Genomic DNA, 129756 nt, shown 5'->3' with positions numbered 1-129756 from the left:
GGTTTGTTCCTCCCTTATTCTTCCCAGGAGGTATACGTGCAGTCAGCACTATTTAACCATTCCCAGGAAGAGATGAGCTTTCCTGACAGGAAATCAGTGTTTCATCTCCACCCAGAAAAATCAGCAGGATTGGATAAAATCCCCAGTCCTGTGAGAAAGCCCAGGGGCACAGCTAGTGAGCAAGGCTCGTACAAGCACTTTTGGTCCAGATGAAAAGTTCATGAGAAAAGACTTAAGCCTCTCAGTTTCTGTACTTACAGTTTGAAACAGAGGACGCCCAGCCTGGTTCTGCTCCCCCTGATCCCTTTCTTCCCCCTTGGCTTCCTGCCATTGTCTTTGGCAGAGCTAGAATGGCTCTAGGAGCCCAGGGAAAGGGGGCATTTTCTTTTCTTGCCCATCAGAGAAATTATTTGTAGCCCTTTTAGGTATTTTCCAGCTCAAGTGGAGCTCAAGTGTCCATCTACACACAGGCATATGTGTACACATTTATACATGCACACACACCTACTTTAGGTATATATTCCTGCATGTGCACACATTTTTATGGTGATCTTGGTCAGTCAGAAAGTTTGTCAGACTACTTTCTGCCACGCTCATGTAATTCCATCAGCAAGGATTCAATTCCCAACGTTTTTCCTGCAAAATGATGATGCAGGACAGGATGAACACACAATGGGAGTGTAGCCAGCCCAGTGCTACTTTACACACTGACACCACAACATGAAAGTGGGGGGCAATGGGTGATCAAACTGGTTTGATGGTTGTGTAACACAGCTCAGCTCCTAATTGCTGTCCCCATCCAGGAAGGACTTGGAACACCTACACGACTTTTGCAACAGCTGGCCTTCAGGCCAGGCTCTGGGCTGACTGGGGCTTTGCTTAGTGCACCTGAGTGCCCTGAAGCAGCTTTCAGCACCCTCCCTCCCTCCCCTTCTGGCAAATCCTAGAAGCAGTTCAGCCCCTGGAAGCTGTTTTATTTTGTGGCAGCAGCTCCAGTCCCCTCCACTGCCTGTACATGCCAGGTTTTGGTGTCACAAACATTTGTCCTTCCTGGGCTTTTCTATTGCTTGGAGATGCTGGGTGCTGGAGCAGGTTCCTGTAACTGTAGATTTTCAGGCTGCTGAGGTTGGTTTTTCCTTCCTTTCGTGTTCCTGGGACTGGCCAAGGCACCTGGCTTTCATTAGTTTTGGTGCTCTGCTCTAGGAAGCAAATTCTAGTTTGAGACTTTTTGCTTTTCACATCTTGCTTTGAAGAAACTACTGTTTAAAGAAAAATGTTTTCTCATCCAATGTCATCACCAGTAATGCTGAAAGGCTGCTTTCAGCCTGCCGGAAACTGGCCTCAGGGAGACCTCAACACCTGCTAAAATCCTGCCCTGAGCTGAGGCCTCTACAAAACTCCTCCACCACAGTCCTCGTCAGCAGAATTCAGAGCCAGTCCATCACCTCAGACAGCTTACAAGGCATCTCTTCCTCCAGCCTCAGCACCAGGGAGAGTGGAGGAGCCCCATGTGAGAAAGTCAGGTCTGAGGGACCCACCTGCAGCCTCAAACAGCTGCAAACAGCTGCCTGCTCAGGACAGGCTGGTGAAGCATCTCCTGGTGAGCCTGGCAGGACTCCCCAGCCTGCCTGCTCTGTGCACGGCTCCACTCAGGTGCACAGCTCATCCACACTCCTGCAGGGTGGGAGAGACCCAGAGCTGCCCACCCAGGGAGCAGAACACCTCTGCTGGTGCAGAGGCCAGGTAAGAGGTTAATCCACCTCATTGCTATGGCTGTCAGCTCCAGATCTCTGTTTGTGGGGCAGGTACCACTCTCAACACATCCACAGAGGCATTTTCTCACCCACCGGGTGGGGCCAGCCCCTGGAGAGAAACCCAGCCCAGAGAGGGCTGGGGATGGGAAAGGGAAGGGCAAGGAAGAAGGGGGAAATCATGGAAGCAATAGTCCCAGCAGGAAACCCAGATAAGAAACAAGTCATGAGAACTCCCTACCCATGATTTGCTCTGTGAGAAATATCCGCTCTCAGCACTGCCAACCCGGGCGTTTTCTTTAACATCCAACACTCAAACTTTCTTCCTGCCTGTACCAGGCATTCCTGCTTTATTAGAACACCTGGAATTTCTGAATCATCTGTGATTTCTTTCACTGTGACAGTGCCTTTTGATTTCTGTTGTCCACTGCCCAACATGATAGCACGAGTGGGGACTGCAGGCTCCAACACGATCCCCTTGAACAAAGAATAAAAGAATTCCTCATCAATGCTCAGAGCCTCAGCCTTATCTGAGCAGTGCTTTTTGCAGCGATTGGCTCATTATTTACTACTGTAATTTAGCCCCAGAAAACCTCCACGGACCTTCAAGACTGTCAGACAAGTTTGCTGCAGGTGACACAGCAGGTGAATGTTTCTCTTTCCTGTTGTCACTGTGCAGTCAGCAGCAGAGCAAGTGTTGGATCTCCAGCCCTGCATGGGTCCACCTCCCTGGGGAACCTGGCTCTACACGTAACTGCTGGAGAGGAGCAGTGAAAGTGCTACTGCTAAACACTGCAGAAACAACGTGGTACATATGTTAAGAGCAAAGCTGAGAGGCAGAGTCTGCTCCTGTGGCGAAAGTATTCCAGTGCTGAAGAGTGGAGTGTGGAGCAGTGGGATCAGGGAAATGCTGTCACTTAGCAACTGCATTAACACAAGAACCAGAACCAAACTGTCTGAAGTGAGAAATGTCACTATTTTTTTTTTGGTGCAGCTGTGCCCACACACTGGAGCAAAGGGAAGCGATTTGAGTCCTGGGATGCTGGTGCCACCTACACAGCCAAGAGGAGGGCCCTTAACAGTGAACAAGGGAGTGAGCACAGCAGAGGTTTTCCTTTCAAGATGTGAATCCCACTACAAACAGAACATTTTGTCAGAGGAATCAGCTCATGAAAGTTCCGAGGCACTTTACTTAACCAAACCCACTGCTTTTTATCCTCAGAGTGGTAGTAAATGGCAATCCATCCTCTGCTTTTATAAAAATATCCAGCAAAAATTCATTGTATTAGATGCTGCTACAACTGTGTTTGGGAGGATGGGTCACATTAGTGTTAAATACATCCCTTGTTTTTCTGCCCCCTGCAATGCACAGACAGAAAAGAGGCATTTTAATAAAAGAATAAAGGTTGCTTGTTGGGTGGCTGGCTGTGTCCTACACCAGGCAAAGTTTTGTCTGGTCATAATACAGGCAGAATGAGATAACACAACACTGAGCATTGAGGGTGCTTAGACTCATTAACTCATAGCTTTGATTATTACAGTAATATATTTTTAGGCAGGGGTGGGTGGTCATCAGCTGAGGAAATCTTGTCAGGTGAAAAGAGATACCTTTCCTACCTGCCATCTTGTCCCCAAAACCAGCTCTCAAATCAGGAACCAGGCTGGAAAGCAGAATCTGGAAGAAAGGAAGAGGCTCACCGTTCCAGGAAAAATGAACTTGGCCATGTCACCCATAGCCCTACATATCAACATTTTCTGTAATGCTTTTGTTTTTCATTTCCTTACTTTCTGTTTGTGAAAATATCATCCTAGAGGAGGGATTTAGGATTTGTGCTTACAAATAAAATAGACTGTAACTTGCCTAATGGGAGCAGTTCAGTTTTACATGGTTGTCTCTTGACATGTTTACACAGCTGGTCAGATACCATTAAAACATATTTTCTCAGGAGGCAGTGTGGTCTAGTGGAATGAGCATGGGCCTAGCAGTCAGGAACTCCCACGTTGTAATTTTGGGTCACCAGTGGTTTGGTTTGGTGCACAGTTATCTATCCCCCGTGTATGTCAGTGTCCCAAAACGACACGTCCTCAATCACACGTTAGTCCTGGGGTGGGAGAGGATCAGAGCCCTGATGTGGCACCCAGGGTGGGAAACACACAAATAAAGACTGTGGAGGGATGGATTGGAGATGCTTCTCCATCTTCACACTGGTGGGTTTGGCTTAGGCAGTCCCTGAATCAAAAATGATGTATCTGACGTGCTCCTGTGCAGGTTGTCCTGATCCAAACTGAGGTCATCCATGAACGCTCTGCAACAGCTTGTCCCTCTTCCCAGCAATGAACAAAACCTTCTTGGAGAGACCCCCAGAGCTTTGCAGATCCTCAGTGAAGTGAAAAAGCCAACAAGCAGCAGCATTAACTTTTAGTTAATGGCTAAACCCCAACAATTTCCAAAGAGCTGATGAGCCATCGAATATTACATCTGAACACGAGCTTCCACAACAATAGGATTTTAAGCACCATGGAATGACTGGGTCTAATTCTAGCTCAGGTGGTTAAAAATCAAATGAAGCCTAAATTGATATAATTGATAATTCAAAGATATTGAACTAGGGCCTACACTGTGACACTGAACTTACAGCCTTCCTTCTTAGATTCCTTCAATCCAGGATACTTTTGCCACAGCATCAAGGTTACAGAGTAGCCTTCACATCTGTCCTACAAACAGTATGGACACCAATCCATAGTTCTGGATGGTGATCATGGAATTCATCCTATAGGAAAACATTTTAGCTGGTAGCTAAATGGTGATCTTGCCCATTAAAGATCCTCCTTGTTTACTTCTCCCACTTGTCACATCTGGTAACTGCTGTGTTTGTGTTAGACTGCTGTTAGAAAGGGTTTTATTTGATAGGATATCGGAGATTCTCCAGCAAAACAATGTTCCAAATCAGGCAACAGCTATTGTGCTACATCAAGATGGTCTCTCCTTTCTCAGTGTCTCAGGGCCTGTAATAAAAAGTTGCTTGCAGAATTCAGGGACTGGATATGCTGATAGACTGTCTGGGCTTTTGTCAGCAACCTCAGGGGACTTTAGTCAACAACCTGAGTCACTTTGGAGAACTGCTCTGCTCCTTCAAGTAGGATGGGTGTGAGAACAGCTCAGCAGGAGAACATCTGACAGGTGGTGTGGGACAGAGCACTTTCTCAGGGCTTCTGGGTATGGGGAGAGGGTGAGTCAGTGGGTGAGGAGGTGGTCACAGCCTGAGTCTTGTGGCCATGGATGTTCAGAGCTGGGGCAGATCTGCCTGGCTGGGGAGGCCACGTGGAACCTTTTAACTGGCTCAGGGTCAGTGACCACGTCAGGGTCTTTGTGCTTCTCTGGCACTGTGGCTGTGCTGAGGGCTGGAGCTGACCCCACTGAATCCCAGGAGCACTGAAAGTCCAGCACCACATGGACCCCCTGGGAAAGCAAGGCTTGAGACCTGACTTGAGACCTGGTCAGCCAAGGCTCTGTCCAGCCAAGGATGGAGACAGCAGGACCTTTGGCAGCTTTTCCCCACAAACTCTCTGACAGAAGATTTGCACATCCTGCACACTCATGAGCTGCAGTTCAGCAGTCAGACCTTCTCCTCCTGCACTGCCCAGCTCCGAGTCTGGTAAGGAAACAGAGGAAGCTGGAAACCATATCCAGCTAGAAACCATTTCCAGTGGCTTTTCTCAGTGCAGTGGAGGAAAGCACAATTTTTACCTCAATTTCACCGGTGACAGGGAATCAACAAATCTGACACACACAGCATACAGTTTCTCAGAGAGGCAACTGAAAAAAATGGCAGCTTTCTTTTTTTTTTTTTTTTTTCTTTTTTTGGGAGGGAGAGAAACATTCTCTCTTCTGGATGGCAGACTCAAACAGCAAAGAAATTTGTGCCTTCAGGGTATCTTTAACCCAATTTTAGAACCTCCTCGAAGTCAGAGCTATTAATGGACTTGTTGCTGGAAGCTCAGCTCCAGTGTTTTAAATGGCTGTGAAACGTGCTCCTGATGGGAGAACAAGCACAAAACCAAGAGAAAACCAGGAATCTGTTATCTGATATTCCCACCCCTGCTAATAAAGTTATCTTTTTCAATGCTGGAGTCTTGGCTGCCGTTAAAAAGTCTTGTAAAATTGCCTTGACACCTTATCAACATTAGTACAAAAATCCACCCACCCTTCACTGACACAGTGGTGGCAAGGGACAGAAAGGAGATTTTACAAACCTGTCAGAGGAAATCTGTTGCCTGAGCTCAACAGTTCTGTGATGAAGTGCTGTGTATCTATAGTGATCTATAAATATCTAATGTTACCTTTCAGTGAATTAAGATTTTTGCCTTTTAGTAGCCTTATTTATATAATTGACACTTGCTTCAGTGGGTTTGCTCCAGTATTTCACTGCCAGCTGATATATCCAGGTCAGTCTTGGCAGGTTAGTGCAGAACCCCACTCCCTCAGCAGGATCTGAAAATTTAGGTCAATTCGCATAACTTTGATGAACCTTTAGAACTACAATGATTAAAGTGACAACTTCCATTGACCCCCTGCTGAGGTCTCTGACCTTAAATCATAGAGGTCACAAAAAATATGTGAAGAATCTGAATAAACTCCAATTCAGAACTCCATTTGATTAAGCATCTCTGTTACAGTGGGGGCATAAATATGGCTTAAAAGAAGTGCACAATGCTTTATAGTTTTTCAATAATTAAAACTTTTTATAGGAATTACATAAATTTCAATGAATACTTTTTTCTCACCCTCATCGAATGCAGTTTTTGAACAGAAAAACACAAAGATAAGCACTTTGAGTTACCAAAGTATCAATTCTGCAATTTTTACACAAAACTGCAACCATCTACTTTCAGGGTTTCACAGATTAAAATCCAAACTTCTTTCATTCAGAGGGCTTGGTAGTTTTCCGTGCCAGATCAGAATGGATGCAAACATTCAGTGTTTGATTTTTGTGGGTACAATGACAAAGATCCCTTTCTACGTCACCAAATAAATCATCGGGCAGGAACTTTTCCTGACTGCACAGGACAACCACGATGACACATGGGCTTGGTATGGAAGAGGCCATGACTCCTTGACACTGCACAAAATCACTGTCCAAACCCAGACTTTCTTTCACTATGGCATAGTTTTTTCATTTTGGAACAGGAGCCGTGCAGGAGCTCTGGTGGGCTGAGCAGTCACATACTGGAGAGCACTCTGGGGAGGCCCAGGAATGCAATCCCACCTCTGCAAGGGGACACTGTGGGGAGGCCACCAGCTGGAGTTTCCAGGTACCTCAGGTGAGCTCCATGTCACTCCCATTTCTCAGAGCAGAACATGCTGGAACAAGCTGACTCTGTGTCCCTCACATCCAGGGACCAGCTCTAATTTTCAGAGTACTCTGCGCTCCCTTGGTGGCTGGAGAAGGCAGCAGCAGGCAAGAGAAAAAGGATGGGACACATCCATTAACAGTCCCATTTTTAAACAAAATATAATTTAATTCAGCAGCACTGTACAGTGTTGCCTCCTGATGACTTTTGCTCCAAATTATGCGAACCAGAAACAATGTAACATTTGTTTGATTTGTGTGATTTACATGAAGGAAGGAATCCCACAGTATTTACAATGACTCTGTGAGTCAGGCTTTGCTATCCCTTGTCCATCACATCCAGGAGGTGTTGGAATGATGTGCAGGGAGAGAAGGGCTGCTTCTGACACCATTCCACTGGACAAACTCTTTCCCTGAGTGGGAAGTATTCTTATCCAGCCTCTGCCTCCTGATACATGCACTGCAGTGAAGGACAGTGGGTTCACAAGTGCCAGGGCAGTATCTTCTCTTGTGCATTCATTTAGCAAATTGGAGGCCTCAGACAACAAAGCAAACAGCAACTCAGGTCTTCAGAATCCTTTCTCCTCAGTGACAGTGGGTCTATCGGGTCAGTAATTCCAGTGCTAAATGGAAAAAAACCGTCCTGTGATTTTATTTTGTAGACTGAAGTTGCTTCCCATCAGGCCACACACAGAACTGCCCTGAGCTCCAAGGAAAGGGTCATTAGCCACGACTGGGGAAAGGCTCTGACAGCCACCCAAAACATGTTTGGCATGACAGAGTGCACCCAAGTAGTTCAGCCTTGCACTGTTTCTTGTTTTTAAAATCGTTCCAAGTATTTAAAACCTCACCTTCCTAACTGAAAAGAGGCACTTGATTTTTTTAACGGGCAGCAGGACACCAAAGTGTTGGGGGATCTCTAACAAGGGGTGTGTGTACTGAGGAAAGCTGCAGCTGGGGATGTCTTCTGTCCCCAGCCTCTGTCTGCACAGTTGTCATTGCAGTGGTGTGTGTATATATATTATTATGTATATTATACATATATGTATATGTATATATAATGTATATTATACTTTCGTCTGCAAAAGCCATGGCAATGCACTTCTGCACTGTCCAGGGTGAGCCTAGCAGTGATGTTTTTTTCAACTGGGTCCCAAATGGCACATTTTGTATATTAGTATTTAGTGCCAGTCTATAATTAGAAGATAATTTTTTCCAGAGCTAATGAAAAGATGCCCTAGCAACCCCTGGATATGATCCCAAGTCCATTAATACAGCTCAAGCAATTCCATTTCATTTTATGTAGGACAGACCACGAAGTTTGAAGAAAGATGCTGCCAAGTATTTTCAATCAGGAATATGTTGAAACTTGGTAAAAAAGGATGAAAGAATTCATCCTGTATCTGTCCATGTTATATACAACTTGGAGAGAAACAGGGAAAATTAAATGAGTAATACTTCCTGAACCATGATGGTACTTTGATAGAAATGTGGCTAAGAAATAGCTCCCATGGAAAAATAAAGGAAAATGTATTTCTATCATCATAATGAAGACTTGACCTGTTGTTATGATTCATTACTGCCCGTTGATAGAGGTAAAGATGGTGAGTGTGGCAACACAGTCAGCCTTAGCTGCATTTTTCCCGTGTGCCAGCCTGGATGGATTTCTAGCACGGTGTCCTGCTGAGACCATCAGTGACCATCAGTCACCAAACACGTGTCTCCATTCCACAGCCAGCATCTCCAAACCCAGATTCCATAACAAGATCAGTATCTCCCAGCACTCCCACACCCAGCTGTCACCACAGTGCCCAGAAGTACACTTGATTTAGCACGTGAGAGCACAGCTAATGATGACCCACATGAAAAGAGTGCAAGGAGGGATCTTAAAACAGCCCAACCACACTGTACCCTGCTTGGCATGGGTGCAACACCCATTCTCTGTGTGCCTTTCTGTTTGGATAAAGTTCTTCAAAAGCAACTACAAGCCTATTAAAAAGCACCGGAAAAGCAGCAAAGAGCTGCCAGGATGAAAGCGGCTGCACTTCCAAATGGGGCTCAAGGTCTGGCACATGCCCATTCATCAAAGGTGCTCACCAGCACCTGAACAATTGCCAGAAGAACTTCACTGAACCCCCAATTTTCACAGCAAAGCAGCAGGAATGGCCCATTTTCCCTGACCAACCCGTGTCTCTGGGATGGGCACACAGAGAGCAGAGCCCAGCAGAGCAGGGGGGGGCTGGCGACTGCATCTGCTTAATCCCATCCCAATGCCCCAGTTCCCTGCCAGGTCCCAGCACAGCCCACGCCTGTTCTCCACAGGCAGAGCCCTAAAAATGGAGCATGAGCTGTGGAAACACCACCTACCCCGTGCCAGGAATGCAGGCCTGGAGTACAGTGTCCTCAGCTCCTGCCACGGCACGCTCACCAGCTTTTTGGATTTATGAGTAAGGTAAATCCCACTCACAAAGTATCAAGTCGACAAAGAAATAACACTATAAATGCAATGAAGACCCACAGTGAAAAAGACAAATGTGCTTTACACAGGCAATCTGAAAAGGTTTGTGGCAAGGATACAAGTATTTTTAACTTTGAACAATGAGACTAAAAGGTAGACAAGGGAACCACTGTCATACCATGCCAGGGAGTGAATAAATACTGCCCCAGACCAACCAATCGTGTTCTAATGAAACCCTCTACAATACACACAGCAATTTGCACACCTCAGCATCATCAGTAGAACAGACTGCTAATTAATGTTTTTCTGGAGTACTTTTAAAAGTGGAGCTCTCAAACCATCATTCCTCACCTGTTCCCTCTGGACAGGCTTTACAAGACAGATAAAACGGGAACATCTTGCCCCCAACCTCACAGCACTGGAGATTTCCAAGACAAAGATCAATGCCTCATCTTCTGATTTTTGGCAAGGATCTTGTAATTCAGGGTTATTTCTTACTTGACAATTCCCAACAGCATATTTTACTTATTTACAGAAAGACAGGAATTAACAACAGCTCATGGCATTTTTATTTTAATGAAATTTAAAAAGGCAGTTATTAGTTATACATACACACAACTGATTCTGTACTTGTTAGTCATAAATATAGAACATTCAGAAGTACAAAATACACTTTATCCACAGCACAATTTCACATCAATATGAAGAGTTTAAACAGATACGTAACCAAGTGCCTAACAGTGACAGAAGCCCATTTTTGGAGTTGTTTTCTTTTTTTTTTCTCTCCCTTTTTTTTTTTTTTTTTTTTTTTAAGACCATTAATCTACACAAAGTAATCAGTGCCCACAGTCATCAGTTTCATGAAATGCACTCTGTTTAGAGTAGGAAAAGACTGACCTTTTAAAGACAATTAAATGCCATCACGTTTTCTTTGCTCCATTAACAGCAACACGCCCAAGCCCACATTCTCTTCTCACAGTTAACAACTGTGAAAAATGGGGCTCTGGCAAAAATCACCTGAAGCCAAACTTGAGCACTGCCAGGAAAAGTGAAAATATCTGAACTATAAATTAGTCCACTCGATACCTTGCAAACAAAGAGCAACAGCAGTATGACACCAGTAAGGCATTAATGACAAAATGGCTGTATTATTCTCGAAAAAAGAGTACACCTATGTATAAAAATATATGTCATAGCAATTGGGTAAATCCAACACTATTTAACACTGTGCCAAAAGTAATTAAGAGTTAAAAAGGCAGTTCAGCAAGAAGTATTTACAGTTTCATACTGTACTTCAAAAGAAAAGAAAAGGCAACAAAGCTACAAATGGAACTATCTGGTTAAAGCATCACTGTAGGTACTGCCAGTAGCACTTGTACAAGTTATGTGATGAAGTCTTGGATTGTTTGACTGAATAAATGAATATAAATATTTTAGTATCTAAAACTGTCTCAAGCCTACATGTCTGCTCTTTGAAATAACTCACCCAGACCATCTTTTGGAGTTTCTTGCTCCATTAGTCTAAAACCCGAAAGATTCAGTTTCAAGAAACACTGTGTTTGCAACAGTTCAATCAGAAATCACAGCTTTATTTCCAGCTTAGAAATTAAAAAAAAAAAAAAAAAAAAAAAAAAAAAAAAAAAAAAAAACAAAAAAGCCCCAAAAGGAATGAGAAATCCACCACCTATGAAATTCTGGAAACTGGAAAGCCAAAGTGCCAAGAAAGCTACACGGACAGCACGTAATAAAAACATCAGCATTCCCAATGCACCTTATAACTGCAGCTAGAAGCTAAGTTAAGTGGCTTTAGTAACCAAACACAAGATTCAGCACAGCCAAGGCTACACGGAGCTCTGTCAGCCCCAGGGCTGTTGGGCAGCAGCAGCAGGACACGGCGGGGCCGGGCAGTCCCCGCAGCACAGCCAAGCCTCACCCGCAGCACCTGCCCAAGCACAGAGCTGCCCAACTCGGGAACTGCTCCCTCCTCGATGGCTCGGGCAGCCCAATGCCTCTCACCCAGGAGGTGGGATGGGCAGGAGAGGGAGAGGAGCAGGGCAAGGAAATGCCAGGAGTAAAGCGCTGGCTTGGGATGGCACAACAGACAGGGAAAACCCAAACCTGGCGCTCTCCAGACTGCCCTTAAGAGAGCAGCCATCACCTTTCCCAACCAGAAAAAGCAGGAGGAGTCCACAAGGTGAGAAGCAGTCCATGCTCTGATTCTTCAGGCGTACTGACTTCAAAAAAAAAAAACCAAAAGAAAAAGAGAAGATGTGCTTAAATTTCTTCTAACAGTGCACTTTGAACTGCACAAGCAAAAGTCTGTACACGGGAAACCTTCTGCAGTAGTAAAAAACCCACAACACACTAAGGAAATTATCGTTGCTGATGTCAGGAGAAAGAAAATTACTTTAAAAACCTTATTTTTAAATTGAATTCAGGAAGTAAAATCAACTATAAATATACTTAGAGCAGATTGCTGGGTAAAATAAAACACAGGAACAGCACTTTTTTGCTGAATTCATTATTCACTTTATGGAAAAATTTATAAAAAATTCAGAAAAACTGTCATTTATCGCATCAAGCATCTTCTGTGCAGAGACACAAACTGCTCACCTACTGCTCCCTCTCTCATAAGCAGCCCCTTTCAAACCCCTGCACAGACACTGAGCACGTCACTCACTGTGCAGCATCCAGGCACCTCTTAGAGACACCAGTGAACTTTGCTCTGAGGCTGCAGAGCTTTGCCTCTCCAATTCCATGAGCAGTTATTCACTTGAGCAGTGTGAGGGGAAAGGGAGATGGCTCCAAGAGAATAAACATCCATGTATTTAAAAGAAAAGTGCGTAAGCACATGGCTTGCTTAGCCAAGATGGTATTTTCCTCATCTCTGGGGGACAAGAGATAGGAGGTTTTTTGTTTGTTCTCAGTGTGATTTGGTGAGGCAAGTGCAGACCAGGAGATCTGAGGCCTCTCTAATACCACATCTAGAGACAGACAAAACTGTCCTAAAAAAAAGACTCCCTAGCCCCACTTGCACATAGGGTAAGAGATTGGTCCCAGATTTAGTAACAGAAATAGTAAGAAGGACTCTTCCTGGCTACTGAACACTACATGGTGACTGGGAGAAGGCTGGGACAGCAGTGTCAGATGGGCACAGCCCCACCTGTGCCAGCTGAGTCTCTGGGCCACGCTCACCTGAAACCTGCATGACCAGAGCAGGCTGTAGGGCAGGGCCTGCCTGCTCTCCAGGATCTTATCCCAAAAATATGGACTGTGGTGATCTGTGCCCCATGCCCCCACTCTCAGACATTCAAAATTCTCTCAGAATTCAAGAGGGGCTATGAGAAGGCAGAGCTTAATCCTGTGAAGGCTAAGCATTGCTGCACACACTGAGATCTTCTGGAGGGGGGCTATGCCCTGGGGCTGCTCTTTCAGGGTCCGTGATGGCCCCTGAATGTCCAAAAGGTGAGGGAAGCTGCCCCTTCCTCCTCTGCAGAGGCTGCCTACCAACACCCAACCTCAAAGGTCATGAACAACCCGCATGCAGGACCTTGGGGTTTTGTGAGTGATTCCTTCTCCCATCCCAGAAGAAATGATCAGGATAAAATCCTTACAATCCAACCTCTGTAACACATCATGCATATGAAATACTGAATGAAAAGAGTCCTACCACATCTCTGATGAAGACATATGGCAGGTGACTTGCCCAAGAGGAAGGTGATTAACTTACCTCTGTGGAAAAGCAAAATGCAATGTGGCATTCAGAGCAGTCAAGAGTCCTCAACAAACTTGGTAAGCTGAAAATCCCATATTTAATGGAAGAGGGTTAACAGGGTTTACCAGAAGCATTTGCTTGGGAATCCAAGCAAAAATTCAAGTTATCAGTGTGTATGCAGTGGACAATAGTCCAATCAATATCTATTACCAACTCACTCTAAAAAAATTATGCACTACAAAACCATCTCACTGCTTGCAGCAAATAAGCTCAAATGATTTCTGAGTCACAGGCCACCACCTTGCACTGTTAAAATGTAAGGTTTCACAGTATAAAAAAGTACTTCACAGAAAGGTAATGCAGCTAATATAGAAAATGCAATCTCAACGTGTTTACAGTCATTTTTTAAGAGGCAATATTTTTGGGAAAGCAAGAACAATAATAATTAAAGCAGCCAGTGAGAAATGTACAAGGTTATAGGCCTCAATTCAGTGCAAAACCAGACTAATAGCTTATGTAAGTAAATGTTTGTTCTGAATAGAGAACCACCTGAATTAAAAGTAAGAACACCTATGTGAAGTGATGGAGACTCCCACGATACTCAAATCCTTCACATACATCATCAACCTTTTCGGTACACTCCAGAATGGACCCTTTGTAAAGGCAAAAGAAACCAGTACAGGAAATCACTTCATACAGCACAAGATATACATAAAGTACCAAAATGTACACACATTCAAGTTTAAGTTAGAAAAGGCAGAGCTGAATCTTCTGGTGAGAGAGGCCTACATTATGTTGCTTAATCTCAACATTTAAAGTGACCTAAAACCTACAAGAATCAAAGAAAACAGAATATTGTGTCTGCTTTCAGAAACTTAAGCTTAAAGCAAGGCATCGAAATTGCGCGGTAGGCACTGTAACGAGACATGACCTTACCTTTTCTCTGTTAGTCTTTGTTACTTTATCTATTGAAAAATTACCATTCAAAGGAAATGTTATGTACCATTCACATTCAAATATTTGAGACTCAGAGATTTTTTTTTTTAAAAAAAACAAGCAAAATTTTTTTATCTCTGAGGTAGATGACAATAAAATAAAAATACCCAATGGAGCTGTCAATGAACACTAACAAGTGCTGGAGCTCCTCTGTTGGCACTGATGCACCCCAAGGAGGAGAGAGCAAGCCCTACACCACTACCTGAAACGTGAGAAATGTGTCTTCTGGTTTAGTAGCTTCTACAGAAATGCAACACAGAAAAAGCAGCGCCAAAATTACACTGAAATGGCCTCGGAGAAGAAGAACTTCCATTTCTGCTTCGCAAGCTACTCGGAAAATGGTGGAAACATGCCCAGGTCAGCAAAATCTTCAATGTTGTAATTGCCAGTTCCCTGTGTCGGATCCCCTGGCATCGGCAGCATGTCCTGCATGATAATGAAAAATCAAAGTGAAGTCTCACTTGCCAACACATTATCCAGACACCAACTGTTTCCTGTTCATTTTTTCAGTGTAAAACCAGAGAAGGCCAAGTTTAGATAAATAAGGTGAAAACAAAACCTGTGCAGAGGGCTGGGCTGAGGTTTATGTGCTACTTATGTTTTGCTGGAGTGTTTCTGAACAAGAGGTGGGACTTAAGCAGGGGAGAAGTTTTGGATTGCTCCTCTGAAATAAAACACATTTGAGCTGCCTCCCACTTCTCCCAGACTGAAACAGTTCCCCTTGGAATGGGAGCTACATATGGAGAGAAGCAAACTCTCTAGTTTCACTGCATGGGGAGTATACAACATCTCACACACTGGAGCTCCAGCTGTGTCAGGATGGGTTTGGGCAAGGTCTCACCTCCTTGCCAGCACTCTCTAGGTGAACACTGCTCTGTGGAACACTCAAGACTGGACATCCACTCCAGCTAACAAGGTGCCCAAGCAGCTTTTATGAATGTACAGAGGCAGAGGAAATAGCAGGAACTTCTCAGGAGAAATAGGATTTCGTGGTAATTGCTCTCACGTGTCTTGAGCCAAGTGAGGTCTCTGCAGGAGGCTTCGAAAAACACTCAACCTTTCCTCTCAGCCGGAGACTGAAGCCACAGGGAAAAGATATCCCTTGCTGGGAAAACCAGAGTTTATGCTTGCTTTTCCTGTCAGTCCTTAAAATAATAAGCTCTTACCACAAAGCCAAGTCTTGCCAGGGATGGCTCATTATCCTCACAATAAAACAAAACCAAAAAAACAAATAAGAAAGCTCACGGGATCTGCTCTGTGAAAGAACTGAGAACTGCTGTGTACTGGGAAGTTCCTCTGAAATCTTCACAGCATCCTGGTCAACGTGCTGAGAGAGACTGTGAACACAACTGGCAGTGTCTGAGCTGCCAGGGTCAGCCTTCATTTTCTGACCAAAACTTGGACTTATCTGATGTTTTCCCACATTCTCTCCCAGTCAAAGTGATGTGTAGCTGCCTCCCCCTGCCTACATTTCCAGAGTCTCCTCAGGCACAGATCCAGCAAGGTCTCCTCTTGAGTCTGCCTCTCTCCTTAAGCCCAGCTAGCCCAGGGCTGACTCTGGGCACAACCCAAACAAATTCTTGGAGGCCTTTAAACTCATCCAAGTTTCTTGATTCCCTCCAAATGCATGCTCACCCCCAAGAGCTCTGATCTCCTTTTATCCTATGGTCCTCCTTTCCACTAACTTCATGAGAAGTTTGTTAAGAAACAAGCAAGACACTGCTTGGAGCCCCAAGTCTCTGCTGGCCATCAAACCATGCTGTCATCAGCTCCACTGGAATTACCCTGAATATCCTCTTGGATAACAATTAACCTTTGCTAACACAAGAGAGATGCAACAGACCAATCTTGCCTGGGCTGTGGGCTATGAGCACAAAGACAGGCAGTTATTCCAGATGAAGTGCTGATGTTTGATCTCATGTAAAAGCAATGGTTCATCCACACAGGAATATTCCCATGCTCCCAGCTCTTTGCAGCGTTCCTGCAGCTGCACACGAGCCCAGTCTTGCAGGTGAATTTACTTTCCAGAAGACAAGGAGGCGCCCCACTTCTAAACCTTGCTTGGGGCTTGAACTGTCTTTCCTGCATTTATCTGCATTGTTTTCTTGTAAACTGTATTCTTCATCTAATTTAAAAACCAGTTATACAAGGACAGATATGTAATTAGGCAACTTGACTTTGCTATCTGCAGTCAAGACTCAGAATTATAGTTAGTTAGGTAGTTGAAGATGATTGTTTACCACCTATCTGATACCTGACTGGGTTTAACCTTAAAAATTATTGTCCACTATCTTCTATGCAGTATCAGACTCCTTTCCTGCTTGAACTGTCAAAGAGAAGGACATTGATATCTAATTGAACTTGAGATGCCAGAGGCCAGCACCAGGATAAGAAAGAACTCCACTTGGGAATACTTCATGGGTTCTCTACAGAAGATGAAAGCCCTAAGAAGAGGGTGCAGGGAGAAGGGAAAACAGCGTTCTACATCAGCAAAGATGCTGTTGTGTGGCAGAAACCCAGACCACCTCAGCAGCTAAGGGCAGCTAAGAGCAGTGCAGGCTGTGGCAGCACACAGCAGCAACAGGGAAGTGCTCCAGATCCTGCTGCACCCTGATCCTCAAGGGCCACAGCTCTAAATCAGAACTGAGGGGTCCTCAGAGGGACTGTGGGCTCACTGACCACTGCTCACCTGGAACACCTCGGTCTGGTTGGGCTGTGGGTGTGAGTGCTGGTCGCTGCTCTGCTGGTTGTGGTGTTGGCTCTGCCACTGCGACCACACTTCAGACGGTCTCCCCTGGAACTGCCCACTGCTCTGGCCACCTTCAGCTGGACGGGGGAAGAAAAGGCAGAAGTCAGAGAGCAGCTCCTCCAAAACATCTGCCACACATCTTTGGGGTGGCATCCATCAGTGCCTGGATTTGCAAAGGAGCCTTGGGGAAAGGCCCTGAGTGACACCAGCCCTGGGAGGAGGAAGCTGAGGGAGTTTCAGCCCCACAGCAAAGCTCAGGGCCACGTCTGCACAGTCATGAACTACCTGGAGCAAAATGCAGTGACACCGTGAGCCAGGCACTGGAAGATAATTTTCAAGCTTCCCCCCCCCCTCATTTTTTAATCAATAAATAACAAGGAGTATACTTCATTTCACTTAAAAACCAAACTTCATCATCTGAATGCTGTTTCTCTTCCAAACGCCAAATTCTTGTGGAGCAGTCAGTGCAGAGTTTGCTACTCATCTAAGAAGCTTGTAAGCAGATCCAGGATTTTTTTAAGCAGATGTAGAAACCATATGATCAACAGACAAAAGCCATGCTGATTAAACACAGGCCTTGCAGGACTGTCTTGTCCTCCAGTGATACATCTGCAAAGTAATTTATTTAATATGCAGTTCATAGCAAATTATTATCCTGTCAATATGGGGATACTTTCCTAAAAGTCTCAGGCCATTTACATTTGACAAGAGCAACATGAATAGCAAGGCTTTATTGTAAATACACTTAAAACGATGATTTCAAGGAGATTAATTTTTTCTAAATGGTCTACCAGGAAAAAAGCATGTTGCCACACATTAATTTGGTTACCTATTATACATACATTTTTCATGAGTACAGTAACAGATTACACTTAAGCTGGACTCATTTTACCCCGCATTTCTACAGACTGCCACTGAATTACAATATTTTTTTATAACTTTCCATTCATTAGTTACAGCATCTCCTTCGAAGAAGTAGCATTTTAGAAAGCTTGCCACCAGTCTTATGCTTTTCCTCCAAACATCTTTCTTTTTTTTTTCTTGTTAATGTTTTTCTCTATAACTGCTCCAGCTATTTTTGCCTATTTCCCTCTCACAGCAGAGGACCAACCTGTGCATGTCTGGTTCTTCCTGATCACCAGCATCCTCTGCCAAGGGTGCCAAATTTCCTGTGCCAAACTTCCACACCTGTGCTATGCCAAGTCTTTGATAGCCAGACTCAATCATGTCAAATCAGCCACTAATCACAGTCATGACTTCAGAAAATACAGACACATATTTAACCCAATCCCTTTGGCTACCAGCTAAGCCATGCAAAACAGATAAAAGGAAGGTTTTATAGGAAAGTAAACGGGCTGCAGTGATGCATTTCCATCACATCTGAAGTACATGATTACGGTTCCTCCCTTACTGACATTACCACAACCAGTAATTCAGCTGACTCAAAAACCCTGCAGACGTTTTAAGAGCCAAAATAAAATTCATCTAAGTTACCCTATAAAATCAAGCTGCAAGTTTGTTTTGGGTTTGGGTTTTTTCCCCCCCTCAGAACAACACACTGAAATTAACTGAGTGAAGCAAATGATGCTTCTTTTCAGCAGAACAGCTCCTGCCAGCCGGCGGTCGAAGCTGTTCCTCTCCGTCAAGGCTGGGTTATTAATAGCACCCAAACTGATGTAGGTCAGGAGATGTTTCTCATTAAGTGAAAGGGTTCTTGCCAAGTAGCTTAAGCCTGAAACACAAGGCTGTCTCATAAACAAATGTACAATGCCTGGTGGAAATGGAAATGGAGGGAGGAATAGGCTGTGTGAGAAGAGCTCCACCTCAATGCCCGTTTTCTAGGCACAGGTCTGTGCCAGATCTGCTCCCCAGGGACAGGAGCAAACAACACACATGAGCACACTGCTACCTGTGCTTTTTGGGATTGGAAATTAGTATCACCCCATGAGATTTTCAGGGAAACCATTATGGTTTTTACTCTTGAATATTATTCCTCTGGTAGAGAGCAGAAAACTTACCAAGGGGTAAGTGACCTCACAGGGTCACGGTCTGAAAGCCACCAAATTAGCATGTAATAGGAAAAGAAAATGATTTCAAAACATGGCACCTACTCTGATTATGTTAGCAATACTGGGTGTATAAAATAAATCCTGTTTTCATTTCTACATGCATTTCTCTGTTACACCATTTAAAACTCACCAAAGCCTGCACTTCGGTTTGCTAAGCTGGAGTAGGCATTCCCACTTGGAGAAGAGGTGGCAGGGCTGGACAGGGGGCTGTATGATGATGGATCAGCTGGGTAGGTGTGACTTGTTCCAATGCCAAAGGGAGATGACTGAGCCTTGCCAGACTGAGATGGAATTTGCTGAGGAATAAAGCATAAAAGAAGGAAAAAGTTTTATTGTTGGAGAACAGCACGGCAGAATCACTTTTTACAACATAAAGCAAAGACTAAATAAACTCTGTGGATGCCAACAGGCACGTTTCTCCTGTCTCAGCCATATTTGATTTCTGTTCAAGCCAGCTTACTGCTGCAGAAGGAATACAACAGACTATAAACCAACACTTACAGCTCTCCTGCTGATTAGCTCACGTGCACCCTGTAACAGAGCTGTTTAGAAAATCACGATTTCCTTCACCACTATTATGAGAATTAATTTCCAACTCAACAGGTATGAAGAATTCATCTTTATTTTCCAGGTGTACTGATTTTGCAGTGCCACAGTAAAATCACTTATCTGAATGTCTTGCAGGTCTCAGATGAGCAGAGTCTCCAGTGCTTGGGACTAAATGGCCAAAGAAGTTTCAAAGCTAATGAGCTGCTTTCTCTCCCTGCCTGTGAAGTGGAGGCAGCAGTTATTTTGCTTTGTAAAAGGCTTGGAAGGGTGAATCACCAAGTTCTGGCAGAAGGGAAGAAACAGTCTAACACTGCTTTAACTGGGCAGCTGAGTTAATTCAAAGGTACTAAAATCCAGCTTGCTGTCATTTCACCTACATAATGGCTCTGTCAGAGGATCTCCCAGAATGTTACACAAATGATCAAACACTGCAGAGGCTGCTTTGAGACATGTGCAGCTGGTACACTGAGACTCAAGGGAGTGAAGTGTTCCATCCAAAGTCATGTGCTAACGTATGGTGCACAGACAGAATCTGATTATAAACCATCTCCCACATTATGAGTCAGTCCAGCAGTCCCAAGAAGAACCCAGTGCCTCACCAACTCCACAAACAGAAATTGAAGGTGATTACATCTCTGGATACCTGTAAGGATGTGTTACTGGCAATCAGTGCATGCAAAGGAAGCTGTTCTTCCCTGGAAGAGAGCAGAATGAAGCGCCCACAATCCAAGGGGAAAAGGTCAGTGACCTGCTACACCACTCAGACACACACAGGTCCATGGGTTGGGCAGGATCCACCCATGGATACTGAGGTAGCTGGCAAAAGTGCTCACTGAGCCATTTCCCATCATTTCTCAGCAGGAAAAAGGGTTGTCAAGAACAGGAAGAGGCTGCCCAAGAAAGAGATTGAGTCACCACCCCCGGAGGTGTTTAAAAGATGTGAAGATGTGGCACCTGGGGATGTGGGTTTAGTGGTGAAATTGGGTTAATGGTTGGACTTGATGACCATAAAGGTCTTTTCTAAACTTAATGATTCTATGATTTTTGGACAAATGCAGGGGAGCTGGGAAAGGAAAACAGATCCCAACAGGCATATAACATGTGGAAGATGCTATTAAGTCTTCAGTTCAGCTCCAAGCTAAGAAATTGTACATTTCTGAAGGTTTCCACAATGGCAGAGGGAGCTTGGCATGTCACTTTTGCAAGGCTTAGCTCCATTTTACTTTATTTAAGATGGAAGAATTAATTCCAATTTCCTTACGCTCACATATGAACTCAGTTGACTTGGACAGAATTTGTGCAGTAAGAGGGATGAGTAATTTGTTTTAATCATTTTCAGCACCTTCCATATCATTTGGAGAAATGAGTTAATGTTGCGACTGGATTTCATTAGCCAGGTGTGACAGGTAACCATGACACTCTGGGGGCTGGCAATAATCAGTGATTATTGTGGATTCACTTATTGAAAATTTATTTAGTGACCTCCCCAACATGCCATTCCAGCCTGCCAAACAATGGGAACTCAGGAGGGATTAAGAGCAGCATTATTAAGATTGAACTTGATTATTTCATATTATTTGTCTTTTAATAGAGTTGTAAACGATTTTTTAACTGTTACACAGAACAAGAGGTGATTTCTGGGCTAATACTGACAAACACAGTGCATCTGACGGAGGTGTGTGCTGTTTCCTCTAGCACACAACAGCGTGAGCTACACTGGGCAGTGCTAACAGAGGAGCAATAGGCTGAGCAGCTCTGCTGTCAGCCCATGCCTGGATTTGTAGCTGCCCCTTCTGCCCACCCTGGTAATGGTGGGTAACACTGCCGGGTGCAAGGCCCTGGTCCAAGAAAGATTTAATTCACAGACTTAACTAAAGCAGAAGATCTTTCCTATCTCCTTCATCCAGTGCACACGTGAAACAAATGCAAGACAAAGCCTTCCAGTGAGGTTTGGGTCAGTGTAGCCACTGCCACCTCAGTGATCACCATCCCAAACCAAATTACCCATGGGGCAGCTGCTCACACTGTCACAGCTCCTCCCCAACCACGAATTAATTACATAAATGGCTTTGCTAACACTTCAGTAAGAGAGCACAGAGAGTGGAAATCTTTAATGACCGTGAAAATAAAGCACAGGAAATCAATACCTGTCCTGGAAAAGGAGGGCGAGTTCCTGTCCAGGCCACCTGGCTCTGGTTGAGCTGCCGGGATATCTGTGTCAGGTTCTGGCCTGTTGAGGAGGAAGACTGGATGTCGTTGACACCAGGCACATGCACCACGGATGAACTAAGGGTTCAGAACAGACACAGAGCCTCATTTGTAAGGCGTATTCTCAATGCACAGATTGTATACCAGATAAAGAAATATTGACAATACGTTACAACTAATTATTCAATCTGTCTCGATAAGAAAAATGACTGAAAACCATCACAAAACTATGAAACATACTGGCATTCTAAATGTCAGTCCTAATAGACACAGCAGGCAAAATGATTTTGAATTAGACTCCAGTAATCTCTTGGAAAGGGCTTCTAAGAATAAAAACAGTCTCACACATGGTGCATACACACTTAGCCCCACACCAGTTTAACATTTAATGCATTAAAAATCCAGCTTGCAGAGAGCATTCAAGCAGGTACTTCATCACAAATTTGTGCTTAAAGTCAACAGTATTTAAGCATTTGCTTAAATGACATTCCAAATGAAGATGGCCACAAAGTACGATACTTATAAGCACTTCCTTATTTTCATTTCCTGCCTGGGAAATGAAGAATTACATGCTACATATTAAAAATAAGGGCTTTTAATTCCTTTTTTTTCCACCAATTGATGCTAAAGAAGAACAGACAATTATAAACACAGGCAAAAGAATAACCAAAACAGAAAGTTAAACCCATGTAGTAACTTTGGAACACTAAGAATAATAAAAAAATGGTATTTTTAAGGAACTTTTTTATAAGTGAGCTGTTTTCTACTTACTGAATTTCATTACAGAGAAATACCCAGAAATTCCTAATTTTAAGAAAAAAATTATGAAGGAACTGCTCCACTTCACCATTTTATTCTCATGGAAGTCTACACATGGAAGTCTACAACCACACATTGTGACTGTACTTTTATATATAAAACCATATTTTTTACATGTCATATATAAATGAATAGAAATTAAGACAGCACACAAAACCACTTTTGTGGATCCACTGAAACAGCTTGTTCTTTTCTCCAATCCCTTCCCTATTGTTTATTTTCCCAATCTGACAGAGGGAGAAGAGGGCAGATTGGGAAAAGAAGTAAACAAGGCTGAGCAGAGAGAAAGCAGGAATCTGAATCCTCAGAAAAGGCTGACAGAATCCCTCCCAGAGTGTAAGCAAAACGTGGCAGGCATTTGAATATGGGAGTTGTTATTCTGGATTTCTTACTGCGTAAAAGCAAAGTGCATGTTTAGAAATTCTTCACAGAGCTTTCTCTTTTTTTTTTTCAAATCTGTTTTATTTTTATTTTATGCTATCAAAGAGTCTCCAAAGAGGGAAATGTAGACCAGAAAGTCCATCTAAATCTGGCTGGAGCACACAGCAGCTGCTGGGGAGGGCTGGCCCTACTGCCAACACCTTCTCAGCTGCACTGGCAAGTCCCACCATCTAAGGAGCTTGGACTGTATCTGGAGCTGTACTTTGAAAGCAGGATTCTGCACAACAGTGCCTAGAGGCTGCCCAGGCTGTGGCTGAATGGGCCAGGCTGGAGGCTGTACAGAGGAGAGTTCACTGAGAGTGGAAGTGCTGGCAGAAATGCAAGCCACTACTTGATGTAACAGAATAGCAGTAGGAAAAAAGCTATAGTTAAACATCAGGAATTAGCAAAGGAAATGAGCAGAACACAAGCCAAACCCCCCAATGGCAAGTCAGTTAACCAGTAATACACAATTTCCAATTAAAAGACATTTTAATTTACTGTCATATCTCCCCAAGTTATACTTGGTTTTAATTTGATAATTTTTGAAAACACACTCACATGGATCTTACTTCCCTTCACTGAAATTATTAGCAATAATGACTGAAAGAGCAATTTGATTAAAATAAAATCAGTGTCAATATTTTCTGTCAGAACTGACAGATTCTGAGTGGATGTTCCTTCATTTTCACAGCCTTGGCTGGTTTGAACAGGAGAATGAAAACTGCAGTAAGACAATGGTGATATCACAAGGCACTAAGGTAAACACAACTGCTGTTATCACTCTCCAAAAGCAACTGGAATTTGTATTGCCAGCTGGTAGGCAGTGACACACACTTAGAATAACTCAAAAATGCCTTGGAACATGCCAGACCACCTTACATGTATTTGGAAGCTGCCTTAGAGGAGTATTCATGCCCCTGTTCCAGTTCCCACCTGGGACTGTGGAGGCAGCACTCCTGTTCCCTTTGATACACAAAGTAAAATTCATTCATGTAAAGAAAGCTCTTGCACCTCGGGTTGGTTTTGTTTCCACCACACTGAAGGGGGACAGTTCCCCCTCTCAGACAGAAACTGATACATTCAGGATCTGCACTAAATACCTGAAAGTCTTTCCCGAGTGTCCTGGCTGAAATGGGCTTCCCTGTGAGTAAAGCTGCTGGTTTCCTGCTGTGGATGCAGAGGCCATCATTTTTTTATCAGCTACAAGAGAAAAACAAATCACAGAAAAATAATTAATCTAGGGGGTGAGATAATGAAGGAAAAAATTATTTAAAGACAATTGCAATGTATGTTTTCCTCCCTTCTTCAAGCTTCATGAAGGAACCCTGTGGAACACATTAGGAAGGACACAAAATGACAATTCAGTGTGAAACCAGAGGCACAGCTGGTTTGTGTCTCCTCCTTACTCTCTTCACAGGCTGTGCCTCCTTAATGCCATTGTTTGCAGGGAATGTTGTGCTGGTTGTGCCCTCTGGCCACAAGACCTGCTGGACAGAGCCCAACACCAATGAGGGGAGTGAGGGGTGCCCCCAGGCCCAGACTGAAAAGGGAAACAAAGCTTTTCTGCAAGAAAAGTGTGAGGGTCTGCCCAGGGGATGGCACATGAAACAAGTCTGGTCCAAAGAGGGTGTGATGCACGTGCATGTCTGTGGCTGAAGTGAGGGTACATTTCTGGCACCAGGAAAAGTCCTCCAGCCCCACTGCTGTTAGTACAGACTGTCTGCACCGAGGTGGCAGCTGAGGGCTCCCACTCTGCTGGGTTGAAGAACCCAAGGAAGGGTGTCCAAGAGCTCTCTCCTAACCAGGTGACAATCTGCTCCCTGGGACAGCCCAAGGAGCAGCCACCTCCCCAGCAGCCTGGTGGCATTGCCTGCTCATCTTGGGGTGACAATCTGCAGCCCCACCTGCATCACAGGCACTTTGCTTCTGAGTGTCACCACACCTGCATGCCTGAGCTGTGCAAGGCAAAACACAGCTCTGCTGTGGAGTTTTCTGTCCTCATGTGGCTTGGGGGAGCCATGAAATGGGATGGAAGCACCCCAGAGGGGTGGAAGACAAATGACTGTAGTGAATAACTTGCACAAAGAGATGCCATTAGCTTTGATAGCCCACCCTTAATGTGGCAACTGGAGATCAACCTCTAATGGAATGAAACGAGATTGGGTGAACAGCACCATTTGGTCCCTTAATTTAATTTTCTGGTACTGGATTATTCCAAAGCTCGGGGAAATCTCACTACTACTTCTCTTAAAATAATTTACAGGTCTGCTACACCACCTTTTTTCACTTTCTCCATCTCCCCTCTAAGTGCAAAATACCCTGTAACTCACTGATGGTTTTGTAACCATTTGTTGCTTTGTACCTGACAGGCCTAGAAATCAGGTCTGCCCCCTCATTTCCCCCTGTGCTCTTTTCAGATTCCCACTCACTTCACAAGATGCTCTCTTGGACAAAAGGCCCACTCAACTCACAAGTAACGAGTATTTTTTAGGTGTTCGACATTTTTTTAGCTTTCCCTAGCTTTTAGAGACCTCCTGAGAGTGACTCACCAAAGGCCTCCAACACACACCAGCTCTTCTCTGTTACCTAAGTTGTTCTTACATTATGTTCCTAACAAGAACCTAAGCTTGCCTCTCAAAAGAAAAAAGTCACCTCAAATTCCCTCACAGGAGCCTCAGAGAGGGAGTGTGGATGCCACTGATGCAAGCTGGCATTGCTTGTCCTCTGTAATGCAGAAATTTGTAGAAATTCCTCTCTGACTACCTACTGCCCAGCACAGAAACCAAGGCTGCTCTGCAAAACTCATTTTAAAAAAGAACAACAGGGAGAAATGGAGACGAGGTGTAGAGAAGGTTGTGTATATACTAGGAAGAATTGAGAATGGGTTGGCTTATATCTAAGAAGGACAAATGAATTTGTCTTTTTCTGCAATAATGTCATTCTTGCATGAGATGCCCCATTTTCCACCCTTTGCAGGGACACCAAACTCTAAGGGCTACAAGAGACTGAGCCAAAATCCTGCGGGTGCTTTAGATATTTGAGAACAACTCACCAGAAAAATTGAGAGTGGCCCAAATGAGCTGGAATTCCTCAAGTGCAGCAGAGTTGCCATGGTGGCTGCCAGGGTCTGTGCCACAGGATGAGGCCAAGACAAAGGGAATAGCAAGCAGCTAATTCTCCTTCCTGAGTTACCCTGAATGCTCTTTAGCCTCTGAATCTGGCCCACATCTCATCTCTCCCAGCTGTATTCCTGCTCAGGATTTTTCACACAATTCTCTGCTCTTACCTTTGGTAAAGCACTGGGTTTTTTGGTTGCCCTTTTTTTTTTAATTTTTTTTTTTTTTTAATTTTACCAGTTTCTCTCTAAATTCTACCACTGCACTGGTCAATGATCTCCCTTCCCCCAGCAGGACCAGGATTTCCAACATTTCCACCTCTTGATTGAAATCTCTCTCTAAGAACTGCATCACCTCATGCTTCAAATCCCTTGCACAAACCAGTAAAGCCAGGCTTTCTCTCTCAACTTTTGGGGTTTTTATTAAGTGTGGCCACTACATGCAATTATAGCAGCAATCTGTCTGTGTCAGCCCATGTTCTAACAGATTGAGATCGGGTATCAACATAACACAAATGTCTGGCAGGCAGCACACAGGCCTGTCAATATTGGTTTTGGACAGGGTACCTCATCCCTAACTGGGAACCATCCTTTATCGTTCAGAGGAGACCTTGATCACGGCTCCCATGAGAAATTCAGAGAGGGAGAATGTCCCAAAAAAAGCACAGCCTGTAAATTGATAAGAATGAAAGGAGAAATGGCATTTCCAAGAACATAACCTCCCAGCTACCTCACAGCTTGCAACACCCTTAACCCTAAACCCTCCCCACAAACAGCTGAGAGCTGCCTGAAAAAGAGCCAGTAAGGCAGCCAAAAAGCAAGATGTTCTTGCTTGGACAAACATATTCTGGTGTTCAGGGTTGGAGCCTTGCTACCTTCTAATGGACCCCTTTTATGGCCCCAGCTGTTGACTCCACTGTTCAAGTAAACAGACAAGGATGAACAGGAACAGCAGAGATGTCCTAGCTACAGGAGGAGAGGATATCAAATATATATTGTAGTTACATTGTCTTCTCCAATTGAAAACACCAATCCAGACATAAGCAACCAACAGTGAGGTCACCTTCCAACACCCCTGGAGTCAAACCCTGTGGGTCATTTCCTCCCTGCACTGCATGACACTTGCACATTGATTTATTTAAAACAAATGTAAAAATTCCTCTTTTACAGTGAGGACAGTCAAGAACAATAAACAATTAATGAGCTCTTCCACGAGCCATGGCATTAACGAGTCTGGTTTCCTACAGATATATTTCAGATGATCCCTTCAGCTGCCAGTCTGAGTGGTTTCTGTCTGTCGGGGCAACAGGCAGCACAGGCTGGGGCTACTCTGAGACAGCTCCATCTCTCTGACTGACAAGTTGGCTGTTACCTCTTAGAACAGGGCTGGGAATTCCTTTGGTGAGGGCATCAGTATGGACTCTGTCCTCACTGTAATTTCCAAGGAATACAGAACAACATACTGTTTCTGAGACCCCTATCACTCTTAGAAGAACTTGCCAAGAAGTTTAAAAGTTGTGGGAAAAAGAGCAAGGACTCCTGACAACCAAGCAACATGACTGGAGATGCCTCAACTGACCAGAGAACAAATACATTTTTGGCAGCATACGACTCTGAAAGCATTGATACAAAAGCTGGTGATTTGATAAAAAAAAAATGCAGCGTATCTTAAGACTACATAATAACTTTTTTTGTCCCTTTTTTGAGAAATATGTCCCTGTTTAGAGAAATAAATTCATATATGCTGTTTAAGAAAGAAAATACACACTTAGAAATGTAATTCTCTGCTCAGTATATTTAAGATCTAGGAGCACTGCCTAAGGTGTCCCTGTGAAATGAAAAGAGAATCAAAACCAGCCAGCTCCAGTGACACAAAAGCCATCCTTCCCTCTGAATTTACTCCTATCATCTTTAGGGGAAACACCAACTAATGACAAATGCTAGGAAGTGTCCCAAAGACTGATGCTGCTTAGAAAATTCTCTGAGAGACAGCAGTTTCTCTTCATTCTCTTGAAGCTGTGCTCTACATCATGTAACCAAGCTTAACACAGTATTATAAATTAAACATCAGGGACATTCACTTACAAGCAGTTATTCCAGCAAACATCTCAGCAAATCTAGGATCTCTCTCTTGGGAGAAGATAGCATCAGGCTTTTCCACAGACTTTCCACCCTCGTGAACATTAGCTGGTATACTTGGAACAGGCACCTGTGGAGATACACAGAGGAAGGTAATTCCCTCTACTGTATTTGAAGAAAAGGAATTCAGGGACAATCACAATGTACTTTTAGTTTTGCTGAAATCTGCTGTTGTTTTACATCTTAAATGATCAGAGGCACACAAAGAAAAATCTGAGAAATTTCACCTGAGATAAGTCATAGGATGACAGCCCATCTCTTTGATGTACTTCGAGTTCTGCTTGCTGTTGCTGAAGTTGTCTGCAAGAGAGACAAAACGACTTTCTTACAAAAACCAATTAAGATACAAAAAGGAATAGTCATGGTCTCCTATTTTACACTCCCAGTGAAACATGTTTCAGATGATTTACCAAATCCTTTCCTGTAAGATCCATCTGCTTTTACAGCTTTTCATTGAGAAAACCTGCACCACAGGAATGCAACAGGGCACAGGAAGAATTCTGCTGGGATAGCACAGAAGGGTAAGTGGGTGGGTAAGTAATGGAGGACGGAACACAATCTCTTTAGAAAGGATTTAAAAATTCACTATTCTTAACTCATTCCCTCATGTAGACGATGAACACATCAGACTCCCCTCTCTGATTCTACTGAAGGAAACAGTAAGCTTGCTCTCCAGGAAGATACCTAATGACAGAACACCTCAGCAGATGGAAAGTTATCCAGATGTCCTGCACCTCTGATTAACAGTCCTTTTCTGTTGCTTGGTCACAGCAAGCAAGAAAACTTCCGGCCTGGAGATGCACAGGGAGAACACTCGTATTTTTGGGGCTCTTGGCTCAGTTAGCGAAGAAGATATAGACCCCCACAATTATGCTAGAGCTCAGATATTAGGAAAGGGTTTGAGTTGAACTGACAAAATACTTGGATTTGATACTTGTAAATGATCTTTGACAGTGCTCACAGTTTTTGTATGTTTCTGGCTTCTTTCTGAAGGAAAGATCACCCAGAAAACAGGAATTACACACCATGTGTGTCTTTCCCCAGTGAGATGATATTGGACAGGCAGAACAGACGAGATTTTGCAAAACAGCAAGATCATGGATCTGAAACTCTGGAAAATTACAATGTATTTTTAGCCAGAGACTTAAATTTTAGATTTTCATCCAAATCTTCTTTTAAATTTTGAAATAGATTCAAATGCCAAGGGACTGAGAGACAAACTTGCAGACAAAGTCAAATGACATATGAGACACAAATTGGTGGAAATATGAGGAATCACTCAAACAAGCTACTGAAGTAACAGATTTTGCTACCCCTTGAAGCTTTTCCAGAAGACACTTTGGTCAGTTTTTATGGCAAAAATCTTTCTCCTGCAACAAACAGCAGGTTGGAGTAAGTGACCAAAAGCCTTCTACAAGCCTTAAGGTGTGAGAACACATAATACAGGGAATGACATCTGTCCTAGCAGTAACATGGGAAAAAAGTCAGTCCTCCATGCCATCAGACAGCCATGGATTTTCCCTATTATTTTAGCGAACACAAAATTCCTAAAAATTACCTCTGGAATGCAAAGACATTCTTTGTTCTCAAGCATAAAATGCAAACTTTTCCAAAAGAACTACGGGAGGCAATTTAATCGTGGGGAATCTATGGGGAAGTTTCTAAATACCACCCCGTGGACAATAAACACCCATTAAACCCCGTTGTTAACGTGAAAGCTAATTACACTGTTTCATTTGTTTTTATTACCACCGACTTGGTGCGTGTGTCAATAAACAGCACATTAGGTTCTCCTATGTTCCTTATAAAGAATGTTTTCTTGATTCAGCCATATACATACAAATGAGCCAAACCAAACAGCACACTCACTCGTTATTTGTTTTGTAGGCACTTCTCTAACTTAGTGCTCCTTTGCCCCTCTCTATCTTTCATGTCTAATACTCATTAAGCTGCAGTACAGTATAAACACCACATTGTGTTAACAGCACTGAACTTTGGGAATAACCTCCCAAAATCCATTTCCTATAAAATCCAAATAGTTGCGTGTATCTTTACTGAACTCTGTGCAAGCTATGCTGCACTTAATTAGGACTGAAATGCAAAGCTAGGGTGGCATCTTCTGTTGTTGTTGGCTGCTACTGCAATATAGTTTAAATAGTGTTTGAAACCTGAAAGAAATTGTGCAGCAAGTCAAGGAGCAGCTGACCAGGAGAGCTCAGTGGTGCTGCTGTGGCTGCTGCAGACCCTGCAATCTCACCAGCCCTTCTGACAGCCAGCACAGGCAGGTCCCTTCAGTCACCCAACTGCTGCACACCAAAAATGAAACACAACAAGGGATTCTCATCAGTTTAGGCAAAACTCAAAGTTGCCTTCTAGTTTTGAACCCAAAAAGTGTCCTTGGTTTCACCTTTCAGGGGTTCAAGGAGTAAATGAACAATGTCTTGGCTCTATGGGATACCCAAAACAGCAAGTGAGGCATTGCCTGGGTCAACACTGGATTCTGTCTGTACTGACCCACGGGTTCAATATGAAACTGGGAAAGCACTTGGACAAGAAATGGTTCAGCAAATGTGAAGGACTGGATAGATACATCAAATTTACTTTAGTAAATACACATGGAGGAAAAAGGAAGATAGTGTGGAAGTTCTTCTGACATTTGAGAGGATGTTAAACTCCCTCTAAAAACTGAAGTCATGGGTTCCCTTTCCAGGCATCAGAGTAAACAAAAAAATGATCTGAACTTTAAAATTAACAGGCTCTTTGGTGGGAGAGAAACAACAGTACTGCACCCCTACCAATCTATTTTTATATAATACAGGCACATGTGCTTCCTGTGTCTGGTTTGGACAAAAGCAGAGCAGTAAAAGCCTTGGGGCTGTGGCTGTAAAACCCTCTTTCAGAAATTCTCAGTATCTCCCTCTTTTAGCCTAAAGCTTCAGCTCAGCCCTGCAAAAGGGTCTGTCTAAAACCAGTATCAGACAGACCACAGATGACATGGGAGCACAAGAAAGTCTTTACCACCACTACCACCAACTGGAATTTTATCAGGATAGCTGATCTCATTAGTGTTTTGGCCCAGGAGAATCCAGAGCAGAAAGCATCTCTCCCACAGGATGATTCATGCAGCAGGCTGCTTCCAGCAGTGACCTGTGCCAGCTCTCTCCAACACGAAAAGTCTCGAGACTCAGGACAACCACAAGACTCATAAATTCACACAGTGCAGCACAGGATTTGTGGCTTCCAAAACTGAAACATCAGATATTCCACACAGGTCAGAAAAATACCTCTCTTCTTTATTTTGATGTATGCATATATAAATATATATACACACAAGACCTCTATATAACCTGTCACCACAACATTATTTTATTCAAACACTGCTCTATCTGTGTAATAAACAAACACTGATAACAATTATTTTTTTCTCTTTGGAAATAAAACAGTCCCAACTACACAGGAAGAAGTGGTCAAACAGGGGACTCTTCTTTTCAGCCCAACACAGCACAAAAGTGAAACGTTAAATGCTTCATTTCTCCAGGAAGTTTCTCTTGGATGACTACACCCAAGTGAAACTGAGAGAAGTTTTCTTTTCTTTTTTTTTTGCAAAGAACTAAGTGAACATTTGAACCTAATATGTTTCCTTATCCTTCCGTACCTAATGCAAGTTTAGGCATTTGACTGTTTGAAGCTCCAAAGGAGTATCTTTATTTAAAAAAAGAAAAAAAAAGAAAAAAGAAAAAGAACAACCAAATCAAGTCAACAAATAACAGTAAAAATCAATGAATCCCTCCACAACTGGAATCATCACTGCCCTCTACAGTCTTTTGGGAAAATGCTGTTCACTGACCAACTTGAGCTATTCATTAACAGACACACACAGTGGCTTTAAACTATCCTCAGTTACAAACTGATTTAAACCCAGATTTTCTGGCTACGCTGCCTTTACAATTTCATGTTGATTTTTTAACTACTTCAAACCTTTTTTTTTTTTTTTTATGGGGCCTGCCTAGGTTACCACAGTGACAGGCAGATCAAATCTGTCTGTGCCTTCAGCTGGGCAGAGCAAGGCATCCCTGCCTGGTCTCCATGGGCAGCACCTTGCTGGAGCCAGAGCACCTTCCAAGAACATGTAAGGATGGTCACACACACCAGGGCTGCTGCCAAACCACCAGTCCCAGCAGCAGTTTAATGAGGAGCTCGAAATCACCAGTGACACATGACATACAACTCTTCAGGGCAGCTAGGAAATTAGAAGTCAAAACATGACCCCAAATGTGGGGGAGAAAAAAAAAAAAAAAGAAGCCAGAAACAGGCAGGAACTGCAGCACTTTACAGTAAGTCCTCTTTGGAAATCTGAGAACTGGGAGAGAATAAGGAGAAAAACAAAACCAGTCTAAATAATACATTCTTTCTACTATTCAAAAGCAGGAGTATAATGGGCTGTATCTTGCCCATTTCAGAACATTTTCAACATGACAGGAAAGAGGGAACATCCTCTGTCAAAGTAGCAGCAGGCAACTTCCATATTAGGTCAGCATTTCTGGGTTGCTATTCAAACCTAGCAAGAGAGATGGAAGCAGAGCCAGGAGCTGGCACAGTCCTGCTCATCACAGTGGTGCCAAGCTGAACTGTACAGTGCAGGCTCAGAAAAAAGCATTCCCAGAGTTAACACAGCACAAGCCTCCAGCCCCACTTTTTCATCCATGGCCTCTTGGGAACAAAGCACAATTAAGCCAGCCTGGGACAAACCTCAGAAGATGTTTTTTACTTTGCAGGTCTGTTTTTTGCATATACAAATTATTTGGAGAAGGATTGTGGGACAGCAGAAATGTGGAAATAGCTATTTTGACGCACAGTGCAGACAAACTGTCTGATTTCAAGACACATTTGCCTGTTTTCAATGAGCTTAACTATTCAGTTTAAGCCCAACTTTTTGGGTAAGCAGAAAAAAACAAAGAAGAGGAAAACAATGGTGATGCTGGGTTTCATGTAAGTGAATGCACAGCCCTTCTAGGTATGTGCCATGTCCAAAGAGGCAAGACAAGGAACACCCAGAGGCACTTTCAAACTCCAATGCCAAAGCCCCAGGGGTTTGGGTTTGCAGTGGAGCTCTCAGCAGGCACCTCCAGCAGCAGACTGCTCGTTCAGCATTTCTGATACATGGTCTAGCAGGCTGAGATCTCAGTAATTTCCTCTCAGATAAAGACTTGGCAAAAAAATCTATGGTCAGACCAGAAGCAGATTTAGTTTTAAGAATGGATTAAGTTTATATTGAAAGAAGAAACATTTATTAAAAAACCTCACAACATAAAGCAATCGAGGCCAGATTAGGTTCTGCAGTTACTGGCTGAGAACTCAGCAGGATCCAAAAGCATCTCTGCTCAGTCCACAGAGGTCAACTTCCACCAGTTTGACCTCCTCCTAAGAGGCCAAATGAAAGATTTTTGAAAATATTAATTCCAAGACAGGATGATTTCATTTCCCTCTTAGGATAAAGAGTTGGATCACCCCCATACTTCGGGATATTCTATCAAATCCAAACTATCAGGAACCCTTCCCAATCAAACCTACTAGGAAATAATTCTGCCAGCTTCATTAGGTCATAAGAGTAGACACAGCTCAAGCAGAAGGGCCCAGAACTACAGAATGGTATGATCACAATGAACATGGACACGGAATTTTCTTTTGGCTCAGGAGTCAAACCTTCCTCCAGTATCAGGACAGCTGTTGTGCTGCTGGAAGCTCTGCATTAGTTCAAGGCAGCCTGGACTGAGATCAATGGCCTTGTCTAATGACATAACAGATAAGTGATGTTTCCCCCCAGCGCAGCCAGGCCCTGGAAGCATCACAGGATAATGACACAGAGGAACAGCTACACTGGGAGATCTCCTGATGCAGCAAAACCCTGTCACAGCCCGCACTGTTACAGAGAAACAAAAGGTATCTGTTAAAAAACTGCTTTACAAGGAAAAGGAATGGTTACAATTCCTTCAAAACCACCGAGGTGAGCACCCAGAAAGGCACATACTTTACATTAGTGTTGGTGCAGATGATGTACTCGATCTCATCAGAATAAGGATTCTGAAATGTGAAGCTGCTGGTTCTGATCAGCATCCACTCCCGGTTTTTGGTGCGAAAACGATACATCACAGACAGGACTTGACCTTTCAGCTTCACCACCTGCAAAGCCATTTGGAAAGGTTAATAACAGGAGATTGATATCTGCTGTGCGAATGAACAGTCAACAGCAGCAACTGGTGCATTTTAAACTTGAATTCCAGAAAGCTACAGGCACAGCAGAGCAATTTTTAATTTGGAGGGAATACGCAAAATCCTATCCATGTTTACAGCTCTCTCCTTCAGAATGAAATCCTCATACTTTGTCATACAAAATGCCAACTTCCAGCCTGCTTATAGAAAGAATACAGACTCAGGACAACCATCAGGTTGTACTGTTATCCCAGCACAGAAACTTTAAGAATGTTTTAATGTGAAACACTTATCGAGAGATTGACAGAAACAAAACTGAGGATCTCTTAAATGCTTATATGTAAAAGATAAACGAATCACTGCAGCTAAACAAAAGCCTACGAGAAAAGCCATTTTGAGGTTGACTATTTTTCTGCTTGGATACCCAGATATACAATTAATACATGTGATACACCAGCATCAACATTTAGGGCAATGCTTAAACACAGTGGTGTTCAGTTTTGTTTTTTTAGAAACCACAAGGGGCTGCTTCCCCCCCACTCCAAACATATTAAAAGACTCTCTAGGATGGCAAATTGTTAACAAGAAACCCTTTTGGCTTTCAGAAGAAAAAAGAGTGAGCCAGTGTTTGAATGGAGAGAATGCCACTGTCCACTCTAAATTCCTTGCTTGCACAGGCTATTTGTTTGTAACTAAGAATTCAGATGTCTGGGTTTGGAAACTGAAGTTTTGTTCAAGTCAACATTCGAGCACCAAGTGAGGATTAAGAAGCAGCCAACTAAAGTACTTTCAAAGCAATCTTCTCACACTGGTCCTGCAACTGCATTTTGCATGTTATCCAACAATCTGGGGTTAAGCCAGAAGAAAACTTTCATGGTTTTAAATCATTCAGCTGGCACTTACCTGGCCTATCTCTGTTTATATTCTACAGCTTTTCCACCAGACTATCTCAGGGTTGCTTCAAGGAAGGAAAGGGAAGGTCTACTGCAAATAAATGCCACATCTTGTGGAATCTTAATCATTAACATCTGGAATTTACTTTTTATTAGCTATCTGCAGCCTGTATTCTCTAAAAGTAGAAGTCCCACTATTTACCCTCTGTCTTTATTGACAAGCAGTTAGATTAAGAAAAATGTTTCAATCCTGTTTTTTTCAGAGGTTTGCACTTCAAATTAATCAGCTGGATACAGGACTAAATGGAAAGAATGCAAATAGAAGACACAACAAGTTTTAACAAAGCCCAGGAAAGTTCAAAATCCTACTGAAGTAAATGACTTTTGGTTGGTTTTGTTGGGGGTTTTTTAATGCTTTTACAGGGTTTTTCTGAGCTCAGTGAGCAACATTCTTTTATCAGCTATTTTCTACTACCACACCCAGGGTAGAAACCAGAGAGCTGGTGTAGAGTGTGCAATCTGAATAGTATCCTGCTGAGTATCCAATAGCTGCATACTGGACCCTTTGATATTAACCTGTCTGTTGGTCTTAGCCTTGAGGCTATCTTATTCTGGCCTGATTTTTCCCACCCTGATGAATGAATTTATCTTCCCAAGGAAATAAAGCTCTGAGATAGACACTGGCAATTGACCAAAAATTGCAAAACCCTCCCTCTCTCCTCTGTTATGTACCAGCCTGGTTCTGATACTGTCAGCAAATCAGAAGTGTCAAGTTTTCAAGTTTTAGGAAAAAAAAAAGGAGTTTATGTGAAATCACAGTTACCTTTTTAATTAAGAGATTTCTCAGTCCGAACTAACAATAATAAAACAAATGGCAGTGATCTATTACCCTGAAACCCTGATTAAGCAAACAGTAATTCTGTAACAATATATAAAGCAGAGAGAGTGCTGGTGGGAAAATTCTGAACTGTCTTAAGACAAGAGCACACAAACAAACCAGCACAAAAAAATTCAACGCTAATGATTAAACTTTACTTTCTTATATTTTTCAGAAATAAAAACCACCTGGTGCAAAGCTGAACTGTTTACTTCAGCCTTTCATTGCATGATGGGAATAACAGCCCCAATCACACTGCTACTGTACTGAACAAAAATACTCCCAAGAAGGTATTGCCTGCTAAGGAAATAACACAGTATTTTCATAGATTGGACATAGATTGAGTGAGCAGGAACTTTCACTTCTAATTGCATTTTTTCCTGCTGTCTTTCTGCATGACCTTAAGCAAATCATGCAGGTCCCTGATGCAGCAAATCACTTGTGCACATGCCCAGCAGTGAGTGGTGACAGTGGAGTCCCCAGCAGCCAAGTTCAGGCACACACTGGCAGCCTCCCACAGCCTGATCTCCCTCCAGTGAACACAGGGAGGACCAAGTCATTAACTGCAATGCTCATTAGTCAGCCCTGCTGAGACCCAGGCAAGCCCTGGATGGATTCACTGCACACAGATCTTTGATGGGCCATTATCCAGCAGCTCTCTGTCACTGTCTCTTGGACAGATGAGTGGAATCAATCATTTGGGCACTACTGGAAAACAGCATCTGTGTTCTCACTGCTCCTGCACTGCTGACACCATCAGGCACCAGGTCAGGGAGCTGAACCAGCCCCAGGCTGGAAGTTCTATGGAAAGGGAATTAGTGCCTCAGCCTTCCCAGCCATCCGTGCCAGCAGCAAGGCAGCAGGAAGGTGGGGAGGAGGGCAGGAAGGAGAGAAGAGGGGAAGCAGGAACTGACTCTTGGTGGCAGATCCCTATCAGGAGGATTCAGCTGTATCATCACATCCCCAAGCAAGGTGGGGCAGAGGAGATATTCTGGGTGCGGTGACCTGTTTAAACCATTGAACTCTCACAGCCTATGAATCAACATCTTGAATTTAAAAAGGCTGCTGTTTGCACCCAGTCTGTGCAAGGGAACTGGAGGTACAGCTGGCCAGAGGGGTGGCCTGTTGAAGGCGGAGATGGTGAGAAACAGCTCAGGAGGACTGGTATCTTACACTATCTCCAACACTTCTGCAGAGACCATAACCTCAGTTTCACAATCTGTTCCAGGGCCACAGTATTTAGTTGTTTTTCCCCAGAGGCTCTGTCTGTGCGTGCTATGAACAAACACCTGGCTATACAAATTATTTAGAAGTCACTTCATATCCACATTTCACAGCTGAAAATACATCTCAGCATCCAATGCAAGATGGATCAACACAACTTGGTTGAGCTACTGGCTGTTGTTAAAAAATCTGGAACCATTTAGATCAAGTGAGCCTCAGCAACTGGTTCAACATCCTGTGCTGGGTGTTCTGGTACAGCAGAAAAGGCATTGGAAAGTCCAGCAATAAATGTCACTGATTCAGCTGATGTAAACATAGTCCACGGTAAAAATTAATCCAAACCAGTAACTCTTCCTGTATCTTGCATTTCTTTTGTTACTTCCCTGTACATTTCAATTTCTAACAGAGAAGAAGGGCCGCATTACATGTTGATGTCAAGTGGTGTAACTCCATTAAAACATATGAAAAAGCAAATCATCTAGTCTACCACAGAACTCAGTTACAAACAATCCAGTGTCACAGAGGGACGTAACAGCCCATCTTGGAGGGGAAATCACTTTGGTCACCACTTAACATAGTGGGATCAATACAGGCATCTTCAGAACTGTTCACTCTGTGCAGCAAAAAAAACATGTAACTAGAAGATTTGTTTCTGAAAATACTGTCAACCCATGCTGCAGTTTAAGCTGCCATTTATTATGCAGCTTAACTGACTGATAACTGACCAACGAATTGTTTTGTATATGGCCACTCCTTCTCTTGCATAACAGAAAAAAAAATCTTGAATCATAAAATAAAAACTACTTCTGTGGTCAATATAATAACAAAATAATGAAGTGTGGAACAAAAGAAGCAGGACACAGCACCTGTTGGAAACTCTCTCGCAAATGGCTTTGATCTTCAGGATGGCAGAATTCTAAAATATCTTTCCCCAGAAGATCCTAGAATAAAACAAAAAGCTGTGTAAAAAACCCCAAAGCACAACACAAATCCACGTGCAGACCTGCAAGTAATTCTTGCAAACACAAGATCTTTCACACTTAATGGGACTACTGAGTTAATCAGAGAAGAACCACACAAACAAGGTTCATCATGCCCCATGTTTTTACAAAAAAGTGTTACATGATTTTCTAATACCTGTGAAATGGTGTCTTGAAAAGACTGATATCTGCTACTATGGCTCATTTTATGGCACTAATTTTTGTAAAAACACTTACTATAAAGAAATTTTTTAAAAAAATTAGTAAGAAAATGAACAAGGGACTACTTTTGTGTCTAAATTGCAACTGTTGAGAGTTATCTGAGGGAGCTGTGGTTCATTTACTATTCTACTCAGTTCTGCACTAGCCTCCTGTTCAGAGGAGCAGATGTAAGCCTAAAGGAAAATAGATGCTGCAAATTATGTTTGCTTACTGTTCAAGAGATTGGCAGAATCAAAAGTCTACAGGACTAAAACTCTCTCCAAGCACTGTTAACTTTCTATCACAGAAATGTCTTCACTGGAAAGCTGTGCAAGGTTCAGAGCACTCTGCTGTTAGAATTTTAATCAGATCTAATGGTATAAAATGATACCCCACACAGAGGCATGGACAGCAAAGAAAAACAAACAGCATTTCGTGCACGATGTATGAATTATCAGCTACAAATCCTTCGTGTTTGCAAACGGGATTTTCTGCATTAGCTCGAGCCATTCTCCACATTCCCAGTGGCCACAGACCTGGGGCTGGTAGCCAATGACACTGATGCACCTTGGGTCCACAAAGGTGATGACTCCGTCCGAGTTGTGCCTGGACAGGAACTCCGTGGGGACTGACATGCCGTTCATGTCCATGCACACGGGAGAGCTGGTCACCTAGGGACAAGCAAGCCCACACCACAGTCACCCAGGGCCAAAGCTCACTCACAGCTGAAGAGCAGAATCTGCTGGCAGACTGCTAACAACTGAAGGAAGTAAAATATAACAGCACAGATAGATGACAGAACAGCCTTTAGTCCAGTTTGCAGGGTAAATATCCCACCCCATGGCATCTATCGAGGCTTAACAGCACAGCAGAGAAACAAACACAGCACAAGTTCCCAAGAAGGAGGGATATAGTGAGGATGTAAGTCCAGCTGGATTCCTCTCACTTTGCAGCACATCAGGCATCATTCCTATCTCTGTCAACCAGGAATGAATGACTTGCAGAGGACAATGCAGTCCACTCATTTTAGGATAGGAAACCAACCCATTGTCTGTAGACTTAACCAACAGGACTGCTCAGACTAAACACTTATGTTTCAGGTGACATGAATCTCACCTGAAACACCTACAGAACCTGAACCAAGCCCTCTAGAGGCTAAAGTAGCAGATATTAGACCAGCAAGCAGCTGCTCATAATGAAAAACACAGTTCTCTAAATATTTCTCAAATCTCACCAGAAAGAACTGTTTTCAGCTCTCTGCCTGAAATCTGTACTATCAGGCCACTTCATATCCATTCTTTCCCACTGGAGGTACAAAGGAGACTACTGATTTTTTTACAACTTCCAGAGCTATCTCTGCTAACAATGCCAAATGAGCAAAACCTCACTTTTTTGTTAACTTGGAGCTGATTAGCCAGCTAGTATGGCAAGATTTCAACTTGCTGTTACAGAGAACGAGTTTTTAATTTGTGCACCCTGACCCCTTTCTGATTTAACCCACCACAGAGCTTCCTCCTGCCCTCCCTCACGTACCACAATGGCTCCTCTCATGTAACAGATGTTTTGACGCTACTTGGAAATCATCTTTCTTTGGAAGCTGTAACACATGAACCCCCATAACTTCCTTCTTTCCATTAGGGGAATGTATTACTCTTGCTTATGAAAGCATGATTAACCTAAAACCCCTTCTGCAGTACTTCTGTAGCTCTGCCATGGCCATGGAGGGTCACTCTGCAGACGTGCTAACACTTGCAGGCTGCTCACCTCGGCTAAGATGGGTTTGGCACCTGTGAAAGGGTCATTCCACCTTGCCAGGAGGAGTGGTCCTCTCCTAGCAGATGGCAGCGAGTGCAGGGGATCATGCAAGAGGCTCAAACATGTTCACCCGTGGCAGAATTCCCAGACCAGGAAGACAAAAACTGGCCTCCCTGCTGTGGTGAAGGAGATTCACCACAAGTGCTTTAGCAGAGCTCTGAACTCTGCTCAGCAATGCATAAAGGAGGAAATGCACTACAACAATTGCAACTGTCTGCACTAAAAGGAAGGAAAATTTTGTTCTCCCAGTTCCTTCAGCTCACATCTCATCTGAATGCATAACATAACACGTGCTGAGAATAAAGCTATGATTTCTGAAGTGCCTCTTGACTGCTTTATCTTTACCATTTTCAAAACAACTCCTGCAATCACAGTTTTTCAAGTAGTTGATTAGTCAGAGAGTGAATGACTGGAAAAATGGCAGGGAGCATATCACTGGCTTTGGGGGTCACTTTAACCCACACCTGCAGCATGTGTACTGCCATGTTTCTCACTACCTCCAACACCCCAGCCCTACACACCCTAGAGAATGGTGCAGGTCTGTGCACACTCATCTTCAGGAGCATCTCTGTTGTTCTTATGGGATAAAGTTACACATATGCACAGAATCACAGTTTCATTTTGCTCTGCTGACAAGTTCTAGACAAGTCACTGACTGCACAAGACATCAAGGCACTTTATAAACTGGAGGCATGTTAAAAATTACAGTCTAGTAGGAAAACAGCGAGCAAATCTTTTGCAGTCACACCAGAACAATGATCATGCTTTCAGAAACAGTTTGTATTTGGAAAGACTGGCATTACCTGAAGCCTTCCTATTGCCACGAGGCAGTATTTACTACCTTGTCCCACATCAGCATCTTCTTCTGGTATAGTCATTCCTGGAGTAAATGATAACAAATACTGTTATAATTAGGAAATTGGGATAAACAGAAATGCTGCTGTACTTTTCTAGATGCTCTTAAATCTTACACAATAATCTCATTTTCTTCTCTAAGATTCAGACATTATTTCTGGGTTCAGACCAGATGATCTTTCTCAGTTGTGCTCAATCTTACATACCTCACATGTATACATTGTACCCATAGCAGCAATTTTGGCTGCTGAAGACAAAGCAGGTACTAAAATTCCATTATACACCAAGATGGACAGTAACATTTCCATGAGTTCTGCTCCACCAGCATGTTATGGAACCATGGGGTCACTTAATATGGTCGGTGAATGTTCAGTTTTCTTTATGAATAATATTTTATAATGAGCCTTAAAAACATAGCCTAAATTAATCACTGATTCTGTGCTCATATATAACAGCTGGTTTTACTTTTTTCTATAACGGACTAAACCTGCGTCATTACTGAAAGGCTGAAAAAAAATGCGGATGCTTTGCTAACACTGCTCGTTCCATTTGTGTAACAGGAGTAACTGCTATAAACACAGGAATAATTTCAAAACATACATGTGTACTCTTTTCCATCTCAGTGTTTCATAAATAGGAACATTCAGATTAGCATTGTTTACTTGCTTGTTGGCTAAGCCTTGAGTTAAGGCTATTTCCCAACTCCAGTACTGAGATATCAAGTTCGTGTAAAACACTTGACAAAACGTCTTCCAGGAGTGACACCACTGACCTATTTTAAGTGATCTGTAAACTCTTTCACAAGGATTTTTAAGGAATTCAGTCATAACAGGCAGTGAATCATTTAAGAGGCACTTAAAAGCATTAATGAAAATAAAGCAGCTACCATTTCTGAAACAACAGCCACTTTATTTTTTAAATTTATAATCTCGAATGTCAGTCAATCTTTGGACAGTCCAGAGGATGACAGCACACCACTTTCTTAGATGACACCCCTGAAAAACAACTAAAAATGCTGCTGAATGAACTGGACTCATCTCTAAGGATGTTATTTTGTATCAAAACAGCTGAATCTTATCTGACAATCAGTTTCCAAATAGCACTTTACAGGCATTTTTTGGTCCTCACTGAACTATATGATAAAATAAACTACACCAAGTATGAAAGAAACACCCCCCCCCCTCCATGTTTTTGTATAATATATTGGAACTTGTTCTACAATAATTTCACAGTCTGGGGTGCACACATTCTTTGAAGCTCCCTACTGACAACTAGAATTTTATCAAGGGGTCTCAAGAGCTTTAAAAGCATAATTCTAAACATTCTAGTTGGTAGTTGGATAACCTTAACCAAAAGGTCCCTTTCAAATGGAGTTTTCCATTTGAGAAGGACACATTTCAAGTATATTCCCTTGACTTCAAAAGCTTTTCCAATCATTTCCTTAGTGGCACAGAGTATTGCAAAGGACAGCAAAGATACAGCTGGACAGCTTCCACTTTGCATAATCTGTTTTTCTCCGGAGTTTTCAACAATGTTTTCCTTTTTAGGAACTTGGTCCATGCTTGCTACTGCTCAAATAAAATCAAAGTAACATAAACAACCTCCAAAATTAAACCTAGCTAAGAAACACTGTTTCTGATGTCACTCTGTTGACAAAAGGAGTCTGTTGTTCTAATTTTCATCTTTTTTTTCCCCCCTTTTGCCCAAGATGGATCACATTTGGTCTGTATAGCACAATGGAAAAGGTCTTAGTTGGGTTATGCCACAAGGCACTCTGAATAAAAACCAATTGGCCTGGAATTAATCAATACACAACACAGTGGGTTCTTAACCCCTTCCCAAAGTGCCTAGAGAAAAAATATGACAAAGAGATTGTCTGTTTCTCTGCAATGTAGGTGCTATTACTGGCAGCATTCCATAGAGAGAAATTATTTTCTTTATTCTTCAGCTGATATTTCCAAAGATTCAACTCTGGGTGGTCTTTATATGGGAGGGTGCATCTGTAAATGAGATTTACTTTTGCTAAAGCACACTTCCTTTGAACAGTCTCCAGTATGGACAGGTAAATGAAGATGTGCATTGCACTTTCGACCAGTTTTTCCAGCTCTTAACACAATGTAATACTGCTCCTTAATGTCACCAAGCACCATCATCATCTCAACAAAAAGTTGTAAGAGCTTGGAGGAAAGCAGCCACGAAACTGATCTTTAGGGGGCATCAACAAAATAAACATACTTCAGTCATTCACATTCTTTACGTGTAACCCTGGGAGAGGGTTTATTTCTCAACACCAAATATACACCCCTCTCAAATAATAAATACAGTGCTGTGCTGGCCCGAGTTCATATCAACAATTGGCACAGCTAAGCTGCAACTGAGCATCACAAATAGAATGCTGTGCCGTCAGAGGTTATATTTAATTTCCAAGTGTCCTTTATACCAGCAAACAGTTTCCCACAGGGCAGCAGCATGTGTTGGTGTGGACATAAGGAACTTTTTAGTTTTCCCAATGAGCTTCCAGTTGGCTCTAGCAACAGAAAAGCTTCATTTTCTGCTTTCTTTCTCTACCCTTCTGCCCCACATTTTCTGTGAGACACAGAACAGAGTTAGTGGATTTATGGTTTTATTTCACTACACCAAAAAAGAAATTATTCATAATTCTCTAGAAAGATGGAATTTAAGTGTCCAGTGGTCACTAGCAATCCTCTGATAATCCCTGTCTCCATTAGAACCATTTCTGATAGTTACTTGCCAGGGAAGGAACTACACTGCATGACTTTATCTCTCACACAAAGCAATGGAAAAAGGCTTTCACAAAGAAGGCTGTGGATAGCATACTAAGGATAAGAATCTCGTGAAAAATCCCAATAAAAACTAAATTAACCATTCTTAGAAAAAAATAAATAAAGCCTTAAAGATGACAGCACGGCAAGGAATATTCAAGCAACTATTTTGTTTTGTATTGGAAGAGGGAGTACTTTGCACAAACGTCCAGATTCTGGCCAAAACTTTAAAATAACCTAACAGCTCTGGCATGCTGTGGTTAAGATGTTACCGTAAGTCTGACTTGGAAGACTAAAATGTTTCTTTTTTAACTAAAGAGAAAAAAGAAGATTTCAACATTATCTGAATTTAACATCATTCTGTGACTTTTTATTTGAAGTTTTCGAAACATGTATCTATCTCTTTTCTTCACTATGTGCTTTTTTGCAGATCCTGACTCTGATTTACAGAAAACTACCAACATCCTGACAGACTTTATCTTCTCTCTCCACCAAATCTTATGGCATGAAAGAAAGCAAAACAAACCTATAAGGAAAATATCAAATGGACCACAGAAGACTCATTTCCTTCCAGGAATGAGATTTTCAGAGGGGAAAAAAAATAGAAGAAAAGCAAATCTTGCTTAAGTTGAAAATGGGAACAAACCCAGGAGAAGGTCAGCACTTCTCAGCTTTATGACTGGCTATGAACCTGAAGCACTGTCCAGGCTGAGGATCACAAGTTCCATCTGTGCTTTGCTGAGAACAGGGGACAAAGGCTGGGATTGCTGCTCAGTCAGCTTCAAACAAGGGCTCCTTTTACCTCATCCAAAATAACCCAACACCACGCTCTCATTATTAAACCAGACATACAACATGACTGGCTGGAACTTCCATCTGAAATACCTGACTCCTTTTTCCTTTCACTTCCACACCAAGTTTACACCCTGATTACTTGAGGCCAGCATATAACCCATGGGGATAAAAGTGCGTAGGTGTCACATGCCTGGTTCTGCACCTGATCTTAATTTTACCTGCCTTTTTAGGGACAATGGAGGAAAATGAACAAACCATTAAGACATAGCCTGAAGAGAGGCTGAGGCACGATGCTTCCTCTGTTTTCTCTCCTTTCTCTCCCCTTTCTCAGTGAAGAAGGGGCTGAAGACAATCTGCCAGTACCTGAGCCTTGCTGCTCCACACAAGTGAGAAAAACCCCAAAGGCAGGCTGGATGTGCCAAAGTGTTCTCATGCTGAACACAGACCTGAGCCATAACACAACAAACCCAGTCCTTAAAATATGCCACCAGCTGTCTGTAGCTTATTCATTTTCATCTGTTTGAAGTACCCAGATCACTTCAGATTTGCACTGACTCCTCCCTGCAGCAGCTCTGTCAAATTGTCTATCACACCAATAATGATCACAAAGCAGTTCTTCTCTCAATGCTTCTGTATCAACACTGATTGTTTTATTCAGTGTGAGACTAAAAAAACTGAACAGTGGCCACAGACAATGCAATTCAACCCAGAAAGAGAAAATACCAAGTGCTTAAATAAATGAGACTAAGTACAGATTAAGGGCATCTGATAATATTGCTTCTTTTGCTTACGAAAGTACACTTTGTATTGCATATTAGCTGTATAATGCACATGCCACACTGCATGCTTTGAAAGAAAAGGATCTGAGGTTTATACCAGTGTCCACTTGGCAACTGAAAAATAAATGAAAATTATCTTTTTGACTGCTGAATTTTTTAACAGCTGTGATTTAGCATGAGCCCATTTATTCCCAAAAATCCAGAGACCATGCAGAGCTTGCTGATTTGAAGAAAGTAATTTTATTACAGGGTAGAGAAGCCTTGGCATATTCCATTAGTGCTGTGGTTATCTCATTTGCTTTGCAGATTATGGTTGGATTACCACTGAAAATTAGACCAAATAGAGTGATGTCGTCACTTATTTACTCAAACATATAGGGGAACAATTCAGCCCATGGATATTCCCATTCAACTTTGAAAGTCAATGGATACATGACAATCACCAACACAAAGTGGGGAAGACTGGGAGGGCAAATAAACACTCATGAAAAAGGCCTCAGTTCAGTTCTGTGTGCCCTGAAAAAGGCACTCAGACATGACTAATAGGAGTAACAATTTGGACAGTAACATAAAAGACGAACGAAATTCCACATAAGGCTGTAAAAATCAAAAACATCCCTCAGGACTGTGCTATAGTTTGGAGGCACCAACATTGTGGAGGAGCACTGGGATATCATAAGGGAGTACCATGTGATTTTGAGGAGTGGAGTAATAGAAATGGGATGAAATCCAACATTACTAAATGCACAGGCATGCACTTGGGGAACAGTAACAGTCATAAGCTAAAGCAACAGAAATAGGATGGAACTTGATATTACTAATTGAAACATCACACAATTCAAAGCAAGATTTGCAGTTGACAAGTGAGAAAAAGGCAACCTGGAAGACACAAATTTGTATCAGATGTCTTAGGATACCTTCAGAATGCACCACACAAAAGAGGGTGCTGTATCCTACACTGCCAGGTAAGACAGGTAATATTGTTTGTGTTATCCATCACTACAATCTCATCTGAAATAAGAATACATAGTGCCAGTGACCTGCATTTTGAGAAGTGAAGTGAAAACATGAAGAGAAAACTCACAAGGGTAAAGAGAATGTATTCTAAGAATGGAAAGTAGAAGTGGGCTGGATTGTCTTTCTAAAGTCCAGGATGACAGGACATAACCTCCTTCTGCAAACACACCAGAACACTGGAGAGACGCAGAGGCACAAGGCAGGAAAGCTCCCATTTGACTTTCAGTGAAATAAAAACATCCCATAAAGTAATGAGGACTGAAAATTATAGAGGGTGTCAGGCATGGGAAAGCAGCAAGGCTTTGGAAGAGCGGAGATGGGGAAAAGACCTCACTAATGGCAAGTGGGATTTGCAATGTGATTGATCCCTGGCCACTGGGCACTCAAAGAACTGGAAGATCCTTTTAATGCCATGCTGCTGTCCTGCAGAACTGGTGGCTGAAGGGCACATACAGCAAACACCAGAGCCTAGTGCTGATATGAGTTCATGCGCTTATAGCTCTGCATCAGCAACATACACCCCTGAAGAGTCAGATCTCTTTAAACATCCCATAACGTGCAGCAAGATTCTCACTCAAGCTAAACAAAATCTTATTTGATCTACACCTTCTTGAGGAGACAGCCCCATATATCAAGATCGAATTCAATTACATTCAGAATTACCAATAGAAAAGCAAATCTCTTTGTAGAAGAAAACAAAACAGCAAAAACAAACAGTACTTTACAAACACTGTGCTCTCAACACAAAGACACAGATAGAGATAGAAGCATAATTGAAACATCTTGACTCCTATTAAATCCTATTAGTTACAAGAGGGGCAGTTTTCCTCTGCTTCCAAAACCACATGTCAGCAGAAAACCAACAAGAAGTTCACATCTGCATGCTGTTGTCTGCATACATTTGGTACAAATCACCTCTTAGGACTCATAATCCTCAGATCAATGTGATTTATGGCTGTGGCATACAACCACAAAAGGGCAGGACAGCTCCTGGTTTGATTTGTGCCAGCAGGCGCTGTCACATTGCAAACAACCTCCTCAACTCCTGCAAACGCCAAGGTCAAGTAACCCTGCTCATAACGAGGTCTGGATGAGCTCCATTGTCTCCTCTTGGAATTTTTCAAAGGTAAATATTCCCATATGTAACACTGAGTTCCAGCAGGTAAATGTTTTTCTCCGTAGATCAATGCGCTATGCCAAGACCCGATTCCGAGAAAAACAGCCCCAAAACAGAATTTAGCACAAATACTGAACATTCTCAAGTAACATCATTACTGAGCACATCCACGGGTCTAAAGTGAAATTACAACAAGTTTTAGGTGCTTGCAATTCAGAACTGAAGTGTAAAAGCATTAATTGGTATTTTCTAGAGGTACACAATCCTTTGTGTTCACCTTCTTAAAATGAGACCATTTTTATGTTGGTCTATCAATGTTTAGTCTAAAGCTTTTGGCCCCAGTTTCTGGAATCCTGCATCACTGACAATTCCTACAGGCCCTCTGACAATGAAATGGAGAAGGGTATCACACAGAAAACCAGGGATGTCCTGAGTGAGTAACAACAGCTGATTTCTTCTTATCAGAGGCTTCTCAAGGTGAGCTTTAATCAGTTACTCCACTAAAATTCTCCCTGTTTTTCCAGCAGCAAGGCAACCTGAGCCAGGTTTTCAGCTGCCCTAAGGACAGTTTGGTGTACACCACCTTCCACAAGGGATACAAACCTGCTGGTGGCCAAGCCTTGATATAGCCAGTGCAATGGACAACAGCATATTGTGCTTCACCTTCTTTCACCGGGCCCAGGCCATTCCTGAATGAACAAGAAACACAAAAACATCACATTGCTCAACATGCAGAATAGCTTTATGATTTCAAACTATGACTGCTAATGATTTACCACTCAGTTATGCTGTAAACACCCAAGAATCAACCTAAGGCTCTGTACACTGCCAGCTCTGTTATGTTGCTATTCAAGCTGTACCTGTTTTCTGTAATATTTCTCTGAGAAAGATAATGAAGATGGATTCAGAGATGGAGCTGGTGTAAGACAAAGAATCTGAATGACACATGCAAAGAGATTTTGTTTGCAAAGAGTGTGCAGAACCAGGTAACACTCTTGGAGTGGGAATTAACCCAGTAGAAAATGAGAGGGCTTAGGACAACTACAGATGCTTTATGGTAAATAAAGTAATAGTACCTGTATCTTTTCCTCATGGTGGTTATTCTGTTCAGGGGTAAATGATCCAGAGGAGCATTTCCACATCTAAAAGTAAATTAATATTTTAAAGGGCTCAAAACCAAACATAAATACACATGATGAAAATGCATTTTGAGATCTTTACTACCATATATAAGTAGACAATAATGGATACTTATTTTTGGCAGAAAGTTGCATATTCATATTTACTTAGAACAGGCTGCTTCCATAGGCTGAGCTTTTAAGATGTGCTATAAAAATCTTCTTTATTTTAGAAAAATAAAAGGGACTAGAAAAATATTCCCTTCCACACTCCCCCAGTACAAAGACCATTTGAAACTGATATCCCCGAGGATGGATAAAGAATAGACACACTATAAAGTAACATAAAACTGGTGAAAACTAGAGAAAAATATGTTAGGCCCCCAAATATCCACAGAAACAAATCTCAGTGTTCCTGTAGCTTCCCTGCACAGAAAATTTCCACTGCCATACACCAGCTACAATATCTGTAGACATTAACATAATGTTCACAAGATCTAACTATTTACACTGTCAAGTAACTTTGTTTAACACTTGTTCATGTGTATTTTGTGATATTTATAAGTATGCCTAACTGTAAAATTTCAACAATCCATTTGAAGCTGAGTAAATAGTCTGAAGGGTAAAAGCAGTTCATTTTTAATGGAAAAATAATAACAACAATGAAAGAAGCAACCACAAGGAAAGTTCACATTATCTGAGGCTCATCCTTCCCAGAAGGTTTTCTTTTTATTCCTTTGATTTTTTTTAACCAGTCACTGCCAAGGAGAAGAAATGAACAACTAAAATAAGATTTAGAAATACAAAAACAGTGGGGTCACAGGCATGTGTAAAATCACTGTCATGCACTGGAGTTTACAGAATCAGGGTGCCAGGAAATAACTGCAATCTGAACTGTTTTGAAAGCTGGGGAACAACTGCAAACAGGACACTAAGCCTGGTTTTCTTTGCACAAACAAGTGCACTCCTAACATGATGTGCATCCTGGGAGGAAGAAAAAGCAGTGCTCTCAGTGCTGCTCTGCTGGGCTGTATTTCTTCCCTCTCAGATAAGGGAGGAAAAGGTTCTATAACTCTGAAGTCTGATCTTGCAGGTATAAAGTCTATAAATACCTTACAAAGGCACCCAAGAGCCACACATTCAGCACCCTCACAGGACTGGAAAAAACCCACCACCCTATCAAAGTACAGGTATCTGTACTTTAATGTGTCAAATACTGTGCTTTGTGTCTTTCATTCTGTAATGAATTTAGTGTGCTGTTATCAGCATTTATAGTGGACATAACATATAGATGCAATTATGTACTTCCCCCTCCTAGCCACAGACAAAAATTTATTGCAATAGCAACAGGCATTTTAGCCTGTTAGCACTAAAACAAGAGAAGGCTCATAAGCCCCAAAAAAGCACTGGGCAGGCAAATCTCTTTAAAGAAGCCCAAACAATGCAGAAGAAGTTGGAAAACTGCAAATCAAAAACCCTCTAACAATTACTCATTTATCTAGCATCAGCCAGCTGACATCTGGTTAATTCATACCAGGCTTAGGTTAATTCCTACATAGCTGGCAGGTTTGCAACTGAATTCCTGTTTATTTTCAAGATTCTTTTAATATTCTAGGTTTGCTGAAAAAATACACAGAGCTGGGTGTTCGTTACACTTGCGAAAGCTTTGTTCCCGAAGTATCGATTTGAGTAACCTCAGGAGAAAAGGCAACAGCTAAAATTCCAGGGGTGAAGCAGTCATGAAGTTCTCTGGAAAAAGGAACCTACACTCCAGACTGATAAGAATAACAACAACATAAATGAGCTGCTGTTTTGTCGCTGTTAAGGAAGACTAGTTTCAGTTTCACTCCAGTTCTCAGAGCAAAGATTCTAGAAATACTGCATGGGAGTGTGTCATTACAGCTTCAGTTTGTAATCAAGGCCAAATTAGTGCAACAAAATGTCTGAAGTGTAAGCTGAGACAGGACTGGAACCTTTATGGGAATAGAGGGTAAATCATACCTCATCCTGCAAATGAAAGAGCGCCTGGATCCCATGCACATTCTCATGGAGGACTGCTGACCTTCCTTCTTTACTGTCCCCGTCTTCAAGTCCAGGATTCGTCCTAGAAATGCCAGGGAGAGCAACTGGTGTTCAGTACATGAATTTAATTCCATTTACTAGAAACTAAGATAACATTCATGATTAAGATTCATGAGCTGAATGCCATTAGCCCAGTTAGGGGAGAAAACACCAACAAAAGTATCCTGATGCTCATCTCACAGGGGAGATCAGTTATGTGCTGGTTTAACCAAGGATTTCAGCAAAGCTGACTCTGAGTCACAGAGTGATGGCTCTTTCCTTGGCTGGCCCAAGACCACCTTCCAGGGCAGAGTCAAATGCCTGGAGGCAAACAAGGCAATGACAGCAGGCATAGCTTTTGACTTGATCTGCTTGCTCCACTCTTTACCAGAACTGTGGATAAAGCAACATTTATCAGTCCCCTGACAGCTGCTCCTCTTTCCCTGGGCTTGTGCCTATCCAGAACACTCACCACAGCACCACCTCTGTCAGAGCTCTCAGGATAAGGAGATGCACAAGAGACCCAACTTTTCTCTTTGATGATGAGATACAGGAATTTTCACAACAGCCCATGCACTGGGGCCCTTTTAAAGTTGCCAAAAAGCTAAAGTTTATTTTCAAACAGATCAGTGAGATGGTCTGATTCATCACACAGCAACACAAGTCTGTGCATGGTCTAAGGCCAGACCCTGCTCCTTACAATCCTCAGAATTACAAACCACAGGCACAGCTTGGAAAAGGGATGACGGCCACCAAGGCAACTCAAGAGAGGACAGGAGGGAGGGAATGCATGCAAAGGTAGGAAGGCAGTAACAGATCAATTTTTCATTTAAAACAGAAGACTGATTACTACAGACAGGTTTCAGATCAGAGATTTCAGGACATTGGGTATCACCCAGAATCCTTCTGCTTATCACCGAAGAACTAACAGAATGGATTTTCACATCTACAGCTCAAGTGCTATGAGATGACTATAAAACCTCGCACAGACTAGAATCACTGGACCAGATCCACAATGCTCAAGGGCTGGATGCAGCCACAAAAGTGACAGTGGGCCACAGAAATGCAGTGTAACAGCTGCCAGGCAATTAAATGACAGCCACCAGTGCTGACAGCACATGGCCATGAGCAAACCCACATGTTTAAGGTCAGTATCTTTCAGTAACTGAAACTATACAAGCCTAAGTCTTCATTGTGGTGTAAGTAGCCAGGTTTACAGCAATGTAAGGCACCTATTCTGTCTGTACTGAATTGAAGAAAACATGCAGAATTCATTCAAAGTCTTCCTCACCAGATTGACCTAAAAGTCTCTGTCCAAAAATTAAGTTCTGAAATACACCTAGTGCCAAACACTAAGTTCAGAATTACTCTACCTCTAAATATTCTTCCATCCATGAATGGGAACAAAATCGTAACATAATAGTTTTAAGGTAAGGAACAATGTAGCAGCATTTTAGTTTTAAAGTATATTCCAGATAAATCCTTCTGAAGAAGGATTTCTGAAGAAAGCCACCCCTGCCAACAGAAGGTCAGACTTCATTTGGTCTTATCTCCAAGGTATATCTCAGATGGTTAAGAAGTCAGCAAACCTGGGGAACAACTCCTAAAAGTGCTTTGATTTAAAGCACTGGACTATATATTAATCCTGGTCTACAATTCAGGTGTGAGCTGGGAACAAATCACACTACATTTCCCAGCTCAGCTGTGCTGACCCCACAATGTAGGATGAGTCTGAAGTTCTAACACACTTCCCTTCCTGCACTGGACAGTCTGTCACATTTTCCATAGCCAAAGTCTATTTCCCTATCCCTTCCAACTAAGCAGACAATTTAGTGAAATAAAATACCATCAGGCAGGAGGCAAACTCATTCACAAATGAAGGCATTAAACAACAAAGCACATAAAGACAGAATATATGTGCAGCAGCCAATGGTGGTGCATGCCAACAGGCCAGTCAAATCAAACTACTAAAATCTATTTTCTCTTAGGGCAAAATAACTTTGTTATACACACAGACAAAAGAAAATTTGTTTTCTGTGCACTTTCTTTTTTCATTCCAATACAAATTCTTGAAGATACACCAACTTTCATCAAAAAGTACTGACAGTAAATGTAACTCGAACAGCTAATAGAAATTTCTCTGTTTTGATCATCCAAGAGCATCTCTTACAAAAAAAAAAAAAGGTATTTCACAATTACATGGCCACTAAGTCTAAAATTGCTGACACATGTTCTTTTGGCATCTCTGGAACCCTCACCAACAAAAGTCAGAGTTCTTAAATTTAGCTTTTTGTTTGGCAATTTCTTTGAAATATGTACCAGATAACAAGTAAGAGTTCTAAATTTTGCCCTGTCTTACAAAATCACTGCAGGGGGTACGTGAGTCAGAAATGTTTGCTGCACTGACACTATGACAAAGCTCTCTCAGCAGCTTGTTTCAATAGTCCAGCATGCATATGTCAACCTTGTAGAGCTCTAACAATATACCACAGATTCTGAAATAGAACAAGCAGTTTATGTCTCGTCTGTTATTAGAATCTTATTATCAAAAGAATTATAGATTAACCATAGCTAAATATAGATATATAGAATTACAATTAATTATAGATTAATAGACTAAATCAAGCAAACTGACATAAACTGCCCCTTAGTCACACTGGCAGCTCAGTTCCATGAGGTGGCATGTCCTGATGATAGCTCTGTCACAGAATCAGAAAGTATTCCTATCTCTGCTTGTTCCAGCATCCTTGGTGATAAATGCTCATTTAGGTTTCTCTGGGGGACAACCATAAAGCACATCTGATGTCAAACTTGGAAATTATGTTCTTATTAATAAGAAATATTCCAGGAGGCCCTGACAACTTCTGTTAACTGAACAGTGCATGTGTGTATTTTTTTGAAATTTCTCCTTCTAGTTTCTTCAGAAGAGCCATTTAACAGCCCAGTGCCACCACCAGCTGGATCCTTTATGAGCTTCCCCATAAACTGTTAATGGCATGTGTCTCATTTTCATGTTAAACTTTTCCCCTCTCCAGCTCCAGACACAACCCTGGGACGCAGCAAGTGCAGGAGCACTGCTGTGACTGACACTGCTGTCTTATTGCCCTTTACAGCAGCTGCACAACCCAGAGGAAACCAGAGTTTGCTCTGCTGAGAAGGAGAAAGCAAACAAATGAGCACAATGCTGATTAAAATGGGCACATAAATCTCTCTGGCTGGTCTGGCTTTAATTGGTAATTTGTTGAAATCTCCCCACTACAGTCCCCATCCAGAAGGCAGTATTGCTTCAACCTGTAATAAACCAGTTGTTCACTGAGCAAGAAACCACTGTGTGCTCCAGGAACCTGATAGCAGCTGCTGTGACAGGAAAGGGCTGGCACACAGGCACAAGGAGGTGAGGACAATGGGCAAGCTCATTATTTGGATAGAATTAGAGAAGCCACATAAAGCTCTTACCAGTAAAGAGATAACAGATTCGAGTACTGAGGACACATGCCAGAAACATTTCCTGCAGGGTGTTTCCAAAGATGCTCTAAAAACATCCTCATGATGATCAAGGGGGCAAATGTTCATGTTGGCACTGATGTGCCCCTTGTGTGTGCAGCGACTGGATTATGCACAAACCTTCCCCTTGGGATCTCCAGTTGCTACTGAGAATGTTCAAACTTGTATTCTGTGCTTGCAATGCTTTGAGGTGAACCTAAGCCAAGGACTGGCCTGGGCCCACTGAAGTTCATGGGGTTTCAAATCTGGGAATTTGGCTCAAATCCACTTGCACACAATAACACCGGCCTGTCAGAAAATGTTCCTCCGTGTTTATGCACTGCATGCTAAGGCTTATAGCCTGGTAATCAAACACAGTCTGCTCTGTTTACCTTTTCAGGGTTATTTTGGGGGTTTGGGGAGATTATTTTTGGTGGGTTTTTTTTTTTTTTTTCTTTTCAAAACTCCATAAACTTCAACACCTAACTCTACCACAAATGCTTTCTCTGCCAGATTCCCAGTTCCTAAGAATGCTGCAGTCTGTAGCTAGAAAGAAGGGTTGTTACATAAGGGAATTCTTAAATTTCAGCTCAAGTTGAGATCGTTTGGTCTAAAACAACCATACAGTGCCCACATCCACTCTGCAGCATGGAAAAATCCAGCTCACAGATCTCAGAAGAAATTTGGTTTGGCCTCATGTGCACAAAAATATTGTTGGCAAAGTACATGATACAATTTTCCATTTCCCTCTAACTCATCAGTAGATGGACTCCTGTCTTGCACAGAATTATGGACCCGACAGGGAAACAGTCTGAATTAATATATGGACTCTCACCTTGACTTCAATACCTTCAATACCTTCAGCAACCCAATAAGTTTCACCTTTTAGATGATAATGTCTTGTCTTACAAAGCTAGATATTTCATAATTATTCTCAGCCACTGATTGTCCATGTATTTCTTTCCAGGCAAAATAAAATAAAGGGTAAACTAAGTTTGGTTTGGACAAGATAACAAAAGATGACTTTGTGCTCATCAAAAATACTCCACAGGCTGCTCAAGGAAGACAAACAGAAAACAGGAATACTGCACCCAAAAATCCTTATGAAAACTAAAACCATCTTTATCTCACTATAAAGCCGGAAAAAGCAAGACCAGGATGGAGGAAAACAAGAGGAAATAATTAAAAATAAAAACAAAGTGATGGTCAAGGTACTGTTGCTGCTGAACACAGCTCCAAATGTAAGCTCACCCTCAGGCTAAAAGGTCAGAGAACAAAGGATTTCTTGGTAATGTTCTGTATTAGTACATTAAGTCTTTAGAAATTAGCAGAAAAGATCCATTAAAAATCTTTGAGTGTTCTACAGTTTGTAGAGCATCAAGATCCAGGTCACTGTTTGGGATAAACAGTCAAGTTGAAGAAAATAAGGTGAAACTCTTTTTGGAACTGCCATTTATCAGTTTACACACATGGACTCACTACAGCTGGGCATTCAGCTTTACACTGAAGTGCTCAGCTGACAGAGTTCCTCTTCAAAACAACAGATGCATTACAAATGCATAAACAAAATCTCTCCAATAAGACTAAATAGCCTAAATTTGATCAATTTATATTAAATTATTCTTGATAAGCTTATGCCAGAGCAATTATTCTCCATTAATTCAATGATTAAACCAAAATCAAAAAGGTTTACAATGTACACCTCACAACTGTAAGGGATACAATTTTATCTTGTGTTTAGTGCAGCTCAGCAAGTGCTTTAAGCTCTATTAAGTGTAATAAATATACATCCACCCTGTGGATTCCAATATAAAAAAAATTACAGAACATTAATAATCACAACTGCCTTGCAAACACAGTATTGGAAGACTCTCCTTCCAGGAACTCACATTTACATAAGCCAGAAGAAGTCTGCAATATACAAATAGATCTATATACAAATTTAAGAAAAACCCTAAAACATGGGCAGCCTTTTTTTAGAATTCTGGGGTTTATTATTTACACAAAAGCAAGGTTCATAAAAGCAAAGACTCACCTACCATGCAGATACCCATATCAGTGCACACACCAAACACCACCATCCTAATAAAACTGTACTGACAAAAAGTGCATCCCTCTGCCCCCTCATCGACAGGAAAACAAACACATGAGCAATGGGAACAGCATCAAGCCTCAAAACACAGTTGAACTTAAGACCATCCTAACTTGAAATTACAAACTAAGGACAGAACCATGAGACCGGCATCAGTCCCCCTGTGCACCCAGAGCCAGTGCTGATTTTTACAGCCTGCCTCTCTACTCACATCAGGGTTACAGCACAGTTCACAGGGCAATACCCACCGAGCTGCTGTTTACTGTAACATTCCTCCTTCCTATCTGTCAGAAAGTGAATGGTCTGTTCTCCAGACTGTCTCCCCTGTGGTGCAGGAGCCCCTGGTTCTGTCTGGAAGGTGTCTGGTAGCACAGGTCATCCCTTACTGGTACCACAGCCTTCATGGACCAGAATCATCACTTCCATCCCTGGCTTAGGGGAAACCGAGGACATGGCAGGGGTGAGGCGGGGGGCAATGACAAAAATGGACATGTTCCTTTCATATGGAGATGGTTGATGCAATCTAAGTCTTCCATCATATTAAAATCATGATTCTTTTAGAAGTTTCAAGACCCAGAAGCACTTGCAGGTGGAAATAAGGTCTCTCCACATATACTTCCCACTCTTGCCTCCCAGCTGGCCTGACTCTACAGAGGATGGGACCTGCCCCCATGGATTGCACCCTACCAGCCTGCTGTACAGCAGCACAACACTTACACCTCTCCTCTGCCATACAGGATTGTGTGCCTGGCAAATTCTCCACAAGAACGAAGCCAAGGGGACACTGGTATACAAATACCCCTTGAAAATACAGTAGAACTGTAAAATCAGTCAGCTCACACAGCCTGGAACAACACCAGGGACCACACAGGATTTCCCAGCTGTGATTATCCTGCACACATACCAACCAAGAAACTCATGGGATGGCAGGGATAAAATGCAGTTGCTCTTGCTCTTTGGCTCTTGCCCCAAAGCTGGCACAGCCTTCCACCCAAACGTTATGAGACTGCTTTAGATCTCCCAGGCTGGGGCTCCCCTGACCTCACATGCTTGTCTTAGCCTGCAGCAGGAAGCAACCCCATAGCCCTGCCCCACTGCACACACCACTACATTATAAATAAATGTATTGACATACAAACTAAATAACTGGCTTGGAGCATGTATTTGCTGTTAGCAGACATCAAAAGCAACTTCCAGAGGACTTCTATACCTTTATTGTTATTTTAAAGGTGAGGACACTGAGCCCAAAGGAATGATTTCTCCTGCCTGCAGTCAATCAGCAGCAGAGGTGCAGCCAAAAGAGGGTCCAAGCTCACATGACTAACAAGAGTTCTCAACATGCTGTAGCTGTAGATAAAAATACTCAATAATACAATGCACAGTGATTCTCAGCAAGTCCATTTAAATCTCATGACACCTATATGCTTAACAGGGCACAATCAGCTTAAATTTATGCTTCCAGGAGAAGACTACAGGCTGAGTGTCCTATTTATATGCAGTGGTAGTCTCTGGATATATCAGCATAAAACCTGAAACAAAGGTGCTCAGAGGGCACGAGCATCTTTGCAACAGAGACAGGCTGGGAAAGCTTCTGCAGCTTGTTCAGCCTGCAGAAGAGAAGGCTCTGGGGTGACCTTAGAGCCCGTTCCTGAAGGGAGCTTCCAAGACAGATGGAGAGAGATTTTTTACAAGGGCACGGAGTAAAAGGACAAGGACAAATGGCCTTAGGCTGAAGAAGGGCAGGTTTAGATTAGAAAGAAATTCTTCACTCTGAGGGTGGTGAGGCCCTGGCACAGGTTGCCCAGGGAAGCTGTGAATGCCCCTTCCCTGGGAGTGCTCAAGGCCAGGTTGGATGGAGCTCTGAGAAACTTGGTCTAGTGGAAGGTGTCCCTGCTCACGGCAGGGGGAGTGTGGAATGAGATGATCTTTCAGGTCCTTTCCAAGCAAAACTATTCTATGATTATAAATATAAACCATCAAAGCTCACTCTCCTCACTAGCCTTGCTTCTCAGGGGGATTACTTGAACCTCTCTAAATATGTTAAGGTTTACATCATCTAATTGCAAAAGGCGTTGTATAAGCATTAGAGTCAAGTTATGACATTCCTACAATAGAATGAAGAGTTGATCCAATCAACAGCAAAGTCAAAAAAAAATTAAGAGAAGTAATGCAATTGAAATGCACCTATTTTTAAAATCTGTCTGTTCTCTACTTACCAACTGGAGACACTGACCCACAAGGGGGAAATTGAAAAGCCTTCTCACCCCCTCTTGTTTTTCAATAAGAAACCCTTCATGTTACACAGTTGTTTGCTTAATGCAACTTGTTATTATAAAAGCTCACGAGGCCAAAAGGTCCCTGCTGTGCCTGCCTTCATGTTTGACTAACCAGTCTGCATCATGTCCTTCTCCACAGTGTTGGGCAAATATGCATCATTTTAATTAAATTATAAAAGGAAACTATGTGAGCTTTTGAGCCTTGCTATTCAGTCAATTTTAAGGGACTATGTGAAGGGGTAGCATTACAGATCACATGCAAGTCTCTGCTGATGGACCTGGAAAAACTGGACTTGAAACTGGAGCAAATAATTCAAAGCATATGCTGAAAGTTAATAACACCAAAAAAAAAGGCTAAAAAAATCAGCCCATAAAACATTTTAGCAAAATGTATTTTGAACTCTAAGAATGGTTACTGTAAGTATGGGGCACATTCAGAGTAATTAAAATAGCTTACTGAAGCCCAAACAGATGTGTAAGCTCTCTGTAGACATAAATACACAGCGTCTATCTGTGATCTCTGCAGGTGTTTTCATTTCCAAACAAGTACCTACAATAAGTCCATGGCTCCATGATTTGGGCAGTTGGGGTAGCCCTTCTTCTACCTTTCTGTAGTCACAAATATCAGATGTGCCTGAAGGAAAGACTGAACTGGAGAAAACTATCACAGTAACACCTGCCAGTGACCCAAGGTACAAACAGCTCCTCAAAAGACAGTTGGACTTTCCAGAAAAAGTGATGGAAACCCCAGAAACTCCAAAGCACACCAGGAGATGCTCCCAGGATAGAACAACTATCCAAAATAACACTGGAATACGTAATTTATTCTTTTACCATTGCAGCTGCATAATAAATCAATACATAAAGGTTGTAAGTAGCTTCTAAACAACCTATTTGTTTCACTTGGATGCTCAGCAAGAAGCTTCACTGAAAAGTCCTTCTGCCAAAAAACCTTCAGCTCCTGGCATTTTATATTATTTGTATTTCATTATCAAACTCAAGTAATTGGGATTTATGCTTTGTTAGTAAATACTAGTATTGTCTGGTTCTGAAATGTGGCTGTGGTGACACACCATGGAATAGTTCATTAGAGGAAAAAATGACCACAAGATGACCTTGTAAGATACTTTGCTGTGGACAAAATTAAATTTAAACGCATGAGAAGGGAAAGAGAGGGAGGAGAAAAAGGCTGAAGGATACTGTCTGGCTGTTTTTACAGGCTACTTCTTCAGTTCAATTCAAATAACATGTGTCAGGCAAAACATCCATTATAGGTTTTAATTCTCTTTCTGAAACACTTAAAAATCACATGCAAAAGTCTCCACACTACGAAAACAGAAAGAAGCATGTTTGAAGATGTAAGTTCACATCCCAGGGACTGCAATAAAACAGATCAAACCAAAGAACACTGCCTATGGGCTGTGCTCCCACTCTGGTTGTGAGCTGCCAAAGGGAGGCTTTTCCCTCCACACAGCCCTGAGCAGGGCATCAGAGAGGAGCAAGTGGGAGCTGTGGTCTCAGCAAACTGCTGGGGGGCCAGGGAAGGATCAAAGACCAAGAAGTGCTGTCCCTGCTGCCACAGGGCTGAGCCTCAACTAAGGATGGAGAGATGACAGCAGCACGGGATAAATCAATTATGGGTGGAATATTACTGCACACAAGGCATCCCTCCTCCCCACGCCTCCCCAGGCTGCTACTGCAACTCATCACCAATAATAAAATGTTTTAGTGCCTTGTATTGACTTCACTGAGGCAACACAACATTCAAAGCTCCTGCTCCACAAGGCAGATGTTAAGGCTGCATTCTCCCAGCATCTGCTGCCATCAAAGCACTGAAGCACCTGAGAGGGTCACCAGTTTGCCAGTGCCAAAACCCTCCCGGCACACTTGGACTGTTTTATTGCCAATGTGTTAACCAAAGAAGTTGTTCAGGTATTTGTAAGACAAATAAGTATTTTTGAAAGAGGAGAAAACCCCACTAACTCCATACATCTCATCGTGTTTAACAAAACAGAGGAGGCTGAACAAATATTGAACATTAAAGAAGTACCCACCACCCTTGAAACCCAGCAAGTGAAAGTGATCCAGTCCAACATCTGTGATAACAGACCCAAGAATGCAGCAGCTTCCCAGTGGGAAACTCAAGGTGAAAACTGAATAGAAACAGCAACCACAAAACCCACTCGCATGAGCATGTCCAAACACCTGAAAATTCACCCTAAAAGCATTCCCTAATGCTAATCAGGTGTAGTAAGTTTGTCTCAGGAGTACTAGGCTAAAGCTGTTTCCTTGGTTTTGGTACTGACCTCTTTAAACCACCATTATAATTACCAAAGTAATTTTTAAAAAATGCACTGTATTATCACTGCTTTTCCCTCCAGTACTATCCACCCAAATGGAATGTGTCAGCAGCAGGGAGACCACTGGGTCACTGTGTTTGTGTAGGAGTTGCTTTTGAACTGCTTTACACATAGTTGGCTTCTCCCAGTATTTTGGATTTTTTTCCCCCCCAGACCAAAGGAAAACAAAATTCTCTTGGAATGTTTGAGAGATTAAATGTACCATACATTTAAAATATCAGAATTTAAAAGTACCAATTTTTTGAGCACAGACTGTGTTTTTTCTTATTTCTGTGTTACTGTCTAGTGTGTCAAAGGGCAGGAATGGCACTCTAGGATGCCCTACAGCCACAGGTTGCTTGTTTCTGCACTAATTCATTTACTTGCAAACACAATGGGTATGGAAGGAGCAGGACATTCATTTCCTCCACTCTGCATGTAAAAGTCCTGCAGGCTAAACAGACTAAAGCTGAAAATCCACAAATTCCTATGGTTGGCACTGCCCAAGTTCTAAAGGCATCTCTGGCTGGCACTGTGATCCTCCTGCCATGAGAACAAGTAGTTCACAAAAATGCAGGCAGGTCTTTTTCTCTGGAACAACGGCGCAGCCATGGGCTGGTCTGGATGGAAAGTCTCACATCTGAAACATCCTCTTCACTCTCCACAATGCCAGTGGGACCACATAACTCTACTGAAAAACAGGTATCACATGATGATTTGGTGGTTGTCAACAACAAGGCAAATCTCTTTCCAGATTTCACACCCAAAAGACAAAAAGATGCCTTGCCAAAATGGGCTTTTTCTACAGTAAAAACAGACTGGAACCTGAAATATGCTGTTCACATCAATCACTCATATGCATTCTATACATGGCAGTATGTTTCCAGAATTGTTCCTTTTTTCTCAGGGCAATCACAGTGTCAAAACATCTATTTTCAGAAATCTCTCTGTTACCTTCCATTGCAGGTACAATAATCCTGACACAGCTGTCTCCAGCCTCCAGCCCTCCAAGGAGTAAAGTGGGGGCTGTGTGGGTATGTGTGGGTGGGTGGAAAATCCCGTAAAAAATTGAGTCAAGGCTTGGACAGTTCTGCAGAGACATAAAAGAATTTGGGACATATCATGTCTATGGAAAGTTTCTCTCCTCCCCACCCCACCAGCTCTGCTGTGTGTTGTTTACTGGGTGCCTGATTGTCTTCACTCTATAAGCTGTGATGCTTCATGGACATTCAGTGAAAACCTCTGTTTTATCCTGGGATAAAAAGCATAAATAGCTATTAACTCTCTACAAACAAAATATTATACAACTCATTCCCCACCTGCCCAGAGGCAACAGTCTTACTGGGTCAGTCATCCTGTACAAAGATGTTAAAATCAAAAATGTGGGGATCTGGTTTTAATTCTCTGTTCTCTGACTTCCTAATCTGCAGGGCTGGGCACGTTTCAGAGACAGATGGTTCTTTAGGGTTCATGTACTTAAAAGAGCTCACAGACAGAAGTAAAAAAAAAATAAATAAAGAAATCAAGTGCTGTCAGTTGAAACAGCCCTTCACACGCAGAGTACCTTTCTGATGCATAAACCTCCAACAAATGTGCTCTTCAGAACCAAAGGCTACAGAACAAAGTCCCAAAGGAGCTCTATGACAGCTTCTTGTTTAGTCAACTGTCTCAGCAAAAATACACTTCTCTGAAAAAAGGGATTCTTTTATTTCTCTTCTTTTTTTTTTCCCAAGGAGTTTTAAGAGCTCTGAGAAGAAAAGTATCGATCTTTGACAAGTATCTTAATGTCTACAAAAGACAGGAGAAAGATAGACCTTCTGACAATATATTTTTGGTATGGAACTTTTGGCACAAATACCTGCAAAAGATTTTTTTATCCTTTTTTAAATAAATAGGCAGTTTTAATTTTTAAGTGGATGTGGGGAAACTAATACAGTGGTTTGCCAATAGAGTGCAGAACTCAACCCATACCTTGTTTTGCTAATATATTACTTTTCCATTAGACATGAGTTTTACTATCACTGATGATGACGTTTAAGGCAGAACACGATTGTATTTGCCAGGACCGTGTTTCTAGTCATGCCTCAACTCAGTCTTTGAATTTCTTTGGAGAATTTTATATGAGAAGCCAAATAGGAGTCCCATCCAACTCTTGCCTGTATCAGCTGGAGCTCTAAATAACTCATGGAAAGTCAGAGTTCAAAACATTTGCATTCACTTGGCTGGTTGTCAATATGAGAACCACCCCCTCCCTTCTAAGAAAGATCATGCAGAAATCAGAGCTGGAAAACAGACATGGCAGTATAAGGCAGCTCACAGCACAAAAAATCCTGTGCTGATTTTCAGGAAGATTATGTGCTGAGGAGAAAAACTACCCCTAATTGTTCCCTTCACATGGTTATTTCTCATCTGTTAGTGCTGTGGAATGCCTGACTCTGCTTCTCCACTGGCGAGCCCCTGGTCTCTGGCACTTCCCTCTTTTGAGCTGAACACCAGTTTCCTCCTTTTTACTATTTGACTCTATCTACAACATCTGGATTTTGTGGCTGTGTCTACAAATCGCTTGGTAACAAGGGTTTGCAGCTGGATAGAAAACTGCCGAAGCTGAAATGATCACTGCAAGACAACACATTGTTAGAAGGTTCTGGGAGACAGGTTCCTCAGTCCAAATCTGTGCTTGTATGACATGGAGTGATGCTTCCACAATATACATAAACCACAGAAAATTGTCACACAATGCTCTTTTCTTCTCAAGGGACACCTATCAGCTCAACTTTTGCTGTGGTCAGTCACCGTTTCCATCATAAAGTTCTACTTTGTCACACTTAGAAAATATGGCAATAAAAGATCATGCCAAGACTAAACTTGGCATACAAGTTCTGTCCAGAAGTAACCTCAACTAATCTTTGTCAACTAGCAAGTGAAGTGACTTAGTCATTTTTAAATCACTTGAAAATGAAAGCTGTAGAGGTTCTGGTTCTCATCATTTTCTTGCAGTCACTGCCCTGCACTTTCAGCACCCCTTAACTGTGCAGCTGGAACAGAGTGGAAGGACTCCTGGGGAACCCAACTGTCCTGAGGAGCCTTTGTGGCACGGGTGGGATGGCATATGCTGCTCCCTGCCTCGCCTGAGCACAGAGGGGGAGGCTGAAGGGAGATGTTATAGCTGATTTCTACAGCCCAGGATTGAAGATAACAAACCTGGGGGTTTCCCATTTGCACCACTGGAGATGCTGAGTGCAGGAACAGGGATCTTACAGCCCTGACAGGCACATCTCAGACACATCATGGAATCACTGGGAGTATTTCCAGGCAACCATACAGAGGTGTCTGTATTCATCACTCTATTCTTTCATGAACTGCTTATGGAGAGTTAGATTTGTAGAAATCAGTCTTGCAAAATGCTCTGGAGCACTGTATTTTAACAGGACAGTCTACTACAATTCTTGCTCAGTCATTTTTTTGAAAGTTAATGCAGCAGAGGAATTCTTTGAAAGTGGTTTTCCTCTGCAGTTCAGTCTAAGGTCTGTCTGTTCCCTGTGCCATTAGAGATTTGCTGCCTGCAGCGGAGAGGCTCTCACTTGCACTGGGACTGAGCCTTGCACCTGAACCCAACATCCACCCAGTTCCACCAGTGCACCCTAAGCACAAAGAAGTCTTTGCTAATGGATTCTCCCGTGGCATCTGATCTTCATCCATATTTGAAGTGATTTACTTTGACATCTGCAGATTTTCAAGAACAAAGAGGGAAAATGAATTATCACTCTGAATATCTGCTCCATTCTGATTAATCATGCACATGACGCACATGAAGAATTCTTGGGTGCTCAATTTTTTGCCATCATCAGGGCTCAGCTGCTCTTTTCTAGATCATTTCTAACCATTCCTACCCTTCACAGTTCAGCTTTCCTGTTGCTACAATGTGTTAGCAATTAATGCACAATAAACAAGCAGACAATTGTTCTATTTCCAGGGAATAAAATCTCCAAGGACACAAAATTAAATAGAAACTATCCAGCCTTCCCCATATCCTAAGATTTCAAGGAAGAGCAAGCAATTAACTCCCCAAACACATCACATGGTTGAGGCATGGCTAACAGGCACTTCAATTTGACATACATTTTACAGCTCCTGAGGTCCTGTCTCCTCCTAACTACTCACTTCCTGCTCCTTCTTGGTGTTGGCACTCAGAAGAGTTTGAGAAACCCCATGATAAGGTGGGCCAAAGAGTTGTCTCTACCAAAACCAAGGGGGTTTAGCTCAGTTTAGCTTTCAGCAGGTCAACCCCTTGATGTGACTCATATGTAGTACCACAGAAATGCCAGAGGAGGAGAGGGTGAAATGAGGTGAGGATTGCATAAGCTGTGTGACTGCCAAAGAAATGCTCATGTGAGCAGAGCCCCAGTCCCAGCCTTACTCCTGGGGGCAGAAATGTGAGCGGGAGCCTGCTTCCTCCACTGGCTTGTTCTCTGTCCCTCCCCATTGGCAGTGGCAGCCTCCCAAGTTCTCAGGGTCTGGAGCAGCATCTCTGGGTAGCAAGACTGCTAAGAGGTGCTGGGAAAATCCCAGCAATACTACACTAATGATCAGCACTTGTAACAAGACAATTACAACCAAAGGACGATGCTCAGATCTGCTGCAGGGCAAGTGAAGTTTCTCCTTGGTCAAAATGCTGTCACTGATTTCCCAGCTCAAGGGCTGAAGGGGAAGGTTATAGCATTGAGAAAATGGAGCCTAAGAAAATGAGGAAGAGAGCAAAATTGAAAATTGTAACACACTGTTACACTTTCACTTGAAATCTCTTCCCCAAGCAGATCCTCTGCTCAACAGCCAGACGCCACTAAAAGATGAGGATGTTCCTACTGCCTGAAGTGAAATTCACTTTGACCAAAAAATATTTCAGATGCAGCTGACTGGCTTGTGGTTTCCATCACTTTCAAGCTGGACATTGCCCTTTGTTCTGCATGAAACATGCTTTTGGAAAGCCAAGGAAAACTTGGTTTAATAAACACCAAATTAGAGGAAATGCATTTGCCTCCTTGACATCTTTTAAAATGTCACTAAGACACACATTATTTCAGGTCACTGCAGGATTTCATTCAGTACTTGTTACAAAGCTGCTGCTCTCAATATGGCATGTGTTACAGCAAGGGAAGTGTACCTGGCTGAATGGACTCTAGAAGCATCTTTCTCCTAGAAAAGTATCTCAAAGGAGCAAGAGTGATGCTGCTGAAGTCCTGCTGCTGCTCCCTGCTTATAAAAAAATTGAGGCTGGACTGACAGTCCTTATAGAAGACTGCTTCTCTTATTTAATGGTACCTTGTGGAGCCAAGGAAACCAAAGTTTAAAATAATAAATCTAGAACTTTCTGGTTATCTATATGCTCCACAAACTGTCAGAACCACTTGTACACAACATTACTGTACTTTACCAGCCACACCTTTAAAACAAAAGGACTTATAAAGCTGAGCAGGCGACCCTGCTATCCTCATGCTGGGAAAATGTTCAGCTGTCCATGTGCACCAGATTTACAGGCCTTCTGTGTCAATCTGACTACTCCAAAAGATTCAGGCAGGGAAAAGATTTAGCCCTATAAATACTATTGAACTTCTCTTTCCATTGGCTACAGATCAATTCCGTGCAGAAGAAAAGCCCACAGCTAAGGCTGGAAAAAAAACAGAGTTGGATTTTCAGAAGTGCTCTGCATTTGTCTAGTCCAGCTCTAGTTTGAGCAGGTTAAGTCCCATAACTGAGCACTTTTGGGTAGTCAAAACATGACTGTTCACTGAGGCTCTGGAGTAATTGCTTCTTGGACAAGAAGGTCCCTATGTTAAAATGTATTACAGGCTACATAATAAAAACAGAGGTTGTGTGCTCTTTTGCAAGTCTCGTGGTATGAAACTCAGCTGTTTTGCCCTGCACAGGTTCCCCTAACTGTTCACTTGGTTTCTATCCATCTGGATTTTCACCACAGAATTTTGCTTTGAGCTTCCAATTTGAATACATGAAAGCTCTGCCAAAACCACATCACATTCAAACCACAGGAAATCATGAATTTGGCACTGTTTTGACATGGAAGCTGTAAACAGTGTGCAGGTTCACTCAAAACTGGATCATTGTCCTTTGAGTTATGAAACACAACAAAACTTAAAGCAAACCAGGTCAGAAATCTTAACTACTAAAGCAAAGAGAAATCGTGATTTTTGCGAGGATCAGGGCTTTTTTTGAATATTACCCCCTACATCATCTCCTTCAGCTATAAACCTAATATGTTAAGAATAAAAAGAGAAGTTAAGTGTCCTCCTTTCCAAGTTTGAGTTACAACAGGATTTAGCTAATTCTCACAGCTCTAACACACATATCCTATTAAAGACAAGGCAGTTTCCTATTGGCAGCTTTGAGCATGAAAAACTGTAAAAGCCAGAGCTGTAGAGGAGATATGAATATGGTTTAGTTTTATGTGCAACATGATAGGGAATCAACTTACAGGTAACTCACACTACTGCACAGGAGCCTCATGATTAAAATCCAGTATATTTTCAGTTGCCAAACACTGGATTTTTCCCCTCAAGATTCCAACTAGCAAACCACAAGGAACTTGTATGAAAACAGAAAAGTCTAAAGTACAATTTTTGACTTAAAATTAAACACTGCCCTAAAGAAACACATACTTGTAAAGAAGTCACAAGTTCATTGAGGATGAAATGAAAACAATCTAAATTTCCAGATCAAGCCTGAGAACAGTCCAGATTCCAAACCAGAATCTGAAAGCAGAACTACATGAAGGTGGTTTGACTGAAGTCAAATGAATAGGAAGCAAAATGTAGTCATTCAAAAGAAGATTTATATTAATGTACTGCCTGCAAGAAAACACAGTTTAATCTTGCTGAGTTTCATTTTAAGCAGATTTTTACACCATGCATTCTGAATGTCAGGAAGAGCTCTCCAGGGATCCTGAACACACAGAACCATACATCAGACATATCTGACCTGTCATAGAGTTTTCAGATGTACACAGTTGCTCTCGCAGCTTCTCCACGTCGTCTGGATGAACCTGCTCGTACAAAGTGCTGCCAAACCATTCAGACTGGGGCTGGTTCAGGACAGGAGTCACAGAGTCTGAGACATAGATCACTCTTCCCGTCTCAGCTGCAACTACAAACAGGAACCCATCTGCAGCCTCCAGGATAAGGTGCTTCAGCTCCTTCCAAAGAAAGGATTTGATTAGAACGTCAGCAAGGAAAGGGAATTAAATACAGTGTCTGTCACTGTCAGAGAATATTGTTTTCTTGTGATCTTAGTGGCTGATCCAAACCTAGACAGAGATTTTCACTGATGTAACACACAACCAAACTTGCAGCAAGGAATAAATTGGCCCATCTCAATAACAAACAACATTTTATTTTCCGTTATTGCCTTTTATCTGGTGATTTCCATGCACTTTAGGAAAATAAACAACTAATACTCACTGCACATTCTGTGATAGGCATCTAACATTAAAAAATAAAAAGCTATTTCAGAGTACAAACAGAGGAAATGAACAGCTCTAACTCATGGCAAACTCATCCCTTAATTAAACGTTCTGAATAATTTAATTGGAAAGAAACCAATAAGACTTTCTAGTTTGGTTCCCCCTGGCCCTGCTGAGATGAGATCTGTTTGTGAATTAAACAGTCACTGGATAAAAGGCAGAAAGTGTAATGGGAATGAGGAAAGAATCCCCAGCCTCTTCTTTCATTAGTAGCCACTACACAAGAAGGTTTTATTGCTTTTAGCTTTCTTTTCCCAGCCTGTGAGTATGAAGCCCCAGCATCACCCAGAAATATTCCCTTTCCTTAACAGAGCCTGAAAACCTCTCATGGCAAAGGGTGACAACTACCACCCCAATTCTTAGAAAGAAGCTTGAACATCCTTTGGTGGCTCCAGGGACCACCAGTGCTAAGATAACTGCACCTGGAACTCAGACCCAGAGCTCTGGACAACCTGAGTCCCATTCCAGGTGAGACAGCTCAGCAGGGTGAGTGTGTGAGAAGTAGATATCTGCTCATGAGGTGAGGATAAAAAAAATCTGGCCAACTACTAAGAAATGGATAACTCATCTCAAGAAACACTTAACAGACTGTCAGCTTCTGCTGCTTTGTTACAGAGAAAGCATATTGATCCTGAACTACTGACTAAAGAAAACACCTCACAGCACAGCTGGCCACACTATGCCGAGGACAAAATAACCAGTTTTTCACATTATTAAAAAAGATGAAAACAAACCCTGTAATTCTGCAAGATTAAAAAAAAAATTGCCATGAGAAGTGACTAGGGTGAAGCCACTAGCAGGATGGCACAGTCCCTCCAGAAACACACACCAGGAGAGCAGGAATAAGCAGTTGTGAGCGCTGAGGGGTCAGCAGCAGCTGCTGTTTACCTAAGAGAAAGTATTGCCTCCAGCCATAACTTCCATGTGTAAGTGCTTCAATCTCTTCAGACCACAAAAATGAACATTACACCCATAGGAATTCGAAAACAGTGGAGGTGGGAGGAATTTTCAATGTGCTCAGTAAACACCGTTTTCTTTCACTGGGTGCATCTTCTTTCTTCCATCAAATATGTAACCAAGCAAGTACCTCAGACAGTCAGATGGGACTCATCTCTGCCCAGTTCAGCTGCTGGGAAGTCCAGCATTAAGACTAAATGATGTTTTCAACCTTCCTCTAATCCCCAGAGAGACAGGCAGGTATTTCCAGACTCATTTTCACTTATTTTAGAGAATCTTTGTTAGGATGGGAAGAACCCAGATCTGGAGGTGAAAATTCCTTTCTGCGGGCAGTGAGTGACTTGTTTTTCAGGCAGGCAGACCTCAATCATGAGAATGCCAATTTGCTTCTCCAAAAACAAAGATCTGCCATAGTGTTAAGATCAAGTCCACTCACAAAAAACTGTCTCTATTCACACCTTGGCTATGTAACTGGCACCAACTGCTACACTACAGTGAAGGATCAAGCTGAAGGCTCTACTCCTCTCAGAATTTCCTCACACCTTTCAAGACAAAAAAAAACACCAAAAAAAACAACAAAAAACAAAAACAAAAAAACCCCAAAAACAACAAAACAGGGAAAACCAACATTTTTGTAAATTCTACCTGTTCTGTAAGAAAGGAAGGCTTGTAAGCTCCATCAGTAGATTTGTTCCCAGTGCCCCTCATGGATTTCATGTGGGAAACAGCCATGCGCAGAATGGTCAGCTTGTCAGGCTTACGAGCCAGGGCGCTGCACGTGGGCACCATGTCCGACAGCTCCGTGATGTACTGGGTCATCTTATTCCTCCTGCGCCTCTCAATCTCACTGTGATTCTCCCTGAGCATTTAAAGAAACACCAAAGCAACAGAAAAGAGACGTGAGTGGTGCAAGAATCTGAATTGGAGGCCATGAATCAAAATACTTCGCACTTGTTTTGCCGTTTGCACCCCAGGAGAGCAAAGTGCTTTACAAAGCCAACCACTGTTATCCCTCAGTTTACCGACAGAAAATCCAGGCCACAGACAGATAAATATGATTTGCCCATAGCTGTGAAAAGAACCTGTATTTCTACTTATTGGCTTGTGGCCTTAATCTCTTAACCAGTTTAATCTCCTTTGGTTTAAGCACAAAAATGAAGCAGAAATATGGGAGGAGCTAACATCTGCCAACTCCAGTCAAGCTCCCAAATTTGCTGTGATGCATCTCTCAGCTGCTTATGAAAGGTGTCCTTTAGAGGAAACCTCTCACTAACAACTGGATCAGGTCAGCAGGAAATGTCAGCACTGGCTTATTAAAAAAAACCCACTCAGTGACAACACAGATCCCAAATAACGCTGTTTGGAACACCCCACATCGCTGCAGGGAGTCACCACATGCCTGCAGGATCAGACTGCAGCACTGGGACCATATATGGGACAACAGCACATACTAAAAAAGAAATCCCAATAAATAAATAAAATGAGTACGAAAGACAGCAAGTAAACATCTGGCTTGTCAGACATAGACTGGAATTTATGTTCAGGGACAATTTAGCACAGCAGGGAAGCAACAATGACAGTACTTGATGCTGCCCTAAGTTGGGCTAGGCTGCTATGTTCTCATCCTTCAGAGGAATCATAAGGCTGAGGTGGTGAGTCAAATTTTGGTGAGAAATCCCAAAAACGGACACCCACCAGAGTCTTACAGAAATAAACATCTCAGAGTTCAGTTTTCCCATTCTGGAAATCACCATGGCTTGATCAGCATTAAGGAATCACACCAATATATACATCTGAAATGGTCCAAATGGACCTAGAATGCTTCAGAGCCCAGCACTTATTCTTCTCATACTGTACCTGTCAGGTGGCAGCTAAATACAAGTACACGAGAGGTAGATGATGCTTCAGTTGTCAAAGCAGCATCTTCCACTGATTTCAATGAGCTGTGCATGGCATTGTCTTGTGGGATCGCTGGCTGATCCAACAAGATGTGAGAGGTGATCACTTGGAGAGTCCACCAGCATTGACTGATGTGATAACACAACATTAAAAGAAACTGCAACATTCTTTGGAGCTGATTACTATGAAGACTGACCACGGAAGCAGAAGCTAGGCTTGGCACACTTTTCGGATATTTTTAGGAATTAAGCCTTTTTTTAAAATGCAGGAAAGAACTGTATGTTGCTTCCTGAAATACAGGAATGCAAGGGCTTGCCCTGCTTTGGGTATCCTGCCCCTGCACATACAGGTGTTACATGCAAGAGGCACTGTCTGCACAAACACCACTTGCTAGGGCTACATGCAGAATTATTATTCCTATGCTTACTGTGTGATATGCAGAAAATCCAGTGATGACAGCCCATGGCTGCTCAGTAAATTACAGCCAAGCCTTGCCTGAAGTCACTGTCTAGGACACTGTAATAGTGAACCTTTCCTTTCACTTGGCTGAGGACCAGCCCTTGTGTGGGTCTGCACAGATGTAGGAGGGAACAGGGGGAACTGGATCACAGACACACCAAGCAGAACAGTGTGTGACAGTGTGTCACTGGTGTGACAGTGCACATGTACACAGAGCACAGTGTGTACATGCCAGCTGGTACATGCAGGTAAATATGGACACGGGGAAGATAAAAGCACTTTTACATGATGAAAGCTTGCTCTAAGTTCAGCATTTTCACAGAAGCGGTGGTTAAGAAAAAAAGAGAGAGAGACAAAGAACAGACATATTCAACATACATTTCACACTTATAAGTACATAATACATTGTCTACCACTCAAGTATTTTAGTATTTCTGGACATTGAAAACAGCCATTATAGAGACTAAACAAAGAGACTGTAAAACCTCCTGAGAGAAAAAGAGTATCCCAACAGCCCATTCCATTTATGATCTTAAAAGCTAGAGAGTAATAGCATGTTTATCTACTGGCTGTGGAAATGTTCAAGCAGACAATACCCCAAAAGTTTCCTGAAACTAGTTCAAATTTAAATCCTTAAAAGAAAAAAGAGGGGCTGTGCTCCCCTTCCAAAGCATGTGTCCCAGGAACCCTGGCATTCACAAACTTGTACAGAATGATGTCCTAATTCTGTCATTTCTAACTTTGTTTTTATATGGGAATTACAAAGGGACACTAAATTTTGGGATGGGGGGGAGCTGATCCAAACCCACTAAGGGTTTGTATTTCTGACTTCAAGCAGTTTTGAAACAGCCAAAAGATCAGTATGAACAGCATCATAAAAAGAAAAATGAGGGCAAACCATATTTGACTTCCCTTTTTCCTACCTTCCCCTTCTGTGTCAGAAGTACTTTGATCCTCATCCCACCTAAAACAAAATAACCATCTCTCTAAGCTAAGGCACACGTACTGAGATTTTTTGGACACGAACATCACCCTCTTTTCTCTCAGCAGAAGAGCTCCACAGGACACGCCTACCTTGCAAACTTTTCCTTATCACCAGTGATTTGATCACCATCATACCTAGAAACAAAAGATAGTGCATCAATCAAGAGGAGTTACGCATTGCATGAGAGCCAACACACAGCAGAAAGCAAAAAAATTCACAACTGCAAACCATTACAAATAACAGCAAGAAAAACAAGGGCATGAGAACGCTACAGCAAAGAAAACACAGAGTCTGATGATTCTTCCAAGCCATGCTGATTCAGAAACTTCATTTGTGTATTTAAAAAAATAGAAGACATTTCAATGGATTTAAGCAAACACTTTGACATACACTGATTTCTTGGGAAACTTAACAAGCAGCACCAGTACAGAAAACACCAGTGAGCTTTTATCCACAGCAGGCTATGAAATATTCATTGCTGTGCTGGAAGTGAATGAGATGTATCTGTTCCAGCTTGCAACCACAGCTCCCTCCATTCAGCAGAGGGCACTGATGGTCTACAGATAACACGGGAGGGCAGAGACACGGCTGAAAGGTGATGCCCTGTGTAAGGGAGTCTTCCGGAAAAAAGTTCTGTGGGTACAGACACTGTACTGGCTGTCATGGAGGCTGGCAAAAGGCAGGCAAGGCAGGTGAAACTGCTGGGTAAATAAAAGTGAAATTTTAACTAGCTTAATTCCCTAGAAGTAAAGAGGTACCACATTCCTACTCAAAGCAACAGGAGTTGGATGCCCAGCCAGGTATTGGTGGTGTTTGAGCAGCACCTTTATGGAGGAAATCCAGACCAATGAGGCTTTTGTCCTGTGGGACTAAAGCTTCACTGCTTCTGAAGCATTGTCCCAAAGGCAGCAATGTGACATTTCAGTAAAAAATTACACACTGCTCCTCCTTCTCTTTTCTAAAAAACACACTAATCATTTGAAATTGGATTTTGCTTGCACAGTTATGGAAAGACTAATCTGAAACCAAACTGCTAGTTCCAAAACACAAAATGTATGTTTTGGAAAACACAAGAATAAGGTAATGGCTTTTCTAGAAGTGAAGATTATAACTGCTCAAGAACAGTTAAATGAGATTTTGTATTAGAATTACACCTTTCCAAAATGATGTAATCTATTACAACAGACAGCCTATGAAGGTCCCATGCATTAACTAAAAAAGTAATACAGCCTAAATAAGCATGTTTCTCCTCTTCTAACAAATCAATAACGAACTTTTTCTTTTTTTCTGTCTGAAATGAATTAAAACTAATTTTAAGTAATCCACCTATGCAAGTTCCTCATTCAAACAGTGAAGACTAAGTTTAAGCAAGTCTTGAGCCGTATTTCTTTTGTGTTCAACACCAGCACCCTAAAAACATCCACGTGACAACGCCACTTTATTCCCCTTGACTCTGCTTGGAGAACAGACTGAGCCCAAGCAATTTTCAGCAAAAAGACCAACTCGATGAGGAATGGGCACATAACGGGGGAAGCACATGCACAGGCTCCATGTGAGGATGAGGTGTCATGCAGGGATACCTGAGCTGGAGCCCTGAGAAGCAGAGAGTGTTACCTCCCATGGAGCACTGTGCTAACACCACTACTGTGCTCCCAGCCAGCCTGGGGCTTGTCTACTCAGCACTCTCTGCTTGACTGGGCTGAAGATGTTATTGCCTCCAACCACTGGTTTTTGCCTTCCAGTCCCCCAGCTGACCTCTGCACAGATGCTCTTCAGGCACTTCAGTCAAAGCCAGCTGGGTTAGCTTCAACATTTAAACAGCAACTCTTTGATAACTAAATCATTTTGACCAAAACAAGCTAGGAATAAGTCATGTAAGCAATCTGGAGAAGGGAGCAGCTAGAAGAGGATGTCTGAACATAGCCCTGGGTGTCTCTGCATGTTTTTTCTGTACTGTCTAAAAGCAGAACAATCTGGGGTCTATACAGCATTTAAGTATCAGGTTTTGATCTGACACTGAAAATTAACTGAGTCTAAGCACAGCACAGTATATCTCTCCACTAAAAGCAATGAAATTATTGGCTCAACTCACCACTAAACTTTGAAAGGGGAAACCAGAATAGGGAAACACCAACACATGAGTATCCGAGCACCCAGAAACCCTGATGCTTGAGCAGGCACAAATCAGGTCCCATTCCTCACAAATCTTGCTCCCTTAACATGCATCTTCTAGCAAATATTATGACTAAGCCCTCAAATCACCAGTTGTAACACGAGAGACTGGTTCTGTAAATGACATCAACCAAACAGGAGTGCTGCTGGTGTATCTTCAGCACATTTCTCTTTGGACTGACTGGAATAACCCTGTTAAACCCTACAGCTACAGCTGTGTTTCAACATGGCTGCTGCAACAGAGCTGCAATTACAATTTGGATAATCAGCAGTTACCCACAGGCCTCAGAGTATCTACACCCTTCACTGCAGCTGCTTGGTTTCTAATGAAAAAATGCAAACAGTGTGACCAGAAAAAAAAGGAAAAGTGAAAAAATGGCAGTGAGGCTTTACTGTTCATTTCTAGCTTTGAATATTCCACATTAATTAACATTTTTTGTCAATTTTTACTATTCAGTTACACCTAATGGTACATAATATAAAGCTCATTAACTTTAAAAACAATTCCACCTCTAGGACCTGTCAAAATGTCTTCACAAGCAATTAACATCTGAAATAAATTCGAAATGAAATTTCACTTTCAGTGGCCGAAAGACAACTTCAGCAATGTCAAATAACCAAAGTTCATCTGCAGCAGTTGAAATAATAAGCTAACAGTCACAAGTTTTCTCATTTGATATAGCTGCAGAGTGAAATTGCAGCACACACACTGTCAGCTTTGTAAACCAGTAACTACATTAGGCAGATTTCTGCCAGAAGCCCTAATTTTCAGAAGCCAATAAAAAGGGTAACTAAAAAGGGTCTGGGCTGAGTTGCTGGCAAGTTCCTCACCCATATTTACATTGATTTTAAACCATCAGTAATGAGACAGCTGTCTTTCCCCATTGAAAGAAGTCAGTGATTTGGCCAATGCTCTTTTGTAAATGCTCACCTTGAAAATTTGCTGGGCCCCTCCCCATCTTCATCATCAAAGTCCATTCTGTAAAAGCAAGATTTCCAAGTCAGCAATCAAGGCGTTGGCACTGGTGGCATGAACATTCAAGTCGAGCTGTTCTCAAACGTTGTTAGTTTTGTGTTTTGTCTAGAGGTGTTAACGACTGGGGATTCCAGTCTTGCTCATCCTCTCCAGACCCAGGAGCAGCTCATCTCACAGCTGATTTATGTCCCAGACCTTCTTAGGGCTGTGGAAGAGCCGAGTCCTTTCTTGGGCCAAATCCCAGCCTGCCAGTTTGGCTCCTCCAGGGAGCCACAAAAAACAGGAACCTGTTTCTTGACTTCTTACACACACAGACTAGGAAGATTATCTTCCTAATTTAGACAACTAAATTAGATTCCTGTATTAGCAGTGTGATTGTGTCATAGATATTATCACTATAAAGTTATACAATAATATAATTTACAAAGCATTTTAGACATTTTTATACCTCTGGATAAATATTTATATCCCCAATTACAAGGATGCAACTCTGCCATTAAACATTAGACAGTCAAGCTGATATAAAACTATCACACACTTATTTTATTAGTGTATTTATTTTAATAAAAAAATTAGTATGATATACACACCTTGATCAATCACTTTTAATTTGTGTAGATAGGAAATTACAGTTTTGTTTTGCAAACATTTTTTCAGACATCTTTAACATTCTAAGCTTTCTAACCTTTCAGTGTAGTAAAACTTCATACAACTACAGATTCCATGTCTCTAGCACTGTTCATAGTAACACGTATAAGTCTTATTAAAGGTAAAAACCTTTCAAAGTGACAATGATATTTATCTCAGTATTAAAAGGATCCCTACCAATGACAAATTGAGATTTGTATATCTAGAGTGTAGGAACAAAGATGCAAAAACAGTCGCTAAAACTACATCAGCATGGAGAAGTAGAAGTGCCAGTCAGGCATTGCCTTCCTTCTTAAATTCTGACAAGCAAGACAGACTGGCCCATAAAAGATGTGTCTGAGTCACAGCAACCTCTGTACAACTGGAATGAGGGCAGCAAGTGAGCACAGGAATTGGACATGGTATTGGAAAAGTTACAATAATATTTTCCAGATGGTAACAGTGATTATTCATTTCTGGAGGAAGCAAAGAGAAAACCATTTTCCCCAAAGAGCTTTAAGAAAAGCTGTGTATTTAACTTCGATGCAATCGCTGTTTTCACTATAAATTACATCTTTGCTCACCTAATTACCACCAAATCCGGTTCCAAGGTCCGTGAGCCCTCAGCTGCCTCCCGCAGAACAGCACCGACCTCCAGTGGCCAGTGCCCTGTGCCACAGGGCTGCAGCTGAGGCAGGACCTGCTGCTGCACCCCAAATGTGGCCATCAGGGCTGGCACCAGCAGTCTGAACCCCCCTTGACCTGCAGCACTCCCAGAAATGTGGCATTTACACACCGTGGTACAGCCCAGGGGCTCCTGTCACCTACCTGCTTCCTCCCCACACGTGCCTGTGGTGACACTCCAGATAAACCCTCCCAGTTATTGGAACTGGAATGTGTCTACCTGCACTGAAAATGTGACAGTCTGTGTTACAGGAGAGCTGCTGGTTTACAAGTGGAGGGCAGCACTGGGATGGCTCCACCTGACACCACTCCCAAAAGCATCATATCAGGCACAGCCTTACCTGGTTTCACCAAAACGCATCAGAGAGAAACACCCAGTTTCAAACTGGGGGAAAAGGGCAGAAAAAAATTATACACCTGTGGGGGAAAGCCTTTTATGGGATTTGGTGAGGGATTTTATGAGACACTGCTTTAATCTGGGAGAGATTAATTTTGTAACTCTTTCCCTTCCTCTCCAGTACACTGAGATCACATGCCTTGGTGGATACAATTTATGATTTATTTAGCTTCCAGCCAAATACTCCAGCTGCGTGCTAAGGGATGGGTTTTCCCCACCATCAAATATTAGCTGCACTGCATTTAATCTAGTCTATTATTACTGGAATACAATACAGACAATTAGAGATGATGATAACAGTTTAAGGCTTGATTCTGCTGCCTGCACTGTATCACCACCTCAGAGGGAGTAAAGGGGACTAATACACCTTTTTACTTAGCTGGATATCAGCTTCTTACTTGAGGAGATTCTTGATGGGTTAATATCCACAGGTAACACCTCCCACATTTACAGTGAGCTGAATACACAGGGTATAACATAAGCCTGCACCAGACTAAGTCCTTAAATAATGCCTTTGCTTTGTTAAACTACCCAAACTCCTTTATTTCATATGGAAATTGAACATAAATTTCATTAAAAATATCAATACTTGTAAAAAATGCAACAGCCAATGTATCTCTGTGCCATCTTTGTTAATAACACATTTCCTAATTTCGCTGTGCAAAATGAAAAAACCTCTCTGAAACATTAAAAAAAAAAAAACCTCAGGTATAAAGTCATTGATTCCAGTGTCCTGCCTGATCCACCGTGTCTGCTTCACAGCAAGGCAGAGACAAAGACAGTGAATCAGTTGTAACCTTTAGTAGAACACAGCAGAACATGTAAAAATAATATTCCATCAACCTCCTCACACCCTGACAGATAAGATCTCCTGTTTAGATAGAATATACTGCACATTAGCAAAACAGTAGAAGCAGCCTCCCAGAAGACAAATGACATCATTTCAGAAGATTCAGAAAGACTATCTTTTATCTTCATTTAAAATTCCCATTAAAAAGAGGCTTTAAAAAAGAGCTGCACTCTGCTCTTTTGTTTTGAAGAGACAGCATAAATCTTGTTTTCCTCTTTCATACTGTTCACATCAATCGTGAAAAGGCCTGATGCATGAGGTACCTATTAAAATGTATTTTCCTTAAAAGATGTGGGGCTACCATAAATACAGTGATAAAAATACTTTTAGAAATTTAATTACTCTCAATTAGAAACATTTTCATTAAAAAAACTCAACAAACCAAAACGCCTCCAGCAAGATGGACCTGCACAGATTAAAAAAATTGACACGTGAGAGGATTTCAACACTGCAACAAAATTACTATGTAAAATTCCCAATGTCAAAAATGTCAAAAGATGCTTGCCATGATTACACAGTGTAGGAAGAGGGGAAGCAGGAACAACCAGGAGTGAATGCAGCAGAGAAGCAGATGGGGATCTGTATTACAGCCTTTTATTCAGCACATTACTGGGGGGTAGAATGGTGGGATGAGGTCTCTTTTCCCCAGATTTTGATAGTTCTGGTTCAGAGAAAAGGCAAGACTACGCTGTGAATCAAAACAAAACCAATGCAAGTGAAACCAGCTCATCAAAAAAACCCCAACCCTCCCTGCCCAAGTACAGATAGTCCAGGAAGGTGAAAGAGCCCCTTATCCTTTAACACAGCAAAGCCTAAATTAAAACCACATTAAATAAAGAACGGAAGGTGCATTAATCCAAAGTAGTCATTGACCATTGCAGTGCATTATCTCATGCTGTCACTTTTTTCTATGAAGTAGTTGGTATAATTAATAGAAAGGAAAACTCTTTTTCCAAGCTGTCAATGAAGGCAAATGCCGACACGGCAGAAACACTTTCTGGATAGCCAATGACTTTAAACTGATCTATATTCAAGTCCACACAGCAATTATTCTGCCAGCTTGCCTCAGCAATTATGAAAAAAGAAACAATTTTCAGAGATAACCAAAACTGGGAAAGCTGGCTGTGTATGCTAGCTCCACTCCTTTATGTTTGACACAAAACACTCACTTCTAAAATGCCCAAGGATTGAGGTGTACGAAGATGTATCACCAGAACAGCAGAGAAAGGGCCAAGTGTTAGTTGCAACTTTGTTCAAAGAGAAGCTCAGAGGAATTAGACACAGCAGGCATTCTTTCCCTCAAGGTCTGAATACACAGTGATTAAAAAAAGAAAAAAAAAAAGAAAAAAAAAGAAAAGAAAGCACTCTCAGCTCAGGCTTGGAGAAAGGCTGTTAGTTCAGCGCTATGGTGCACAGATGAAATACCACGATCCAGGCGCAAAAGTGAATCTCTACACTCATTTACTCGCTGAATTAACATGTTAAAGACATTTAAAATAATTTGATTTTATGTTCCTCCCACCCTACTGTGAAGTGAGGACTTCACCTTCTCACAAATGGATGACAATACTTAAAATGCAACAGTTAAAGCATTTGAATTAATATCAAGTTAGTATTTAATATCAGAATATTTCATAGCAGCATCAAACCTTGGCAACAGTAAATTGCAAACTGATACTCAGAGCTGACATGGTTTATGATCAAAAAAGACATCAAATATCCTGCAACTCAAATACAAAACCTTATCTATGTTAGGTAGCAATGAAAATATGTTAATACTTTGTCTTTTCTTTTGAGTGCAAGTTTAAAAAGGTTTTCTCATTGAGCAGCTTGAAAATAAAAATGTGATGCCTGTCAAAGACAGATTTTAGGAGTTTCTCAAACCAATTTCTTACAGTTAGCTCAGCATAAGAAGGGCACTCAGTGGGGGGAGATATTTAAACTGTTCTGTTCAAAGGAACACTCCTCAGAACATTCATCCAGAGTGCTCACATCACACCAACTCACTCCTAATTCAAGGCAAGGTCAACTTTCCCCCATGTTAATTCACTCCAAGATTGAGACTGCAGCTCTGTTACTGGAGCAGACACACAAAACTGGCAATGCACCTTGGTGAACAGTCCCTAGAGTAGCTCTTGAAAGGAGTAATGTCTTCCTTAGGTCAGTGAAGACTTTACTCACACTGTCGATCCTGTTCAGTCTCACCACTGCCTTATTTAGGACTAAACAGAAGACTAATCCATCTCTTCTGAAGAGACTCTCAGATCAGTTATCTCTGAGAAAGCATCACCCAAAGACCATTACTATTTGTGATCAACCTGTGATAAAAACAGGAGGGAGTTGTCAACACCAGAGAGTAGTTTTCTGTTCTTCTCAAGCTCTTGCTATACTTTTCTTCTAACACAGAGAATTACTATGAGTTGCCACAGAGCAACCTGATGTGGGCAATTACCCCTACACCACATCAGCCTCTGATGCTAAAAAAACCAGATTTGATTTCTTTGGCAGAGCCCTCAAGCTTGTGTAAGGGCTGAATTTGATTCAGGCCCTTCTCCCAGAAGAAGCCTTTGCTGAGCTTCCAGTGAGACCTAGAATATTGTGGTCCACAATCTCTGAAAAGTGAGAGCTCATGCTATTCTGTACCTGGAACTACAAAGAAAACATCTTTAACAGGCCTCTCTTTAAGAGATTCCAAGTGCAACCTTCAGATGAGGTAAAGTCTGCATGTGCAATCTTGCTACCTTTATTCACTTGATAAATCACTGTGAGATTAAACAGATGTAGGCAATGCACATTCATTATATCTACAACAGCCACAGGATCCAAACTCCTTTCTCGATGCTTTGCCAAACCTGTAAATCCTTTGAAACCAGCAAAACAAGTCATACACTTATCAGCAAGTTTGATCTTGCAGGAAGAACAGATGCATTGAAGAGAAAACAAAACATCAGTGACTCACGTCATAATGCAGTTTCCATAAATATAACATTACATAATAAACACACACGTACATACAGGTGCATTTTGAGTTTTACAACACAAGTAATTTCCAGTTTCAGACCTGGGGAAAAAGGAGATGGCTTACCCAGAGCGACGCTTTCCTCCTCTGGAAGGCATGGATCCTGCCATCCTCACTTGTCCACTCGCCATTGGAGCCACCGGCAAGGCCACCGAGCCAGGAATGTCTGATGCCATCTCTGTAGATAGGGCAAGAGGTGGGGGAAATCTCTTTCAATGCATTGCCTTCAACGAGAAACCTCTGCTGATAACATTAGAGACAGGCCCTTCTCCAAACAGAGAAAGCTTTCCTTTTTATTTCTAAGGAAAAGTAAAACTCTCCTACTAAAACCCAGCAGATTCACAGATCCTTTAGAAAAAACCCAGCTAGGTCAACAGACATTACATCGCCTGGGAGACAGAGAGAATTGCAGGTATCTCTGTAATTCCACTGACCTAATGGTTCTCATTTCAAGTCTCAAAGAGGCTGTCAGATGAAGGCCAACAACCTTTTACAACTGTTAAAGTGCCTTGTACAGAAATGCTGAGCTGAATTCCCAAGGCAAATGAAGCTGCAAATCATGGTACCAGGGTACCAAGAAAAATAAAAGTTCAAAAACTCAGTTTGCCAGAGAGGCCAAGAGTTGAGAGCAGAGATGAATTATCAGATGATACTGGGTTTTATTATTTATATTCTGGAGGCATTCAGAGGGCCAGACTGAACTTAGAAGAACTCAAAGGCTTCCTGCATTTCTATGTGGTGTTTTTCAGAGCAGAACTGAGCCCAAAATCCAGGCTGAGATTCATCCCTCTGCCAGGGCTCCAGGTACAGCCACAGGTTAATGAGAACCTCAAAACTTTGATGGGGAAAACTGCAAAAGCTCACCTTATGCAATGGTTTTCAGACTGCTACTGGCAAATACTTCTAAAGTCTATTAATAACAGTTCATTACACTTCAAAAAAGAAAAGTGGAATATGACATATGTATACCCTTTTCTTCTATCCCACTATTAAGCATGGGATTAAGAATGTTTTTCCTCTGTATAACTCTTATAAACTATATGAGCAATTAAAACTTTTTTCTAATGCACATATACTTTATTCACTCTGGAGGCAAAATCTACAGTCAAAACATTTAATTATCTTAAAAGAAAATGCATCTTCCTTCCAACTTCTTTTAAAAAAAGCTTGGCAAGGTATGTGGAAGTACAGCTAAATATAATTACTAATGGAAAGCAAATCTGTTTTAAAAATCCTGCTATTTTTTTCCCAACAGATAAGTATGAAATAACTTCAATTATGGAAACAGGAATCCATGTTCTTTCATTATGTCTGGAGAGCACTTCCATCTCTGCCACACTTTATACACATCCATTATGCAACATTATGCATTTCAAATAATAACATTTTATCTGTTCACTGATTTCATGAATTTCTTCTAGTACATTTAGTTTTATTAACTCCTTTTCAACTAAAAAGCAACAGAGCAGTCCAATATTTTTTAACAAAGTCTGCAAGGCCAAACAATGACACCTATGCCTACACCCCCACAGCACAGAAAGTTGCACGGTGGCTAAAGCTGCAGCTATGTGGAAACACAACATTAATGCACATTAGCATATCTCCAGACAAATAAAAGCATCAGCATGCAAACAACTGGTAAATCACTATTTCCAGAGTAAGTACCCTCAGCTGTCTCATGCCCATAATTCACTCATAATATTCAAACTCATCTCTCATGGATAGAACCGAAGGTCATTTTGGAATGCTCTGCTCACTCCTTTATTAAAGCAGATGGTAAAAACCATAATAAATCTACCTGCAAAGTGTCCCCGTCACTCAGAAATACATTACAGTATAAATCATCAAGGAGATCAGATTTTTTTTAAGCAGTAACTGTAATACAATTTCAGATCATCTCTGAGCAACATTTTAAGAGTAAGAACAATACTGTACTGTGATGAGAAACTCTTGCAATCTCATTTTCCTCAATCTAAAGGAAAGGTGATGGAAAAACACGCCAAGGGTTGTATTTGTCTACTTTTAAAAGTCCAAAAGCCAAAACTAATTGTGTAAGGTAACTTTACAGCTCACCAAAAAAAAAAAGAAACCAAGCCTCCTTGCCCTCCTTTATGCACTCCATGCTAAGAGGTGCATCCAAAACAGGTTGAGCAAATCTCATTCTGTAGAGCCCTTGCTCTCACCACTGACAAGCCAGGGAGACCCAGACAGATAGTTTTGATCATTGTCCAATTCAGGTGGTTGTGCATAGGCACAATAAGTTTTTTTTCTGCTCTTACATTCAGCCTTATATGTATGAAAATACAAGAGGCAAGGGCAGCTAGTGAGATTAACGTAGGAATGGCAAACAGAACTGTATACTTTTATAAGGGGAAAAAAATAAATTTAAGGAATGGCCAAACCAGAGTTTCAGTTATGTCAGTGTCCAAAAAAACATGAAAGAAAACATTTTACAACAGAAAGATCTGCCTATCAGGGTATAAGCTAAAGAGTTACTGTGTAGATATCTTAATTCTACAGAATTGCACACCAAAGACAGTGCAATAGAGAAAGTAACTTCTCAGACAAATCAGCATTCAGATATGTGTTCAACGTCCTGAGAGAATGAAATCAAGCTCATTGTGCTGACTGCTCTAAAAAGAAGTCTTCAAAAATTTCCATTTCTGAAACATGAGCAAAAGAAGAAAAACAAAAATTATCAGGGGACACATTGACACTCATCCACATGAAAGCTCAGCTAAGAGGGAGGAAAGGCTCAGGCCCTTCAAATCACAAGAGTTTCCATTCCGCAGCAGTGTGGTGAAGCTGTGACAGACCTGCACATGTGGTAGTGTGTAAGACACTCGATTTACCCTTCCATTTCAGAGACATCACCCCTGGTGTGAGCCACTGCAGCTCTCCTGAGGTGCTCGAGGTGCACATCCACTGCTGACAGAAGCAGTCAGCTTCCCAGGCTCTCTCCCAACACAACAGGATTAAGAGTTCTGCAGGTGGAGAAACCAAGAGGCTTTCTTCCAAACCACACAGCAAAGCAAGCAGCTCTGAGGGCAAGAACACCATGGAGCATGGGACACCCTGACCCTGACCTGGCCAGGGCAGCTCCTCACACACTTTCTTGGTGTACCAACAGTGACACCAGAGCACAACAGGACGGCTTCAGGGACAGAGCTGACAAAGGGCTCTCAGTGCTCAGCTGCAGCCAGCTGGGTGTCAGAAGCTTTATCCAAGCTGGTGGCCATACAGCAATGTAAACAATAGATTGTGGCTGTAATGACTTAACTCACATGAGATGAAGGCTGCAAGAACATCTGGACAGAAGGAGGAATGGATCTGAACTGCTTCCCAAATTACTTTCATCTCTACTCATTCATGAGAATATAAAAAAGAAGCAGATCTCGGTGATATTTCTATATTTATAAAATATGTCTGGTGAGAAAAGTAAAAATATTGACATGTTATCTCAAAAACAAGGGCCAACCTGGGAAGGCAGAGCCAAAAGCAAAAACCAGCTGCTTCTCCGACTAAACACCTGTGAAGTTACCTGTCTATGTATGCTCTGGAAAGAAAACAAGAGAGAGAAGAAAAATGACACTCATGAACTTGAGTCTCAGACAGAAATACTGTGGTAGAAAATAATTCCAAGGAGCCTATCTGTATAAACAAAACAAAAGAAAGGAGAATGCATCAGACACAGACCAAAAGACAAAAATAACATAAGATAGTCTTAAGACTGTATAGTTACATAAATTTAGAGTAGTCCCAGTTACTCTGTTGGAGCATAACTTAGTATGGAAGCCCAGACCTGCAACATCAAGTTGGTTACAGATATATTAAAACAAAACAAAAAGGCATGTTAGGTCAACAACCACAAAGATCATGTTTTCAGGCTTCTCTAAACCCACGTCTAGGTACACATTAACACTGATGTTCACAGAAGTGCAACAAGTGTTAGGAAGCAAAGTGTTCTCTTTCTGAGGTTCAATGTTCAAAGACACGACTCCCCTTTTGCCAATGGAAATAAAAGAAGTGTTGCTTACTCTACCCAAAATTAAAACATGAACATGAGGGTCTAATTCTCAGGAACTGAAACAAGGTCAAGCTGAACATTCATGAAAATCATCTGTAGCCATCAAGGCAGCGTTCTGAGCAAATTGCTTTAAAATCTTTAAAAGGTGTTTCTTAGTGTCAAATAGAAATAATTTTTTTTGCTCAAAAAATGCGTGCAGTATTTCATCTGGAGGTTAGAGAGTTCCTAGAGATCTGCCAAAGAACACAGAAATGTTATTAGAACAAAACCCAGCACATCACTCACAACCTTTAGAGAACATTCCTCCAGTTGGACAACGTTTAACAGCTCTTGTCTTATCACTGTCATGTCTGGGAGCAGGCCAGATCCTGCCACTAATATTTATATTTATCTTGGGGATCCCTGAGGAGCCACATTAATCCAGGAATGAAGTAAAAGCAGAATTAGTCCCTCCATTTCTGTCCAGACTTAATTTCACTGCTGAACATTCAAAGTTTGGACATTACACTTTTACTTCAGTGCCACATTTAGGTCAACCCCAAAATATTCACGGATGTTTCTGAAATAAAAGATCATCTGCAAACACACATTAAAATACTGGAATAAAATACATTCATTCCCCAAAAATCCACGTTCATCTCAAGCTGTTACATAGATCTGCAAAAGAAATAGCTGCTGTGCATTTCACAAAGCAAAGCACAAAGAGCAAGCTAAATGCTGCACAAGGACACCATGAAAGTGCACAAGAACCCCAACCAGAGCAAGAATTACTGCAAAGTGCAGCATGCCAGGATGAACTTGGACTTCTCTTCATTGCAAGGGAATTATTAACCCACAGCTCTCAAGCCCAAACTTTAAATCTTGAGCCCCACCCCAGATCACTGCCTGAAATGCAGCTCTATCTTGTCTCTGACACCAATTTGTGACTTGCTGAGGCATCCCTCAGAGAAGGGCAGCCCTTTGGCCGTGTATCCTCATAGGGAGCATCACACAGCCCCAGGGATGGTGGCCCCTGCTCTGCTCCTCTCCACAAACCACAGCCATGCATCCTGCTGGGAAGCTTTGAAATGCTGGGCATGACAAGACTTTCTAAGTCCATCTTACAAAAGGTCCTGTTAAATACACTATTTTCAGCCACTCGAGCTATATCCCCCTCGCCTAAATGCAGCAGACATGGACAGGGCCAGGTTTAAACCCAAAGCCTACTGGAGAAATGGTTTTGCCAACTCCCAGAGACTTTGAATCCCTGACATTAGCTGTGAGGACCAGTTCCAGGTTTGCTATTCCATGTCAGGTACCACGGAGCATGCTCTCCACAGGGCTCCTTTATCCTTCAGCATCTACTGTAACAAACTAAAGTCAGACACCAACATCTGACTAAACGAGAGGAAATTCTACTTCTATCAATACAAATGCAAGAGATTTCCAGCCACTAATCCATAGAATGGCTGACATGTCAATCACCTCCAAGTAAATGTGGATCTAAGGCTACACACCGAATTAGGAACATGCCCAATTCCATCAACAGCATCATACACAGTGATTTCAACATGCTATTTTAAATATTCTAAGAAAGCAGATTTCAAAAACTTCTTTAGAAACTGTATTTTTCACTACCCTGAAGTCATACGGGAGTTAGATGCATCTCAGCTAAATGGTTTTGATTGCAGTCAATTGCAAGGGGGATTTTCTGCCTAGCACAGAGACATTTAAGAATAAACTATATCATAGCACTTACTTTAGAATATGCCAACAAAAATACAAAGCCATCATGTAGTCAAAAATATTTCACAGAAACAGTAATGCTAAAAATCTAGCTGTATATTCAGTCATTGCTTTTCCGTGTTAACTACAGAGATTATAAAACAGAGCTCACTCTCAAAGAATATAAAAAAACCCCCGTTTTTCATTGTTCCTGATAACTCTGTTAATACTGTTTTACTTGCATTCCGTTGCCAGACACTTTAAATAGACTCTACATCAAAAACATCTACTGTACAGAGAGGAGATGCAGAAAAGCAAAAACATTCCTTGCCATGCTCTCGACAGAATTACGATTACAAATAAATCACAAAATACAAGAAATCCCACCTTTTAGGAAGACTCTTACAAAGATGCTATTTCTTTCCTGTGAACAAAACCTTCTTGGAGAGAAATTTTATCCGCATATAAGAAGAGTCAGAAACCTCTGGGAAGAAATGTAGCAGCATTGGTATTCTGCTCAGAAAATGTCATCACAGATCTGTTTACCTTAACTGTGGACCATGATTCAGCCGGTGACAACCGTCTTGCATACTGATCAATTTATTTGCAGCAAAATTACTAACATTTTCTACTTTAACCATTTAGGTTCCGGAAAGAACTACTAAGACAGGAATAATATAAAAATCTTAATTAGCTAAAAACATTCCCCTCCACCACAATTCTCTGTGCTTTGGGATGTGTGCGGGGAGCCCACCCCTAATCTTGAAGATAAATTAGGGCATGTGGTGAGCAGTTACTAGAGAAACGTTCTCTTTTTCAAAATGAAGATCAGAGCTTTATCCTCTGCCTGCATCACAGGTGAATGTTAAGCACACTTGAAGGGGGGGAGATGATGAGATTGAGCTGCTCAGTTGAAGGGGCACTGTCTGTTCAGCAGAGACTGGGACGAGGCATTTAAGAGTGGCCTAACTGGTGTTCTAGAGGCCAAATCCAGTTGCCTCTCTCCCTGCCTTCTGTGCTGTGACTGGTGGAGATGCGACAGTCAGTGATACTCATCAGAGGTATCTACCATATGCCCCACCAGCAGACTGCAAGAGCAAGTTTTCAAGTCAAAGAGGTGAAAGAAACCCTCTAAGGTGCCTCCAGACCTGACTGTTGTGTTCACACAAACCATCCCTGGGATGCCCTGGGATCTCACTGCAATCCACGCCCTTTTGTGTGCCCCATAGTTCAACACCATCATCTGGATGTGCAAAAGGTGGGAAGCAGACAAAAAATTGGTAGCAAACTGTGAGAAAAGAGAGTTTTGGTCGACTTTAGGGGAATTCTTGCGGCAAGTGCTCAGCTTGAGGGACAATGTGAGACCAACCACTGCAGGATGAGCAGCCAGCACTATAAACCAGGATCCTCTGAAGCATCCAAAATTAGATATACCATGCAGAAACCACAGTACCCAAAAACCCCACTGTAGAAACATCAATCTTATGATCTGTAAAACCAAGAAATTATTTCATACATTACTAGGTGATTCTGCATGCTATTTTGACAGTACTTCTTATTTTCATTTCCAATTTTCATGTGAATCACCATATTCATTCCAGTCATGTTGCTAACTCCATTCATCCATACCTACCTGTGGTCAAGGCACAAAGATTTCCAGAGACATCATGGAGTAAGGAAGGGATGTGGACCACATTTCTATTCACAGCCTAAATGACCAACACAACCCATATACAACTGAACCAACTCAGAATGGCCTTTAGCACAGTCCAAAAGAAGACAGCAGTCACACCTCTGCACCTACTGCAGGGAATGTTACAGACTAAAAATTAAACTTGAAGCACAAACAGAAGATGCACTTGGCTACTTAAAGTTAGGCTGGGAAGAAGGGAAAAGGTAGCTGCTTCTTCATTCCTCCTATCTTCCTGACAAATGGCATGGCACCTTATGCCCCTGCATTTTTCCCTGGCTATTTTTCCACTTCTTCATAATGACCTATTCAGCCTCTGACTGAGGTGAACTATTTCATGTACTCTCTTTAATAAGCCAATACATCCAACTGCTGACAAGTCCTGCCAAACTATGACCATTTTCCTGAAAAGAGGTTGCTGAAATTCAAAACAGGAAGCAAAGGTTAAAAAAGAAGCCTTCATGGCTCCTGTTCTGAAAGCATGTCTCTAGTCTTGGAAAACAATAAACCTTCTCAGAATTGAAACAAGGCTTGCATCTGCACTGCAGAATGAACGTGAAAACTGACCTGAACCTAAGCACCTGGCCTGCCTCTAAAATGTGATAATCTTTCCCCCTGCAGAAGTGGGGGCTTCAACTCAAGCAGAAGAGCTCCCAGATCTCCACCATGGTTATGATGGACTGACGCATTGGAAGAAAAGTATTTCTCACATCCAAAGTCTAGAAGTGCATGAAGGAGTGAGCCAGAAGCAAATCCAAGGACCTGGGGTAGACTCATGCTGAAATCACAACCTGAACCTCCAACACTTGGCAAATGTCTCAGATATAAATAGTTACAAGTGGGAAAGTGCACATGCAAATTGGGCAGGGAAGTAGGGCAGCCACTGCAAAAGGCCTGTTTACAGAGGATGAAAATCTGACTTTGAAAGGCTGGTTCAGGACTGATGTAAACATTAATAAAAGAGAGGCAGGTGCTTACTTTACAGGAAGGGTCACAGAAAAACAGCAGACAACAGCAGCAGGACCATTTAAGGTGCTTGAATGTGACACTACCTGGTCTTCAGCCACTGTAGACATGATAATGCAACCATACAACATAATTCCACATTTAATTGTCTCTGCATTCATTTGCCCTGGTTTTATTGGCGTTATTTTGGCTAATATCACTGACATGTGGCAAAAGTACCAAGCAAATCACCAAAAAACAAGGCTCCCCAAACTGTGCATCATTTTAATTTGAAATGAATGGTGATTCTCTCTCCTTCTCTGACATTTTGTATTTGCCAAAAGTAACTGCATAATTATAAGTTATGTGCAAGAAACAGAAGGTAACATTCAATGTTATTTTCCATAATTTTCTCTGACTAGCAGACGTAGCAAACAGCATATATGGCTGTTCTGTTATGTACAACTGCCCACAGCTGACCCATTAATGAACTCACAAAAACTGTGCAAGTACACACCCAGCCTGGGCAAACAAACATGGGGAAAAAATAATAAACTCTCAGGATTTTCTTTCAAGTTTCTCAGAGACAGATCATGCTCACTCAATTAATTCTTCATTTAACAAGTCTCTTTCATTTAGCTTGTTTTGGTTGGCATTCAATTAGAAATTCATGTACAGGACAATTCTTTCCCTTTTAAAACGGAACACTTGCTGCATTTCATCCAGTAAAACATCAGGAGGTAAAGTGGAAGCTTCAAGACCAGCTAAAGCTACACTAAAGCCAGGCACAATAATCCTGAATTAGCCAAAACACCTGCATACAGCCCTATCCACAGGATTATCACTAATTGTTAAAAGGGCCTGGTAAAATTTGTTGCTCAGTAAATAAGCAAAGAGAACAAGTTGAGAGTTGGAAAGTGCAAGTTAAAAAAAATAACCCACACGGCCATACTATCAGCTCTACTGTGATTTCAGTTATGGATGTGTTTTGTCATATCTGCCACCACATTCTTAAGATTTACTGAGATTTGACTTCTGTCTACACAGAAAGAAAAGCCCTCTCATCCAACCACTCCTCATCTCCTGCCTTGCACAGCATCCAGTTTTTGCTGGCCGCTCTCATGACTACATATATAAACATACAGACATCTATATATACACACACACAGATATATGTACACACATATATATATATATATAAACCAGAAGAGTTAAGCCTGGATTCTTTCTCCCTCTGCTTATCCCCTCCTGGGAGTCACCCCAAGCCAGCCCACTCCTCAAAGGCAATGTCAAAGTGTTTCAGCCACTGTCACACCATCCCACAACATCCCCCTTCTCACCTTTCCTACCTTCCCACACCTTTAGTATTTTTCCCAAGCTTTCCTGACAACAATCTCTGGATGCCCCAAACTCCCTATAAAGGGCATCTGTGGATGCCAAAAAAGCTATATAGGTTTTATGTAGAGCCTATGCAAAACTGTGGAAAAGAAATTCACTGAGCTCTATGAATCAAACCTCATGGCTGGCTCAAGAAGTCCTGGAGTCACACGTGGCTGGAGGGTGGGATGGAGCCAGGGGAAGGAAGCAGCACACATGCTTACTCTGAGTTTATACTCCTTCAAGCACCTGCTTTTGGTCAGTGCTAGAAAAGATATGCTGGGCTTGAAAATTTTTACTTTCAGGACAACATAGCATTTTATTGCACCAGGAGCAGCAGACATAGCCTTTCTTAAGTGTTTTTCTTCTAAAAAGATAAGATAGGAAATTAGGCAATTACTGCTATTATTTTATTTCATTAACAATGAAATCAAGCATTTTCCATTGTATGTCCTTGCTCTGGATCACTGATTATTAGTTTCATACCATCACTGCTATTTGTTCTTTCCTAAACTCATCTTGTTTCTTTTCCCTCTTCTATAATCATCAAAAAAATATTTGCAAGCAAATTTCCTTTTATAAATGTAACTGTTTCATGATAAAGAAATAATAACAGCAGTAACTGCTCAATAGTTTATCTGCACTAAGTCATCATTCGAGGCTTCATTTTTGTTCATTCATCTTCAAACTATTTCTTTTAAAATAATATTTCCACAATCTTCTATCAAGTACTCTGGCTTCTTACTATTTATCTAGCAATTATTTTCCAGCAACAGAAGCTAGTTTAGATTTCAAGCATTTTCAGTGTTTGATCACAAATCTATTTAGTTCATGTACAAGTTCAACAGCCAATTTGTGGAAATTATTTGAAGCTGCTATTAAAATACTTGCAATGGCATGCATAAGAAAAAACCTCACTGAGATCAATACTGTGGCTCTGCTGAGTTTACATCATAACAAGATGACGTAAACAAGCGTTCTAAACTCCAATCAATTACATACAACATAGTCAATAGCTGTATAAATGCAAAGGAATAAAGCTAATTGGTAATAAATCTGTCCAGAACATTCACCAAAATGGATTTTAACTAAATGCAGATCAGGGGCAGCCTAGCTTTCCCAGAAATCCAATGCCTTCTCTCAATTATTTCATTTTTTCCTCTCCCCAGAAATGCAGAGAATTCACACGGAAGTCATTGCCAACATCACTTGTACACATTTTCTGTTAATTGCAGAAGAAATCAGCTATTGGATTTCATGAACATGAGAGGCAGTACTTATGACTACAACTTTTGGTTCACATTCAAAGAAATTTGACAATATATTTCTTAAATAACGAGCCGAAATGTTCAAGCGAATTAATAAATTCTTGGTCTCCCCTTACAGTTGTTTCATAAAAATATCCTTGTAACGCATTTTCACGGAGGAAGCGCTGTTCAAAGTTCACAGGTGCAAGCAGTTATACAATTTCTCCTAAATGTAAAAAGTTGAAAATGCACGGAGTTAGCCCAAAGAGACGTGAGATCCTGCCTACAGCAGAGCTTGGGGCAACCACCAGCAGGAATCTCTACTGAGCTTTACTGAGCCAACTCGCCCAGGGGCTGGCAAGGAAGACCACGAAGGCTTTCTACATCCCTTTTCTGAGGAAATAGTGACTGCCAAACTCCACCCCACCAAACCCAGCAGCACTGCCCTGGTGTGGCCACAGGCCACCCTGCAAAGCCACTGACCACACCGGGGTGACAGACCGAGGTCTCTGTGGTGTTCCCACCACACCAAGACATTCACTCCCCATCCCGAGCACAAAGTTCCTGAGCAACACAGTCCAGACAAAGTAAAATGTGGACCACTCTGATTCAAATTATTCCTTGAAAATTACTGACTCGTGTCCTTCAAATGCCTTTATTATTCATTACAAAGATTTTTAAGTGTGCCTCAGAAGGGTATGTTCATTTTAAATTTCATTCAGAACAGCAACTTGCATTACCAAATACTTAATTACCAGTAAATTTACAGTGTCCTTGGGCACTGTTGGGTAATCAGAATGCTATTGTTTTCATTAAACAGCGTTCTATTGATAGCACTAATGACTTCAGTTCTGCTTGATCAACAAGCAAATGATGCTTATTTGATGTTATGATAATTAATTGGCCTTTCAGGTGTTTTCACACCCCAATTCATTATTAAGAATAAGAATTTTTATGTGAAACATCTTAAAAAGAATATCAGTGCTTGTCAAAAACACATTCTAAAAATAGGGTGTGCATTAGTATTTCATCATTTTCTCACGATTTCTAATACAACATTCTCTGCCTAAAAACTGCAGGGAAAAAACCTCTCAAAAACCCAGCCCGAGCCTGAGCATTGTAAATACTCAGTTCATTTTAAGCCTGCCCGAAATTCCTTTAAGTCAAAGGAGATTTTCTCTTTTTTTTTTTTTTTTTTTTTTCTCTAAAGATTGAAGAAAACATTCAATCTCACTTTCTCATTGTAGCAGGAAGGATAAAAAAATATGACTCAAACGGGGTGTACAAGAGAACAGGCTGCTCGTGTGCCCCAGCCATTAATTCTCAAACCCTTTGCCCAGTTTATGAAATACTGTACTCCAGCCTTCAGACCATGGAATGGGCTATGGATAAGAAAATTCCAGATTCAAATTGAACTGAATCTTGAAAAGCCACCTGAAAAGAGTGCACCAGCCTTCCCACAATGTTCATCCGGCACCTGTCACCAATCTGGATGTGTTCAGTTTAAATTCCCAACAAGGACAACCTTCAGAACATCTTCTGATGTCTTAACTAACACGATACACCAGCCCACACTGGCAGTTACCCTCCCCTTCGCAGATGAGTTTCCCAAACCCTGAATTTTTCTGCACGCAAAAACCCCCTAACATTTCAAATAAAGGTCTCAATGATTTTTCTACTTTTCACTGCCCTTCACTTCACTAAGTGTTTTTCAGATCATTCTTCCTTTTATGTAATTTCACATATTACATGTTTCACGTCTGCAAATAACAAAAAAATAATAGAAGCTCACAAGCTTTGGGGTGCTCAAAGGTAACTGCATTTTCTGTTGTTGTTGTTTTACTTTCTAGAATTTTTCATTCCCAGAAATGTTCTAAATGGCACACCCCAATGTTATGGCAAAAGGGAAACCTTCATGGGCATGTAGAAAATACAAAACACAACAAAGCTCTGCTGCAGAATATTCCTTAATGTTACTTTTAGTTTCCTACACTCCCAAGAATTTGTCATGAATTTTGGAACATCTTTTTTCAGCCTAATTTCTTCCCAGAGCTACTTCCTGAACATATTTCATAAAACTGAACCTCATGCATTCTTTTTAAAATTACCAGTTTTAAAGTAAAAGAAATTGCTGTTTCCATGTAGGCTGTGCTAGACTTTCTGAAATGATCAGCAGTAATAGCCATGGCTCTAACTTGCTTTTTCAGAATTACAGAATATAAGATTTGCTGGATGTTCTACGAGTGAATGACAAAACAAGAAAAAAACCCCAAACATACAACAATAAAGCATTATTTTTCTATGTCCCCATATTCACATTAAACATGATTTGACATCCATTACAAGCCACTTGTTCCCAAAAGCATACAGACAGTTCTGTGCATATATAAAATGCAGAAGTGAAGAATGATACTGAAAAAACCCTCACTGTCAACAAACTGGATGTTTGTCAAAAAACAAGCTGATGTTTGTCTGTAAATATTGACCAAAGTAAGGTTTTAGCTTTGCTATTTGCTGACTGAAGAGCAAGTACACAGGACACACAAGATTAGTCTGAATTCCAAACCTGGCAATCAGGTTCCAGCTAGTACAGGGACCCTACGTGACAAAGCAAACAACCAGTGGCAGCCACATGCATTTACCAAGAAATCACCACAAATACTTTATCCTAACACTTCAACATTAGAAAGAATCATGATTTCATTTCTGAAAATGTATTTACTTCCAAGAACAGCTCACTGATTTGATTTAAAGAGCAGTTTTGAGTTAACCCACTAACCGAATATCCCCATATAATACATTTTCCTACTCTTTAAATTTAACTTGCAAATGCACAATGAACACTTGAAAACTATCTCATAATTTTCACTCAGTGCAACTGTGTTTTTCATATCGTTTGATCACCTTTCTGGTGTATAAGCAATGTACATTTTGCTCTCAATCTTAATACAAACTCTAACTGGATGAGAATAAACTAATGCATTTTCAAAGGCGAATTTAAAAAGCAACCATAAGACAACAAGATATAGGTTGTAAAACCTATATTAATACTTTAAAGCCAGGTGGATTGTTGCTAGTTCAGCACTGAAATAACTATCTTTCATGTGTATATTCTGCCAAGACACTTAAAAAGCACATTATCCAAATATTCTACTTACTCTGTAAAGAAAATACAAATTAATGGTTATCCATGTGCCTGGAATAAATAATAACTGCTGTTTCCAGAGAGAAAGAAGCTGTATATCTTCCTTTTCTCTCTCTGTTTCCTCCCAAAGGGAGGAAAATTTTTTGCTAATCTAACATAAACGTGGTTGAAATAAAAGTCTATTAATAAAACATAATCAATTAATACATCACAATGAAAGACATTCTCTGCTTGTCCCAGCACAGGCATCTTACAAATATGTCATTTTTACAACTGACACGTATGAAAAAAGCATCTCAAATTACGCAGTCTTATAAACAGGACTTGCAAACTGGTGGTAAGATAAATGAAAGCAGAAGTCAGATGACTTAATTGTGGCATGAGAATGTTACTTGTTAGTGATTCAGTAGGAAGCCTGTAGTAAACTTGAACCCTGTCCAGTGTCTGTACCATGAGCCTGCCTTCTTGCCCTGGTCGGTTCTCAGACAGGCAGCAGTCGGCCCGTGATACACGAGCGATGTGCAGCCAGGGGGCAACAGGCAGGAATTCTCCTGCACAGTGACAATTTACTGGTCTCTGAAACCCTTTCTCATAATTACCACATTCATTTTAAATTCAGCAATGACGAAGGAGCATTTCGTCCTCGGGACCATCCTGAAAATCCAAGAGAGGGGCGTAGGCAGAGACACAATGTACCTCGGAGCCAAACTTGGATACCCCATCATTAACCTCCACATGGAACACTCAGAGATGGAGCCAAGGCTCCTCAAACCCTGAGCCATTTACCACATGCATGCCCTTCCCAGAGCAAAGTGAGGATTGGCACACTGCCTGTGTCTCACTCAGCTCTGCCAAGGGCAGAAAGGCCTTTGCACATCAGTAGATGAGGCAGAACCAACCCCTTAATGTCATATCAACCTTTTCATCAAAGTCGTCAGATACTACTTTAGAGAAGGAATAAAGAGGCATGTGCCAGCTTATGAGACTAATGAATAACCTTCCTCCAGCAAAACATAATTCAGCATGAACTCCACGTTACTGTTCTTTCCACCTACTCACACATCTCCAGCTGATAGTACTCAACCAAGATGCCGACAAGTAAAACCACACACCTTTTAATTCAGCTACTGCACACCAGCACTAAGATTTCATTTCACAGTGCCACCCTATAGCTGCCTAACCTCAAACATTTTTCACATATTTATGTGCCTCCTTTTTTAAAAACATGCACGGAACCTGGAGAGAGAAACACAGGTGACAAAAGGGAACACTTTGGAGAGAAAAGATATCGAGACTGGCAGCTTCCTCTAAAACACAAAAGACCATTATGAGCCTCAGTCTCATTTACAGTTCGGAACTGAAGAGTTCTGAAGCAGGAGGAACACACCACTAAAACAAAATATGATTAAGCCTTGAGTCAGGAATCAGTTTGGAAATGTATAATGTTAGCTTATCTGAAGAGTATCAAGATACATTTAAGCAAAAGACTAATACATCTCGGAAAGGCACATGTTTGTTGAGTGCATCAGAAACAGATCAGAGAGGACAGAAAGTCCAGGAACACTCGGGATTATTTTAGAAGAAAAACAATCCAACATCTGTGATCATTCAAGAACCAAGTCTCAAGTATGAATAAACTACAAGAAGCCCAAAGACTCATATACATCCAAGTACTTCACAGTGATCATCAACAACAAAGAGGGAAGAAAAATTCCCTATTGCTGTCTTATTCTGTAACTATCCATAATGGAAATTTTATATTTAATTTTTAAGTGCCAGCAACGGGCTATTTTTGGTAGGGGTTCCATGTAGTCTGATCTAGAACATTTTGTTCTCAGTGAGAATCCAGTTCCAGAGAAATAGTTTCACTTGGACCAACCCTAACTCACAGACAGCAGAGAATCCACAGAAACATTACACATTTTAAGAACTTGTTTTGGAAAACTGTGAAATTTGGATTCTGTAGGCCTCAAGACTTGGCATTTGGGGAAGATTGTTATGCTCATTTAAGACATTCTTAATTCCAGTAGTACACTGTCCCCTTTGCTGAAGATGGAGCTGGAAAGTATTCTTATTTTCCAGTCCTCATAAGAGAGTTTGAAAATGATCCTGTACTTTCCTTAGTGATGGTTCATTTACTTTAATTTCAACAATGAAAATGCACATTTCAAACCTTCACTGGTAAGCAAAAATACACTGCAACTCCTCTTCCCAAAAACTTTACTGCACAACAAATAAATTTACTTTTTTCTTTTTTTCCCTTAAACCAGAAAGATTGCCCGGTTTAAGATTTTCGATGAGAACATAAAAACTTAGCAGAGGAACTCTCATCTCTGAAACACTGAAATCTTGACATAGCTCCAATAATTTCCCATTATATTCCTATACACTGAAAATCTCATTACAATAAAAGGAAGTTTTAATTATACAGCCTTGTTTTCTACTGGTCAAACCATTGCTTATTACAGAAGGTGTAAAACATTTTCACGGTGACACAACTATATGCAGAGGGCCAGGGTATCTCTTAAAGATGCTTAAAAAATTAAATTAAATCCAAGAAAAAACACTGGTGTCCCATATAAAATGACATGAATATGACCCACAGGAGTAGTGAACAGACTGACCACTCTTATCCCAAACTCTCTCACAGGGCAACCTCCATGGACTGATGCTAAATGTCACCTCTCAGTGACAGAGAACACAAGAATTGATCATTTCAAACTAAGCTTTCCTAGCTATCACTACTCTAAGTGTTTAAAGCTGGGCTCAAAATTGAACTAGGAACTTTGCTAGCAACTTCACTGGACACAAGACAATGGAAATCCAGCTCAGCCACGGCCTGGCAGTACTAACAGCAACACAAGTTTTTGCTCAGGGAAGGATGAAACATGAGGCAGAGGGCAGTGATACACAGTAGCCAGTGCCGTTTAATAGCTAATTTTATGGCCATAATCCACTTCCCACAGCTCCTATTACAATCAGCACCTCATTTCAGGGGCTGACTTGTGCCACCTGAGAGGATCACTGTGTGCTGGGCTGATTAACCACTTTGCAGAAGTGGCAGAAGCTCAGCAAATTAAAATACCAGCCTCATACTCACACAATGTGGCTGCCTGGCCCTCTTCAGGACACTACAGGATGACCTGGAGATGTACCAGACACAGCCTGTTTTCACTTATTGCAATAGCATGTGCAGACTGGGGAAGGAACTCTGCAAAGCACAGTCCAGAAAACAGGAGACAATCTCTGTTCGCAGAAGAATTAAACAGTAAATTGAGTAAGAACTGAGACTACTGCTGTGATCTATTCATAAGTTACTTTAACTCGTCTTGCATTCAAAATAATCAGTTCTATCCCAAGTTCTACAAGCATTTCCAGTTCACTTCAAATTTTCCATCCAGATATTAAAAGCAATACAGTTTTAAAATATATGCACTTCAAGGGCATTTAACAGCAGCCAGATGTCCACCTACCTTCACTAATAGAAACAGCCAGCAGTAACAAGTTCCTAAAATTACCTACCTGTATGGAATTGTGGTCTGGGTTAGTACTAGGAAAGTATTAGAGACCATTTTTCAAACTCAGGCCTGCAGGTACCTCAGAAACAGGTTTTGCTTTTACCTCTGAGGAATACAAATATGCAGTGTTTTTGTTCTTTGCAGCTCAGTGATTTACTGGCATGCCTCTTCCCATAAAATATTTGCATATATCTGAGAGTCAAACTGTTCTGATACATTCTGTGTTTGCCAGGAAGTGAACGCTTCAGTTCAGTGTAACTGAACATTTAAAGAACGACAGGCACCAGGACAAATGGCAGCATAATTAACATACCAATGAAGAGCCAGTTGTTAATTACTATCCATTTTAGGCATTTTGTATGAGCGACTTACCTGAAAAGCCTTTCCATCTGCACGCTGGCAAAGCCAGTAATAAACAATTCAACACCCCTTGTGCTTGATTAGAGAAAAAAACTACAATTATTTTATATTATTCCACTTGTCACATGCAGTTGACATTTAGATGAGGAAAAACCTGCAGCAGCCCAGATCTAAGCATTTGAAATGAATACTGTGAGCTGTCCTTGAACAAAACAACACCACACATATGCAGGGCAGATGCAAGCTAACAGAGGCTTCTAACTTGACCCAGCTGACCACAGTAGGAAGGCAGCACAGTCAGTACTTGGAACAGAAAAAGTGACACTTTTCTCTAAGGGGGACTTCAGATGCTCCCTACAGAATGGCATCTGAATTTATAAGCTGTTGAAAGACTTGGGAGTAGCACCAGCACAATGCCAGGATTCATTTACATTTCAACAACACTGAGAAGTCAGCACAAAGCTCAGCACAGAGAAAATACAGTAGTTACAGGAGTTGTGAGAAAGGTAGAGACACTCGAGTGTGAAAAGCAGGATTGAAAGCACAGGACAGAAATACCAAAGATAAGCAAAATGGAAACAAACGATGACAGAAAAAAGAAAGAGAGGAAGCAGAACGTTTAGAAACATTCATCAATATGTAGGGTATCCAAAAGAAAGGATTTCTCTTTCTCCCTGTGCAGATGGCTTTGCTCAAGGAAGGTCAGCGTGCTTTGGGTACAAAAAAAAAAGGAAATTACATCTATCTTGAAAACAGCCTCTAATTCGTTACACATCGCGTGACTACGGCCACTAATTCATGCCAACAGTAAAAGTGAGATCCATTTGAAATTTGGACTATCCAAAATAAACCCTGAATCAGCTCTCGCTAAAAAATTGTCATTCTCCCATTTCATCCTGCCTTTCCAAACCATGTAATTTCTGCACATTGAAGGCCAGATCTTGCCAAAATCCTGTAACATTTTGTGACAAAGTAGTTCTCTGAATAGACAGAAAAGGGCATGGTCCATGGGACTTTATTCCATCAATTAACTTCCATGTGGATTTTTATTTGAAACAATGGAAGGTGGTGAAGGATTATTTTTCCGAAGTTTTTTCTTTGCATCTATCTCACTTGGGTTATAATCAGAAGGCGAATAAAATGTACAAACGCAGCCTCATAAAATTTTTCTTTCCCTCGCTTGACAGGATGATTGATACAGATGGGGTGACAGGAAATGCTTTAGAGCTGAACAAAGAAAACACTGTTAGCAAGAAGTAAACTGTACCAATGGTTTCTAGAGCAAACACCCACCCACGATCTCTGGAATGTCACATTTTTGCCTGTGTCGTCCAGCAAATGTAAATGTAAATTTCACATGAAATCTGTTGCAGAATGGTGAAGGAGCACCTCTGACTTTGCAGATTTTTTTCCCACATAACCTTTACTGAGCACACCCCAAGAGCCAGAGAAGAAGCTGGGGTTGGTACCTGCACACTTTTGCACCCAGTGGAGCATCTCTGCTCCCCCCAGAGCTGGCGAGACAGAACAGCTCATCCTGAGCTGATTCACCCACCTCTAAACGCTGCTGGCCAGCCAAAGACACTGCTATAGATAGACTGGAAAATCTGCCAGAGATCTACAAGAGCCATGATCTCAATTCCCATCTCTCAAACTCAAGACCCCTCTTTCTTTTTTCTACTGCAGCTTTTAATAACATTGTAATTTCTGCAGGTAGCACTGAATTAACACATTTTCCATTCTTGCTTGTCAGTTATGAAGCAGTAAGCCCCCCAAAATTACTCTGAACGACACACATATCTGATCTTCACAACCATTTAAGCATAATCTCTGAATACATCTTCATAATGACAGCCCCATTTCTGTCCTCTTAATAACAATAATCACTACATCAACAGGGTTATTTTGCCTTGACTATTTTGAAAAGGCTATTTTTTTTTCTTTTCTACCTAATCTCTATTGCAATTTTCCTTACTGCAAAGAAATATCAGCAATACCATATGCTATTACAGAAATCAGCAATATCTCTTTTGTTTTGCATATTTATTAGAGAAATAGGGGAACATTATTCCATTGGAAAAAATATTTGGAATTAAGCACAAGCTATATATGCAAATTTTAAATAACTATTTTGTGACAGAAGAGATGAAATCTTTTGTATGCCCTGTATCTATATATTAGAAATATAAAAATAATGGCATTTCTTCAATGCCAGTTACTGTTCAGTACACAGTCCTGAAGGACAAAACATTACCACGGAACAATTCAAGAGGCACTGGCATCTCATACCACAGTTTGACTGAATTAAGGACCAATTCAGTACAAGAGCTATAAGAATACAAGAAGAAAAAGATCTGCAATGTAAACCTCCCATTAGCTAATGAGTGTTCTCATTTTGAAGCCCTTTTTTTAAACTTTATCTTAGAATGATGACTATTTTTTTGCATACCAGAAACATCAGAGCTCATTATAACCCTCATCACTACAACACTCTGGGATGCTGTTAAATTGATTTTTTAGTTTACTGGATAGTCTGTGTTGTAATGAAGGGTAGAGCAGCAGCAATAAAACACAACTTTTGGGCTTTGAGTTGATAGATTTTGAAATCTGAAACACTGAAGTAGGTTCTTTTTTTTTTTTTAATCATCGATTTTAAAGCTGTTTGAAATCCAAAGAAAAGAATGGCCAGATTGTCAGAAAACCAGTTCATTTTGGGATTATGAACTGGGCAGCATCAAAAAGATTCTTCCACAGCATTTTCCATCTTAGTAACTTCAGCCCAAATGTAGAACTGGGCAACAAATAATTTGCTTCTCAGAATACCTAGTTTAAATAGAAGAATAATTTATCTCCACTACACTGCCAAGTCAAACAAACATATAAAAACCAACACCACCTCCCAGAACCCAATGCACTCACCTAAACCAAGAGCCCAGATGTAGGGCTGACTTACAAGTCTTCACAAATATGACAGGAAATTCACTGTTAACTCATTACAAACTGAAAGTAAAGAGAGCTTGTTTAATATTTCTTTAATATTTTAAAATATTTTAATATATTTTTGATTTTTAAAGTATTTTTTTATACTTTGGATTAGCCATAGGCTGAAAGTACCCCACAGGAGCTGCTGTGGTTGCAGTAGTGATGTCTAAGTTCCAGTAACTCCTTCTCTCACATCACCACACCTCTTTCTACACATTTCTTTTTGAGGACATGTTGCTCTCCGTACCTTTGTTTTTGGGGCTCCTGCTTCAAATGAAATCACTAAAAGGAGCTTTAGGGATTATCTGAACAATTCAGTTACTTTTTTTTTTTTTCAATTAAATATAAAAATACAACCCTAAGGATTCATAAAATCATAAAACCTAGCCAAAAATGCAAACTGTGGGATCTTCCCCCTAAAGTAATTCTAGATAAACTCCAAAATCTCATGATTTCTCTTGACTTGACTTACGAGTTAAGAGGCATTTTGGCAATACATCCATGTGTACTACCTTCCATTCAGGGGTATCCCACTGGGAAGAACTGACAGGATGCCTTTCAGCTCATTTCTCATCACTTGACCACAGCAGAAAGTTGCTGCTCACCCACCAGACTGAACCAGACTGGAATTCAGCACCCAAAACTAGGTGATGTCTCAGGAAAAAAAAAAAAAATCCTGAACTCATGAAGAGTTTTATGTTTTCATCCCACCCTGGCTAATAGAAGAATCCCACTTCATGTATTGCACTCAAGTTAAGTAAAATCTGAAGCCAAAGTAACAATAGTTACGGACAAAGTTTGCATTCCAAAAATAATACATTTAAAACAGACAAGGCACTAAGTTACTTCGCTGCAAGCAGTAATTTACGAAATGCTTGTTACACCTCCACAGTTTTTTTGTTCTTAAATCCCATTTAATATGCCAATCTTATTTCAGGAGGAAATAAATTAACTGTGATGCTTTGTGCCAATGCAGATGAGCTTCCCACACACCTGTATTGTTTCACACTTCAGTTCGTCATCCCGAGTACGAGAAACCAACACAGCACTCCCAACCAGACCCGTTCCGAGGCTGAGCGTGCAGCAAGAGGAAGCAGCTTATCCCACACTGTGCCAGGGTGATGTCCAGCTGCAGCTATGCACAAACACCTCCACCAAAAAGAACTATCAGTGTAGGTCTAACACAGCCCAGTGAGCTCACAGAGCCAGCCTTACTCCCACCACAAATCTGGTCCCTGACACTGCAGCTCCCCTGAGCCTCAGACGGGAAAGGACGCGAACTGCTCCCACTCCTATGAACTTCCCTAAGTGAAACTCACCATTAAAAAAAAGATCAGTGGGAAAAAGGGTGAATCTGCACCTAACACAAGAGAGAAGATGCTGCCACAGAGCAGTGCGTGGTTCTGTAGCAGGAGATCTCACACTGAAAGATCTTCACGTGGTTAGAGAACACCCAGCTTTTCTCTCTCTGCTAATCCCCATTCCACTATCTAGAATATGACTAAAACCACATGTATTTGTATTGTGGTAGCTGCAAGTTAATGTCCTGCCTAAATTACCAACTGTTATTAGAACCCAAGACAATTGCTTAATAAAAATTTAATCATATTGTAATTTCTAATCATCATTAAAAAGGCTTAACAAGTTAATCTTCTATTGTGCTCCCCTAACATTGCAGATCAGAAAGTCAACTGGTGCAAGGTGGCACAGCTTCACCAATACTAATAGGGCTACTTTCATGTTACTCCAGCTGAGGATCTGTCCCCAAGAGAGAACAACAGGATTAAAATCATTTCCTTACAGATTTTGACTGTTTCTCTGCATTGCTTTGCAGTTACTCATGAAAAAAAAACAACCAAACAAAAAACAACAACAACAAAAAAAAAGTGACAAATTATGGTTTTAAAAAGCCACAGTACAAGTTCAAGTATTTCACACAGCTTTATCTTCTGCTGTCCATGGTACAGCAAAAATGCTACAGACTGAGGGTCTCCTTCCCTCACAGCTCCCCAGTTTGACTTCACCCCAGTGTCTGACGACAACTCTCACGCACAGAAAACGTGGGAGGATCACTAACAGGCAGCAAGTTTGTCTTTCAGCTCAGATCCTCTCCAGCCGCCCAGACAGGAGCAGAAGGATGCTCTGTAACCTCATCCTTGCACAAGGTGATCTTGGTTCACTTCAGGAAACCAACAAGTTTCCTTTTCCTTCCCACGGACCAGCAATCTGTGCTTCGGAGAGTTTGAGGACCACACTGCAAATCAACTTTAACCGTGTCACATGTACAGAGATGCACACAGACATCACACTTGGCTCTTCTTTCCTCTGTTTTTTAATGTTTCCTCCATAATCCCATCACACTCCCTCAATTCACAAAGTGGTCCCAGGAGAACAATGGTGAAGCCCTACTCAGAGCTAGGAGCAGCCCATGCATGTTGTACCTCCTGCAACCACATCTTTTTGTGGGTCCAGCCACAGGCAGGTGGCTACAGAAAGTGGAAAAGGTTGGTGTGAAAGGGGCACTGGGCTCTGCTATAGCTCAGCAGTTTCAGCACTGATCTCTAAGTGGACAGGGCTGTTCCTTCAGTGTGCAGCTTGGAGAGCCAACAGGAGAATGGCAAACCAAACCCAAGTCAAAAAATGCTGTTTGTATCCTCCTGTGCCTGCAAAACTGATTGTAGCTGTGAGTGCACGCAGTGAAACTCTCCTGTTGTTACAGTGCACAACATGGTACCCTGGAAGCTAAATGGTATTAATTTCATCATCTCCCTTGAAATACTGCTTTTCATTTAATATGTATAATTCTGATATTAAAATCTAATCTGACTGACAAATATCAGTTTCTGCTTACTGTATTGGCGCTTACTGAATCAAATTCATTGTTTATATCACAATATTTACTTCCAGTATGACAACTACACTACCAACTACAGCAGGATTTAATCTAATGAACAAGCTTTAAACATGAGTTGGCATTTACTCAAGCAAGCCTTTAATTGTCAGAACTCAACCTCACTTTACAAAAAATGACACAATGCAAGCACATATTAACACAAGTAAAACTGGAATTGACCTTTAATAGCAATATTCTTCCTCAGTACTGAGTCCAGCTCAAGATCCGTTGTCCCGCTTATTTTTAATGTCATATACTTGTTGATCCACATCAAGCTGACCCAAGTACATCTCCAAAATACTACTCTGTCCTTTCATCCAAACTCACTTTATTCCATCACGCAGTGAACAAAACAGATGTTACATCTCACGGACACGTAACAAAACGTCGGGGAATGCCTTCCTTCACGGAAAAATTCAATGGGAGAATGTCTGTAAGTTTCTTTTGCCAATAACTTAAGTACTAACAGCAAACGTTTACTGCATCCTTGGGAAAGAAAACAAACACCGGGCACATGCCGAGGTGCCCTTGGCCAGTTTCAACACCCTGTTTCGGCTTCCCCAGCCGAAATAGAGCCGACAATAGAGCTGACAAACGTAGAGGCGGGGAAAGCCAATGTTCCTGCTGATCCCCAGGGCAGGCGCGGCTCCGCACCGCCCGTCCCCGCTGCTCTGCTGCCCCACGCCCGCCAATGCTTATGCACAACTGTTCGTTCCTGCAGCGCTGCCCCGAGCGCCGCCGTGTCCCGAGGCACCCCGCGGGCTCCCGGCTCCGCCGGCCCGGCTCTGCCCGGCCCCGGGCCCCGCGGGGGCGGCGGCGGGAGCGCCCCGGGGCTGCGGGGACCGCGCCGGGCCGGGCGGGGGGAGCCGGCGGCGGGGGCGTGTTGTGCGGCGGGGCCACTTGGGGCGAGACGGCAGCTACTCACCGGGAGGGTTTACCGCCGCCGGCGTTGCCATCTTGTCTCTGAGAAGAATTAAGACAAATGCAAGAGGGGCGGAGGGATGCTCAGAGCAGCCCGGGGAAGGCGCGGGAGGGGCAGGCAGCCGGCGCCAGGGCGGGCGGGCCGGGCGGCGCGGGGGGGCGGCGGCTGCTCCCGCCCCGGGACCGGCGGCGCTGCCCGCTCCGTGAGGGGCGGCCCAAGATGTCCGATGGCCCCGCGCCGCCTCTGCTCATGCGCCGCGCTCAGTGAGCATGTGCCGGGCGGCCGCACATGTGCGCTGGGCCCGCGGTCGCCGCTGCCCGGCCGGGACCCCCCGCAAGAACCGGCGGGGGCGGCCCCCGACACGGCCCAGCGCCGGCCGTCCCCCTCGGGGCTCGAACCCGCGGCCCCGGGGCGCCAACCGCCTGAGCCGGGGGCAGCCAGCGGAGCCCGCGGGCCGTGGGGCTGTGGGTGGGTGCGGCCCAACGCCCCCAAACCCGGCGGGGAAATGGGGCGGTGTCCGTGACCTGTGGTACTGAGCGGGAACCTTGGGGTGCTCTGCATCACCCTTAAATGAGGGAGAAGATCGGGGTGCTGTCCATGACCTCTGGTACTGAGCGGGATCTTGGGGTGCTCTGCATCGCCATTAAACTGAGAGAGAAGATCGGGGTGCTGTCCGTGACCTGTGGTACTGAGCGGGATCTTGGGGTGCTCTGTATCACCCTTTAACGTGTGTGAAATACTGGAGGAAAAAAAGAAGAATTTTGATGGCTTTGTCATCCCCCTGGAATGCCTCAAAAGCCTGTTAATCTTTAAATGCCTGCCCATGGCTGTGCTCAGTTGTCCTGAACAGCCCTGCAGAAGCTGATGGGAACAGTCGAAATGAAAAGTTGCAAATCAATCCCTTGCTTTGCTGAATGAGTAACCTGAACCAGTTTATCCATTAAGATGTAAATTGGCAGAAGGACAGGGAAAGCATGGAGGCTGTGTTTACTCATTTCCTGTAGAGGAGTTTAATCAGAACGGCACTAAATGCTCCTGGTTATCTAGAAAGTTTACTTTATCTTTGATTTATTGTGCTTTTCCCTATCAGATGTGGAGCTGTTTTTCCAAGCGTCTTAGTGCTTTAGTGCCTGCTGATGCTGTAAAGTTTTGGGTACTAAGCAGGCAATCTTAATTCTTATCTCAAGGCGTTTACCTTGAAAATACTAGACTTAATATCAGCAATTTTGTAAATGCAACGTGCTTCTGTTCAGATAAAACATTGTGTTTTGGAGGAATCTTGGTCACAGTTTTTCTAGACCCTTAACTTTCATGAGGAAGGCAAAATTTGGAGCGGCTTACCCTGCTGCAGTGTCATAGCTCAATTCCTTTAAGTTTCTGCAAAGTCTGGTGTTCAGATTGCACAGGTAATGCTGGTCATGAAAGCTTTTTCATGAGCCTCCATAATGCCAGGTTACTTACGTGCATAAAGGTTAAAAGGTCAAATTCCTAATACTCTAATGATAGTAAAATACTTCATAAAGCCAGAATTTATAGCATTAGGCACTTCTGAAGTGTCCTCTGAAGACCTTTACAAGTGTTCAGAGGTTAAACCTTATCTCTCTCTTACCAGAAAAGCACTAATATTTCTTATTTCGTTCCTATTTTAGAGATAAGGAAGCCACCCTATAAAACCAGGAGAGATCTGACAGTGCACTGTCGTAGCTTTAACAGACAGATGGAATAAGTCCTACAAAGACTGAATATAAACCAAGGAAACCACTCAACTGCCTGTGCTGTCCCCTTGTGTGATATCCCGTGAGATGTTAGATTAGCCCAGAAAAAACACATTACAGGGTATTTGATATTATGCTCTGCCTAAATAAGACCTTGGGGCTTAGAATGGAACAAGTTCTGTCAAATCTTCTGTGATTCAGACACAATTATGCAAAATAAAGCTGCTTTTCTTTTTTTGTTTGGTGTGAGCTTTGTTGACACGCTCTGTTCAGTTTCACGCGCGATTTCTTTGTTCGCTTAAATAGATTGAGAAATGAATTGATTTTCTCTCCTCCCCATCTTCTCTATCTTAATAGCCAGTATTAGTGGGGTCTTTCAGAATCCCTGAAACAATCCATAAATGAATGGAATTAGTCTCTGTTTATCTGTAATGTGTTCCTTCCTCGCTATCTTGTCCTGAGCCTTTCCAGATCTGTGGGGAGATCCATAACACTGGCAACTGGAGGGAGAAACCATCTCTGCTCATAAAAAAACTGTGTTCTGGTTATGGTGGAAATGCACTCTCTGTGTTTTAGTTTCACTGTCATTTAAGGAGCACACAGGAAAGCAGGAAATCAATTTAGTTACTGGAGGAATTCATGTTTTGTCAAGTTCATGCTGAGCTATGTACCTTGAAAGCTTAAATCCTACGGGATGGGGCTCCTGACAACAAAAGCAGGGACAGGGCTGGACTCTACCCTGGCACTTGCAGAGGGATTAAGCAGGGCTGTAGCAATATCAAGCACAAAATATGATGGATATGCAAGATAGCAATGTGGAAACTTTCCAGTGCTCCTGCGTCACAACGGGGGGTGCGTCACCATTTTAATAAAATCACAAACGAGTGTTGACATCGTGTGTAGCAACAGGAAAACAAACGAATTAAGAAAAGTGATTTTTATCTCAATCTTGTTATTATGTAGCAGAGAATGCCTGTTAGGTGTCTTTACAATGATTGTTTCCAATTTAAAGGGCTATTACCACTGATAGCAGTGCTCAGCATTCGTGTGTGTTCTGTCTCTTGGTGGGAGAGGCAGAAATAGATCAGCTGAGCATTGCAGCACACAGAAACTGCTCCCCATTAACACCTTTCCTTGGAAAGCTCAGCACTGCTCTGCCAGTTGGAAAAAACTGGACTTCGTACGTTTCTGTGTGTTCATCCCATGATGTAAACTAGTAATTTCTAAATGATTTTATTTCTTTTAAATAGAGGAAAAGGAGGGGTTTTTAATTACCATTTCCTTTGAAAAACTGAAGTCTCCAAGATGCATGTGAATGAGTAAAAGCCAGAAACAAAAATAATAAAATAAAAAGGAAACAAATTAAAGCAAATGAGATTATATATTCAGTGTCAGAAGTTAATAAAAAAGATCTTTGGTGTTTTTTACCAATTTATGAAAAGTCCATTTTATTAACAACACTGAGAAACAGGGGCTGAAACCATGAACTTAGAGTTACCCAGCAGAATTTTCTTTTCTGGGGACATGAAGAAGTTAAGTGAAATTTCAGACACTTTAATCCAGTATAATCAAAAACAGTGACATTTTAATGAAGTCTCATACTTTAATAAGACCTCCCAGCTACATTCTTTGATCTGTGTTTCCATTGTAATCGAGTTAATATATTGCACCCAATTCATCCAAAGGTCTTTGATAGCTTGGAAGAGTATGATATATGTATATTAAGCAACCCCATCCATCCAAGTACTTGAAACTGGAACATTATATGCCCTTTTTAATTTGTTTTGTCACGTATGGGTGGCTACACTTGCCTAAATAAGCTATAGAGACAATGATGAAATTTAAAACATGAACTATTATAGGAAGGTCTTAAAAGCATTTGTTAAGGAAATTACAACCTTGTTCTTTAAACTATCCCATATAATCTAAGAGAAAATTGTATTCTTCCTATAAAATGCAATAAAACTCCTCGATAGGAATGGTAAGTTATATTAATCTCTATTCAGTCCTGCAGGTATAGAAATGTAATTTCTATGATGTTCTCTACAGCTATTGCTGTTAAATTCTGCAGTGGTTTTCCTTGAGGGAAAATGACATTGAGTATTAGAGAAACCCTTCTAAAAGTGAAATGTGTGGCAGATGTCTCTTGCCTACGAAATTCAACTGAGATAAGACAAGTGTTCCTATGTTAATGGAGTATGGACCAGGAGCCAAACACCTGACAGACATCTTTTATATCTTAAATTGAGCTCTACTGTTTTGAGCTTCTTCAAAGTTTATATAAACTTAATCATGGATGAACAACCAAAATTTAAACAACGAAACTTGAAAGCCTCAGAGAGGAATAGCTGGTGCAAGCACATTAACACATAACCTGGGTTTTTGCAGTGTTTACTAAGCAGATTTTATTTTATTTCCTGACATTAACCTCACTCTCGGGCAGAAGCACTGCCAACAGTAGACATCATTAAGCTGAGAGAGGCTGTTGGTGGTTACCTCAGGCAGAACTGACCACAAGGCATTTGGGAATACACTTTTCACACTGCATCCCTAATTATATCCATGAAACCACTCTGTAAAGCAAACGGGTAAGAAACCAAAATGTTACAGGCAATACTGGTCTACTTACATAAACCCAAGACATGAGCAAAAGGATATATCCCAGAAACAGCACTGAATCAGCAACTGAGATCAGAACTATGCAAGTCAAGCTTTTTTCCCCAAATGCCATATATCTCAAATTGAACTAAAAGCTTTTTCTTCAGAAGGGATGTGTTGCTGGTATACTTTAATGAGGATATAATGATTTAAAGCATGAAGACCTGTTGGATTGGGGACACAGAAATGGAGTTCCTGATCAGTAGAGTCTTGAACATTGTTGTCTCTTTTGACCTCCAGAAATAAGAAACTAAGTTCTGCAGAAACAAAAGCATGTACATCACTAGTAGCTCCAATAAGGTGAAGGCTTTTTCTTCAACAATTTTGCCACTGTGTGACATCTCCCTGCTCACTAGTGCTATAATACTAGCTAGAGTAAAAGATCAGTCAGTTTAGTAAAAATGAGCAGTAAAACTAGAGCTTGGCTTTTGCAGGGAAAAGAGCCTTTTTCTGTCACTGCTCAGTGTGGGACCAAAGTGCCATTTTCCCAGATTCCTGCTGCCCCATCTGCTCTATTGCAAAGTCTGTGAATGTAGTAAAATCTAAAGGTTCAAGTAATGCAACATCCACACTGCACATCTTGAAAAAATTATTTCATTTCTTGGTTTGTGATTTCTAGTTTTTTTAATATTTCTAGACTTGACCTATTTGTAACCAACAAAAGATTGATATATTCTGACATACAATAAACCCTCAGGTAGGACCAGGACACCTTTACATTTATGGCAATGCAGTTTGCAAAACACACTTTAAAAACATGGTACATTAGAAAAATACTGATGTTAACTTAAGGGACACCTTTGCCTTGTTTGAAATGAGAATTTATGAAGAGTGTTTCAGTAAGTTTTATAAACAACATTCTATCCTCTTTACAGGGTTTTCTTTATGTCATCAGAGAGATGTAATGAGTGTCATAAGCTGCAAAGAGAGTACAATGGCAGAAAATCTCTCACAAACTAAAATGGCAGAAAATCTCTTAAGGTTAATTGCAGCAAAACCATCTGAGTCCCATGAGACATAGAAAGCAACCTCTGTCCTAAGGAAAATAAGAATTTCTGAGGAATGTGGAGCATGCTGTGCTATTTCAGTTGAGCTCAGGACAGCTAGAAAAAACAAATACATGGAGGAAGTGACTGTCTGATATTTGCCCTCTGTTCTAATGCTGATTCTATTCTAATTCTTCTCTGCTTCCTTTAGCCCCTCTTTCTCCAGCTACACAAGATAATGATTTCTAAGAACCATAAAAGAGGACAGAAACACATGCATTTAATTGTCTTATAAATTGAATTATGATTTATGACAGTTTTTACATTGCACAAGTAGGATATTATGCAAATTTTCAGCAGATCCTTTTATTTAAAGAGCTGGCACAAAATATTTTTGGTAGCTTGCTACTTGATTTTATTTCTGAAACAGACGAACTGAACACACGTACCTGTGTCTCAAAGACCAGGCAGTGCATGCTTAATTATGTTCAAAAATCTAATCCCTGAATTATGGAATGCAGCATAATTAATTTCTGCATTAGCTAAAATGTTCTTTAAAAGTGATGGAGCATCCCTTGCCATATGCTTTATGGCTCTTGCAGTTGCATTAACAAGAAGGAGCAACCATCTTGAATAGCTGGATATATAGCCATAAACAATTTTTCTTTCTTTTCTTCCAGATCACCTTGAATAGAATAAAATTATTTTCTTATGCTTGCTAATATATATAAATAAGATTGTATCAGTATATACTTATATTAATAACAGTTACCGACATATAACAACTAATCAGACCAAAGATGCACCTGGCTGAACATTTTGTTTCTGAAAAAGTCCACTAATTCTGCAACAATTGAGGAAAGAATGCAGAGACAAGGCAAATACTGAGCTATACTTCCCTCTGCTGTACTTTTGCAGCTTCCAGCAAACTGCAACTACAAGAATTCATGCAGCAGGAGGTTTCATTTGCAAAAGAAATCCACACTGAGCATTAGCTCAGTGCTCTGTATTTATTGTAAAATGTCACCTCGATTAATTCCAATCCATCCAGGCCAGATCACTTATTGATTCTCCTCAAACAGGAGGCTGAGTGTCAAGATTTTAAACAGTGGAGTGATAGATTTGGCACACAGATTCCTGCTTGGTAGCTGCATCTTTTGGGGTAGGAAGTACAGTGCAAATAGCACTGCAAGGCAACTGAGATGAATGCCTATAAAGAAAAGATTATGGAGTAGCAGTGCCTGAGGTATATGCTTTGAACTGGACAAAATAGTGAAAAAAAATTGTCACTAAATATCCTGGATATCCAGAGGTTGAAATGGATTTTCATTGTGTTCATCTCATCCGAATTCACAACGTCAGTGTTCACAGCCACAGAGTTTTGAGGACAAGGCTCCCAGACAATATTAGGCAAATGAATTTTGGGTGTTTGGAAGCTGGAAAATCAGCATCTCCTTTTCCCACTCATCCTGGTCAGAGAAAACAAGTATAAAACGTAGTAAGCTGCTTCACAATTGTCTCCATATTTCAAAATAGAATGTGATGAGGGCTGGGATATTATGTTGGGCTTCTCTTGTTTGGCTTGTGGGACAATTCACACTTCTGGAAGAGCCACTTATTGCCACTGGAGAGCAATATTTTTTCCTGAGTGCACATGGATTTCACTGCAGGGCTGCGTGCTCACAGCTAAGTTGGAAAGGACATAGCTTTAAAGCTTTATTGGTAGGGTGTAAGCAGGACACTAGTTTTTCACACTGCCTCTTTCATGGCAAATTTTATTCTGCCCATTGGTGTGAGGCAGAAAGACAAAGCCTAAAGGCCCAAAAGAATGGTGGGTTGGGGCCTCAGAGCCTGAGCTACCCTTTTGTAATGTGAGGTTTACAGGTTTTGTCAGAGATTTCCCATTCTAAGCACGTTGTGCTTCACCTCGAAGTTACCATCTATCAATTAGAGTATTGAACGGTGATGGAAGGCAAAATCAGAGAACAGGATTTTCCAGAAATGCCCTTGGTGCTTTGGAGCTACAGAGGACCACAGAGATTATGCTAATCCCCAAGTCCCAGGAGGGAAGGGTGTTAAGGCTCTGCAGCTCTGTCTGTGTGGACAGGGCCACACATTTCCCACCGTGTTACACTCGGAAAATGTCTAAACATGGGCAGAGCCCGTGGCAGTGACTGTGCACGATGGAGACAGAGCAGAGCACTGGGCAGGTGAAGGCAGGAGCTGTGAAATGTGGTTAGGCAGGGCACAAGCAATAATATGGGATCACAGCAATGTACTTCCCCCAGTGCTTCCAGCTGGAATGGTGCTGGTCTTAGTCTAAATTTACCTTTAATCATGCTCAGCATCAGTCTAATGTTTCCTTCTGCTGCTCCTGTTGCCTGAAACAGATTATTTCCACGGAGAACAGTAAGACTTCCCAGTCATTATCTGACTGCCCAAAAGCTGCTGAATGTTACAGAGGCACATGGCTGGAGTCACCTCTGGAGCAGTCAAGGTCTGGGAACGAGAAAGTTAGTTTAGACATTTTCCAAAGCCAAAATGTGGACTCGGTAAGTTCTGCATCCCCCTATTGACCCTCAGACACCTTACTGAATTAACAGTCTTCAAAAGGCCTGAGCAAATCAGCTCTTTGAGAATCTCCTCCTGAAAAAGACAGCCATTAAAAATGGGATTGAATACTCTGTGTCTTGTTCCCAGTGAACACATTCTTCAGTATGTGTTTGAGAAATTTGTTGTACCTGTCACTGCCTTACCCCTGAGCACAGGTGATTGAGCACAGCAAAATCCACAAAATGCATCATTTCTTGCAGCATTTCCCATGGAAAAAATATTGACACGATGTTTTCATACTACCATGACTAATATCAAATGCTGTTCTCAGACATTTTTCAAATACTTTTAAAAAAAGGAATGAACTTCTATTACTACCATATGGAATCAGATTAGCCCTGCTGTTAAGGTATTCACAAAGAAGGCAAATACTTCTATTTTCTCCTGCCCAAAGCAATAGCAAAATAGAAATAAGCTGTGTGATTACCAGTCTGTGGGTGATGGAAGTCAAGGTCATGTTGTATTACTAATCATCTAAGCATCACTTGGAACACAAAGTTGCACATGCAAAGCCAATTCTGCTGAATTGTGCTACAGCACCATGGAGGTAACAGGGAAGAAAAAAATTTTCTTAAAATACCAATGATTTTTCTAGCACTCACACTTTATGTACCCCACATAATTACCTGCAGATTAACTTTAAATTTTCTGGTTTTCTGTATTGTATCTTCGGAAACAAAACTCGGCCACAGTCAAATGAAAGTTTAAGTGCAATTCAAAGGCATGATTCAGTGTTTTTAAATTCTTAAGTGTGATGATGTGGGTCATGTCACAGGATTTAAATAGAGGAGAACTCATCAGTAACTGCTCATTTATTCCTGTCTTCAGTGCCAAGCAGCAGAAATAATACTCAGAAAATTCCTGTCTCTCCCTCACCATGAGATCACAAGGGGTTGGAGCTTTGCTCCCAAATCACCTGACATCCATTGCATAGCTCATCAGCATCATCATTTTCATCCTAAGGAGCACAGGAACATGTTCTCTACCCACCTGGGCTTTCTGCTAATGCTTGGGGCTGTTACAGTCCAAGATTAATGAACTCTGAGCTTCTTTTCTGCCAGGATTTGGATGTTGGATTTGTGCCTCTTGCTAGCGAGGTGTGACCATTCTTAGGAATGGTTTTAAGGGATCCCTTTAGCATCCAGTCCTGCATAGCCCTGCCCTGGGTCCATCACTTTTCAGGCATACATGCTCGCGTAAAGAATGAGAATTTGAGTGCCAATTAACAGCTAATATCAAGTACTTGGCATGATGCCACAGACTCCTGCAGTGTTAGAGTTCTAGTGTTTTCCAAAATTAATTTCCCTTTAAAAAAATGTATCACTAGTCCTTCTTGATTACAAGTGTAAGCTTTTGTATTCATTAAATTGCCTGAATGAGCCCCAAGACACAGGTTGATGACATTTCTTCACTGCAACAGCTTTTTTCCAGAATCTGCAGTTTCATCAAAGTATTCCTTTGGAACATGCTGCCTTTTTTTTTTTTTTTTTTCCTCCCAAAAAAAGGGTTTTTTGCAAAAAGGTGGAATCATTTTTTACTCACAAATTTTATTTCAGTCCTATCAAAACCATTAATTTCAAAAGTCAGCATCAAATCCTTCTGACTTGAAGCAAGTCATGAGAGCTTTCCAGACTTGAATGCATTTTTGTCATACCAGCCCCTCACCCAAAAGTTAGGGGTTTTAAATTGATACTGAAGAAAATCCCCCTTGAGAGGCTACAACGCCCTAAGGAGCTGCAATTTTATTTTATGATCAGCTTTTTGAAAATAATACTTTGGCTCTCATTCCAAATGCCTGTATTTGGAATTGATAGTGTTATTGAATTGTTGACAGTAGTGACATTTTTAATTAGTACCACTAGGTTTCAGAGTAAACAAGTAAAATGCTGTTATTTTTAACAGATTTACCTGACTGCTCTGCTTGTCCAATGGTGTCAAGTGCCTCCAAACTCTAATTGCAGAGAAACATCAGACATTCCTGAGACAACAGACAAAGGGTCTGCAGAAATTATCAATATGAAGGCCTGAACAGTAATGAGATGCTGAGATTGTGGCAATAGCAGTAAAAGATTAAAAAAGTAAAACGAAAGTAAATGCAAGTGCAGTATATGTATTACATCATTAATCTACATTCAGTGAGATTCTCAGTTTTAAATATATATTAAGCTACTGCGCAATTTCCTTTTTACCAGAGCAGATTGTGAAAGAACATCTAAAATCTTCCACAAAATGTATGTTTCATTCTGCACAGAGCACAAAGTGCTCCAATGCACAGCACACAAATTGTCATGTTTTTGTCTGGAGAGCAGTCTTGAACTCATTAGTCAGTTTGCCAGCATAAGGAACGTAACACAGAACCTGTGAGATGCATATGGCAACATCTTAGAGTCTTATGACCAATCTGGTTTTTGTAACAGTTTGTGAATACCTCTAAAGTAAATTAGATCTATTAATCTATCTGATTTTGGATGTTTTTTTTAAATCTCCTATCAAATGCTTTTTTGCAGAATTGGATGTTTTCCATTTTAAACATATGTGCTGTGATTAAAGTACCAGAGTGGTGAGGATCATTGAAAAAACATTGTCTTAAACTGTTGTTGTTGAGTTTGGTGCATATCTGGCCATTTTAATGTGTTGTCCTTAAAGTGAAATAATTTGCTTCATTTTCCTAGGACAGACCAGTCTGCTTTTGAGAAAGCCGTGCTTCAAGGCTGCCTATACTTGGTTCTCACAATGTTTGTTACTGCTGTGTTTTGGTTTGGCAATGTCCATCTCCAGGAAGCAAATTTTGCCTCTGGAAGAAGACTGACACGTGGCACGCTGCAGGGAAATGTGCACCTTGTCAGAAAGGCTGAGTCCCACAAGAAAAATTGTTTATGTAAAAGTGTGCAGCACAGCTTTCATTTTCTCTAATTAAAGCATAAATGTCATTGTTCTCAGGTTCCTTAAATTGGGTTTATTAAGGTCTATGCCACATTTTGGAACGCAATTAATGTTTGCCTAAGCTTTCTATTTCCTTTAATGTCACAGGGGATGTATTTGATATAATAATGTTATTTAATATTTTAACAGAAGCTAAAGAAACTGAGATTAGGCAAGTTTGTTATAAATTAAAAGCCAAGTAGAACTCAGCGAATCAATCTTTTTTCTGGCAAGAGTAATTTATTCTGCATGTTATATTCCTTCTGTATATAACTTACATTTCAGAATCCTATCCCCGACATCAAGGATTTATGCACAGTTCACTCAGTTTATGGGCAAGATAATTTTTGTTGGTAATTACATGAACACTAGCATTCACACAAGGGTCGTGGGAGGTTACTTAAATTATGCAGGTGTCATACAGATGTAAATGAATGCCCAGGTACTGCTTTCATTGTGCAGGTTAGGCTGTTCATTTGTCCACCAGCTGAGCACTGGAATGGAGGCGTTTCTCTGAGCACCAGGTGTAAATGCTGAAGTAGAAGAATCAGGTCCCAGAAAATTGTGTAGATTTGTCATTTTAAAGGACTAACTAAGAAAACTTCATAGACCAGTTTTAAAGCAGGTTAGCACGAGTGCTTGCAGGATCCCGTGCCATGAAATGCTTTCATGGGAAATAAAATGTAAGGATGAAATGCCAAACTGTACCATGGCAAGCTGGGCTGTGGCTCTCCCAAAGTTCACACTCAACTGGGCAGCACAGGGTGGAACTGGAATTCACAGCAGCACTGGACAGACTCCAAGTCCCTCTCTGATGTGAACAAGGAGGCCTGCAGGATCAGTTCCTTTGGACCCAAGAGTTCTGAGAAAACCAAATTACTCTAAGATAATATACATCAATTTTTGTACCCTTGGTACAAAGGATGAATACAAGACAAATAAAAGAACTGAGCTGCAAAGGTAAATACAGTCCCAGTGCAAAGATTTCTCACTGATCATTAATTCATATTTGTAATGAAAAAGAGTTTTGGATCCACAAAAATAAATTGTGGCATTGGTTATGTCACCCCTCATATGCTTCTTGGAGACAAATATCAGCCTGTTAGTAAGAGCTTGCTGAACCAGTGATCCCTAAATATGAAGAATGCACAGACAGTGGTATTGTTGTATCACTGTCTTATCTGGAAAAAGAAAGAAATAATGCCTACCCAGACATGAATTTGGCTTTGGCACACAGCTGCACAAAGACAAAAAATATTTATTTCAGTCCAGCAGAATTACATCTGACCAGCATTTCCAGAAATGCCTTCTAAAAATCCCCTAATAAACTCAGTGGGTTATGAAGTAATGTTGGACAGTGGACACAGAACAGCAAGAAGTAATAATATTCATTGTTGGATTTATTTATTTACTTATGACACAGGATTACTGAAATATGTGCCGGGAGAAGAAAAGGCGGGGACAGATACAGAGACACCGTGTTTCTATCCTGTGGATCATGTTAGAACAATTTGGGGGTAAAACAGGGAGCTAGACTGTCAAAACAGTGTAAGTGGATGAAAACAATTGCTTTCTGTGAGTACCTTCTTTGAGAATGACTGTCAGGAGACAGAGAAAATACAATTTTACCTTGATATTCAGTGACTGTGTGTATTATTAGATAACTGTGTGAAAAGATATTTCAGAATTTCATGGGAGCAGCCTTCCATAGGACAGATGTCCCTCTGTCCTGGAGTAAAATTAGAGATCAAAATGAAGAAATTTTCATTTCATACATATCAAGGTGCTATGCTTAGTGAGGCAAAGAAACATAAAAATAGGTTGTCCTAATCATTTGCTGTCTCCTGGACAATATATTGTTCCTCTTGCCAAAATCTAAAATTAAATTTTTGAGTGGATAGAGAGTCTTAAATATCTTCAGCAATCTGTTTTGAAGTTCCTGATACTCATCCTACCTATTTAAGCATATCACCATTATTTTATCTATTCAGATAATTATTTAACCTTTATCTCTATCTCCTATGTTCTATGTCACATTTCAACAAGGCCCAGATTTTTAAAAAATGTATATTTAATTGTTATGCATAACTTCGTGTCCTTTATCCAGCTATAAATGTTACCAGTGTGAATGGGAAGATTCCTAATGACATCAGTCAGTGATGCTGAGCATTTTTGATGATTAAGAATGTTTCATTATTTGTTTGTATTTTTTTTTTCCCAAAGAAGAAGGTGGTAAATTTGAACAAATCATTGCATTTGAAAGTGAAACACAATGCTTGATCCTGTTATGCAGAATAAGAGTAGGAAAAAAGCAAAAGAATTCATGGGAAAGGGTCAAGACCTGGAGCCAAAGCAAAATTGCAGCAGAAATCCTGAACATCACTTTTGGTAGAGCACAAGAATGAACTGCCCTGAAAGCAGATGTGCTGCTCCCAGTTCCCAGAGCCCTGAAGTGACACCCACTGGTGCTGCAGGGGACATTCCCATGTTTGCAGAAATGTTCTGTCTTCGTGGGCAAAGGTCCCTGAGCCCCATGGCTGCTTCAGGGCATTTGAGAGTTAAAGTACCGAGGTCACAGGTGACCCCACAGCCCCACTCACCCACTGCACACGCTGGGGGGGTGTCAGAGGAGGCTCTGGCTGCTGTGCAGAGCCATAACCACTTACACTATCCTTTTTTTTCAGTCATGCTTCAATGCTCACTTTTTTCCAAGTCCACGTTTCTTCCAGTGAGGATCCTGTTGAGTAACAAATCCAAGCTGTAAATCGTTGATGATTTAAGACCTGGCCTTCCTGTGGGCTTCAAGAGGCTGTCAATGCCTCCACTGTGATGGCAGTTTCTTGGGAGCAGTCTTTGAGCCTTCCTTTTCCCTGCCCTGGGCTGAGAACGTGCTTGGCCCTTAGCCAAGGTGCAGAGAGTTGCTCAGGTGGGTGTTAATTCTGAGGAGGCAGATGAACAAGGATAATGCATTGCTCTGAAAAGTCAGTGGCACAAGATTTCTGATAGACTTTATAATCCCCCGCTGCACAGGCTGCATAGTTTTATCTTCAGTGGAAACGTTAAGCTAGTTCTCTGCAGAGATGGAAAAACCCAAGCTCCTGCACTGCTCAATATTCCAGACTAACATTAATCCCGGGTGGACCTAGGCACTGAGAGCACACTGACACAAACTGGGGCAGGTGTTTGGCTCCAACACAATGTCCATTCCATGGAGGACAGGGGGAATGGACTCAGCTACACCATAAGGGCCTGTGGGCAGCTGCACGACTGGGCTATTGGCAAAGCCCACTTGCAGAATTTTGAGCACCTATAAAAATACAATGTTTATTCCAATATTCATCAAATATTCAATATAAAATGCTGATCATTTGACACAGTTTAGCAGCATAACATGGAAGTCACTATCTAGTAGCCTCTGTTCTGCTATGGGCTGTTTACAGCGGAGGAATTTCCTCTTGGAAAACGTAATATATTCCTGAAGGTCTGAACAAGAAACTCCAAATTCAAAAGCAATAACTCAATACTTAAGTGAATACCACTTGAATGAGCTGTTATTATTGTTTCATAGCAAATACTTTTGTAGCGTGTAGTGGCCAGCTCATTGAAACATGAAGATAATGACAATCCATGGAGCCTGAAGCTTGGCTGACAAGCCACAGCAGACAAACACAAATCTGTGGGATGGGCTGGGAGGCAGGCACGACAGGATTTCAAAAAAATCCCAAACAAACCCCAGTCAGGGAAAGAGCTTCCAAAATATTTATTAAGGTTTTTCAAGGCTTCAAAGATAAAAGAGTCATTCCAAACATAAACTCTCATCCCACACAGGCAGCGCTTGTACTTACATGCTGTTGTCTCAACAAGCTTTTGTTTTCAGTAGAAAACCTTATTGTTTCTGAATATAACTGCCAGGAGATGAATTTGGAGACGTGACACTGGCTGCAGGGAAATGCTGCATGTGGATGATCACAGTTTACCAAAGGCTGAGTGTGGCCTGTCTTGGCCTGTCTGGAGCAGGAGCAGTGTTAGAGGAAGGAAAGAAGGAAAAAGAGGAAAAAGGTAGGGGAAAACAAAGTGTGTCACAATCATGCTCAAACAAAACATGTTATCCAGAGAGGTTCAACTTAAAGGTGCTCACTTCCTAGACAGATACAACGAAAAAAATATTTTATTTACTTAATTTAAGCATGTCTTGAAGACTTTTGTTTTTCCAATAATGGATCAGTTATTACTGCACCCCAGCCAGCGTGTGGTGGTTGGTGAATATTCCTTGATGAACACAGATATCATCACTCTACAGGTCCTCTTCAGTAGACAAGAAATTTCTGCACTGTGTGGAAAGAACATTCTTGCTAGTTCAGTGAGGTATTAGCACAAAAATGTGAATTCCAAACTATGTGGGAATTTCAGCTTCAAAGTCCAGCTTTAGTTTGCCCTCTTCCACTGAAAACCAAACTCCATCAAACCCCTGGTTATCAGTGCAAATCCCTGTGGTAGTCAGGTATTTCTGGTTACTGTGTGCCCAGCTGTGCTAGGACTTACTCCCACCTGCTGCTGAGATAACTTGTCTGCAGGAGTGAGGTTTCAGCCCACATTTTCCCTGTCTATTCACTTATCTGCATCTATGGGCTCAGCTCTATTCCCTTCTTTTTTCAGACTCTTCCTCTCATCCCCAGGCAGCTGCTCACAACTCACTCCTCCCTTTCTTGTTCCAACACAATCCTTTTAAGATTCCTATTCTTTTTGATCTCCAGGCTCTCAGACTTGGCAAGCCAGCTGTGTAACTGCCCGAGGCCTGGAAAACAGCATTTTCCCAACTGATTATTGAATTACTGTTATTTTAACTCCCTTGAAGTTGTTTACCCCAGGTATCATGTCTCGATCACTGTTTTGTTGCCGATTGGTTTCCATCTTCTCCCAGACTAAACAGCTTTCTTGGACTTAACTCTGTAAATAATGTTCACATGCACAGGCTGAAGCACATAAACTCTTCATGAAAGCAGTACACTTAATTCCCCAGGTTCTCCAAACCACAGGAGTTAGGATTAGCAACCTGGAACGTTATACTAACAATTCCCAGATTTATAGGTTAGATCACTGGTGGAAAAGGCTTCTGTGCTGCAGAGTCTCCAACTGCTGAATTTGCTCTCCTCTGTAGGTTTTCTCAGCTATTCACAGGAATGGGGAGGGAGCAGGTGAGTGGCCACCTGAGGTATTGTATGGACAAGTGTCCTCCTTCCTAAAATTCCTAGCATCCAGATATTTCATGCTTTCTACATTCACTTGCTAAAATTGTCCCTTTGTTTAATATTTTCTTGTTTTTCAACCCTTCTGTTTCCTTATCTTTCTTTTCTCCTTCCCTCCAACTCATATTTTCATACCACTTCTTTTTATAAACCATTTTATACAAGGAATGTTTTTGCAACATAGCCTGAGGGTTTCTTAATTTGTTTGTATTCCTTTTAAAAAGTGGTGGGAAATCCTAGGAGAAAATGGAAAATATTTTTCAAGACTTCCTAAAATACACTGTGGGTAGAGCAATGCACTGAAAACAGAAAACACTGCATCTTACTTGTTTGCCTAATTCCCCACTTCTGCTAGTTACAATTAAAACAGCAAACACTTAAAACCTAAAGAAATTACCATAAATGCCTGGAAGAAGAAGAAAAATAACTTACAAATCTATTTCCCTTTTTCTGGAAAATTTTAGCTTCAATCAGTGTGTACATCATATTTATCAGCTGTCATTTATCAGCCAGCTTGTATGGTGAATACCTTTGATATGACCCTGCAGAAAGCTGCATTGCAAGTAAAAGAGGAGATAAGGCTGCACCATCATTGATTCCACCCTGTCCAGGTCCACACAACACCGTATTAAAATCTTTTGTGCCTTTGGAAACCTTGACTATGGCTGTGTCCCCATTTTTCACACTGCCCAGCAGGGTGACACTGAGGGAAAGCCGTCCTTAAGTAGCCTGGATCCATCTGGAGTCAACTTCTACCAATGCTTGGGGCTCTCTTCATACTTAGTGCAAGAGTAACACTTTTCTCCAAATTTGGCACTGAGGTGGAATTGCAACAGCACTTTGTAAGAAACCTTTGGAGCCACTAAAAAATCCTCCCAGACAAAGCATCCAACTTCTAGATAAGATGCGATATCTCACTGCAGGGTTGGGAAATGCCTCTTTGCAATGCAGGAAAAGCATTCAGCACGCTGGTGTTTGTGAACAGCCACACATCCCAGTCATGAGCTTCTGGAGAACACATTGTTCCCAAGAGGAATGCCAGTGTTAATCCACTGAGGGGCGAGTGGGTGGGTGTGGGACACGGTGTGAGTGTGAGACACAGTAAGAGTGAGCACAGCAGCCTTTGGAGGGCTGGAGCCTGACCCTCCTGCTGGAGAAGGAATGAAGTTTGGCTCCCACAGCTGCCTGGGCTGGCTCATCCTCTGGCCCCCAGGTCCAGCACTGAAGCCCTGGCACTGGTACAGCTGGAAGCCTCAGGTGTTTGATGAACTGGGCTGTCTCGATGCAAAAGAGATGGATGAGAACTGCAGCATTCACAGGGTTCCAGGACCATTTCTGTGCACTGTTGCTGGGGCAGGGGAAAGTCCTCTTCTAGACTTTGAAGGCCTTCTCTTGAGAAATATTTGGGATAGGATGTGGAAACAGGCTTTGGGATGTTTGGGATGAAATTCATTCTCTTTTCCCTGGCAGATGATGAAAAAAAAATCCATCAGTGTGGGATGAGTAGCAGAAAAAAGGAAAAGTTGTTATTATCAATGGGAAAGGCTCCTCTGGAAAGGTCAGAATAAGCTCTGATTCCCTTTTTAGCTGAATACTGAATGGGAAAGTCCATGAAGGGATTCCCATGAAGATTTCCATCAGTCACACTGGAAGGCCTACAGTGGTGCAGACAGGCTCACACTAACTGAGATAGGGCTCACATTTTCTGGACTCTGTATTTTCATTACACTGAAGTATTTAGAAGCACTAATAGATAACAAATATTGCTTATATTCCCAAATGTGGAAAAAGGTTGCAGGTCGCTAAAAAATGAAAAGTTCAGAAGCCTAAAATATATTGTATTACAATAACAAGCCAGGGGTTTTGTCTGTTCTTTCAACTTGTGGCAGAGATCTAAAAGCTGTTTTAGTAAAGGACAGATAATTCCAGTATGAGCAAAAATTAAAAGAAATTTGTCCAGTACAGAGTCATTCACAGACACTTGGTCATAAAACAGCAAACAACTCGTCATTCTTAATGTTATTTTTCTCTTGGGAACTGAATTTTTTGTTTGCTGTAATGAACTGTTATAATTTAGCTCAGTTTTACTGAGCTTTTTTTCTAAAACAGAAAAGAGAGACAGAGGTTCATTTTGATTAAAAAAGATGGTTGCAACAGAATAAATATAGAGGCAGTATAACCAGAACTTTCTAGGTATGTAAAAAAACCTACATTCAGTTAATTTTATTTCCTGTTTCATTTTTCAAGGAAAGGCATTTAATTTTCTTTGCTTATATATGCTGGCATAGAAGATCAGCTGGCAGATATTATAATGAAGTGTTCTTTATTTACAGAAAAAAATTGTTTCATGATTTTTTAATAATGTTTGACAGTCTCATCAGAAAGAAATGGAGGTCTCAACTGGAATTGTTGTTTGTCGTATGCCTGAGGCCTGAGGTTGATTTATTTTGTTCCTAAGCTGAGCAGATTTTATTCGAACTAATAACTGAAAGTTTTCTTTTGCTCTGGCAGTGCAATGAATGAAGTCCTAATGAACAAGCTGCATTTCTCAGAAAAGTCCTCATTATCTTAGTGCAGCTTTTCCCTACACTGCCTGGTAATTTTTAAGGCTGTAACATTTTATAAGGCGATACAGGTAGTAGGTAAATCAAGATACAGAGGTAACTTTGCTCTTCCTTCTACATCTGCAGCTCTAATCAGAGCAGATCATTTGTGCCAAATCAAGCACTGACTTATAGAACAGACCAATACATAATGGGTATAAGAGTGAAATAAAAATCCTATTCATGCAGCTTCATCTCAGGCCCACAGTGAGGTTTGTGGTGTGGCTGGATAATAAGCCCACAGGTGCAATTTAAGTATCTTACCAAGCACATCAGCTAGAAAACCTCAGAGATAATAGTTCTTATCTAAATTGGGCTTGGCATAGTGTTTTACTGCACCCCTTGGAAATCACAGAGGATGAGCCTGGAAAGTTATTTTGTCTAATGAAAAAAAGCTGGGAGCATTAAGTGCTGCTTTTTAGAGGGCAAAAAAATGCTCTGCAGAAGAAACAGGACTATGACAGCAACAGAGATGTGTCCCACTCGAAGCCCATCACTTCTCAGCTCACTAATTCAAGGCCAGTTCCTGGCTTCATTCCACTTCCAGAGGAGCATCCCATCCACTGCAAGGCACTCCCAAACAACCAATCAGTTGGGGGTTTATGGTTTCTCCATTTGGATCCTAGGTTTTTAGGATTTCCATTTGACGATAGGACTACTGGAAGGTTTCTGTTTGAAGATATTTTCCCTGTAGTTCTCTGAACTGCATCAAATGGCTGCTTCCTGCACAGAAACCCCAAAGCATCCATGGCAGGAATGCACGATTTGCTCTCTAGAAAAAAATCCAAAAAACAAACAGCTTGCATTTGGCATGATGAACCGTTCTGTGTTCCAAGTCCATATTTCCAGTTTGGTTCTCCCGGCCATAAATGTCTTGTGATGCTGAGTAACAACAACATAATGTGAAAATTATGCCCAGCTGAATGAGATCGTTCATAGCTGTTATTCCTCATCTATGACTTTCACATTCCAGATATGATGCATTTTTTACCTGCATGCTGTTCCAAGAGACACACACCATGGACAATGGCAAACACTTGAAGGGAGCCTGGGGTAATGTATGACCCTATTACCCACAGTCTTACGATCCATCCTTTAATAACCTATTTTTGGTTTGAGATTCTTCCCATCTCTTAAGAAGGTCTAACTTGCTGTAATTATTTTTTGATTTAGTTTTGCTCCCTAGACATCTTAATTTACAAGTTTTAAGTTGTTGCTTAATACAAAGCATTAAGAACAGACTCACGCCCAACTATTAACTACTTGATGTATTCAGACATTAGCTAATCAGCTAAAATTCATGTGTGGAAACAAATTCAAACAAAGTCAGTGTCTGCCCACAGACACCATCTGAGATGACAGATGAGTCCTTCCCATCACTGAACCATCAAGCAAGTCCCAGGTCAGCAACCTTCCAGAGCAGCCACCACACTCATTTTGACTGTTCCACTGAGAGACTGAGCACATTTTTTGCAAAGCAGCAGGAGCTCTCTCCTTTCATGAGGGCTCATTAACTCTCTGCTGAGCTCTCCCAACCCCACCATAGACAGACTATAAAGACAGGAGCAGTCCAGTTCTGCCCTGGATTGACACTGGGCTGAGAATGTAACTCATATATTATAAAAAATAAAATAAAATAAATATATATACATATCTTAAATAATATTTTACTTTATTAATATTGTCATTTTATATGTGTGTATATACTCACACATATAAAATTATAATATTAATAAATATATCCAATACTAATATACAATATTAATACACACACACATACATATATATATATAAATATTTCTTAATAGACTCTTATCTTCAAAGCATTACTGGCCCAAGACAACCAGCAGCCATGTCAGACAGCTTCAGAGAGCATTATGGACCCTGAGACCTGAACCCCTCTCTCATCCCAGCTCCTGACTAAATTAAGTTAGGAGAACATTAATGGGACAGCACAGGCACTGCACTTGCCTTTCTCTTTGTAAAAGATGCTGCATAAAGACCCCATTTTTTCTAACTGCTTCATTTTCAGCCAGATTGCTTTCTCTGCTATTGCAATTCTTTTGACCCAGGCTTTTGAATGTTTGACTTCGGCTCTGAGGAGAATAAGAATAAAGATGCACAGATAAGGAGCTCATCAGATCATACATTTCCCCAAAGACATAGGAGAAAGAGAAAAAAAAAATTCAGAAGATCACATTCAATTTTTATTCTCTTGGGGGCTTTTGGGGACTGGCTACATAAAATAATTTGTTTTATTCCTCAGAATTTTTCAATACCAAAGCAAGCTTGATAGGTAGAATTAATAGTGCTCAAATGGGAAAGAAACTTAGTTTTCTGTCACTGCTGTGCAATGAATAACCATCACAGGAGAACAGTAAGAGACCAGTGGCCTGTCCTGGCTTCATCCCATGACCTGTATCAGGGCTGTGAATTTCCAGCTTCTGTCCTGGCATGGTCTGGGGTTTGTTCACACACTCCAGGTCTGACTTTCCTTTTTATTTCAGCATATTCAAGGGCTAAACCACCCTCTTGCCCACCCCCAGCCCTCTCCTCAGCTGCTGTTCTGGGCTCTCAGTAGCCCCAGGCTCTTGTCTCGACTGCCTCAAGTCCTCCCCATGGTGGCAAAATGAAACCTGCTCTATGTAACCCACCCTTCAGCCTATGAATGAACCTTTTCAAGTCAAAAACACCTCCAAAATGAACACAGGAGCCTTCAGAGTCAGTGCCCCAAAAATTCCAGTGGCAGGATCCAAATGCAAAATATGTTTGGAGAAAAGACATTCTCTGATCTCATGGATGATCAGGGCTGTCTGCATGCCTCTCTGTCCACATCATCTGCTTTCCTCAGTAACATTCTGCTCTTTTCCCTCTCATCCTGAAATACAAAACCACAGCTTCCCATGGCTTCAGAATATGTCCTCTCAGAGCAGATATCTTTGCCAAACTGAAGGATTTTTTAGGGATGGGTCTGCCCTCTCATCAACTGTGCAGGATCTAATGCAATTTTGGGCACAGAGATTACAGTTTATGTAAATTGATCTTAAATATTCCATTAGATCGGGTTCAAATTCCATGATCCCACTTTCAGTTTTACTGGGGACATACCTGGATTTGTGTGGCAGGAGGATTTCTCCTAATTCTTGACCTGAGACAGAGTAATAACTGTATAGGAAGAGAAAGGAGAGTAAAGTTGAACACATGGGTTTAACTGAAAAACATTATGGATGAAAAGTTGTGAATTAAATAATGCATTTTATTTGTACAGTAAGAGTAAGAGCACCCAGAGGAACTAAAGAAGAAAAGCTGAAACAGGTTATAGAAGAGTACAGAACCTGCTAATTTGAGAGAAAAATATAAGCTAATTAGGATATTGATGCCCACAGTTAAGTGTCCCATTAAATTAGAAAGCACGTCTCTAATTCAAATGAGATGCTTTGCTGGCTAAATACTCAGTTCCTTTATCTCCTCATCTTCAAGAACTGTAATATCTCAAATGGAATACAATGAAATCAGTTTAAGAAAGATTTGGGAATGTCCTGCTTGAAGAGACAAGCATAATTCCCATGCATTCACTTTTACAGACTTTGACAATGTAGACATATTCAGGAAAATTCATCTGAAATAAGTAGATTCCTAAATTACTAGTTTGTAGCTATATGCTTATGTTGAAAATTAAGGAGTTTGTCATTCATCTTAAATTGTTCTAGAATAATAAAATAAAGATCATCAGCACTAAAAGTAGGAAACAGTGTCGCTCTCACACATTAAACACAATTTAACTGTGACATGTTAATTCAGTGTGCGTGCAAATCTCTCACACATAACAGAAACTAATATTGTCCCAACCCTTAATGTGCAAATATCTATTCTTTATAACTATTTTTCTTACAGGACATAATATCAGGCAGATTTTCCTCTAATTACTGTCACGGGATGTGTAGGAAGGAAGTCCTTATTCTAGTCCTTGATTTCTATAGGTTGCAGTGAGCAGCTGACCACAGAGCCAGCTGAAAGATAACAAAGCAAGAGAATAACTCAAATTTGAATTACACAGTTTATTTAAATATCTAAGGAAAAATGATCTTTTGCCTAACTTTGGAAGGAGGCACAGAACGTGCTCGGATTTTCGTAACCTGAAGTTGTGCTCTCTGAGTCCTCTGAAGGCTCCAGTGACTCGAGCAGCCTTTGCTCGTGCCTTTCTCCCCATTTTTCTCTTGCCCAGCTGAAAGAGGAGTGACAATCTTCCTGCAGACACTGGCCTGCAGCTCAGCTTCCCAGTGTGCAGGCCATGCTCTTCACCTTGCTGTACAGTAACTACCTCGAGTTATCCCAGGATATTCCTGGGGCTATTCCATGCAGCCACAATTAATCTGTAACACTAATTCAG

The 129756-nt window shown here is 41.5% G+C and overlaps 1 protein-coding gene across 2 annotated transcripts; it reads right to left on the bottom strand.

Annotated features, from left to right (window-relative positions):
- Nucleotides 1-12873: 12873 nt before the first annotated feature.
- On the bottom strand, nucleotides 12874-106684 carry ARNT2 (aryl hydrocarbon receptor nuclear translocator 2). 2 transcript variants are annotated; one of them, XM_066328331.1, is made up of 20 exons: nucleotides 106627-106684; nucleotides 81880-81991; nucleotides 76192-76239; nucleotides 73178-73222; nucleotides 70391-70604; nucleotides 68248-68461; nucleotides 51008-51110; nucleotides 48965-49030; nucleotides 48492-48577; nucleotides 41346-41422; nucleotides 39264-39398; nucleotides 38413-38487; nucleotides 34371-34522; nucleotides 28570-28642; nucleotides 28289-28412; nucleotides 24189-24288; nucleotides 21786-21924; nucleotides 19220-19385; nucleotides 16961-17097; nucleotides 12874-14697 (listed from the first exon to the last, which is right to left on the bottom strand). In XM_066328331.1, exons 1-20 carry the CDS (start codon nucleotides 106655-106657, stop codon nucleotides 14599-14601), a joined length of 2196 nt encoding a protein of 731 aa, XP_066184428.1. In that variant the 5' UTR covers nucleotides 106658-106684; the 3' UTR covers nucleotides 12874-14598. The 2 variants fall into 2 exon arrangements, with proteins under 2 accessions (XP_066184428.1, XP_066184429.1); XM_066328332.1 differs by lacking the exon at nucleotides 73178-73222.
- Nucleotides 106685-129756: the final 23072 nt, after the last annotated feature.

The sequence above is a fragment of the Sylvia atricapilla genome, chromosome 13 (assembly GCF_009819655.1).
Source record: "Sylvia atricapilla isolate bSylAtr1 chromosome 13, bSylAtr1.pri, whole genome shotgun sequence".
Taxonomy (NCBI): Eukaryota; Metazoa; Chordata; class Aves; order Passeriformes; family Sylviidae; genus Sylvia; species Sylvia atricapilla.
Note: the sequence above shows the minus strand (reverse complement) of the source record. Positions and strands in the feature narration are given on the sequence as shown.

Excerpts from the sequence above, each read along its gene's own strand:
- ARNT2 (XM_066328331.1), bottom strand. The coding sequence starts at position 106,657 with ATGGCAACGCCGGCGGCGGTAAACCCTCCCG. Across the intron at positions 73,223-76,191 it reads GGGCCCAGCAAATTTTCAAG|GTATGATGGTGATCAAATCA; the intron begins GTGAGCATTTAC and ends TTTTGTTTCTAG. Across the intron at positions 49,031-51,007 it reads TCTTTCATTTGCAGGATGAG|ATGTGGAAATGCTCCTCTGG; the intron begins GTATGATTTACC and ends ATTTACTTTTAG.